This window comes from Epinephelus moara, chromosome 7, assembly GCF_006386435.1.
Source record: "Epinephelus moara isolate mb chromosome 7, YSFRI_EMoa_1.0, whole genome shotgun sequence".
Taxonomy (NCBI): Eukaryota; Metazoa; Chordata; class Actinopteri; order Perciformes; family Serranidae; genus Epinephelus; species Epinephelus moara.
The window spans coordinates 4104037-4214944 of record NC_065512.1 but is presented as its reverse complement, the minus strand read 5'-3'; the positions used below and the strand labels follow the sequence as shown (position 1 = coordinate 4214944).

Sequence of the window (110908 nt, the reverse complement as noted above, 5' to 3'; positions counted from 1 at the left end):
AAATGTGAATCCCATATGCCGCGGGAGGAGGGTGGGGTTAGAGGCAGAGATCGGGGGGAAAAAGCCAGGAGACGGAAGATATATTGAGCAAAAGGAGGGGATCCAGTGAGATGACATACCACCGCTAAAGCTGCTTTCTGACAACTTGTAAAAATGCTTTCACTTTCTGTAGCAATAGAAGGTAAATGGACAGTAATAAAAAGCAAAGTAATGTTGTTCCTATGTGACGGCTGCTGAAAGGTTTTTAAAGGAACACTTCAACTCCCAAATGACCATTTGTGAATAGATTTCTTACCCCGTGTTACAATGAATTTGTGAAGTGCTCTTTGTTATTCCTGCATGCCTCCACGGTGAACGATGAATCTAAAAATGGATGAAATTCTTGATGAATTGAAGCCATAGGGGTCCACGTTTAACAACAGCAAAACTACGTCAAAACATCCAAATACAAACTCAGACAACTCATGCAGTGTAAGTCTCATTTATCAAGTCGTATGCTCTGCCCTTTACGACGGGGAACTGGCCTGCTCTCTTCAAAGCCAGACTCAACTGACAAAAACAGTAATTCTATCTTGCTGAAAACAGGAGCTGCCGGTCTACCACCGAATCGATTGGTTAGTTTGTGTTATTTTGTGACTTTGATTTTTAACACTTAACACAGAGTATATCTCGTCAATGGTGAGGAAGCGTTCTGTCGTAAATGACGGAAAATCTCGGCGATGGCAGGGATAGTGTTAAAAAGGTTCAGATTCACCAAAGTTACAACTACCAAACGAGGCAGCAGTAGACCAGCAAATCCCGTGTTCAGCGAGTTAAATTAACTGTTTTTGTCAACGGAGTCTGGCTTTGAAGAGAGCATCAATTTGTTTCAATTTTAGTTCAGTTCCCCGTCATAAAGGGCTGTCTGTTTGAGAAGTACTGAGCATATGACTGGATAACACTTCGATTATACTGTGCGAGTTGTGTGAGAGTTTGGGAACAGATGTTTTGATATAGATTTGCTGTTGTTAAATGCGGAGACTTTCATTAATCAGGAATTTTCTGAGTTTTTGGATTCTTCGTTCATCTCAGATGCATGCTAGAAAAACGAGGTTTTCTTCATGTATTCAACGTAACATGGAATTTGATAGGTGAATGGTCATTTTGGGGAGTGAGGTATTCCTTTAAAAACCCTTTACTTCCAAATTTCAACCTGGATACAAGCCCATCCTGGTGATGTGTCACCGCCTGGTCAGGACTTTGGACCCTGTGGCTGTTCCCACTCGTGATGAGGACACAGGTCAGGTTACAAACCAGCGTATAAGCCAATGACTAAAAGGAGTGTGATGTGGCAGTTGTCCCTGTCTTGATCATGTCCCACCTTGGCTGTAGGCAGTCTGACATGCTGTCCCCATGAGCACCAGCAACTGAGATGTGACTGGACCTGACGTGACAGGGGCCTCATCAGAACGGGATTAGCAGGGCAGGGTCACATCACAGCCGGCCTATGGGCATGGGGCCCTAACACATAGTATTGTGGCTGCTACAATACAAAAACTCTGGTCCCCGACCCAAAGAGTCAAACATCTCTGTTAGTTTTTACCCAGTGCTGGTTTTACCAAAGTTGGTGCGCACTCCTGTGATCTTGATGGTTTGCTATAAGGTGGTGATAAAACTCAGTCCAAGCTGTCTTGAGTCAGTCTTCTTCTTGTGTTGACGTTCCGATAAAATCAAAAAATGTTTAATATTATCGTAAGTTTTTAGTCTTGGCTCATGCATTAAGTTCAAGGATGTGAGCACTGTCAACAACCAATAGCTGCGCTCTTTTCAGCACCAAACAGGAAGCAGCAAACCAGGTGGACAGTAAACATTGAGGAGACTCCAGGGAAGCGCAAGAACATGAACAAGTCTTAGTTCTCTTGTACTGTGAAAAACGAGGAGAAACTGCTGGAATAAACAAGAGTTGGTGTTATATTCGGCATGTATCTGATCCACCAAGCAGCACTTATTTTAGTGGGAAATCTTCATTTTGAAACAGTTCACCTCTCGTTCGCACCTCCTACTAAAATATCTCAGCTCTCCAACGGAGGTCGGTCGCAAGTTAACGTGACAAAATCCAAAATGTAAAGGTTGTACAAATACAGTTTATGAAATACTTTATGGATTATACAGATGCCAAACTGACAATACTGTCAACACATGACGCCGTTTATCTTGTGTTTCTAGAGTTATGTGTTTTTGCGGAAATGTAAGGAATTGTAAATATGTCACATTTCTTAAACGGAGTTTGGTTTCGTATTTCCCATCTAGAGCAGGATGGGAAATTATATCAAAAGGAATCCAGTTGGAGTCGTGCAAACTGTGAAACCCCACCAGATCCCCAGTCTTTGCAAAATTTGATGTCTGTGACTAAAACCTCACACTGTCTTTAGATGTGAGAATGTCTCAGACTTATAAAAGTGATTTCGAAGTCTTCAGTGTATGGTAGGCATAAAGCTCTCTGTTCTCTCCTCCAGTGCAGGAAAGTCTATTTCAAGCCGGTTCGTATTATCTGCGAGAGGCACAAAGCTGCGGACTGACTGATGGTGCACAGACATATTCAGTCTTCATTTGGATGATTGATTCCCAGTCTTATTTTAAGCTACATGAAAAAAATGGAAGGGGGCTATAATTTTGGGAGATTTATGTGGACCGGTGTGCAACACAAAAACAGGCGTGTTTGCCTCAAAAACGGTTTCCGCTGGGAGCCAAAAGTCTGACCAAAAAAAAAAGTCCCATAGTTGTAATTTATAGCCAGTGTAGAATAACTTTTTCTTTTCTTGACCAGGTAGAGTAATGTCACAACAGCTGCCAAAGACAACTGACGTTTGATGAGTGTACCAGGTCTGGTTCTGGAGTTCAGGGGGAAACACAGTTAGCCAGTACAAGTGCTCAGAATCAGGGGATAATGTCTCGTACAGGAATAAAACACTGGTATCAAAGAGAGAGTGCATTTCTCAGACGGCGCAGTGAGTGCAGACCACAGTGTAGGTAATGATCTTAACACTCATTTACACACAAATAGCCATGTGCATGATATTGCATGTGGGACGGGAACAGCAGCCCTGGGTGGGGGAGGGGTGGTCAGGGGGGTTCATGGAGAAAAGAAAGAGACAAAAGAGAGAAAGTGAAAAATTCTGAGACAGAGATAGAGGGAGATGTGGAATAATGACAGAGCAGCTAAGTGTTTCCCCATGTGCACCTGGGGCAGTGGCTGACCCTGTAAAGCGGGGTCTAAGCCTTAGCCCTCTACCCCTCCACCCCCCTCGCTCTGTGCCAATGCCCATAGGCACTGAGGAATCACTGGAATGAGGGAGAGCGGCCAAAAACAGTCTGCTAAACTCTCTTCATCTCCATAGAAGTGCCGTTACAGAGGGCCGGCAATTTGGCCCAGACGGAGAACACTTAGCAGGCTGCTCCATCTTTTCTACGGCCCTCCTGGGACACTGACGGCTCTGACTGACTCAATTCTTTCTGAGCCAACAGGTAGATAAATACCAATATTTGCCAAGGTGGTATAAAAGAAATTGTATCTACACTGACTGCATCATTTGAAACTATGTTTTTATGCCGTAAGGCCCAGTTCAGGCCAAAGATTCACAACGAAACGAGTTCAAACAGACAGCTACTTCCAATGTGCCGTTCTGCAACGTTGTAAAAACCTGCTGGTTCACACCAAGTCACCACGATGAGACGTTGTATCATCTCTAGTCAACCACTCTCTGTACTTCGTTCTGATTTGCAGCTTTTCAGACTTATTTTGTGGCTGAATATAATTTGCAGCTTCTTAAAATCTGACTGAGGATAGTGATAGTGAGATGCTGGCTACAGTGATGAAACAAAACCAGCATCAGATGGACTGTATTCATAATCAATACGCCACAATAATATATATGACCAGCGCCAATTCATCAGTCAATGAGAATGTGTGTGTGTGTGTGGGCGGGGCATAAGCACATACAGCAAGCAGCAGCAGTAGCGACCCACCGTCCGACACCGGCACACCGTGAGGACGGAAACAGAGGGCTCGGCGGGGACGGAGCACCTGCCGCAGCAAGTCAACACGCCATCAGGTAACCATAGAAAAATTACACCTGCTAAACATTAGCATTTTAGCATTGCCATTTCTGACATATTAATATGCTAAGGGTAGCATTTAGTTTAAAGCAGGGGTGTCAATCACAAGTTTAATCACAATACAATATCATATCAATTCTTTGAACAATGATACAATATTTGTTGATACCATAAAGTCTGCAACGATACAATTTTGATTTTATTCAATTCAGGGAGCTGAAATCGATATAAGACGATCTCAGTAAATATCCTCATTGTCTTTTTCTTGGCTGCTTACCAGTGTCGTGTTACCTGGTGCTAGGCCGCTAGCACTGTTTGCCTGTTGAGAAGGGGATGTGCTTGGAAGAAAATGGTGACACATACGTGCAATGGGAGTTTTAAAAAAGAGGTGCATCTTAAAGATGATGATATGTATCGATGCTCTAACTTCTAATCAATGATACTGAATCATTTATCGTTGAATTCCTAGTTAAAAGCACCGCTGTGCGTCACCGAGCTGCTCATTTATACAGCAAACCTTTCAATTTTGAATAAGGAAATGCGTAGACTACATATACTCAAAAACAATCCCAAAATAGGTTTTTCAATTGTTTAAAAATCAAGTGACGCAACCACATTAAAACATGAGACCTACAGTGATATCAACTGACAGAAGCTTATTCAGAGTGAACTTTGGGGCCAAAACTTGCTGCTCTGGGGGAACAGTTCTGAGAAAAACATCTGAACGCAGGTGCTCTGTGATGCGTGTGTGTCTGTGTGCTTCCAGGTTCAGGATTTGTTGTCATGAGAAAAGAAAGGCACGCAGCCAGTAAACAGAAACTTTCCCCCACTTCTTCTCAGATATCTGTTTAGACTTCATAGATTAGCCATGACTCCATCAGACTTGCATTAAGCCCTCACATGCGTGCGCCACAAACACTCGTGCAGACATGCATGTGCACAAACACACTGAGATCCTCTCAACCCCAGAGACATTTATGATCTTCCTGTATATCAGTTTTTACAATGCAGTGGTTTTGAGCAGAACAGCAGTAAAGTGGAGAGCAGACAAAACGTGAGCATCAGATTCTTTGCAACGAGCCTCCATGTTCAACTTCTGCTGAGTGTAGAGACGCAGACACGGCAGAGAGCAGCCACTCACACCGCATCAACAAAACATGGCCTGCTGAGAAGAGACCTCATCAGGGACGGTGATTCATGAAAGTTTAATCCCAGCGTTTGGTGCAAAGTTTGATTCACATGTTAGTCAACGTGTTGGTTGGGGTTCGACAAATAATTCTTGGATGTTGATACAACAGATGAAGCCAACGGCTGAGCCAAATACAATAAAAGTATGAAACTATTGTTTACATTTTTTAATCCACACCTAAATGTTCCACCACACTAACCCTAACCCTAATCCCACGATATAAATTGCTAAATCCAAGCTGCCAAGCTGCAGAAGATCATTCGAGACCAACAAACAACTAATCCGGTTGTGTTTTAGCGAGTCACTGATGTGTTTCCAGCGGCTTTTTAGGCTCCAAACATGAGTGTTTTGTAGCGACCCCTCAGTGGAGGTAGTGACAGGAAAAGCAGGTGGTTTTTTACCAAGACATGGCTGCACTTTCAACAGGTATTGTTTCCCCAAAACTAGGTATTTTAAGACAAAGCAAAGTTTCAGCATATCCCTACATAATAACATACAAATGAAACCTATCCATGGTTTGCAATGCTAACTTTTTTTGCAAACTGAATTGGGATGCCCCTGTATCTTATTATAAAGACATATTTTCTATCAAAAGACCAAAACTTGTGGTGCTGTCTGTATATCTTATTCCTCTGTGTCACTGAGCTCCATTGTCCAATAACTATTAAAAACACATGAGTCACGCTGTTGCACTGCCTGAGCTCAGCGCTGAAAGCCACAGGTTGGTGTTGGTCTTTTAATGGGATTTCATGACCTTTAATTGGTACTATATATAAAAATCAACATACATATTTGTCGCCCGTACATCATGCATTGCAGCCAGATTCCAAATGATGAGGATGCAACTCATTCAGCTGGCTGTTGCTGTGCCACAGAGCATGACAGGGCAGAAAATGGGATGAGTGGGTGCACAGAGACGAAGACTGACAGGAGGGAGAGGAGCAGTGGACGAGGAGGGAGGGGAGTTCCTCCCTGGCCGTCCTCCCTCTCTCACAGCGAGCCTTGCCAGGCAAAAAAAGGCCAGTCAGGAAGCTCCCTGCCACCGCCAACCGCATCGACGTCACCCTTTGTGTTTTGGCGGTGGGTGAGTGAGGAAGCTAATATTTTAGTATGTGTGAAAGCAGGCAGAGGGGACCTGATAATGCCCGCGGTGATGTAATGCACTGTTTCAGTGCTCAGTGTGAAGGGGGTGAGGCAGGACGGGTGCGTGTGTGTGTGATGTGTGTGTGCGCTGGTTACACAGAGGGGGATTGGGTGGTTGATTACCTAATGTTTGACTCATCCCCTGACGAGAATTTGCAGTGCAGGCTCTGATTACAGTGGCGCCTCAACCTGAACAACCTGTGCCTTTTTATAGTCTAACACCGCCACACACAGACAGACAGACAGACAGACAGACAGACAGACAGACAGACACACACACACACACACACACACACACACACACGATGAGGCTGCTGTTCCTTGTAAATTAGACCTCTGAAGGTCTAATTTACTCACCTCTCTGTATGTTTTCATCCAGTTCATATAAGAGATAAACTGTCATTAACATTAAACCTCTGATTCTGCAATGAGCCTCAAAGAGTCTCAAACAGGTGCTGAAAACAAAAAGGACATAAAATAACGCTTTTTACTTTTCTACCTTAAAGCTGCAATGTGGAGCTTTTGTCTCCCCCCTCAGGCAGTGAGAGTAATTACACGAACACTGTTGACATGTCTATTTTGTAAGCTGAAACCATTTCCCTCAGCGGAGACAAAGCTTTTATTTACTTTAATTTCACAGATAAGAAACAATAAATTGTGAAGACAATGAAGCCTCCACAAAAATAGCATTTTAAGTCTTGTGTGTGATTTATCCTGGCTTCATATGAGCAGAGGAAATCTCCACTAGTCGCTAGGTTAATTTATACAATGTAAAATGCCATAGGCTTGTGCTAATAATGTTAGCTTGTTGCATTTGTTTGGAAAACATGTTTAGTATAAGACAGTTGTTTTGTCGGTGGCTTTAGCTCACTGACGTTGTCCCCGACAGCTCCACATATTTAGCATGTTATTTTTTTTAATTTTTTTTATATACTTTATTAATTCAATTTTTCACTCTGTTGTCAATTACACACAGGTCCGAACACACACATGCACAAACTGGACCTATACATGCACTAAGTGGAGAGATGTCAGAGTGGGCTGCCCATGACAGGCGCTCTGAGCGGTTGGGGGGTTTGATGCCTTGCTCAGGGGCACCTCGGCAGTGCCCAGGAGGTGAACTGGCACCTCTCCAGCTACCAGTCCACGCTCCATATTTTTGGTCCGGACGGGGACTTGAACTGGCGACCCTCCGGTTCCCAACCCAAGTCCCTATGGACTGAGCTACTGCTACTGTTAGATGTCTGAGAAGTGTCTGCAATGCATTGGCGAGCCTCTCAACAGTGTTAGAATAGATGGAAAGAATAAACTAAGGAATTGCGTCGTCAAATGAGGTAATTTTCTGTCTCCCTAGCTGCTGCTCCATCGCTAAGGTCTCTCCCCCAATCCTGCGCCGTTTAGAACTAGCTGGTTGACGTAAACGCAGAAATACAGAGAGGTTACCCTGGTGGCAACTGTCTGAATTAGACCCAAATCTAACTGATGTTCATGTATACGTTATATCCCAAACTCCAGCTTTAACATGTGAGGTTTAAACATATGAGGTCTGTTTGGCCTGGCTTTTGGACTCATTATAGCCCATCTCTGTCTGTGGTCTCCACACATATGAATGGCTTCTGTCTTATTGGTAAATGTAGCCAACGTACGGTCAACGTAAAGCACTAATCATTCACTCCAAGGACAATGTCCCCTCTTATCAACTTAGCACAGTGCTGGAGGACACAGTGGACGATCCTATAATCATAATGTGTCTGAGCACACGCTGCCCAGAGCTGAAACATGGTTCTGCTTCAACGCCTTGTGTCTTTCACCATGTCTCGAAGGGATCCACACCAACTCATGTTAACACACACACAAGTACACCAAAAAACATCTGTGTTCTCAGAACATGTCCCCCTAAAGCATTAATTTTCCAGTTAACTGAACTGTGTTAGCTCACGCTTGAGCAAATCATTAATGCCAAATTATTCATTAATACCAGAAAACAAACTTTCTAATTATCCAGACACATCTTACCCACATCTCCATCATGACACACAAAGACAACAAAGACGCTGCTTAGATGATAGACTGTGTTCTTTAATTGAGGAACAAACAGTGTGTGTTTGTGTTTGTGAGGCAAAACCTTGTGTCTATGTTGAGGCGGTGGCTGTTGGGTCAGCGGTGTTGGAGGGAAAGCTGAACACGTCCTCCAGAAGGGACGAGTAGTTGACGTTTTTCACTGCAGCCTCACCGGCGTCAAACCTCGCGTTCACCTCAAACTGGAGACGACAGAAACACTCGAGTCACTACACAGCTCAGCACACATTTAAATTCTTTTCTGTTCAGTGTTGCCAAATGTTAAGTATTTCAGTCTCCACTTAGGTTTTACTATTTGCTGCTCGCCTGTTAACATTTTAACTTTAGTTATTCCTTCTCTGAGACAGATCTCTCCTTTATTTCTCTTACTCTGTTTTAACTACTTTGTACAACTTGAAAAGCTCCTTAAGTTGTCAGTGTAAAAGATGTGCTATGTAAATAACACTGCTTTGCTTACAGTTTGAAAAGTGAGGGTTGTTCTTAAAGGGATAGTTCAGATGTTTTGAGGTGGGGTTGTTTGAGGTACTTATCCAAGGGATACAGCAGATGTTAACACATCCCCAATTTGGAGAGGCAGGCTGGAGTTTGATAATGTATTTACGCTACATTTAGAATATTTTCACTGCCTTAGCTTACCGTCAGACAGCAACTTCCAACAGGGGGCTGAAGCCGTGGTATACGTCCTCTCAAAGCCAGACTCCATTGAGAAAAACAGTGAATTAACATTGATGAGCACAGATGCTGCTGGTCTACTGCTGCCTCAATCAGTTATGTTGTTTGTGTTATTGGCGTTTAAAATGGTTGCGGGGGAGAGCTCGTTAACTCTGTATTGCCAAGGTCAAACCAATACTTTCCAAATCCACAGCTGAACAGCTTATCCACACCCTCATTTTCTCACGCTTAGATTACTATAACTCCCTATTTACTTGCCTTAACAACGCATCAGTTAACCGTTTACAGTTGGTACAGAATGCTGCAGCATGACTTTTCACAAATACTCAACGTAGGGAACATCTCATTACAGTCCTGGCTGAATTACACTGGCGCCCTGTTCAGTACAGAATTCAATTTAATGTTCTATTAATTACTTTCAGATCCCTTCATGGTCTGGCTCCGCTTTACATTTCAGAACTCATAACACCCTATTCTGCTCCAAGATCCCTCAGATCAGAGAACCAAATGTTGTTGAATGTTCCACGGTCCAGACTTAAAACAAAGGTGATCATGCTTCATGGGGGTCTTTGCTGCTGCTCCCCCTGCCTTAGGCTTTCCATGTAGGCACATGGAAGGGCAGGAAGGTTTGCTTCTCTGCCTCATGCTTTCCTCTTTTGCACGTGGAAGGGCAGACAAGTGTGCTCTCTCAGCCTTAGGGCTCATTTATGCTCCCTTTACATACAAAAATGTATATGTCCGTTTCAAACGATGTTACCGTCACTGCCCACATACTTCCCTGCGCCCTTTACGTTGGCATGGATATTAACCAATATATCCACCAGGGGGCAGCCCAGCGTCAAAAGTTTATGACAACAACAAACTCAAAAACAAACATGGCGACTGTGGAGGAGATATTGATAATGTACCTCTTGCATAAAAGACAAAAACAGAGGCAGCATGGTAGGAGGAGGTAGTCGGTGAGGCCGTTAAATACATCGCGACTGGAGGACGGAGAATTCTTTTCTCTAGTACTGCCGATGAGAGAAATTGAATTGTTATTTCTTCTTTGTGTCTCACTAGAGCTACGTATCGGGTAGTGACAGCAACACTGCCCCCACGGTTCCCGGTGGTACTGCTCCGTTTGGCCCGTATCCATAAGCTTTATGGAAACGTGCAGAAATACGGACAAAATGAACGCAGAGCACGGACAGAAGGCTCCGTCTGTATCCGGATCCGTATTTAACGTTGAGCATAAATGAGCCCTTATGCTTTCCACGTGCATGGAGGAGGCCTTCTGCGTAGGCCTGAGGATAGGCAGAGGGGCCCCAGAACAGAGCCATACCGCCAAATACTGCACCAAATATAATACTGCAATGGAAATAAAGTTTTCTTTGACTAAAGTGTTCCTGACTGAAATATATTACTCTTAAATTGCATTTTCTGTAAATGATGTTCTTTTACTTCTTTGTTTCCTCATACAGTATGACATTGTACTGTGAAGCACTTTGTAACTCTTGCTCGCTATAGAAATAAAGTTATTATTACTATTATTAGTATTAACCCTCTGTTAATGTAGCGTTACTTTAGCTAACTTGCTACCGTTTGTCTCAAGATGTTGTTGGGCTGTGTACACGCCCTAAGTGATCAAGACTCCAGTACACCAGCAGCTCCTGAGTTCAGTGAGTCAAATAACTCCACTGTCAGTGGAGTCTGGCTTTGACGAGAGCACAGACGAGGAACTGTAGCCATTAAAGGCTTGCCTGTTGGAACATCCTGTCTGATGAAAAGGTAAAGTGGTGAAAATACTCTTAATATAGTGTACACTTAAACTATTATTGATTTTTTTAGGTGGCTAAAGTACATTTTGTTGCTGACCCCTCCACAGCAGTACACTGCTTAGCTTCCGTATCTGCACTCCTGTTGCTTCTCCAAACTGGGAGACAGACGTCTGCTGTAGGTTATACACTGAACAACCTCCATTAGACTGATTAAACCTCATACTTAGAAAACAAAATAACTTTGTTTCAACATTAGAGGACAAATGTAATTAAGCTATTTCTTTAAAGCAGGCCTTTTTTTGAATTGGTCCCAAGATGGATATTATGATTAGAAAGAAAGAACATAATGAACGTAATGAGAAGACTGGCAGTACCAAACAGAATATGTATTGCAGCAAAGACCAGAAAGGCCCGGGGAGCAGTTAATTAATCTGAGTCTGACAACATGACATCACTGCTGTGTCCTCGCTGTGAGGCGCAATAACCTTCAAAGATTGAGCAGAGACTGAGCAAATAGTTCAGGCTGAGAACACAGCGACAAACAGAGCAGCTGGAAACCCCTGACAGAGGGAAACGGAGAATTAAGTTAGCACTGCGCGCGCACACACACACACACACACACACACACACACACACACACACACACACACACACACAGATTCAGTCCACTCTCCCTTTGTTGTCATGCCATGTTGTATATCTCTCCTGCTCACCTGTTTCTGCTTAGATTTGGCTATGGCAAAGCATACTAAATCAGCATTACACAGGAAAGATACAAATGCAGGGGAGAAGAACAAAGGAGCTACTTCCTTCCTTTTTGACCACCTCTGTGAGTGTGTGTGTGTGTGTATGTGTGTGTGTGTGTGTCTCTGTCTCTCTTTAACGTCAGTGTCTGTGCACGATATATTGCCCTCTTGTCTATTTGACCATTCCTTCCCACTCACTTCATTCTGCTTTTGGCTCACTGCTCCACTGAGTCATCGCAGGTAGCGGCAAAATTTAGATTGATTTTCAGTTACAACTGTTTAAAAATCTGTGCACACACTGGGAAATCACTTACTGTGCTTTCCAATCCACTCTCATATAAAAAAAGTTTTCTCCCTCCCCACTTGTCTGCTGCTTCCTTCCCCTGTCTCACCTTTAAGGAGTCTTCGGGCATGACGGGGGGAGCAAGCTGCTCCATCCAGTTGATGCCAGCCAGGAAGGCGTGGTAGTCGATCTCGTCTCCTTCTGCAAACCTACAGCAGACATGCATCCAGATTAGAAACAGGCAGTGGTAGAAGAAGTGCCCAGATCATTTTATTAAAGATATATTATGCAGTATTTTCCTAAAAATAACAAAAAAAAACAATGTATAGACTCAAACAGCAGTGATCCCTCTCCATCATCACAGTGTGGCACTGTATTTTTATGCCTGGATTTTATTATTTTCTTCTTATTTTCTGTGTTCGTGATGTTGATAGGTGTGTAACCCCCGCAGCACTCAGGTGAGGTCAGGGCTTTATAACAGGTAGCAACCAGACCGTAATCAGCATGTATCCAAGAGACACAGCGCAAAATAAACACATATCTAATGAGGAGAAATGCCAAACGAGAGTGAATCTGGGGTTACCAGTGTTGGGGGTAACATGTTACAAAAGTAATGTGTTACAGTAATTCTTACAGCCATTTTCTACAGTGTGCCACCACGAAACACATTCCCAAAGGTTTTTGTGTCGTCATGTCAGTACAGATAACATTATAGAAGAGTGCTGGTGATTGGCACATCTGGGTGATGACATACTGTTAGCATGTTCAATGTGTTTTACATTCACATACCTATAACGTCTAAAATGTATTCTGCTCTGCTTTAACGCCCCTGTTTGAAAGCAGCAGGGATAAGGAGTTGGGCTTTGGTCTGTTTCTCGTCCCAGTGATCAGCACATCTGGGTGATGCCGTCAAACGTCCGTTAGCATGTCATACTAACCGAATCACATGCCAATCCATTTGTTGTGCTAAACTCAGCATTTGTCTATTGTGTATCATTTATAGGTCCACAAATATTTATCCATATCTCATAACTGATCAGACTCTGATTCTCTGTCTGCCCGTCCCTCTGTAACGCATTACTCTACACAGAGAGTAAAATTATCAAGTAACTTATTACTTTAAAATGAAGGTAACCAGTAATATGTAATGCATTACATGCTCAACACTGTTAGTAACATTCCACAACTGGAAACAAGAACATGCTGTTTAGAAACCTCAGAATAACAGACGACAGCTCTCCCTCTGTTTAAATGAAGTTGTTTTGCTCGACTTCCAATGCATCATTTTTTAGTGGTAATCAGTCTAAATGCTGCTTCAGACATTTTTCAACCATGCCAGGAAAAAACTTCTGGGCAAAGAGCTGAGATTTACTTTACAGTGAGTGAAAATGCATCATTAAAAACCATTCTGAGGACACAGTGGGACCTTGAACTGTTCTACAGCGAGCTGTGTGGTGATTAGTGGGCTCTTACTTGCTGAGCAGACCTCCGAGCAGGTTCTCGGGCAGAGGGAGCTTGAAGGCCTTACAGATGGTCCTTGTCTCTTTGGTGGACAGACGGCCAGTCCTGGAGACACAACACATCCAGCATAAGAAAACCACATCTGGTCGTTTTATGTTTTATGGAAAACATTGTGATGTCACAGTGAAGTTGGCCTTTGACCTTTTGGATATAAAATGTCATCACTTCATTATTTTATACTATTAGACATTTGTGTAACATTTTGTCAGAAATAGCAAATGAGTTCTTGAGTTTTGGCCATGAGAATGTTTTGCGAGGTCACAGTGACCTTTGACCTTCGACCATGAAATTCTTTTCATTTCATTCTTGAGTCCAAGTTTGTGCCAAATTTATAGAAACTACCTCGAGATGTTCTTAAGATATCACTTTCATGACAATGTGACTATGCTGTCATAGTGACCTTGAAATTCTAATCACTTCATCTTTCATTCAAAGTGGACGTTTGTGCCAAATTCACAGAAATTCCCTCAAGGTGTTTTTGAGATATTGTGTTCATGACAACAAGACTGATGTAATGTCACAGTGACCTTTGACCTGTGACCACCAAAATCTAATCTGTTTATTGCTGAGTTCAAGTAAACATTTGTGCCAAATTTGTAACATTCCCGCTGAATGTCCTTGAGATAACACAGTCACAAAAATGACACAGACAAGGTCACAGTGACCTTGACTTTTGGCCTTCAACCACCAACTTTATTATTAATTTATTACTCCTGTGAATTTTATGAGTTCACAGGAGTCCAAGTGGACATTTTGTGACTCGCAATTGTGTCAAGTTTGAAGAAGAAAAAAAAACACTTTATTTTTATGTACAGTAAATTTCCAGCACAGAGCTTTTATTTTGATGTGCTGTTTCCTGCTGTAGAGTGAGTGACTAATGGACAGCTACTTAACAGAAACAGCAAAATACGATGCAGAATGTATTACACTGTGGGACCTCGAACTAATGACTCAGGAGAAATCTGGACCCCGTAGCTGGACCACTTGGGAACCACTGCCTTCGGGTTGCTTTCACTCCTGCCCTGTTTGGTTTGATTCAATCAAACTCAAGTTTGTTTGCCCCCTCAGTGCAGTGTGTTTGGGCAGGTGTGAACACAGCAATCACACTCAGGTCTTCTTGAAGAGATGGTCTCAGTGAGAAGGTGTTCCCACCTGGATGTGAAGCAACTGCAGTCACATGACACATTGTTTGGGTTAAACATGAGCATGTTCCAGTCCTGGAGGATTATTAATGTGCACCTCCTCCTGTACTGCCTTAATATGCACATTCAGCACATCCAATGCATCAAAACATTGTTTTCTAGTTGGAGCCGCGCCTCGTTTTCAAACTGTATGGTTTGACTAAAATGAACAATGACAGCAATATAGTCCACGATGAGCAGCGCTAAAATCAACCTGCGTAGTTGTCCCTCCATTGTGACATTAGAAAGTGTCACATTTATCTTGCAAGTGTACTCTTCTTCAACGTTTGCTTTACTTCCTGGATTTTTCCCACATGGAAATTCTGACCAATCAAGAGCAGCTTTCTCACACAAGGCATTTGATCTGGTCCTCTTGTAAATGCTGCCGTGAGAACACGAACCAACTCTAGGCAATTATACAACTTTGGAACTACATGAGTCCCTGATTCAGACCAAAGGAGACGACTCTAGGGCTGACAGCAGCCTGAGAGACTATAAACTGAAAACAATCCACATTTTGGGATATTTAATAACCACTGGGCAGCATCATTAGTCACTGCTGACAAGTTAAACACATAATATCAGAGCAATGAGTTGCTGATATTTTAAAAAGCTCACACTCATGTGTCAACAAATTATGTATATAAAAATGTCTCAGACTGAATGTGTATGAAGACAATAATGTGAAACAGGGGATGCTTGTCCTCTAAGACCACACTTGTTGTCCAATGTGATGCCAGACGCTCCAGAGGCCCATTCTTGTCATGCCATCTTCATTACAGGGACGCTGATGAACAATCTGACACTAACTGAGAGTGTCAACACAACACACACACAGACCAGTCAGCTTAACCTCGTGGCTCCGTTGACCCTCAATTCCAGCAACTATGGACGAGCAGTTCTGTGTCTACGTGTATTAAACATGTGATTTTATGCATAAAAGAAAAGAAAGGCGACAGGCAGAGAGAAAGACACAAATACAGGAAGAGACCAAGTGTGTGTGTGTCCTGTGGCCTGCAGAGCTACATGCCATACAGGTCTTCAGGGTCCATCTGGTTCCAATGCTCCACTCTCACACTGCTGGAACTAATCGCTGCTCTGAGATGTGGGGCCACTGACTGCACGATTGATGTCTTGTTGTGACGCTGCCTGTGTGTGTTTCTGTTGCAACACAATTTTGTCTTTAGCTAACATCTGTTTGTGTGTGTGTTTGTGCATCCGCCTACTTGTGTCGGTCGCTGTGCATGAAGGCTCTGGCCATGTGAGGGAGCTCTTCAAAGTGCTTCTTCCTGAGGAAGTCCTGGGCCACGGCCAGCATCAGGCCCACGTCCACCTCAGGCTGCTCGCGCTCTGAGAGATGTCGGCCCAGCACCAGCACCTCGTGCTCAGACAGACCGCAGTCCAGGCCGCTCAGCAGGCCCCTGCGGTGCATACAGGCACACACACATATAAATACAATCACACACAAAGACTGACACGACATAACCACATCTCACAGTCCTCAGTTTAAAGCTGTAGTTGGTAACTTTTATAAATGTTTTTGTCATATTTGCTGAAACTGAATCTACATCCTAACAGTAGTATGGGACAGATAATCTTTAAAATATATCATGTTCCTCCTCCTCGAAGTGTTTCTAATGGAATTTGAAAGAAACCACCGCAGCTGAATGACAACAACCAATGAGAGCTGAGGAGTCTCTAACACAGCTGCTTGTGAACTGTGGTAAAACTGTCAAACTAGTCAGTGCTGATTAAATATGAATCAAGATTCTGTTACTGTTATGGCTGTAAACTTCTGGACGGTCGATCTTGTCTGACCAAATTGGTCCAGCCAGACCTGTATCTGGTGCACTGACAGTGATTAGGTGATAATGGGCACCTGCTAGTGGGCCGCAGTTGTTTTTCCAGTCTCCTTTGACCCCCCCATGTCGGGCTGGTGCATCGTGTGCAGCAAGTAAAGCACATTGTTGCTGTGAGTAAATCCCGGTGCAGATGTACGCCGGTCCACGTCACCGTCTGCTGCTTGGATTTGGTTTTGCCCACCCTGGCAATCTTGAATGTCTAAGGCAAAGTTTATAAATTCCTCTTGCACTCAGCTGATGTATTTCCTAGCCTTGTTAACTTACTAGGAAGATGTGTGATGTACTGTGCTGTTGAATACCAATGAAACTGGTTCTGCTGACGTGAAGCTGATTTTATTCGTGGAATCAGATCGGATTGGATCGACCGATCAATTATCCACCCCCCGACTCAGAACTCCTCAAAGTGCTGCTGAGCAAAAAAGGAAGAGTTGTGCCTGTGTTGCGTTCACAGACTCGCAAAAACCTCAAGCTGAAGAAGAGGTATTTTTATAAACGTTACCAACGACAGCTTTAGACCAAGTATGTATAGACTTCCTCTTTGCATCCTTTTGTCAGTTCTTCCAGACATATTAAGCTCTTTGAACTGGACGGTAATTACTTGATATCATTTGTACTTCAGTGAGTACGTCTATCTAAGCTTCCTGCCACCTACCTGATTTGTTCCTTTTGGTTATACACACATGTAACTGAAAATTACCACCATAATGTTAACACGGTTTACACTTTATGATTAGATCTTACATACTTACATACTTAAATCTAACTCTAACTTAAATCTGGCTGTATTACTGTACCTGAAGGACTCGTAGGGGATGAAGCCGGAGTTGCCGGGGTCACTCAGAGTCAGAAACTTCCTGATCTCACTCTGTTTCTCCTCCGGAACGGACCGCAGTTTACTGAGGATGTTTCCCACGTTGGCTTTGGGGAACTGCGGATAAATACACATTCAGTCTGTCATCACATGAAGCATTTGGTACCACCACAGAACAAAGGCTGTAATCAACCTGCTCCAAAGACCACCACTGCTGGCGACATTAAATCCTTTGATATGAAACCCCACGTAAACTTTAGAAAACCACAAGAAACAAATACTTCCTCCCTACCTCCTCAGCATGTTGCTCCATGTAGTTGAGGGTGTATTCATCAGCATCCAGGAGTTGGAAGTTTTTATTGTTGAGGCAGAGGGTCGCTCCGACGTACAGATCCTGAGCTGTGAAGTACTCAGAGAGCTCGCTCTTAAACAGCTCCTGGTCGGGCTTCTTCACACGGCTGCGCTCCAGAAACTTCCCACCAAGCACACCTGTGTGACAGAGGGGAGGACGGCGTTAAATCATCACTAATTTATTTTCATTTCGCTGAAAATCAACTTTACAACTTGGTCCACAGTTAAAGCACTGGCGTTTATTTTTTAGATCACATGTTTTAACTTTTAAATTGAACTTAAATCTAAATCAAATTTGAATCACTACTGGTTTTGTTGCAGTGGTTGGATATCTCATTTTGGAGCCCTGCTGAACGCTCCTTTAACCCATGACATATTATTCATCTTACACTGTAAAAAAATACTGTCAAATCCTGATTTACACTGGAGGGAAAATCCCCATCCCTTTAAAAGTAGGTCTACGAACTGAACGTCATCTGTTTCATCTGTTCTCAAACAGTTCTGGAAGTGGAAACTGACTCTGACAAACCAAATGTTTACCATGAGAGTCATAGATTTGTATCTCCAGTCCTCGGAGCAGTTTGTTTGCCGTTATGGTCCAAACGTTTTTTACCTGAGTTCCTCTGCGGACGTTCAAACACGCTGATGGAGTCATCGCTGAGGTAGAAGGAGATGATGAACACCCTGTCTCTGTCAACTGGATCGCTGGTCACCATCTTGGCGCGAAAGTTCAGCACATTGCTGTCTAGGCCGCATCTATGGGGACGTACACGCAGCAGAGTTGGGGGTTGCCACTAACGCACACAAACATTTCAGTGAGTAATTCGATTGTGACTGTGACTACAACTCATCCAACCTGTCTTTCTCCATGAACTTGAGGAAATCTTTCTGTGGGGGCTTGGGCAGCAGGCCCTGGCAGGAGCTTAGCGAGTCCTCCTCTGAGCCAAAGCCGTTGTAGGGGGGCACAAGCCTCGGGGGCTTCGGGGCTGGGGGAGCTTTGTACTGCACTGGGGTGAAGTCCTCTAACAGGAAGAAGGAGAAAGAAAAGACAAAACACTTTAAAGAAGAAAGAAACCCAGGTGGAGGGCTGAGTTCATCAGAGGGCAGCAGGTAATCCATCCATGCAGGAGCAGAGCCGCCTGGGTCCGACTGTAACCCTGAGCTGACCTCTGACTGCTCAGAGTCAGACAGAACGCTCCATCACAGCAGCCTGTCACTGGCGACTCCGCCTGCTCTGCTACTGTGACGAATGCTGCAAGCCCCAAATCCTGCCCAGGGTGGCAGACACAACCAGGACCAGCTTGGGTTTCTCCTGCTGGGGAGCAGCGTGCCTCCTGTGGCCCCCAGTGCCTTTAACTGTGGAGGCATCAACAAATATGAACACTGGGGGCCAGAGTATCTGATGACAGATGAACAGTGGTGCTGAACTACATACAATTACTTCTTACATTAACATCCCTCGACCAAGGAGCGACCGTGAAACAGAACTTATATTGGCTACCAGTGGTGCAATGTAACTAAGTATATTTACTCAAGTACTGTACTTAAAGAAGCAGTACGGAAGATTTAGAGGGATTTAGTGTCGTCTAGTGGTGCTGAAACTTTTCCTGGTTAGAATCCCTCAGTGTTCATTGTTCAGCAGGTTTTTACCAGGAGCCGAATTATCTGCAGAGGTCTCTTCCTCTCCAAAACAAACAGATCAGCTAATTTAAACCACTAAAAACATTGAATTAAGCAGTTTGACGTTAAAAAATCAGTGTTTCTCTGACACTGTTCGGCTCGTCAAACACCTGCTAATGTGTGCTCACCTTTTTTCTCTAATAATATAAGATCCAGACGTTCAGGAGGTTTTTACTGGGAGCTGAATTATCCACTCTTTCTCTCCAAAACAAATGGAGCCGGTAATTTAAACCAGTAAAAACACTGAATTAAGCAGTTCCACAATTTAAGAAAATCTGTGTATTTCCAACACTGCTTTTTGAGGAGGAGTTGCTGACTATAGCGGCCATTGTGAAAATTGTGCAAAACCCCTTAAGTTTTTTTCTTAAGTATGACACTTAAGGCTTAATTTCTCCTTAGCTGAGGGACTTACACAGTTGCACAGAATCCCTTAAGAGGTTTCTTTTGTTAAGGAAAAAACCTTTTACTGTGTTGAAAGAGATTTTCCAGTGGTAAATGTTTCCATGGAGAGTACTTGTTGAGCTTTTTAAAGAAAGAACATCATTGCTGTTGTATAAACTATATACAGATGAACATACTTCATCCTCAGAGTAAGGAATCTGTATTGTAGGCAGGTATCAGCTCCTGTTGGTGTTTGCTCTTACTGCCCCTCAGTGTTCAGATTGAAGTACTGCAGGCGGGAGCAAGATTAAATCCATTCAAATATATGAGCAGCTGAAATGTCACACTGTCATTAGAGGAGGCAAAGACAGTGTGAATGTACATATTATGCATTTTGTTATGTGAGATCTGGTTTGATCCATAATTTAGTCTATAAAACATCATAAATATATCCTTTAAACGTAATAAAGCTGCATATTTTGGTTGAAGAAACAGTTTGAAAGCAGCACTGAAATAAAAACAAAATCAATGACAATGGTTACCTATGCCGTATTTGGAGTGGTAGTAGTCTTTGGTGAACTGGTCACAGTCGGTGATGATCACTCTCCTGCCCCACACATTCACCTCCCCTCCTACAGTCAGATCACAGTCCTTATAAAACTCATCTTGGACAGCTCCTGTCTGCAGGAGACAGAAGACAGAGGATAGGATGAGATGAGTGAAAGACATCTGAGACATTAGTAAACATTTTTAATTTAGCAGAACGCACATTAATTGTACATGCAGCTCAAACTGGTTGAGTCAAACCTGCCTCTGATTAGTTTCAGTCAAAGTGGTGCTCAGGTACAAGCTTGCCTAATACAATGCATGGCCAAAACACACATATCTGTCTCTGTAGGCTGAAACCATTTCCCTCAGTGGAAACAAAGCTTTTATTTACTTTAATTTCACAGATAAGAAACAATAAATTGTGAAGACAATAAAGCCTCCACAAAAATAGCATTTAAAGTTCTGTGTGTGATTTATCCTGGCTTCATATGAGCAGAGGAAAACTCTGCTAGTTGCTAGGCTAATTTATACAATGTAAAATGCCATAGGCTTGTGCTAATAACGTTAGCATGTTGTATTTGTTTGGAAAACGTGTTTAGTATAAGACAGTTGTTTTGTCAGTGAACCTTGTGAGCTGTAATGGAGCTGAATTTTGGAACGTTACCTTTGTTAAATGTTGCTGTTGTCCCTGGCTTCATATGAGTAGAGGAAAAGTTCACTAGCTGCTAGGCTAATTTATACAATGTAAAATGCAATGCAAATTTATTCATATAGCACATTTAAAAACAACAACAAGAAGTGATCTGGCCGCCGATCTCAATGACCGTGATGAAACACATTTTTGCAAAAGAACGTAAAGGTAGGATGGGGCCAGCCCATTCAAAGCCTTAAAAGTAAACAATAAAATCTTAAACTGGATTCTAAAATATACAGGAAGCCAGTGGAGGGACTCCAATACGGGGGAAATGTGCTCTCGCCTGCGTGCTCCAGTTAATAGTTGAGCAGCAGCATTCTGGACTAACTGGAGACGAGAGAGGGAGGCCTGGAAAACACCAACATAAAGAGCATGACAATAATCAAGTCGGGTGGAGACAAATGCATGAATAACCCTCTCAAAATTATTAAAAGAAAGGAAAGGCTTAACCTTTGATAAAATCCTTAACTAAAAGAAGCTGGATTTTACAGCTGAATTAATCTGCTGATCCATTTTAAAACCATTATCGATTTTAACCCCGAGATTTGTCACAGTGGATTTGACGTAAGGAGCAAGAGAGCCCAGGTCAAGAGGGGCTTTGGAGGCACCACTGGGTCCAAACATTATGACCTCAGTTTTACTGTCATTAAAATTTAAAAAGTTCAGAGCCATAAGCACATGCCTTAGGCTTGTTCTAATAACGTTAGCATGTTGTATTTGTGGGGAAAATGTGTCCAGATAAAGACAAGTGTTTGTCTGTGAATGCTGCGAGTTATAGTGAAGCTGATTTGTGTACTTGTGTTTGAAACTGTCTCTATTAAGCCATGTTTAATGTGTGTTTAATGTGTGTTTTGAATCAACAAAACTTTACGGCACTTCACAGAAACCCCGCTGCCGACTATTGTGCAGCTGTATATTTTCAACCAGGGGTATAAATTCCCTGTCTTTGCATTTTATTTTGATCACAGTCTGTTCTTATAAAAGTGCATGTGACATCTCAAATGTAGCTTTGACTTGCAACTGAAAACATGTGGCCCATTTCATAGAAATTACAATACTGAGATATGAATTTTTGTCCATATCACCCAATCTGCAACCTCACCACTAGATGCTACTAAATCCTACACAACTCTCCTTCAATTGAATTGGAACAAAACTGTACTTTAATTGGACGAGGGCGTCCCCAAACTTTGGCCGTATAGAACAGCTTGGTTTAGGCCTGACAGTCTCGCTCCCTGCCAAGTCCCTTCTTGGCCCAGATACAGAATTTCATGTTTAATTTGTTTGTAATGTCAGTATGTTTGTAACTCGAGCATGGCTGAGACAGGACATACATTGAGGCTGTCCAGTATGTGGCGTTTCCCCTGACTTGAGGAGGCGAACACATTGAGCACCGTGCGGTCTGTGATCTGTCCAGGCTGCTTCATCTGGGCCAGAGGACGCTACAGAGAAACAACAAACAACCACAGGAAGGAAAAGACAAACTCTGTTACACAAAACACATTACCCAAGGTCCTCACAGAAGTGAGCAGCATTCTGCATGCAAATATGGACACACACATCTGGAGAAAGAGAGACAGAGAGACCCAAAGACAGATGGACAGGGAGGGAGGCAGACTAATAGAATAAAGAGACAGAGTGAGGAAGTCATCTGTCTTTAAGGACGTGGTGATTTCCCATTGGATGGTGGATTCTGGTCAACCTTTAGGGCTGACATTTAATAAAAGGCATGAGAACAAACAAAATTACTGGACTGAAAACACACTCACACACACACACACACACACACACACACACACACACACACACACACACATGATTGAGGCCTGGCTGTCTTTCATGTTGAATTAGGCTTCAGTCGGTAACTGGAGGAGAAAGCCAAAATGCTTGAGGGAGCCTGGATGCCACAGCCGTCCTGTCAGAGTGAATGAGGTCTCAGTGAAGGAGGGGAACTTGGGAGAAGGATGGAGAGAAGTCATCCAACCAGAAGGAGAGCCACTGCAGGCCTTTAGGTTTGGAATAACCATCTACATGTAAAACGTGCCAGCAGGCATCAAAATGTAACACATAAATAAATGCATGAGACAAAAGTATTCAGGAATATCTGTAGCCTGTGTTTTCATTTACTTCCTCTTCCTGACAACAAATACAGGCCTCGTGGCCCAGAGACACTCCTGTTGAACAGATCCTATCGTGGTGCCTCACCTTAGGTAGTTTGCTGCGACGTAGGAATTTGGGCACGGTATCCCTCCCGGCGTTTGGGGGGATAATCTCCAGGATCTCTATGGTGTCATCAGCCAGGTAGTAGTGCAGTACGAGCTCCCGGGGGTCCCCGAACACACTCTCTGTGTCGTCCCAGAAGCAGCTGAAGCGCAGGACTTTACGGTCGTGGTCCAGGAACTGCTTCAGGGTGTCGCGCCTCTCGTACGGCCGAAGTGGCTTCATGCTTTTCTCAATCTGAAGGAGGGACAGAGTGAAATGTAGAATACATATGATCACACATGCATCAGAGAAACTGTTTTGGTAATTACATTTTTCAAGGGTAGGTATCAGTGTTTTTTAACGGGGCATCAACAGTGCAGCAGAGTTGAAACTGAAACAATAAGTTGATTAAATTATAATAATATAAATTAATCTAACAAATACAAAAATATATTATAAAATACTTAGATAATTATTAAAATTAAGAATAATAATTATTAACTATTCAAGATTAATTAATACAGTGAATGGAATATTTTAGTGTTATTGATGTTTTATTGACTAAATTATTAATAATTTATTTTAAAAAAATAAAAAATAGATTGTTTGACAGTGAAAATATTTGTAGTTTTGTCCCTGATCAGAAAAAAAAGGAAACTTGTTCCACATCTGATCTGACCTGTGTCTTGTTTTTCGAGATATTATCTGCTTTTTTATTTTGATGTGAACTAATTTTATATGTAAGACTTGATTCTGCCAGTGTGATTTTTAGGAAAAGGCCTTAAAATAGTAAAAAAAAAAAAACCTGAAACAAACAAATCAAAACAGGTCTGACTCTGGTGCCCACCTGTTCTCGGAGGCTGCAGTAGGGGTCATCAGGCACACTGGCAGGGTTATTCAGACGCAGCCCAAGCTTTGTGAGGAAACTCCTTGTGAAAGCGTCACAGTTGGTCACAGTGAATGTGCGTGAGTACAGCACCATCTGTTGGTTGATGTTGAAATGAAAAATGTTGTAGAACTGGTCATCATCTGGGGGAGGCAGTGGGACACGCTGGCGACGAATAAATATTCCTGCCACAAGGACCAAGAACACAGCAGAGGTAAGGGACCCACAATAAATTACCCATCATAAATGATATTTATAAATCAAATATTTTCATGTGAGCTACATTCACAAGACATTTCTGTGATGTCACAGACACCTTGAGGGATGCCGCTGTTCTTGTACTCAGGCTCGACCACCTGTATGGTGTCGTCTTCCAGGTAGAAGAAGATCTTACACTTCCTGATTCTGTACGTCTCATCTCGTGCATCGAGCACAGCTTCCTGAAAGTATGCATCAAAACACAGAGCCTGGAGGGGGAAAAGTAAAGAGTATTTTCTGAATGAGATGTTGTCAAATTATGGATTTGAACTAAAATAATACATTATCTGTGCTGTATGCAACATATTAAGTTTTAAAGCCACTGCTAAATGGTAGCGTGAATTCATAAAACAAATACTCGATACAACTGTTATGGACAAAAATAAGAGTGTCTGTCACAAAAACTGATCAGCTCACCTGTTTGTCGAAGGCGACCCATGATGGTAAAGCACTGCCCTCTCCTTTAGGGTAGACAGAATACTTTGGTTTAATCTTCTGGCCGACTAACAGCTCTCCTCCGATGCCCGGCTTCTCTGATCCAGCCAGCATCGGGACTCCATTGGAAAAGTCAAAATGTTGGGATTTGTGGAATCTCTCCTTCCCCAGCTGCAGTACAGAAAGAAAAGCATCTCTCCTTAACTGCCAACCTTGATGGTATCAAACATACTGTAATGTGGGATTACTGTGGTATACAACTATTAAAACAACTTATTAGTCTCAAGTTATTGATATCAAATGCACAACAGTTATTAAATAATTAAACATGTAAATGAATAAACTGAACATAAAAATTTAAATGCACACCTTTTTTTCCTTCTTTCTTTATTAAATTTTAACTATTACTGTTGTTGGTTTTGTTAATAATAAAGAGGAGGGTTATGACATATTTTGTACTTTTGCACTTTATTTTTTCTTAACTCGTGTAATTGTGCATGGTTGCTTGCCTCTATGTATGAAGCTTTAATTTACAAAAGAAAAGCATAAAAATATGAAATGGACTTAGTAATGATTTGTACAAAACATTTGTAAGATGTTAAAGGAAATGTTGTAATAAAGTATTAAAAACATAAACACAACACTTTCGTTTTAGCTCCCATTTTTCACAGGTTTAAGTTGCAGATTTAAGACTTTTTTATGTACTTAACAAATTTATTTCTCTCAAATTATCTGGTTGCAAATTTGTTCAAATCTGTGTAAATGAGCACTTCTCCTTTTCCAGTATTATCCCTCCACCTGACAGGTGTGGCAGATTAAACAGCATCATTACAACACAGATGTATCTTCAGGTGGTCACGATAAAAAGTCTCTCTAAACTGTGCAGTTTGATCAAACAACACAACGACACGTTCTGAGAGAGCGTGTCATTAACATGATGACTGCAGGAATGTCCACCAGAGCAGTCGCCAGTGAACTGCATGTTCATTTCAGGCTGTCACACCTGTCGCTTCAGTTCATTTGGCAGTACATCCAACCAGCCCCACAACCACAGATGTGTGGCCACACCAGCTCAGGACCTCCACATCCACAACAGTTGGTTTGTGCAACAAAAGAATTTCTGCACAGACCATCTCAGGGAGGTTCATCTGCGTGCTCCTCATCCTCACCAGGGTCTTGACCTGACAGCAGGTTGTCACTGTAACTGACCTCTGTGTGTGAGCGTGGTTGGATGTACCGCCAGATCAACAGAAACAACATTGGAGACGTGTTATGGTCCTGAAATGAACACTCACTACAGAGAGGCAACAGCTCTGGTGGACACATCTCTGCAGTCAGCATGCTAATGGCACACTCCCTAAAAACTTGTACATCTGTGTCGTTATGTTGTATAACAGACTGCACATTTTGTGGCCTTTAACTGTGACCATCCTGAGGTACACCTCTGTAGTAATGATGCTGTTATATCAGCATCTTGATATGCCACACCTGTCAGGTGGATGATTATATTGGAAACGGAGAAGTGCTCACTAACAGATTTTTAACAAATTTGTGATCGAAACTTGAGATACTGAGTGCATAAAAATTGAGTAAACCTGTAAAAAAAAATGGGAGCCAAAAAGTGTTGTATTTAAATTCTTGTTCAGTGTAGAAATGCAAACTTAAAAAACTTGGAATCTCCACTAAAGCCAAATCACTGCTTACATATTATTTTACGGTTTAACTTTTATTTTTTACTATACTTTATTGAACAATTTATAATTACAACAATAAGGCAAGTCCCTCATATTATCAAAGTAAATGGGAATAAAACTGCGCAGAAAAAAAGACAAAAAGAGAAAAAAGGATGTCAGCCAAAATAAGGGAAAAAATAAAATATTTCACACAAAAAATAAATGAATAAAAATACAAATGATAAATAATCCAAAACAAAGTTATTTGGTCTTTATTTAAAAGTGAACCATGTTATTTTCAGGGTACATTCCTACTGAGCTGAGCAGTTTGTTGTTTTATGGTTTAACTAATATCAGGTGTCTGTACTGTGACGTCACCACAAGGTGAGTATAACCCTTACCTGTGTCTAACGGCTACCTTTGTCATTTTAACTTGTATCTAACATGCTTTCTATCAGCTGTCTACCCACATAAACTAACTGCTACATTCTCAAACAGTTAGCTCGTTAGCTCAGGAGCTAGCTTGCTAACTACTTTAGCAAGCTAACTTTTCTGTAGTAAGGCTAACGTTACACAAACTGACCTGAGCTAAAGAAAGTCAAAACATTTCAGTAAAAGATATTTAATGTAGTTAGCAGTGAGTCTTACCTGTTTGTTGGGAGAATTCCCGGGTAGAAACGGTAACGCCATCGCTGTGTAATACTTAAAACAGGTCTTCTTCATCTAACGCAGCTGCAGTAGATATCGGTTGCCATGGAAACGTATTGTTGGGGCGTCTCTTAGCAACGTTCATAACAGGAAGGAAGTTGTAGCAGGTATGTGCACAAAATAAAAGAAATTTAAGAAGAATATTGATGTAATTGTTTATTATTTATTGTATTTTATTTTTTATTTTTTGTTCGACTCATCCAGAAACCGTGTCTCATCTTTTTTCTGTTTACAAATTAACTGTTAGCATTGTGAATATAGATATTTTGCATTATTCTATGTTAATATTCTGATTCGTTGCCTGTGATGGGAAATTTCAGGGACAGGGATATATCATAAATCTACTGATTATTCTTGCTGAATTTTATATTTAAAAACCAAAAGCCCCTCTTAACTGTGCTTTAGAAAGGTTTGGAAAATTACATAAATACTATTGGATCATGTACCAATATAAAAGGCCATAAAACCTGTCATGGTATTTATTAACTGTATCATATGTAACTGAATGTGATCTAAGCTGTTATAAAGGAAGTGCTCTCTTGGAGTAATCTTTGGACTTTGGACTGGATTAAAAAAGAGACACTTGTTTTCCATCTATGAGCTGTGTGCTAATGGTATGTGGGCCCTGATTATTAAATAGTCTGTACTGTTACATATACTTTTATTTTTTCCTTTTTATTATTTATTCAAAGTAAACCCAATGGCTTATTTTTGCACTATGGTTATTGTTATTGTCAAAATGAGAGATATGTACAATTTGTTATATAAAATTTATGGGAAAAACTTAAATCCTGGCACAAATTTAACATTGTCTCAAAACCACATAGAAAAAAAACGTTTTTGATGTATTTTCACCAAATCTGTGACCAGCAGTGAAATGTAACTAAGTACCCTACCTGAATGCTGTTGAGCAGCTGTTGAGTATTTCTTTATACTTCTACTCAACTACATTTTAGAGACAAATATTCTTTTTACTCCACTACATTTATTTGACAAATTAGTTACTACTTACTTTGCAGATTTATATTAATAGAAAATATAAACCAACAAATAAATTGTTAAATATCATGAATATTATTGTAGTTGAAGCTACTCAAGCGTTAAAGTCACTAAAATCACCACCACCTTTATCAGCTACATTAAAGCAACGTACACGTTCACATTCATCACACAACAAAAATCTACCAACATCTAGACTTAAAGCTAAAAGAGAGAATATACTTTCACTGTTTAAATTCATCTCGTCACCCTGTTGATTTACGTTATTTCAGTTCTGCACACAATTTGACCAATATTTAATTAAAGTAGCTATCAAGATTGAATAAATAGGCCTACACGAAGAAAGAAAATTGTTCACTCATGATCTAATACCTTGCAATAATTTCCTCAATGTTTGATTTTATTTTTCTCTAATCATTCACTGGAGGCATTTTTTCAGCCCACGACACACGTGGCTACCTCTGCTTTTCAAAGTAAGAAAACAAGGTCTTTACAGTAGATACAAGTAAATACTAAATATGCGGGAAATGAGGGGCCCACTTTTGAAAATGTCGTCCCCTTGTCTGTATTTTCTAACGGCTGGCCTGATTTTGTGCACAGGAATCTGTAAGTGAAAGTAAAACCAAGCTCAGATCATAAACACGCAACATGTTACGACACTAAAGACATAAAAGACTCTAGGTCAAGGGTAAAAGACACACTTGTACCTTTGTACATAAACTGTCATAAAACAAATGACAAACAGTTTAACTCATGTTGTAATTTTTACTTAGTCATCAAACTTACATTGAAGACAAACCACAGCTTTAAGTACTTAACACATCAATTTATGGCTGCACAAAACACATTTAAAAAAAGAGACAAGGGGGAGGCTGACAGAGCCCATCCAACATGTGGCACCTCTCAGAGAGGCATAACAATCTTAAATCTATCAGCACTTTAACCCTCAAGATGATTGATTACTGACGCCTGGAACTGAAAAATACAACACTGGCATTGGAGGAATCCCACGGACACCACCTGCCACGTGAAGGTGAATTAAATCTAACGCACTTAGCTGCACCATGCTCGGCTCAACTGTGCACAACAAGGCAGCGACAACAATGCATCATCTTTCTCTGTGGTACAATGACAGTTTGGTAAAAATAAATAAATACAAACATTCTCATGGCCTTTACGCTGTTTTTTAAATTAATTTAGCGTGATATGTATCAGTATTATTTGGCCTGGAGAGCGGAGTTGTTTTTAAGAGGGTCATTCTGGTCTATCCAGGAAGTCCCATATAACATCGACAGTACTCGTCACATGTGCAGTATTAAAGTAGACAAAAGGATGTGCAGCTTATGTAGAAACACACAGCTACAAACTAATCTGAAACAGGCTGCTCGCTGCCAAAACACTTTAAAACCCTCCAGCAATGATTTATAATGTTTCCTACAGTTTTTCCTCGATATCAGAGGAATACAGACTCTTCTCATTTGGCGGGGCCTAAGATGCCAGGCCGAGCAGGAATCCTCCGATGAAACCACTCGTGACGACGATGTTTTTCTTCACAAACTCTGTGGACTGAAGGAGACAGAAAATATGGTTCAGTGTGTAAAGTCACAATTATTTACAGACTGATATTAATTCATACTTAATACTGAATCCAAATGTCAAGTTATTAAGCTTTTTCTGATTCTACAACGAAATGCAATATTATCAAAAACTTGTAACGAAGTGTTGTTGCAGTTAGCTGCTTCCTTGGCTGCATCTGAGGCTGGAAACAAAGCACATATAACTAAAACCCAGTATACGCTGTGCAATTATGGGTTGTCTCGAAAGATGATCATCATGACAGAAAAATGGTGATATCTTTGGTCATGGCTCTAAAACGATCGTCCTATGTCGCACAGCAAGAGATGTTCAAGGATGGCCATTGTCACGGTCACGACTGATCAAAGACAGCCTGGGATAAAAGTCTGACAGTATCAGAAATTTGGGATGACCATCTCACTGTGTGACTGCTGTTACCACCTATAGAAATGCAGCATGAAATGACGTACTTATCAGCACTAAACTCAAACAAACAGACAGATAGCAGCAAAACGCACTAAAAGAAATGTGTGGGATTCCAGCAAAGATGAAAACCTTGTGGAGTCGTGGCAGCAGAAGCCTTGCCTGTGTGATGTGTCCTCCAGCTCTGACCATGATCTTGTAAAGAAGGACAAAGCGTGGAAGGAAATAGCGGCTGCTGAGCAACATCGCAGGTAGCAAACACACACACATCGCAGTATATAGTGCCCACAACACTTTAAGTTATTGTTTAATGTGAGCCTCTATGTTGTGCTTCACAGTTGGAGAAGTAATAACCTGTGCAGCATCCTGGAGCACTCATTATGGGAAGCTATTGTGCGTCGGAGCCTGTGATTCAGTAGGCGCTGTCATCGTACAGTCTGTAGACATGAGACTGTTGTCGTACCCAAATTTATTGGATCCATGTTGCACAGTGTAGCTGCTCTAAACTTATAAGGCTGCTAAAATCTCACAGTCTGTAGGAGGTTTAACTTACTGCAAATGATCCTGTCCTTTACAGAGATATTACAGTCTAATTAGCTGCGCTGATTAAGTTATAAAGTTGTTTTTAGCAATATTTTAATCAACAGTGACGATTTAGATACTGACAGGACACGTGGGGGAAAGAGAGAGAGTATGATAGACAATGAAGGTCTCAAACTCAAAGCAGGAATGTTGCAGTTGTAGCTGGCTGGACAAACCCTAAAGCCTCAGTCAGACATGATAGCCCTTTCCAAAACCGGACCCTACCCACTCCCACTCCGTCTTTGTAGTCACCTTCACAGCTGAATGAAGCACCCAACATCAAGGTGTAGCAAGAGTGTAACTGGTCCCAGCCTGGTTAGGTCTGCAGCTTAAGTTACCATGGTGATCTAACCAGGTTAAAAGAGAGCCATCTTCGCAGAACACAAAACTCTGGCTTTAAACTCAACATAACTCGCTAACCCACTAATCTAGCTTTCTGATACACACCTCAGGACTTCCCAGGTTTCTCATTTTCAAGTGTGACAGATGGATATCTTAAAAAAAAAACATACCTTCTCGAAAAATGTGTTTAGCTCTGGGCCGGCTTTATTGGTGCCCTTCTTTAACTGCTTCTTGGCCTTGTTGACATCCTTCTCTACTCTCTTCCAGTCCACCTGGATGTAGCCGCTATTGTTAGCGATCTGGAGAAAGAGTCAGGCAGATCAAACACACATGAGAGGCAGATTCACAAAAACAAACAAACATTTATTTCTTATTTCTTATTACTCAAATGTGTAAACGCCCAGTGATGAAAGAATACCTGCAACAGAAGAAGACCTCCTCCTACAGATGTCGCAGCCACTTTACCAACCTTCTGGAAGAGATAACCTGCACACCTGAAATTAAATCCAGACAGAGCATGATGGTTAATCTGACAAAAAAAAGTAGGGTTGGGCAATAACAAACTTTTTTAATTTTATATGATAATACTTTTTAATACATATAGACCAATAATAACAAACGTATTGTCGTTATCTTGTTTTCAGCCTTGTCATAACTTTCAGGGTGTGTCTGTTGCTGCTGTGTGGCACTTTCTTGTCACAAATTGTGCATCTTCCTGTATTTCTATCTAAAGACTGAAAAGCAGCACCGAGCAGCTGTTGTGATGTCACACAGGTCTCCACAGTCACGTGACCAGGGCTGGCTAAATGTCAGGGCTGCTTTGGTACAAACATTAAGCACAGGAGTGATGCAGCCACCCATGTTTTTTATTTATACAATTATATTCTTGATATTCTTTTAAAGGAATCGATACCAGATGAGTAGCTTGTGAGTATTAAATTATCAATCCGTTAACCTGTTGTTAACCTGTTTTTGGCACTGCATACATTTTGGATTTGCACCTTACTTGCACAGTTGTACCATATTGTTATCTTAAATTTTCATATGTACACTTTTCCTACTTTGTATTGCAACTGCTGCTCAGCAGTCTCCCTCAGGATAAATAGAGTTTTATCTTGCCTTAAAATGAACGCTGTAAGGTTTGCACGACAATGAACATTTAAATTATGACTAAAACACTGTTTAGTATGATACCCTGATACCCCAACTGCACAATTATACAATCTAAAAAGGTAGAAAGCATGGAATTTATTTTTATAACTAGCTTGTCTGAGCTTGTGAATGATTCAGATGCCACCTCATAGCTACACCTGTGTTCAATACGATACACGAGCAAGTTTAGGTGCAAAATCTGTCAAGACTGACAAGCTGAGCTCATCTGCAGGTCCAGCGAGCAGTCGAGCCTTTTAAACAGAAAAGTGGCAGTAAGAACGAACAAGAGAGAAACGAAAAGGAGGAAAAAGCAGCAAAGCTCCCTAAATTACATTCATTTGACTTTTTTTTATAAACAGCTGGTGTGTGCATGTATGCTTTATAACTGGTAGGTAACATGCACTAGGGCCCGTCACAGCAGCGTGCATTGGGGCCGTGGTAACTACCTTACGCCACTGCAGTACACACTCATGCTGCAGCAGCAGAATGCCTGGTAGAATATACAGTACACTGTCGGGAGCCCTCTCCATTGAGACAGTAATAATATAGTAATAACTTCATTTGTAAAGCACTTTTCGGGCTGAACGGGATACTAATAAAACAGAAGCATATACATATGCCTACACCAACATATCCACTTACACACATATCTGTATGCATGCAGACATGTAATCATGGCTGCACACATACACACACACTCCCACACACACAATAAGTCTATCAACTGTCAGAAAAGGCTGCTCTGTAAAAGTATGTTTTGAGATTAGATTTAAAGATGTGATCAGAGTCAGCTGGTCTGATGCTCAGAGAGAGGCTGTTCCAAAGCTGAGGAGTAGGAACTGAAAAGGCTCCACTATCCTTCGTCTTTAGCCTGGACTCTGGACCAATTAGAAAACCCAGACCAGCAGACCTGAGGGGCCTGTCTGGACGGTACGGTGTGAGAAACTCAGTTATATACTCCGGTGCCAGATCATCGAGAGCCCTTTGTGTTATTTAAAACACTTTAAAATGGATTCTGAAAGAGACTGGGAGCCAACGCAGGGAGGCCAAGATAGGTGTGATGTGTGAGGATCATTAGCTGCTGAATTTTGGAGCTGATGTTTGGCGTGATTGTTTCGGCAGGTGAACGAGGCGTTACAGTGATCAAGGTGGGACGTTATAAGAGCATGTATGATTTCCTCTGTGTTACTGAAGGACAGAAGTGACCTACATTTGGAGATATTCCTCAGCTGGTAAAAACAGGACTGGACTATATTCTCTACATGTTGCTCCAGGGTCAGAATTATTGTCCAGAGTCACACCCAGACCTGAATTTATGTTCAGAGAGAGGGGGGTGAATTTGTTTGTAGGAATAGAAAGGGACAACATGAGATGAAGGTGAATCAGACATTAATCCAAGGCTCCAGGTGCCATGTGTTATACATCTGATTTAGCAACTACTTCTGAGCCAATCAAAATGTTTCTAACAGACAGTTGCAGAGTTACCGAGGAGCACCTGAAGGCAGCACAAAGCATGACGAAGGAGAATATTTACCATCCACTCACTCCTCCTATGGCTAGCTGAGTGGCCACCGAGTATTTCTCTGCTACAGGGCCCGAGTTCTTCCCAAAGAGCCGGTTCCACCATCGCTGCCGTTTGGCATATTCTGTCAGATCCACGACCTTGTCGTAAATCTCCTCTTCCAGCTCTAAATGGACAAATAAAGCACACATTAGCAACATAGTCATGATGCTATGAAGCACGTTTAAAAGCGGCACTGCCACATTAAATGAATCTATTGTTATAAACTTAACATTTTAAACACTATACAGCCACAACTCAGTAATAAACAGCTCGTGTTTAAGTCCCAGGGGTTTGAAGACGACAGCTGCAGCTAGCATTAGCTCCTCTGTTAGCTCCATCCACAACTTAGTAAAGTTCTGAGGCCTGAACAAGAAGTTAGCATCACACAACTAAAGCTAAGCGACAGTTGGAAAGTTCGCTGTAAACGCTGCTCTCTGGACATGTCGGGAGGGAGGACGGAGGTTTACAGATTCAGAAATGTAAGATAAAACTGTCAAGACATGTCTCCTGTTTGTTTCATGCTGAGAATAGCTGTAGTCCCGCTTCACACAGAGATGTAATTAGTTTATAGGCTCGCTGCTTACCCTTGTCGCGGTTCGCCATTTTGGAGTGCTGCTCTGTCCTCAGCTGCCTTCACGTCCGGCGTCATTTGCATAAATTTGACGGTCTCACTAAAAGAGACACCGAGATACAGACCATAATAATCCTCAACATAATCACTATAATTATAATAATAACAATGATGATGTGAACAGAGAGAATAGTCATTATGATTTTATGTCTGTAAATACTGCTGTTTATACTGTTCTAAGCAACTTGTTAAATTAATAACTCCATACTCGACTTGTTTATCCTGGCTGTCCTTGCTTTTATGTTTATTTTATTTTATTTAGAAAGGAACGGTGCACATTAATTAACATGATCACTTAAGTCACATAATGTGCCAGATTAATTTTGCCATACAGGCTCATTTTCATCTGCAGTCACTGACAGGTTGATGGTATATTTGTATTTAAGAAAAAGACATTAGCATAACATATAAAAGCACATAAGCACAGATAAAAATGGACTGATGACATGTCCACAGAAGGGCATATAAGCACAGAGCAGCATAGACAAGCATAGACAAAAGCACATCACAAGGCACATAAGCAAAACAATAAAACAATGTCAGGTAACACTTTGAAGGTATCTACATAAGAGTGACATGACACTGTCATAACTATGACATGACACTGTCATAACTATGACATGACACTGTCATGAACTTATATTATTTTTTGTACATGTCATAAACGTGTATGACTGCTGTCATTAAGTGTCATTCCGTTTTTGTAATGACAATTTGACATTGTTTGTGTTGTCTTGATTATGACAACTTGACATTAATCAAAGTGACATTGCCAGAAGATGTCTTTGTCATGACAACTTGACATTAACAAGAAATACATATTTTTTGTGTTTATGACAAGTTGACATAATGATTATTATAAGACAAACACATCTTCTGGTCATGTCATCCTGGTTAATGTCAACTTGTCATTATAAGGACATCCCAAACAAATTTAATATCAAGTTGTCATGACAAAGACAACTTCTGGTAATGTCACTTTAATTAATGTCAAGTTGTCATAATCAAGACAACCCAAACAATGTCAACTTGTCATTACAAAAACCGAATGACACTTAATGACAGCAGTCATAAACGTTTATGACATGTACATAATGTTTATGACAAGTTCATGAGTGTCATGTCATAGTTATGACAGTGTCATGTCATAGTTATGACAGTGTCATGTCACCCTTATGTAGATACCTTCAAAGTGTTACCTGACATTGTTTTATTGTTTTTGCTTATGTGCCTTGTGATGTGCTTTTGTCTATGCTTATATGCTGATACTTGTTTATTCGTGATTAATGATGTTTGTAGTTTGATGTGACATAAAATTTGACTACTTTTAGCAACAGTAACAAGATGCTGTTAATTAGGAGGTGCTCATTTGAAGACATCAGGACTTTATTATCATTGACAACGTTGACAATGTGTGAAGTTAAGTTTTTTTTTATTTATACTTATCAGGTCCTACTGATCCCAGATAGTAAGGAAAAATTAAAAATGCATACAAAGCAAAAGTTCATGTCTCAGGAGGTTAAAAAAATATCTAAATAAATGTCACACAATCTATCGATATCTGTTGGAGATGCAACAAAGAAAGGAGCAAGAAGAAGAATGTGCATGACCATTTCTTTTTTCCTAATTATTATTATTTCTTTTAATCTTGAATGTTGTTTGTACATTTGTAATGTCATGTTTGTTCAAATGCTGAAAAAGTAATAAAAAGTTTAATCATAAAAATACCGAAATAAAACGTAGATCTAGATCGACCTGCCAAGTTATTCTAAACATATTCTATGTGGGAAAATGTTTCATAACCATGATACATAAATATACAACAGATGAGTAGCCTGTAGCACATTTAGGCTAATAAATAAATCCTACTTGACAGAAATATCTACTTTTATAAAAAACATATTTTTGAAGTGATTGTGGGTTTAGGAAAAGGAATTATGGGATGGATGGTTGGAAGAAATCTGTTATATTAAAAGCAAATTAATAACAGAATACATACCTTATATTTCATAGTCCATGTTGCTTCCTTTCCAACATATATTTTGGTGATGTGCTGTGGATATCTGTGGTAGGTTAATATTGTTTGGAGGTGTATTTTTATATGGTTTTCAGAGGATCAACAGTGGAGTTTGACTGTTGATTATCTTCAAATGCTCCAGTAATTAAAGTTCAGATATAGAGGTTTGTCACAGATATTAGGAAAATTGTACCAATACTGTGTTTTGAACATCTATTTTAAAGGGATAGTTCAGAGTTTTTGAAGTATGACTGTATAGGAGTACTTATCCACAGACAGTAGATGTCAGTCAGCACGTCCCTGATCAGCAACAAAACGTCTTCAAGCCACCTAAAAAAAGTTCCACCTGGAAAAATCAATATTAGTTTAAGTGTGTGTTATATTCAGAGTATTTTCACTGCTTTACCTTAATGTCAGACAGTGATTTAGTGCTGGAAAATTAGGCTGTCTTATTGCTCTCTTCCAATCCAGACTCCATTGAGAAAGATAATGGTTTAACGTTGCTGAACACAGGAGCTGCTGGTCTACCACTGCCTCGATCAGTCATTTTGTTTGTGTTATTATGGGATTTTGATATTTAAAAGAGTTAGTTCAGATTCACCAAAGTCACACAATAACACAAACGAAGTAACTGATCGTAGTAGTGGTCGACCAGCAGCTCCTGTGGTCAGTGAGCTAAAATGACTGTTTTTCTCAATGGAGTCTGGTGGCTTTGACGAGAGCATAGAGGCAGAACTGATGTCATTAATGGCTTTCCCATTGGAACAGGCTGTCTGATGGAGAGGTAAAGCAGTGAAAATACTCACAATATATTGTACACTTCAACAAATATCCTGTATGTCTTTATGGTACACTATCCATAGTCCTAAATACACTCCAATACATCCAGACCTCTTCTGCTCCCACGATCACATCACCCCTGTCCCCCAGAACTTCCACTGGCTTCCTCCCTCACTGACTTGCTCCACCGCCACACTCCTTCCCACAGTCTCCGCTCCTCTGATGCCAACCTCCTGACTCCACCACTCAGGACCAAGCACCAAACCTGGGCTGACAGAGCCTTCTCCATAGCCGCCCCTCCCTCTGGAACACTCTCACCAAACACATTTGAGACTGCACCGACCTCTGCCAGTTCAAATCACTCAGCAACACTCATCTTTTCAAAAAGGCTTTTAATGTGTGAATGATGTTGTGTGTATTTTATGATTGTTTTTAACAAATGTAAAGCGTCTTTGAGTACCATGAAAAGTGCTCTACAGATAAAATGTATTATTATTATTGCTTTTTTTAGGTGGCTAAAATACATTTTGTTGCTGACCCCCATTCACAGCAGTATATTGCTCATCTTCTGTGTCAGACTCCAGCCTGCTTGTCTGAACTGGGGATGCGCTGACTAAGGCTATAAGGACTATGGATAAGGACCGCATACAACCCCACTTTAAAAATCTGAACCACCCCTTAAAGTAAATGTCACAAGTACAATGTTTTCTTCTCAGCTGTATTAAGAAATATAGCCAAGCAGTCTTCACCATTAGATGTGCCCATGAAGAAGAGACCTCCCTGAAATAAGGGTTAACCATAGTAAACCTTAGTAACTTATTTTGTTGAATACAATGCCATTAAATTCTAATTACAACAGATTAATTATGACATAATTGCATTACCTCCCATGTCTACTAATATGTAATGGTTAGTGTGCAGAACTTGTTTGATAATATGATAATGCTTATTCAGCGAGCTACAGTTTTGTCTGCAGTGGGAGGTTAAGCCAAACAAAACCTGGCTTAAACCCATAAACTGTCATGGACACAGAACCTGCAGATGAGATGACAACAAATGCACATTGGGCACTATTATGAACAAGTCTAAATGTTAGTGTGTGGTCTAGCTGATTGCTTTGCATTTATTTATGTCTTATATTTTACTTTGTTTCGTACTTAGGGACTATTCTTAACTTATCAGAGGAGCAGTGTGGCTGGGATGTGACTTTGTTTTTTAATTGTTTTATTTTGACCCTTAAGGCTTTTAAATGACACACAGAATAAAGTCATTTTGATGGAATATCATTATTTTAAGCTCAGATTTAATTATGTTTTGCACATGATGTGTTCAAAAATAATAATTTATGTTTTCACAGCCTCTACAAAATAAATACAAAATACAAAGATTTAATTCTGCGTGCCCCTCCAGCATTCTTACAGTTGGAAAAGTCATGGAATATCACACTAGCATTTTCCAGTCCTGGAAGAGTCATGGAATTAGAATTAGAAAATCACTTAAAGTTTTGAAAAAGTTTGAGTTTCTTTGTGTATGATGAAATTGTGAAAATGATCCTCCTCGGATAACCTATCACGTTATGTAACAAGAAAAAATTTGTTCAAGCGTCTCTCCCTGTCTGTATCAGTATTGTTAAAGTTTGCAATATCTACACTTCTGTCGGTCAATAACATAAAATCAGCCATTCAGTCTGTCTCTTTATTATATTCTGCTTCTTTTTGTTGCCTCCTTATTACACTGCTTTGTGTTTTTATAGTCTGCTTATATACGCTTTGCTTTTGTACAGTTTACTTATTTTATGTGCTTAGATATTGCTTTGTATTTTATTTTTCTACTGATGCTTCTTGTTTGCACTGTCCCTTTGCTACTGTAATGCTGCAGATTTCCCTGCTGTGGGATAAATAAAGGATATCTTATCTTATCTTCAGTATTTTTGTAATTCTTTATATCTTGCTGTAAGACAAATATTATTGGTAATTAATTTAATATATTAGAATATGAGAATTAAGTATTCTACAGCTTTATACTGATGGGGAGCTACATAATTGGTTATTATTAATATATGGAGAAGGGGTGTAAATAAATAAGTTTGTATTTCCGCCCACTCCTTTTTGGCCATGTAAATCAAATCATTATATGTTGTTTTCAGTTTCCATGCTTCCTTTAGTAACCTGGGTTTTTTTTGTCTTACAATTTGTTTATTTGCTACTTACATGTTTGAAATAAATTGCTACTAAACTATTCCAGCTAGCTGACATTATGTTTGAAAAGAGTTTGAATCTGATATGTTTGAAAAACGAGAGACAAGTGGGGCAAGAAAAATAAAATTCTTTATATTATGTCCATGAAAAGTCATGAAAAAGTTTAGAAATTTTATCCATGAAAATGTGTGGGAACCCTGCCCCTCTTAAGAAAATAAAAACAAAAAAGCATATCTCTTCTCGGTGCTTAAAAAAATATTTAAAATACCTCCCCCTTTTTGCACAATAATAATAATAATAATAATAATAATAATAATAATATAATAATTTATTTATGTGATTTGGCCTTTGGTTTGATAAAGTAAAAAAAAAATCTCATAAATATTATATCACATATAAAAATATCTATCTATCTATCTATCTATCTATCTATCTATCTATCTATGATCTATCTATCTATCTATCTATCTATCTATCTATCTATCTATGTGCAACGTTGCAACAAACATCCTTGACAGCCGCCCCCCACAGACAAACTGACAGCTGTCCTGACCAATGGGCTGCTCTGAAATACAGTTACGTAATCATAATATAACGCGAGAAACCAATCGCAGGCCTCGGGGGCGGGCCTTGGAGCGCCCGTTCGATGTGTGCGTGCGCGTGTTCGTCCGCGTGTTCGCAACACATCAACTGGAGACGGCCACGTGACCGCACACGCCGGCCGCTGATTGGCCGGTGCGGACGGAGGGCGTGCCGACGGTGGCGGCGTGCGTTTGCCTATGTGACACAATTACAACAACTTTGAGCCGATGGTTGGGGAAGTTTGCGATATTACCAAGTAACACTCCCTCCTAACACCCAACGTGACATCAACTTCATGCACAAACTGGCACTGGAATACACGCTGTGTTGTGATGTACAATGAGGAGTGTGGAAGGTAACTTGAAGGGATCATTTCCTTGAGGATTTGGCAAGAATTACGCTACGCCCCATTTTAGTCCTGGATAGGCGTGCAACTCTTTCGTTGTTATTGCATTTTGCCCGGAGTTACTCGGTCCCGTCGATCGTCCCGTCTCTTTCCCATGAAATCGTGCGGAGTGTCGCTCACCGCCGCTGCCTCTGCTGCTGCCCGGAGTCTCGGCGTTGCTGGTAATGACGAGGAGAAAATGGCGTCGAGAACAGCGACTGATATCGAAGAGGACTTTCCGAAGCTAACAGCGCAAGAAAAAGAGAGCCTGGTGGGAACTGACAGGTTAGCGCATCTGCTGTGTGAACCGCCTCACCCGCTTCTTTTCTGCTATATGTACCTTTGTTCGCGCAGTTTGAACACAACAAATACCGATTAGCCCCCCCAAGTAATACGGAACCGCCTGTGTGTTGTCTGTCCTCTACTTGCAGTTCACTGTTTGGATTTCATAGGCTTCAAGAAGATGGCGCCAGAACGAAGGCCTTGCTGTTAAAGGTATGCCTCTCTCGGTTATCTCCTCTCATTAGTGCAGAACCCACCTGAAATAAGTGGTACAGACCTCCCAGCGCTGCTCCTGCTACACGGCTAGCGGCGACACACACAAGCCTCCATTTCCCCAACTTTAACCTGAACCACACTGACTGTAACGGCAGCTTTCATTTATGCACCTTTACACTAAGCAACACTTGCACTGCTGAGCTCAGACACATCAACTCCAGGACATTTAAATCAAAATTAAACGGGCCTAGAGAGTCAAACTGCAGGACTGTGTGTGTCCATGTATCCACACCCTGATAAAATCAGTTGTGTCATCGGTTGTTGAAGGAATAGGTAGCATGCTAGGTGAAAGCTTTGTACGTAAACGTGTTTGCTATAACATACATATCACTATGAACACAATGGTCCATAAGGGGAGGCAGGCATGTGTGAAGAAGACACCATAATGTTTTAACTTGGTCACATTTGCTGTGTGGTGGAGCCAAACTAAAGGGCTCCTAAGGTGAGGTGCACAAATGTAACACCTTGCTATCTTACTGTTACATGTAGCTCGCAGGTAAATGATTATAAGCTTTAATGGAAGCTAAATACACACTTCCGTAACGTTAAGTTGACAGAGCCGCTTGTATCCCACTGAACCACCGTCCCATCCTCTATAACGGCAGTTACTTTGGCTGGTGCGTCAGCTCACTCTGTTAGCATGTAGCGGCTAACTGCCCCAGCGGTTTTCTCCCCCCTCTCTTTACTCGCACACACAGCCGCTACGACGCCACTTAGCTGACATTATCGAGATGGAAACAAACACACACTCGTTACCACTTTAGGGTTGCATAAAATAATGGCTGCTTGACTTGGCCCAAGATGGCGGGGATGGGAAGAAAATACCCACAAGCAAACGTTTGCTTGCTAACTAGCATTGGTGGCTAGGCTAATCAGCATTCGCATAAAACCATATCACGACGGAGGCGTTCAGTGTGTGTGACAAAGGTGGTTGATTATAAAGCGGAAGCCCACTTTGCTGAGTGTACAGTGCTGCACATAGCCGTGTCCACGCAGTCCGTGTGAGCACCGTTACGTCGCCTGTGTTTGATGTGTGTCTTCAACATGTGGCTCCTGGTTTCTGCTTGATTACATTGTTTTGTTAGGGTGGACTTTCAGATCAGGATCAGCCATGCGCTCCGGTATTGCCGTCCTTCATACTCTGCTGACCGTACCTGACCAGCACATGCAGGCCTGCACACACCATAAACGTATAGGATCTGATCGTGGGACCTTTCCTCGTGATAACACCAAATACATAAGGCTGTGTCACATTAAATACATGTGTATCTCTGGTGGAATAAATCAACCTAAGTTCCCTTTACATCCTCTCTCTGGACTCTACCATTTTAAAACAGGGGGGACGGGAGTGTATTAGTTCAGCCACTGTTAAAACTGATCCACTTATCATTGAGAACAATAAGAAAACATTATTTTAGTACTATCCCAATGTAGTTTGTAAAACTGTAGGATGCATGTGTAAGTGTATTGTTTGCTGAATCACACTGTCCCTGCAGGGTGCTCTGCTGGGCCTCAGCTAACCCCTGTTGCACAATTTCATAAGTAGAATGGCTTGGCATTGAGCCAGCACTTCCAAAACGTGTGTGGTAATGTGTGTGGTAATGCATGGTTTTAATATGCTGCATAATGGAAGTGTAAGGAAATGCATATTTGTGAGTGTTTTTTTTTCTGTAAATGTGAGAATTGGTGCGTTTTTTTCTTACAAGGAGCTTGAGATAAGGTGGTGGGGTTGAAGTGGTGGTGATTCCTCCAACAAAGACTCAATTTGATTCTATAAATATTATATTAAGGTACTAGTACATTTGTTTCAATAAAATAAACTAATGCAATATTAATTTTATACATGAATGTTTAGATCCCATCTTTTCAAATCAATGTAGTGGCTTTCCGGTGATAAATGATGCAAGCATGATTTATTACAACCCCAACTGAGGTCCATCTTCCTTACAAACATATCATACTGTAGTGTAGACTGAATCACTGTGACCTCACACTAACACACCAACAGTCACTTCCTGGGAAACATCTGGCAGTTGATTTTAGTTGCTTGAATATGTCAAATTGGCAGACTTGTTTGTTTTATTTTGTTACCATGACTGTACCATTCAGAAGTATATGGTTAAACACGGTTGTGCGACCTATGTGACGTTTCTGCTGTGCTTATTTTATGTACTATGCTGCTTTTCTGTCATCTTTAACACCCCAAATCTACTGGCAGGGAAGCTAAGCAACGTTCTGTTGTGGACAGGGCTGCTGCAAAACATATTGTAGCCACCTAGAAAAATCAATATCGATGTAAATTTACACTATATTTGGATATTTTCTGCTTTACCTCACACTAAAACCAATCAAGGCTGGGGTAGATCAGCAACTCCAGTGTTCTGCTATGTAAAATTACTGTTTTTGTCAATGGAGTCTGGTGGCTTTGATATAGCAGCTTCAATTCCCTGTTGGAAAAGACTGTCTGACAGTAAGGTTTTTTTTGGTGGCTAAAAACTAACCAAACTGAAGCAGCATTTGCTCAGTGCTGTTCAATTTTATGTACGTGACGCAAGGGTTTTCTACCCGGAAGTTGTTGTAAATAAACATGGTGATTGAGTCTATACAGAATCTTTTATTACATGCATATTTATATACATATAAATGACTGTAAATTATGTCACATCATTTATGAAGATTTACAAAATGTTTTTTTCTATTGCACGATGAGGGTGACGGTCATTAGGTTAGCAAATAAAATGACCAATATTCATCTATTGGACTGTCCAGTGCGGGATGCAACCTACTAGTTTTTCTGATATATGAGTCGGACAGTTTGGTATCAGAATTCACCCTTTTAATGCGCTTTCTGAATAAATGTTTTAGTAATTTCTCTAGAGTGTTGTCATAATAAGTGAAGAGCCAGTTCTGCTGCGAACAGATATTGCTGTTAATGTTGGTCTGCTCAGTTATGACAAAAATTATAATTGTGATTGTTTTGGTCAGTATTGATATGACAGTAATTTATGATTACTAATTGACTTTGGAAACATCATGCATTTATTGAACTTTAAAAAAAAGTCTAATAAATGATATACAGATACAAAGACGGCACAAGAGAAGAGGCTGGGATGTAGCACTGTTGGCAAAAGAGCCGTTGACTGCATTTACTTTGAGCACCATGCACTGCAATGAATTACAACATAATACATTTCTGACTTTTCCCTTATGGTCTTAATAAGTCGCTAGATTTGTCGCTAGTAGCTTTTAGAAATAAGGCCACTGAGATGGTCTAAAAAGTTGATTAATCCAGTGAAAAGGTCGCCAAGTTAGCAACGCTTAATGCATTAGTTTTCTAAAGGCCCTGACACACCAAGACGGTCAGCCATCGGTCAGTATCTGGCTGTTAGTGAGCTTCTGTCACACGGCGTGTCCTGCACTGTTGACCCTTACTGGTCCTTGATAGCGTTTTCTCTGCCGATTCAGCATGTTGAATAGGCGTTGGAGCTCGTAATCCCTCTGTCCGGCAGTTCAGCTCAGTGCATGAGAAATAAAAAAACAGAAGTGAGCAAAACAAACAAACAGCTAATGTCATGAGCGGTGAGATCAACACAAACTTTTTAGATGATGTAAAATTATTTGTTAGTCATTGAGCTCTTTCGCAGAAATGTTTCATAATTGATTGTTATTGATTGCTAACACATTGTAAATATAATCTATTCTTTCAGTATCAGGTTGTGTTGTTAATGTGCTAACTGGCTGACTAGCATCTTGAATCCGTTCTGTCAGTCTTCGGTTTCCCTTTAATGTGACTACTGCCACCTGCTGGTATGGAGAGCTATTTCATCTCAGCAGATGCAGAATGTACGTGCTAGTTGGCGGTTGGCCGTAGTCTTTGTGGTGTGTTCGAGTGCGACCTTTTGGCCTGGACACAGGCGACGTGAGGCGACGCAGCATTGCTGTGAAACAGAATGCGGCACAACAATTGTTTCATCTCAATTATCTTGTTTTCATAATCAAAATTAAAGATAAAAGATGATCAATCACCCAGCCCTGACTTTAAGTACACTAAAGTTTGTGTTGGTTTCACAGACTGCGTAGAGCTGATCATATGAAACTTATTTTGTTAGTCTACTTTCAGCTTTGTGCTGCAAAGAAACTGCTCAACAGTGTGTTCACTGTGTGATCAGAATGATCAGATGTGATTTGCAAGTTTGTCTAAAGAAGAAGCAAATATAAGACATATTATATATGGCCTGCTCCGGTAGTAATTCTTGCATGAGCATTGCTGATCTTGATCTTGATTGCATCACTAACCACAAGACAAACACAAACAATATATTCTGAATGGTACATACAGATGAAAACGTCTGGGTGACTTCAGAACAAACTGTGCAAGAACATAATGTTAAAAAGGTACAGAAGTAAACTAGAATCAGTGTGTCACAGTAAACTGATTTCATTTCACCCAGTCTTGTGCTTTAGGCTTTCAGTCTTATGACAAACACATCACTGAATCATTTGTAATTGGGGTCCTTTTCATTTAAGTGATGGCAAAGCTCAACAAGATGAGCACACACTGAAGGTGACACTCTGTTCAACATAAAATTACTCAATTTTATTCTTCTGTTTTTTTTCATGGCTTATTGCATTCAACATAATAGTTATGTTGACTCTATCTCACACACAGATGCGTGCACACACACTGGTACTAAATTGGAACCCGTTCCTGACTCGTCAGTTCAGAAATAAGCATTATCAAAAAACCCGGCATATCCGCTGGATGGTAAAGCACCATCATCACTGACATGAGTGAATACAGCATCTGCTGTCACAGCAGTCACTGTGATGTAAGATAACAGGAATGTCTGTAGTAATATCCGACATATTTGGGTGTATTTTATGAACCTTAAAATACAAGGTTATTGTCTACCAGTAGTCCCTGTGACCCTTTCTGCTGCCCCACATTCTTTACAAGGAAACGGTGGTGCAGAGAGCCGGGAATGAGAACAGGCTGGCGGACAGGTGTCAGATCTGTGCAGAGCACCAGAACAAAACACTGACACATCACGGACAGTATGGTAATAACATCTAAAACACAAGCTTCACTCTCAGTGTTTATTTGTGACATAAAAAAAACTTTCAAAACTAGTGAAGACACCCAACAATACTGTTTCAACACAATATGTTGCGTGTGAATGTATGACTTTGATATACAATTTATCACAGTTCAATCAGTCTTTTGCAATACCTTTAGGCTATATTGCACATGTTAATATCACGATGCAAAAGAATTTCCGATATGTTGTTCAGCCCTACACTCGTCATTAAAGCAGTTGGCTGACTATGTCGTATATGCCATAATACTACTAAAGTTAAATATTTCTGGAACGCTGCATGCGACAGACTTATTTTTTAATTTATTTTTGCCCAGAAGCTAACGCTAACTGTTGTGCTGTTTCAGTGAAGGCTCCTGTGTGATCGTTTCCCTTTGTAATCCAGCCTTGAACTGCATTGTCTTTTTGGACAGTTTGTAAAACAATCAATTTTTAATCGATCAATATTTTTTTTCCGTGTTGAAACCGCATACTTAGCGTGTGCCAGTGAAGAATAACACAAACCATCAGGAAACGTTTCTGCTAAGGAGCTCAGAGGCTTAAGAAAAATAACCTTACCTAATATAACAAGTTTGTTTAGTCTCACTTCCTCTTGACTTAAGCTCTTTGTTTACTGTCTTACCCCTGTGTCTCTTTACTGCCAGTCGGTGATTTCATTCACTGATGGGGTCTACCATTGTCGACACAGATTTAACGTGTTGAGTCAGCCAAAAAAATAGCAGACGGGGGCTGACAAGGAGAACACACTACTGATGAGGGCGACAGACACTTGCTGACAGCCAACCGTCGGCTTGATGTGTCATAGCCTTAAAAATCTGAAAGGATGCAGTAAACTTACCACTGATGCGTCCTGGGGACACGCCCTGTTATTTCCCCTCATACATCTACACTGCAAACAACAAAACCATGTTGAAGTCAATTGGCGTTGCGTGATGTCACTAGTTTTTGAAGTATTTCTCATGTCGAAGAAACCACTGAGAGGCAGTCCTGTGTTTTAGATATTAAACTGTCAGTGATGTGTCAGCGTTTTTGTTGTGGTGCTCTGCATACATTGGAGACCTAACTGCGGTCATCCTCGGCTCTCTGGAGCTCAATGCGCCATGGCTGCAGTGTTGGCGGCACGGCACGGAGGGCCCCAAGGACTGCGGGTAGACAGTAACCTTATATTTTTAGGTTCATACAAGGAACCCAAATCCTCCACTATGAAGGCTATGACTACAGACATTCCTATAATATATAAATCTTGTCAAAATTTTGGCTTCCTGCAATTCCACATATATGATCGACTGCATTTTGATTTTGCTGCATATCAAATAAGGTGTCTTCTAAACTGTCAAATAGCCTCCGTTTTGGAAGATCCGTTGTTTGGAATAACGTCACTAACTGTACGTTCAAACCAACAGCGACCAGAGCTTACAAAATGGCGGAAGTCATTCATTTTCAATGAGAGCCCGGCGACATGGGCGACCTGGTTGTTAGCCGCGCGTCTTGGGCTACTAAAGAGACCGGAGCGGGTCTGGAGGGAAGTTAAAACTTGTTTAACTTTATGGTAGTGAGCCCTGACGCGGTTTGGCGACAACCAATCGGAATGCTGACGTGCTTCGATGAAGCGGGTCCCAGAGAACAAGCCATGTAACTTTGGTTCGTACTGCACACTTGTTCCGACGATGGATATCGAGAAGTTTATTGCTTGCGTTCGCGCCCACTCAGTCCTTTTATAATGTGTTACTGTTCGGTTACAGAGACCAAAATATAAAGAATGAGGCTTGGGACCACGTTGTGGACGTGGTCTGGTGAGTTTTAAAGTGTGTAATGTTAGTAATAGAGGAGAGAATTGCAGGCTAATGTTGCGACTTAGCATGCAAGTTGTTTGGTTTGAATGCGACGACATACGTTTTCTGTTTTCATTGACCAAACATAACTTTCTGTAGGCCAACTATAAACTTTTTGACTGGACAACAGCAAGTAGCAACTACGCTGCTTTCAAGTCAGTAGTCTGCTTTGCATCTCCTTTAAATTGACAAGCACGAACTTCCAATGATTCACGTGATGAGCAACTAGAGCGACCAAAGCTGCCACAAATATTTTTGACAGTCGTGCTTCTTGGGTGTCCGCGAGAGACTTTGCCTCTTTGGAAGTTTTTTTTTTTTTTTTTTTTTTTGGTTAAAGATATTTTTATTTTTTTTGGCATTTTTGCCTTTAATGGGCATGGATTCGTACCCGGGCCGCTGTCTCAACAGCCTTGTACATGGGGCGCCTGCTCTACCCACTAAGCCACCGACGCCCCTCCTCTTTGGAAGTTTCTGGTTTGAACGTACAGTGAAGTTACTTTGCATCACCACACTGAATCCCCGTCCTTGTCCAGCGTCAGCTCACACACCCATAACACTATCGCTCTACAGAGCATCACCGTATCCATCCAGCCCCTAAAGACAGACTGAAGTAACCAATAAAATTGCATTTGGTCCGAGTTGCGTGTCCAATTCACAGTGCTTCCTTTTGGTTGCATTCTGTGATGACATATTCATTTTAAGTTAGTTTGTTTTATTTATATTTTGCTTCTATGAGATGCTCTGAATTCAGGCGAAGAAGAAAGAGAAAGCCTGTTGATTGATTTGGTACAGTTTTATTTATGTTTTGTCTGTAGGGGATTCACTGTGAATCAGCAGCTTACACAACTGTTCAATCTTTTTATGTCATGTCTTAATTTATTTTGCACCAAATTACAGAGAGTAGTATGAATAAGAGTATCAGTAAGGTGTTGGTATTAATAAGCAGTACTGAAATCAGCATCAATAAAATGCTAACGATACCCGTCCCCACTCTCTCATCATTCCTCCTCAGTGGCTGCAGTATGGGCCAGCAGGAGTCATTTGTTTAGCCAGTGTTTAAACCCTAACTGACACGGTCCATATTTGGGCATTCAGCTCTTGCTATGCAAAACAGTCCTGGAAGGCTTGGAAACACACTCTTTGGTAGTTTATCAGTCAGCTGTGTCTGATAATCACCTCTGAGCTGTTGGCCAAAGCATTGAGGTAAAGCAGCAGGCTGGAGTCAAAATTTGCTTGGTGTATTGACCGTTTATCGTTGTTGTGTGATATGCACGGTATTGATCAACCGTTTATCTCTGTGTTCTTCACTACAGCTGTAGCACCTCTTTAACTCTTCACTGCTGTTGTTCTTTCATTCAGGCTGTTAGCTGCTACGATGCCCTCATCCTGAAAGCAGAAGGGAAAGTGGACCCTGACATTTTCTGTCAGCTCGGCCACTTCAACCTCCTGCTGGAGGACTATCCAAAAGGTGAGAGTCTCTATGTGTAAAGCCTCCTGCGTCTTGTTTATTTTGTACCTCTCTAACATTAAAATCTAAAGTCCCATTTTACACAGAGATCACGCTATAGAGCCGCTGTGAAGTCCCTTCTTCATGCCACCTTTTTACATACAACCAAATGACAGCTGCATCATTCTGCCTCCGTGTGTAATTTTTAAATAGTGTCCCAGCATTGTGACACGTAGGGCTGCCCCAGACTAAGAATATTCCTAGTCGACTGATAGTCGTCATTTAGGGCCATTAGTCGACTAGTCTCCTGCATGTTTCTGATATGAATGTAATGATATATTTTGGTGGTTCGAGTTGAAGGTGTGAGAAAGAATAGTATCAGTAACATTGTTAACACTGTGCTACATTACAGAGAAATACAAAACCGTACTAATGAACCTTCATTAATATAGGCCTATATTTTATCTACAAGTGCACGTCACACACTGAGCGAGCCGCCTGTTAATGACGCTGTGGGCTAATGGGCATGTAGCTACTTCCATGTTTCAGATGATACGTCATGTTTGTAGTCGACCAATGAAGATGAGTTTACATATCACCTTGGGTTCGTCCTTCACCTTCTCAAAATGATCCCACACTTTGGATTTCCTGCCCGACATGTTATTAACTAGCCTGTGGAATAACCGCAGGTACCAGCCCTGGAAATTAACCTGACTCCTGTCTGACTGCTGAGCGTGGACACTTCCTGTGTCTGTCCTTTCACATTAAAGTCCCACATGGTTCAGTCACATAGGTTTTGATTTATATTGATAAGGCATATCTCCTAATAGAGTTTCACCTTTTTTCTTTTCTTTTCTTTTTTTTTTTGGCGACCAAGCGACCAATGAAATCTTGCCGACTAATGACCTTTCTGGTTGACTATCAGGGGGCAGCTCTAGTGAAATGTAACACAGCAGCATTGACCTTTAGTGTGACATACGTGTCGGCAGTGCTTTATAAACAGCAACAATGGCATAACATGGCAACAACAATTAATTACCGTCCCTGTTATATGGCAGCTGTTCTTTTTGGAGTTAGCCACTCACTGCTAACAGCTACTTTTTAAATCTCCTGCGATGGGTTGCGCGCATAACATGTTGTAAAGTGTCACCCCTGTGCCATCATGATCCTGTCCTGCCGACTGTCCAGTTTATACCAATGTTGTTTCTGTCCTGCCTATTCTGCGATTGTACCTTTTCTACAGAACATCGAGGTGGAATAACGACGTGGAATTCCCGCCTTGAATAGGCAGTGTAAAAGGGGCTTCCCTGATTGTTTTCTTATAATTGTAGTGGATTGTTTTGCCTTTTCTTGTTTTTTTGATTCTGTGTGATTTTAAATTGTTTGTTTTTACGTGGACCTCTTGAAGACTAGCGGCCACTTACTTGACGCTAATTTGGATCCAACAAAAGGATAGAATAATCAATTGATAGCTATTTTTTTCACAAGTACTCGTTCGATGTGAGCTGTTGTTGCTTTGATATTCTACGCTCATTATTTTGGTTCACACTGCTAAAGCCTGTCGACAAAGGGTCACTCTCATCAGATATTTAGTTTTTTGTCTTGAAATCCTTCTCACTGGGAAGTGTTGAAAGTGCAGCTGAGTCGAATATCTTGAATATTTTCACTAACTGTTGATTATCTCCTTCTGTGTTTCCCCCTCTGTCTGTATCACCTCCTTCTATTCGTCTCATTATTCTCAGCATTATCTGCATACCAGAGGTACTTCAGTTTACAGACGGACTACTGGAAGGTGAGTTTGCACAACATGTTGGTAAAATAGCACCTTTTATATTTTGTGCCACTATTCTTTCTGACCTTAACTGTTGGTGTGGTCTGCTCTTTGGTCCACATGGTGCCCAATAGAAACCATTGCAGTGCACACTCAACTGCATTGCCCTAAAACTGGGTCACTTTTTATGCAGTGTTCACCCAGTGTGAATGTGAACATCCTTAGGTATTCGTAAAGGTGTAACTTGGCACTGTTATATCAACATGAAATCCAGTGTGCTGATATACAGAGACAAACAATGAAAACATATCACTGTCCTAATGCTTAGTGAGTAGACTCTACTGTGTTGAAATGTGTCGAGCGATGATGGAAAGATTGCTGTGCACACAAGAAGACTGGGCTGGTTGTCAGCCTGTTGTGTATGTGCTTGATTCTTCGAGGACATGTGGAGGTAATATACTGCTGAGTGCATTTAAGGACACTGAGGGAGTGGGTACAGTCTGTGCCAGAGACACACTGTAAGAACTGAGGGCGGTGGAAGGCCCCACATGCTCAAGTGGCCTGCAGTCAAGTCAGTGGGACTGAGCCGGTACATGTGGCACATTAGTAACAGTGAGCACACAAAGAATTATGCAAATGTTGAGGTTAACCGTTAGTAAAGAAGAGCCTCAGTGTCCTGCTGTGACTGATGCACATTCAAGGGATAGTACAGATTTTTTGAAGTGGGGTTATATGAGGTACTTATGTCAGTCGGCATGCCTCCAGTCTGGAGAAACAGGCTGGAGCCCTGCCTCTGATACAAAAAGAGGCTGAGCTGTGTTATGATACAGTATTAATTATAATGTAGTAGACTGCTGCTGGTTTCAACCACAGCATGAATGAACTCAGATAGAGCTGGCAGAGCTGGTGAACGTAGCGCTCCCACCCTCTGCTGCACAGGCCGTCGCTGTGATTGTGACTATCGCCATGGCTGTGCTTCGAGTGTTTTGTTGAAGCTGCTGAACTCCTCTGTGGTGTGTTGGTTACACTCCTGTCGTATTTGATAGAGGCACAGCAGTTTCACATCCAGTGTGGCTTCACAATGCGTTCTTGGTTAACGTTAATAGGAGCAGTAACGAGAAGTCACAGTACAGCCACCGTAGCCATAGACAACCACAACTGCAGCCGTAGTCCGAGCAGTAACCGCATCCACAGTCACAGCTTCAACCAGCTGCAGCTGAGCTCAGAGCCAGTGGCTAGATTCTGTCTGAGTCTTTTGAAAGAATTAATGAGCAATAAATGCACCAGATAAAGTGTCACATTATCTCTCTATGCTGTAGTATCTGCAGAGTGTTTGTTATAACTGGAGTGGAGCAACACACTTTTCGTTCCTGGGGATCGGAGGAACGCAAAACTCAAAGTCTGCGTAAAGTCTGTGATTTAAAAAATGTATTATTAAGCACCCAGCCAAATTGATTAAAAAAACAAGTATATAAAATTAGGTTGCTCTGAGACGCTGGGGTCGTGTCCGCTGAGGGAGCTAAAATGAAGGCCAAGCCAATGCCAAATGACGGACACCCTTCAGGAGCTAACCCAGTATCACAGACACACACGCACACACACCTGAACCAAAGAAATGCTGCTCCACGGCAACAGACGCGATAGCAGCTAACCCATTAGCACACACAGTCAGTGGTTATACAGCACACACCCTCTGAACCACGGAACAAGAGCTGCTGCACGGTGATAGCCTCGTTTAGCAGCAACAGCAACCAATGCACGCACAAAGCACACACCCACAGCAGTGAGCAGTTTGCTGATGGGACAGGTAGCCAGTTCAGCCAGAAATACTTACAGATACATTAGTGACAGCTGTTTAGCTTGGGTTTATATGATTGTGGCATTTAACAAAGATGTTTATACATGTATTTATTAGACTGAAAGAGCTCAGAGAGCTTGTGGGACGTAGCGAAGTTGCCGGTCACGCACAGAGCATGGACGAAACGACACTGATGCTATGTGCTGCGCTCCAAGTTAAAGTTTGTCGTAACGTAATATTTATATAGTAGGGGAGGGGTTATGATGAGGATGGTCCCAGTGCGTCATCGACCAGGCATGGAGAAAAATTTCTACCATGTATTACGTGTTTAAAAAGAAATAGTAGATTTTGCTTTACCTGGACTTAAAGGTGAGGGAACAGAGAAGAAGTTCAGAAAAACCATCAGGGGTTTTCTGTTGTGTTATATTGCCGAAACTATTTTTTAACTGAACCGGTTGATCAATGAAAAAATGGCCTTATTTAACTCTATTTATTCAGTTTGGATCACGACATCTCTTCTGCTCAATTTAGCTAATCGAGTGACATTTATCATCCAAAGAGCGTAGCTGCAGGGACTTTCATGAAGATGTGATACAGTGGATGCAACATTTTAGTATTATTTGCAGAAACACTTGCCTCCGTTCAGATTGCCCACAGTTCCTGCTCATGGCCTGGAGATAAATTGTCCAATCAGCTGTGATATGATGGCGTCCAGCCTGTCCTCTCCGTGCTCTCTGTGTGGATGAATAGGCCCGTTTGGTCTGATGTCTCACTGTTTGGAATGCCCATTAAACAGAGGTGCTGAGAGCTGGATTGTGATCAGACCTGACAGCTCTGGGCTCCTCGGGATTACAGATCACCACGGTGAAGTGAGGGTGTGAGGTCCTACCCTCTGCTAGATAATGGCGTGGGGCAGACTTCTCTTGGTGGCCGTGTAGAATAGCCGCAGTTTGAAGCCCCAAGCGCTGGGCTGTTATTGGCCAAGACTAGACTGGTGTGACTGACCAAATATAACTGGTCCTTAGTGGGAAGTGGCAAAAAGATGCATCAACATAATTATGTTTATGTAGGAATTTCATTGATTTATGCTCAGTGTGTTGTAGTGCTGCACGATTAATCTAATCGCAATCGCGATACTTTGGATTCAGGTACGGCGACGTTGAACAGAAAGACGTGCTGTATAAGTGTAAAAGTTAAAGTCGCCACGTCCCGCGGCAACACGACCAATCTATATCAACACTTGAGACGGGACGTGGCGACTTTAACTTTTACATTTTTACACAGCACGTCTTTCTGTCCAACGTCGCCGTACCTGAAAGACGTGCTGTGTAAAAGTTTCAAAGTTAATGTCACCATGTCCCGCGGCAACACGACCAATCTATATCAACACTTGAGACAGCATAGGCTGCGCTGCTGTGTGAGCAGCATGTTTGACTGTGCTCAGTCTGTTGATGGTCATTGACACACGGTCTGTCCATTACAATAACTGTCAGGTCAGTGCCCCCCAAATATAATGTAGGGGAAGCACTGAATCAAGCAAGAAGACTAATGATACCATTTATTTATTACATTTTATTGTAATTATATTGTAATCGCAAATCGCGATATTGTCCACCATAATCGCAATCGCACATTTTTGCCAAATCGTGCAGCACTAGTGTGTTGGTGTGACTCATTGGCCAGATCTTATTGCAGCTTTACAGCTCTACTCACTTTTTTCCTCATGTAATGTATAATTTACGTTATATGGTTTAACACTTAATAAAATAAAATTGTTTCACGCTATGGTGTGTCTCATCACTTGACAGAAAAGACCAGCAAATGGAAGATGTAAACTCACTTGATCAGTTGATACTGTGAGACCTAATTTACAAAAGTCTTGTTTTTTTTTCTTCTGAATTTGTTCATAAAAATGGTCAGAAAGAAAAAGGCAACAGTCATTTTTGTATTGACTGAGATGTCGTCTCAGGTACTTGTTGATCTTCAGCAGGACATAATTTAATTCTGCTGCATGCCCATCAATTGGTCTCATATGTCTTTTTAGTTATTTTATCATCAATAAGTGGTACATATGTTGGTCATACTGCTCAGTCTGCTTGATTAGATCATTAACATTTGCTTACACCCTGAGGGAAACCAATGCCTCTATATAATACTCAATATTAGTTCACTGACATAGCGGGAAAACTAAACTGGTACTATACTGGAAAACAGTATCTTATATTAATGTAAATTAGCAAACATAAAAAGAGAAATGAATGGTAAAATACCTCTTAAATGCTCTTAAAGGTTCAGTGTGTAAGATTTAGTGGCGTCTAACATTGAGGATTGCAACCAGCTGAAACTTCTCCCGGTTAGAATTCCTTCAGTGGTCATTGTTCAGGAGGTTTTACCGGGAGCTGAATTATCCACAGAGGTCTCTTCCTCTCCAAAACAAACACACCACCAGGTGATTAAAACAGGTAAAAACACTGAATAAAGCGTTCTTTATAAATCAGTGTTTCCTCCACACTTTTTGGCTCGTCATAGACAAGCTGCTCGCCCAGCAGCTGCTGTGTGAGCCCACCATTTTTCTCTATTAACTCAGCGTGTACTCATCTTCTGAGCCAGGCATTGTAAGAACCTTCAATCACACATTATAAGACCGCAGATAAGACTGAGGCTGATAGTTCTGCATGTCTCTTATTAAATGATTTATATTTGAAGGTCCAGTGTGTAAGATTTAGGGGGATTTAGTGGCGTGTAACAACCAGCTGAAACTTCTTCTGGTTAGAATTCCTTCAGTGTTTATTGTTCAGAAGGTTTTTATCAGGAGCTGAATTATCCACAGAGGTCTCTTCCTCTCTAAAACAAACGGCTCAGGTGATTTAAACCAGTAACAACACAGAATAAAACAGTTACACGCGACAAATCCGTTTTTCTTCAACGCGATTTGGCACGTCGGAGATGGGCTGCCAACCTAGGACCTGCTAATTTGTGCTCACTAACTCAGGAGGTTTTTACTGCAAGCCGATATATCCACAGAGCACTCTTGCTCTCCAACAAAAAGGACCAGAATGAAAACACTTAATAAAGCAGTTTCATGTTTCCGATGCTGCTCATCTCGGAGGTACTTCTAACTATGGTGGCAGACACAAAAACACGAATGGTCCTATCTAGAGTCAGTGTTTGGTTTGTCCGGTCTGGGCTACTGTAGAAACACGGTGGTGCAACACAATCGCCATAAATGAGGACCTGCTCCCTATGTAGATATAAACGGCTCATTCTAAGGTGACAAAAACACGATTGTTATTCTCAGTTGATTAAACACTAATGAAAACATACTTATTATATTGCATTTCTACCTTAAACTCGTATAGAGACGTGCCATTTCAAGTAATGAACACACTGTATGTAAAAGTCCCCTCCCACCATCAAGGCTGAAACTGCTTGCTTTTAGTGTCAGATTTTGAACTGTAATCATTTCAATGTGATAAAGAAGTTTTATGCCTCTGTTTGTAACAATTTTCTGACCCTTTCTTTTTCAGAATGCTGCCTTTTTATACGGCCTTGGCATGGTTTACTTCCATTACAACGCATTTCAGTGGTAAGTGCTTCAGAAATATGTGTTTCATTGCATGCATGATGATTATATTTTCTTGTTTGATTGAAAACATGGTGTATAATCAAAGCTGTAGTCCAACTGTAACCAACACTCAGACATATTGGCATATCCATGTTTGCTGTCTTGCCTTGAGTAGGGTGAGAACACTGATCATTTGACCTGTGTGTTCAGTAAAGAGTTGGCTCCAGACTGTGTTTGTGCGTATTAAACATGTGTGCACATATAGAAGGAAATATTGTGGCTTAACAAACAGTTGAAGTGTCTGAGCTGTAGAGTTGGGTTCGTTTCTGGTTTGTCTTGTCCGATGTACGAGCTTAAACAGGTTTGATTTTTTTTGCAAACCAGCTGAACTGGCAGTTGTCATTATGACACATTCAGGCAAATGAAAATGTTGCAACCTGTGCCGACAGCATCACAGTGCTGAATCCAACTTGTATTGCATCAGTAATAAGCAGTATGACAAGTTTCCTCTTCCTGTTTGGCTCACATGGCAAAACACCATCACATCTTAAATAGAGGCAGTTATATTATGTGCTTCCTGCTGCTTGAGGATTCATATATTTGTGGTGGTCTGACATGCAGTGCAGTGGGAGTATTGATGTGCGAAGACGCTTTGCATGAGAACTGGTTGCAAAACAACAGCAGGGAGGTGCATTATGTGTGACTGTGGTCTTCATGTTTTAATGAGAAAACATCTTATTGCAGGCAGTGCACTCACTGACGTGTCCTCAAATGAACCTAATAGCCAAAGTAGTGGAGACAGAAGAGACAGCTTACCAATATGTCAAACTGTAGCAGCTGGCCTGGCATTATCTGTCTTCTACGGCAACCTGCGTGCCTGTTGAGCATGATTTTTCTGCTTTAGTAAGTTATCACAACAGAGCATTTCTTTGGTCTTAGTCAGAGCTGAGGCTTTGAAGATTTAAAACCATGGCATTCATTTTATTATCCGTCCAAATAGACAACCTGGGTTCTGCTTCTAAGCTGCAAGGAACCTCCCAGTTGATGTGCCCATTAGCACTGGATCCCTATAAGTGGTGTGCATTTTGCTATGTTTTATGGGTTAGTCCACAAAGGAAAGAATGTCTGAAGTGACATCCAGTATTTTTATCGTTAGGTGTCCTGTGATGTTGTCAAAGCCACATCATCCTCCTCAATAGAGGCTCAGGTGGGCTCAGTACCCATGTGGCTCAGTTTCTCGAGGGGATTGTGCTGTCAAACGACTGCTTTTAATCACCCAGATTTAGAGGCCATTTTGGGACTCCCTTCATGTGCAGTGAGCCCCATCTCTCTGTCCCATCGGGAGCAGAGCATTATTGCTCCTGACAGATCCACTAACGGCTTCCTTCTTGCTCCACTAAAAGCTACGATGGGCTTGATAATCTTCACCAGTTTCTCCCAGTTGCATCAGGCTTGTAGAGAGTAAGGTGTCAACATCCAGTCCCCTACCACAACACAGTCGGTGCTAAAAATTGTATGCTTGAAATCCTGTTGAATTGTCATGCCAGGGCTATGACTTTGATTACTACTTAAAGGCACAGTTAGGATTTTTAAAATGGGGTTGTATGGGGCACTTATCAATAGTCAGTGTAGGATGTGCAGTAGAAGTCAGTCAGCACGCCCCCAGTTTGGAGAAGCAGTCCAGTCTAGGCGGTTCAAGTCTGCATGTCGAAGTATCCTTAAGCAAGATACTGAACCCCAGATCGCTCAAGATGGCTGTTCCATTGGTGTGTGAGTGAGTTAAAAAATGTAACAGGTGGCGCCTTGTATGATAGGCTCGGCTACTAGTGAATGAATGTGTGTGTGAATGGGTGAACGTGACTCATAGTGTAAAAAGTGCTTTGAGTGGCAGGATGACTATAAAGGCTATATAAGTGCAGCCCATTTGCCTTACCATTTACCATTTTCACAGTGGAAACAGAAAAAATGTGTAGTGAACTGAACTGTACCGTACTGGACTGCTCGGTGGAATCGGGGCTTAAAACACTGACTATAGATAAGTATCCATACAACCCCAAAAAATCTGAACTATCCCTTTTAACTGACAATTGCACTTACTCTTACTTAGCTTTGGATTGGGTGCAGTCTGTCCATTTACAGGCAACACTGATCCATTTATTTCACTGACCATTTCAGTTCTCAGTGAAATCATTTGCTCACACGGCAGCAGGTGTAACAAGCAAGCAGTTCACACTGCACTGGTTCTTATACCTCCTTCCCCTCTGCTGGTTTGTGATGACCTTTCTCCCCTGCTCTGCCGGCTGCCACCCCTCCACCTCCTCCATGACCTTGAAGGCCTCCGGTGTAGTTGCCCTGCCAAGTTTTGTGCGTCCCCATGTCTGAGGCCTGGCGAATGTGTTAATGGGGGAAGGGAGGGTGAGATGTTGGGTTCGTGAGGAGGGGTTACGTCACCCTGAAGGCCAAGGCCCAGAGGAATGCTGAGCTGTCAAATGGTGACTGTTACTTCACAGGGCTGAAGTGGTGCCTAGCCGGAGAGACGCTGGCCCAACCATGTCCAGCCTGTCCATGTGAATGATAGCCTGGTATTAAATTTGAATATTTGTTTGATCCATTGTTAAAATCCATCCAAAACAAGCTCTGCCCCAGCAAAATATTGACTTGGAAATATCAGCGTGGAACATTAATGCCATTAAACCTCAAGTAGTAAACTAACTAGCGTCCATACAATGGAGCCAGATTGTGATGTGTATTTGGCCTATTTGGACAAATGTGCAGTTGCTGTGCTGTCAGATGCCCTTTTCTAAAGGAGGGAGTCATCCTTTGGCTGGAGTCTGCCTTACGCTGTGTGTCACAACCTATTCTGTAGAGGAGCTGCGCTCTCCAAGCATTCGCTTTGGATTCCGCCAGTGAGGAGGGAGGAGCGGCCGAGCGCTGAGCACGGAGCGAAGGGGAGGGTGAGGGGGAGGGACCAGATAAATGAGGAGGAGGCGCAGGGAGACGGGGAGGAGGGAATGGGGGCAATGAGTTCAGTGTGTGTGTGTGTGTGTGTGTGTGTGTGTGTGTGTGTGTGAGGGGAGGAGGGGGTGTCACCCAGTCAGCAGTGAGCTCAGAGCTCTGCCGCTTCATACAGGAGAAAGGCCTCATGCTGACATGCAATTGCCATTGTTGTGATGGCTACACAGTAAGTGAGTTCAGTGGAGAGTGATGTGTGTTTTAATATGCCCTTTTCTCTGTGGACTAGTTTATTTCAATTTTGTTAAGAGAGGAGGAGAAACTCTATTGCTGACGCGACAGCAGCTCAGTCAGCTCTGGTCTGCTACATGCTACAGCTGTGAATGCAGCCCTGCAGTCACTGACCAGATCAACTCTGCACTGGACTCTGGATCATTAATTTCATCCAATGAATGACAAATTCCATCTTTTGCTTAAATGTCAGTGTGAAGCATTTCATCACCAAATGGGATAAATGTCACTGGGTCACCAGTCTGGCTCGCAACATGCAGCCTGTCATTGGCTGCAGCTCTCAGACCATAACAAACCTTCATTTTGAAAACCCGTCACAGTAGCCTTTTTTACACAGAGATCACGCTACAGATCTGCTACGAAGTCCTTTCTTCATGCCTCTTTTGGATTTTTACACAGAACCAAATAATGGCGGCATCATGCTGCTCCAATGTTTGATTTTAAAACATCATGTGGTCAGCCTGGAAGCAAAAGAGGCATCACAGGCGTGACGTTAACACAACAGCGTCAGCCTCTAGTGTGACGTATAGCATACGTGTTGGCAGCGCTTTATTAACACCACTGGCGTAACATGGCAGTAACAATCCTTTACCCTCCCTATGTGACGGCTGATCTCTCCTCTGCTCGGAGGGTAAGGAGCTCCTAAACCACATTGTTTTACAGATTTACAGACATTTTCTTTTGCTGTTCTTCTTTGATTTGGCTGCAAACTGCTTCCAGCAGCTTTTTAAACTTCGACTAAATCATGGTCCCGTCCCGCTGGCTGTCTCTTTTACACAGACCTTCATTGGGTGCTGTTACTACCCTCACTGCCAGCTTAAAGGCGAGATAGCTCTGTCCCCCCATTTCTTGATTGTACCTATTATAAAGAACGGATAGGTGGAATATCAGTGCGAAATTCCCACCTTGAAACAAGCACTGTAAAAGAGGCTTATATGTATAAAGACTGTCTTTGGCCGCCCATCTCAGACAGTAACACGCTTCCTCTGTGTTACTGTTTTCAGAATCTCTGTCGCAATGTGAAACTACTCTTAAATAGCCATTCCTATCTCCACACTTCTTTTTAGTGCTCTACATCAAGCAAAAAATTCTGAGCTAGTAACCCACATGCTAAAACGTCTTATGTTTCATGTGGCGTTTTCTGGTGTGCGGATTCAGCCATTTTAATGTCAGCGCATGTCTTTCTGCCAAAACCAGTTTCCTACTAACGCTCTTTGCAGAAGCACCCTCACTGCATCTTTGGCTTAGTGCCAACCAAGATATTTTTGATTGGTTCAAAGAAATACAAACAACCCGGAGTGTTCATACTGCCTGTGAGCGCAGCGTGTGACCGCTACCTCGCTGAACTGCTGCGGCGTGCACATGTGTAGTGTTCAATATGTCATGCTTTGATGGGGACAATAAGTGAACAGGACGGTGTCATCTTGCTCCCGCTTTGATCAAGTCCTCCGGGATGCTTTCCGTGTGTAGCAGTTGTACACTTGACGCAAGCCATTTTAGCTGCAGCTCGTTCTGCAGAGGATTCCATGCTTTGACTGGGTGAAGCCGGCTGCAGCTTACTGACGCACGTTTTGTAAATTGGTGTATTTTTGTAATCGATGATGTCAGATATATCGATTAATAGCCCCAGCTCTACCAAATATACGCCACTGCTACCCAACTCAGCTGGTGCACTTTGCAACCAGCTGTCTATCTCTCAGATCTGGGTGGTGCACATTGCAGTAACCTGAAGAGCAGCAACATTAGCTTACAGACCAACAGGCTTAGATGGTCCAAAGTATTCTCAGCGGTTAACCAGTTAACGGTTGAATGTTGACATCCCTTGTTCAGCCAGATCGTTCCCCAATACCGACACAGTGCGAGATCGATTTGGCTACGCGAGACAATAGGGTCATTATAACAGACATTATGTTTCCTCTCTGTTTTGATGTTTGAAAAAGTGTACTGCATCCTTTTTGTCTGTTAAGCAATACAGACAGTGAGTCTGTTTGTAAGTAACTAAGCAGTAACTGTAGATGAGTAGTTAACGTCCATGTCTTCAGTTGCAATGACTGACAGCTGGTCGTTGAGGAACAGGATGTCAAATCTTCCAGTTAAACTTTTAAGCACCTCATAGCGGTGTTATTAAAGGCTTAGCATCTGAAAAGCCCTGAATCAAGACCTCAGGGATTTGAGGCTGTGAAGTCATTGTTCATTCAGACTGGGAAGCTAACATTAGCTCAGGCAGCGAAAGTGCAGAGTCAGTCTATTAGAGATAAAGTTTGTTATAAGTCCAGGCTTGGACTTTTTTTTTTTTGTTTTACAAAGACAAATGTGTGTGGATCAACTTGACACATTTCAACTGAGCAGTGGACAAAGTGTGGTTAACTGGGGCAGACAAAAAATAAAGAAGGTTCCACCTGTTAGATTCTTTGTCAGTGTAATTATGACATCCAGTGTTTGAACCATCTGTTACAGTTATACACGTCCATGTTATATGTGCAGTTACATTTACACGTCACTGCAGACAGACCCAGTGAGGCCCATACAGCAGCACCAGTTCCCTTTACCTGAGGCAGTGGTTGTTGGCACATCAGATAGCTCCACCAACCAGCTTTGCATATTAAAATGTACCTGCAGTGAAAGGAATATTAAAATATCAGCAACACTCTAACGTCAGGTGTAAAGGTGACGGCCCATGATCATGTCATTATCCAAATAAGGTGTCCAGATGCACATCTCATGTTGAGAGCAGCTGTAAATGGGGTGAAAGGCTTCACAGTGCAAATGATTATATTTCCCAATGAACAGTGTGTGGCATTAGTGTTAGATATTAACTGGCACCAGAATGGAGGGGGAATAACAAGACTTCTTGTTCCTCCACTTTCTGTGCTCATAAGAAGACACCACAGGGTCTATTATCATGACCCGCCAGACCACAGTCAGGTGCACCCTGCAGAGTGCGGGAATGTGCCAAACACACTCAGTAATTTGTGGCCAGGTTCCCTTGGCGCACCTGTCACACACTTGGACACTGGGTGGGATCAGAAAGAGCGCAGGATTAGGTGGTTAAATTAAAAGCTGTGACAGTCATGGCTCATTACATCCACTACTTTCACCCTGTTCAATCAGAGAGCTCTCCCCGTCATTACACACTGACAGTCTGGTGATGACCCTGGTTAACCAGTGTTTTGGATGGATTCACCAGGTGACAGTTTGACAGAGACAGACAGTCCTGAGAGAGGGGAAAGCAGAGAGAGAAGTTTTAAGAGATTCACTTTTTTCATGTAACTGTAAAAACTTCTTTTAATGTGTTCCGTCGATGTGTAAAAGAGCCTGTGTAGAATAATTAATCAAAATGCATGTGTGATGCGCACATAAACACGAGGTAACATCACTTCAGTTCGAAGCCCTTTTTACACAGAGATGGCGCTATAGAGCTGCTTTGAAGTCCCTTCTCAATGCCTCCTCTGCCTTTTTACACAGAACCAAACAATGGCGGCAACATGCTGCATCAGTGTGTGATTTTAGATGCATACTAGCATCGAGAAATCCAAAGAGGCATAATGGACGTGACATGTGACTAGGATTGTCATGAGAACCGATACTTCGGTACCAAGTTGATGCCAACACGCAAAAAATACATCGGTACCTGTTTGTTTATTTATTTTTTTTAAAGTACCGGCTACAACTTTGCCCTCAGCGGACCGTGTCGATTCCTGTCGGAACTGACGGGCAGTATACGCGCGTCAGTCTGTGCTGAGGACGAGCGCCGAAGAAGAACACCTGTTCTCCATCGTCTTTGCTAGAATTTTTAAAAAAAATTTAATTAAATTTTTATTTTTATATACTTTATTAATCCCCCTGAGGGGAAATTCAATGGCTTCTACAAGTGCTAGAGCTTAGATAGGGCCCAAAAATCCAGCTTGATCCCACCCGAGCCCGTGCATGTTCTGTCCGAGCCTGTCCTGTCCCTTTAACTGTAATTACGAGCCCGAGCCCGAGCCCGGTTTAAACCCGACATTTTTTTAAGGATACGAATGTGGACATTGAAGGCTGACTCTCGTCTTTCTTTCCATGGCAAGCCTTTGTCATGTGCCTCTTAAATGTCAAATGAGTATCGAGAATCGTGGAAATTCATTGGTATTGGTATCGACTACTGAAATTCTGGTATCTTGACAAGCCTACGTGTGACACAACGGCGTCAGCCTCTAGTGTGACATATAATGTGTCGGCAGCGCTTTCTAAACAATGACAATGGCATTAACGTTGTCAAAATGTCACACCTGTGCCACCTGTGGTCCCATCCTGCTGGCTGCCCCATTTATACAGACATCGTTTTCGCACTGTTACTACCTCAGCTCTCAGCTCAGAGGTGAGACAACTCTGTCCCCCCAGTCCATGAATGTACCTTTTATACACAATGGCGAGGCGGCTTAAAGGCGAGGTATTTTGGCCCTGAACAGAAAGTGTAAAAGGGGCTAGAGACGGCAGACGGAACAGATACCTGCTGCCTTCAGATGGCTGTAAGGAGAGTGATTAGTGTAAAGGAAAGGCGTCGGTATACTACAAGTGTACAAGTGTTTATATGATGAAAGAAACCTCTCCCAGCACCTGCAAGCTATTGCTGCTATAACTACAAATACAGGCCAAACTCTGTTAGAGCATGCTGTCTCCTCATGACATGATGTCATCAGACATTACCCAAACATTAGGGTTGCACAATATATTATTATTTCTTTAATTGTCATTGTGATGTCAGTTGGTGTGATAAATACATTACGGAAGACGGCGATATTGCTAGTTAGTTAAAAGACAGTATCAGAGGGACACTGCATTTTAAGTATACTTTTTTATCGGTATCTTTTCAGTTCAGTGTGCCATTTGCTTTACTTTTTTTTATTCAACAAGCGATTTGTTGGTTTTTAGAAGTTTACTGATAGCAGCAGAAAGGAACTACGTTCACCATGTCAACATCTGGCTGGAATACATCTCAAACCACCTCCAGGGATGGTTCCAAAAATAGGATTTCACCCCGTCCCCAGTGCCCTTTGGTTGCATTTTGTAGTTGGTTAGCCGGTCACATTCATACCTAAATTATCACCACATTATCAGTGTTGAAGTATTGAGTCATACTGTGATGTTTGAGTGTGTCCATATTGCACACCTCTGATGAACGTTTGTGAAACGACGGCTGATTAAAAGCAGCTAATCTGGTTGTACAAGAATGAGGCAAGAGGCTGATATTACTGTAACAAGATGGAGTGTTTCCAGATTCACCATGAGTGTTGGCCTGAATATTAATATACATTTCTGTTTTTAATAAACGTACTCTGTTGTTGTGTCTGTTTCCAGGGCAATCAAGGCGTTCCAGGAGGTGCTTTACATCGACCCCAGCTTCTCAAGAGCTAAAGAGATTCATCTGAGACTGGGACTCATGTTTAAAGTCAACACAGACTACGAGTCAAGCTTAAAGGTAAATCTGCACGGTTGGAAAAAGTCTAATGGTGTGATAGGCCGAGTGAGATAGAGTCATGGTGTTTATTTTGGTTCAGGTCACGGTCGGGTCAAGCAGGGCCTGGCAGTAAGCTTTAGAGGCAGATATCAGTCTGACATCCAGACATGAGTTTCATCACCACATCATGTTTCTTTTCAAGGTCATATCATTCTGTGGTGTAAATTACAAAGGTAGGGGTGCATTTAGTCTTTTTGGTAACAAACTGCCTGTGAATTAAGCTCAAAATAATCATTTAATAATCTTACTATCTATTGAATTATGCAGACATTGAACCTGCCGACATGAAACTTTGAAGTGACTGATACCAACATGAACACACTGGAATCATTTTCCGTCCATGCCGGTGTGTGTTGTACACCTGACGTGTAGTCATAGAGGCCTCCTTCCTGCCTAAACAGACTTGACCTCACTAGTCCTCAGATTTACAAAGGCTGCTGGATCATCTGTCCCGTCTGTCTGAGCTAAACCCTGTCTACTGTCTCCTGACACCTGTGAGCCATAGATGTGCAGCCGGTAACGAAGGGCTCTCTGAATGGAGCCTATGGATCCATTGTTGTCTGAGAGTCCTGGTCCCCTTTAGGGACCGACTGCTATCTGATCCGGGGCTTTGTCCCGCTCCAGACAGTCGGTCACAGGAGGGTTTTTGAATGCATTTCAATGCAGAAGGATACTATTAAGCCTTTAAGAGAATTTTTGCATCTCAACTTAAAGGCTTTATGTTAAATGGAATATTTCCTGTTTCTCTGATTATGTTGCTGATTTGGAGAAACATTTGATATTATAATTCATATTAATGCTTAAGTCAGCACCTCTGATACAGTCTCTTAAGGCTAACTGAAGTACGGCTGCAAAGACTATTTCCATCATCAGTTACATGCACAGTATGTATATCTCTGCTGCCAGAGGTCTCTCAGTAGAAACAGTAACAAAAGACGGAGCAATGCCGTCATTGCAATCAGTTTCTCCTGGTTAAAATTCATTTAGTGTTCATTGTTCAGGAGGTTCTTACCTGGAGTTAAATTATTCACCCAGATCTTTTTCTCTCCAAATTAAACAGACCAGGTGATTTAAACTGGTAAAAACACTGAATAAACCCAACTGCAACAGATACGCAGGACTTCTATTTTTGCCGGACGCTGGAGCACAACGCAGCAAATCAGCACAGAGCAGATCGTGCGGGGCAGGAAGTCATGCACAGAAACAAAATAAACATCCGATTAATTTTCAAAATAAAATACACAGTGTTCACGGTGGATCATATTTCCCTGCACTACACCTTGAAAACTACATAATGAGCAGAGGCAGGCCTGAAGTCAACAGGTCAGAGGTTTTCAGACGTCATTTCACCCTGTTGACACCATGGACGAGGAGATGTTAATCATGGAGGTGCACCCAGATGTCTTCCTACTACTCCTCTGGTTTTGTGGTTCTGTTTATAGAAACTACATCTTGTTATATCGCACGGTTATGCGTGAATTCGCGAGATCTCGTCGGTCCTCGTGACTCCCGCTGTCCGGCGGAGCTGCACCGCTCTGCACAGCAAACGCAGCCGGTGGGTGTTGACGGACGGCGGAGCACACAGCGGATAACCAGTGTAGCCGTTCCACAACAGACACGCATCCAGTTGAATTCCGGCGTGACTCATGTGTAAAGGGGATATGATGCAACTGACAGGCGACGGTAACCAAATGGCACAGACCATGCCATTGATTAAAAGTACAGATCTCTCTGGGTTCAACTATTGTTTAGGAACATGTAAACACACAGCTCAACAAAATATTTAACATTGGCTAGTCCTTTAAAGGTCCAGTGTGTAGGATTTAGGGGATGTATTGGCAAAAGTGGAGTAAAATCTCATCAGTAGGTTTTCTTTAGTGTATAATCACCTGACAATAAGAATCGTCGTGTTTTTGTTACCTTAGAATGAGACATTTATATCTATGTAAGGACCAGGTCCTCGTCTGTGTAAATCGGCATGTTCCACCGCCATGTTTCTACAGTAGCCCAGAGCAGACAAACCAAACACTGGCTCTAGATAGGGCCATTCGCTTTTTTGTGTCGACCATCGTAGTTAAAAGGTCTGATTTGTAACATGAAACCGTTTTATTCAGAGTTTTTACCGGTTTAAATCACCTGGTTCGCTTGTTTCTGAGAGGAAGAGACGTCTGTGGATAATTCAGCTCCTGGTAAAAACCTGAATTCTTTTGTCAAAAAGATCAGAAAATAGTGAAACGTGCCCTGCATCATTACCACGAGCCCAAGGTAAAATCTTCAAATGTGTGTTTTATCCGACCAATCCAAAGCTCTTCAGTGTATTATTGTGTATGACAAAGGAGTGAAATCAGCTAATGTTATAATAGTTCCTGAAAGAATAATTGATGCTCAAAATGGTTGCCAATTAATTTTCTGTTTAAGTGATTGATTAATTGACTAATTGTTGCAGCTCTGAACTGAATATTTTATTCTATTATTGTTGATTTCAGTTGTTCATGATAGTCTGTCTACCCTGCTAAAATTAAAATGAAGGCTGTGTGTGTCGGAGATGACGCATTATGTGTGTGAATCTGTGTGTGTGTGTTGATCCTTGTGGTGGTTCAGCATTGAGCTAAGTGGGCTGCACGTGCTGCACGTCCTCACTCTGTGTTGGATGCACCCCTCCCTCTTGGTCCTGGCTCTTTTCCAGCAACACACACACACACACACACACACACACACTCACACACACACGCACGACTGCCCCAGTTATCTACAGGAAAGGGTGAGTGCACGTTCAGAGGAGCAGAGATTGAATAAAGGTAGGAGAGGGAGAAATGAGAGAGAGGAAATGGAAAGAGGGGAAAACAGGAAATTGTTGGAAAAGACAGTTTGCTGCAGATGATGAGTGCCGGGAGGAAGTGAAGAAAGGATGCATGTTTCATGGTGCTTCCTCTTCATTCATCCCTCTTTCCCTTTGAGCACGCTGGATGGAGGAAGAGATTGAGAGGCAGTGTGTGATGGAGAGACGCTGCAGGTTCTTAGAATACATTTTAACCTAATTAGGAGCCGGCGACTGCGTCTTCTGTTGCACTTCATCCCTCCAGTCGCTGCTAATTTAGCCAATGAGAGACTTGCAAGAGTGTGTTAGTGCGCTGTGTATTTGCAAGGTGATGAGTTGGCTGTGTGTGTGTGTGTGTGTGTGTGTGTGTGTGTGTGTGTGTGTGTGTGTGTGTGTGTGTGTGGAGAGGAGCTTTGAGCTGAGGAAGGAGGTGAGATAGAGGGGAGGAGGGAGACGGGGAGAGGTGGTGTGCGCTGCCGGTTCCAGCTTTGAGGTATTGTGTGTCATCTCTCTGCACTCTCCACTGCAGCCGTCTGCTGAATAGTAATCAGTGACACCAGGATAGAAGAGGGGGAGGAGGGAGAGGGAGAGAGAAAGAAAGATAGCGGAGAGAGGAGTGAGAGAGGGAGGAAGGCGAGACATGGGGAGGGAGGTGGAATGCCAAGCTGACAATCCTGCTGCATTATCTGCCTGGTGGCAGAGCAAGTGTGAAAGAGAAGGAAGGGAAGGAGAGGAGAGACAGAGGGAGAGATCTACAGGAGGATGCAGTGGGGTTTCAGGAGGAGTGTGATGTGCCAGCGATCTAGGTAACGCAATTGTGTGTGTGTGTGTGTGTGTGTGTGTGTGTGTATGTGTGTTCTCTGACATTTAGGCATCTGGCTGTGATGAGTGTGTCTGATGTTTTGTGGCTCATAGCTCTGCTTAAATGGAGTTTATTCTAAGTCCTGTGTCTGCATGCACGTGTAGCCTAGATGGCAGATTTTGCCTTTAAGATTCCAGCATTTTTTAATTTTTTATTTTTTGCTTTCTCTCCAAGACATCCACCACAGTTGACCGGTGGAGTAGGGCAGCAGCAGCAGTACAGTCTGTTCTCTAACTGTGTGCTAGAGCCTTGTGTTGGAGGTATTAATGTTCAGGAGCTGTGAGTTTTAACTGACCCAGATAAGAGACACTGCCGGTGCCTTTTTACAAGCACGGAGCTGTGTGAGACTGTGGTGCAGCTTTTGGTGACTGCAATAGAGCCTGTCACCTTGAAGCCACCCATGGGCGCCACAGTGCTCCCTTTACAGATTAACAGGAGCAGACACCTCTCTTTGAATTCAGCTCAGGTGCCTTTCAGCTGCTGGTATGCTAATCTGCTCTGCACATTTCTGATGCACTACAGTGAAGCATAAGGTCAGAGTAAACGTGGCTTAGCAACATGTCAGCATGTGGAGAAAGTAAGAGTTGTATGGCAGCCCGCGGGGGTCAGGAAAAGAAAACCCAGAGAGTTGTCTCTGATGTGTGTGATGTACTCACAGGCTAATCTGTTCAATGACCCTGGACGGAGATATTGGCTAGTAGCGTGCCACGCCTTGGCAGCCAGGCTAAGCCTCTGCAGACATCTGTCTTACCGGCAACACTGTCTTCAGCTCACATGGTGGGAGAGGACGCCGGAGTCTCATTTTGAGGAGTGTGTCGTCTGGTTTGACGCGAGGAAGGAGGGAAGATTGGAGCAAGATGAGTGAACCAGGGACAAGAATATCTAAGGTTCAGCCCCTCTGGCGATCAGTGTCCTCTCATGTTACGGTCACCAGGGTTCATTCATGGTTTAGTGTGGATCTGGCGTTGCTTTTAGTGAAGCAGATGAGGAGGAGATCAAGAATTTCTCCCTGGTTCCTCTGCAGGCATCAAGTCTTGTACTTTATGTTCTGAGAGCAGCAGTAATTAGGTGATATTTGCATAATGCAGATTGTGTAAAAGTTTATACATTTCCGTCCGTAATAAAATTCCTCTTATTTTCTTCTCTGCAGCATTTTCAGCTGGCTTTGATCGACTCCAATCTCTGCACTTTGTCCAAAGCTGAAAGTAAGTACTGTCGCTGCAATCACCAGAGGCCACATACAAACCAGCCACGCGCTGCTGTTGTAATGCAATATCAGATGTGATGTACCAGCCTGTCAGCGGCAGGGAGCACATATTGAAAGGGCACAGGAATATTTCTACAGAGCAATTTTTCCTCTCTGCTGCCGTTTCCCTGCTGACTCTGCCCAAGACTGGGGTTGCCTAGGAGACAGCACATGGAGAGAGAACTGGAAGTGCTTGCAAGCACATTGCACATACACACTGTGATTTCAGATTACATGTACACTCTGGGGAAACTGTCCCACTCCCCCTCCCATCTGTGCTCCATACTGTTTGCAATCTGTACCCACTGAGGTCTGCAGGGTGACTGTGTAATATCCATGATTTTTTGACAAGTTAAACCCTCACCCTTCTTTTTTTTCTCCACAGTTCAGTTCCACATCGCTCATTTGTATGAGATCCAGGTAAGCATCAATTACTGTTTCTGTTTTTAAAATGTAGGACACTTTAAACACGCCATTCTTTCCATTTTCACTCAAATTCCAGGAATGTATCAAGGTATGAAAAGTAGATACTGCCCGAGCCCAGTCACCAGCTTGTTGACTCTTGCGTGCTTCTGATATCAAAGTGTGTGTGTGCGACGTTAATACTTCAGCCCGCCTGCTGAAGCGGTAGTTCTAGAGAGGATGCCACATCAGCATTCCTGAGAGCAGGCACACTGCTCTTTAGCTCACCGGTCTGAAGTACACAGTGTAAAAAAACAGAATTATGAATGAAAGTCAACCAGAGGAAGTAAGGTGATGAATCATATGGTTGTAAATCCTCCACTAACAAAGGTGGACAGATTCTAACAGGTTTGTAGGAGTCCATTAAGAGTGTGTATCAGTGCACCTGTAACACAGTCGTAATAAATGTTTAACTACAGTTATGAGTCAGGTGGGTGAAGCTGCAGGCAACCATAGCAACAAAGCTGTGGCAAGCTTTGAGTTCATTACTGACAATTTCTCCATGTTTTTACCAACCTACAGTAAAACTTCAGTTAAACGCCTTGTCCCCCACATTTTGACAAATAAACACCTGTCTCAGTTAGAAGTCTGGGCTGGTTCCCAAGCAGTTCATTCTTTTTAAATAGAAGTTCTTTAAATGTATAAAACCAAGTTGTTGGCTACCTCCAAATTATGTGTCCATTCCTCCATTACCCTGTAAGGCATTCATATTCCTTCAGTCTGTAAGGGTCCTCAGATCAAATAATCAAAAGGGTTTTTCATAAAAATGAATCCAAGTTGTGAGGATTGTTTTAACAGGATAAAGTGGTGTTGTGTCGGTATGTCGGGTGCCGTAATCGTTGAATGCCATGACGCTCTCTCTCTTTTGAGCTTCTGTCTGAGTTAGATCAAATGAATGATTCAGAATTGACATATTATCTGAAGCCTAATTTTTAAACAAGTAATATTCATGCTCGTTTAAATAAACAATTTGGTTGTATTTCCTGATCTTTGCTGAGCAACAGTTTTATGTGAAAGGAGTTAAAGGCCTGTCCTCTCTCCTGAGGGCCTGTGTCCACATAACACCAGCAACTTTTTTTTAGTTGTTCAAAATGAAGAGAATGCGACCAGCGAGATAAAAAAGCTTTTCAGAAAGGCACTGGTGATGTCATGCTCTCCTCTAGCTAGGCCGCTGTCACAACAGAGACAGAAAAGCCCATTTTTTGGGAGCAGATCGGTCAGCGGACACTGGATGTTGTGCTCTAACCACCGAACCGTTGTGAGGTTGTTGTGAACTGTGTAGTCAACCCTCTGTTAACGTAGTGTTGCATTAGCTACCTAGCTATCGTTAATGTCAAGATATTGTTGCCAAAACCCACGCCCGGCCCTCCCCAGTGCCCTGCCACCACTTTTCTTCTGGAGAAAATGCTACGTGGACGTAGGCCCTTACACATTGTTTCTTTTATAACAGTCTCACTCGGCTCAGTTTCGGTAACACTAGCCCTTTTTAGACAGGAATTGTGCAAATTTGCAGGAAAGCCCAATCAGTCTTTTTTCAGCATTGGCAGTATAAAAACAAAATCGGGGAGTGCAGCAAAATGAATGTGCCTTTTTCAGGGCAATGGGGGGCGTGAGCAAGTAACAAAATGTGTAGCTCAGCGTGTGACGTAAACCGTGACGTGGGATGGAAGCAGTCAGGCGGCGATGGTCAGGCGGCGAGTCTCCTGTAAATCGGCCCGTTCTTCACCGTCCCCGTCATCTGACGGTCAATGGCCTCTTTGTTTGCGNCTGTTTCCTGTTTATCCACAGCCAGTGGGTCGTACGTGCAGCGTCATCAACAGCTCCTCCCACAAGTCTTCAACAGCCCCTCCCGTGGCGGAAGGCCGCCTCAGTCTGTTTAAACTAAAAGGGTTCCGCCAATATGTCTACCCTACGTGGCGGAAAATTGGGTGCCTCGGATCAACTCGCCAATCTGCCTCTGTGTGTATAAATGCTAGCAGCTAGCCGGCAAAACAGCCCAACATTCGCGGAAAATCTGGCAGTGTAAAAGGGGCTACTAAGTCTGAGGGACCTACGACACTTGAAGTTCATGCTATGTTGTGCTTGTCACTTGTGTTTTGTTCATTTAACTACATAACGAAGCGTCATTTAAGACTTTTTTTTTTTTTTTGTTAATCTCGTCCTCTGCTCAGAGGGTAATGAGGTCCTTGACCTTATTGGCTCCCCAATTTACAAACATTTTAAACTGCTGTTCTTCTTTGAGTTAGCTACTAACTGCTGCTAGCTGTTTTTTAAAAATCTCCCAGTGGTGGGTCACACATGTAGAAAGCTGTCAAAGCGTCCCACCCGTCCCACCCTGCTTGCTCAAACTTTTCACACAGGCATTGATTTGGCTCTGTCACTATCTCTGCTGCGGGCTTAAAGGTGGAACAACTCTGCACCCCGTTCCATGGTCGTATCTGTGCACAGAACGGTGAGGCAGAATAACTGCACGTTTCCGCCTTGAACAGGCAGTGTGAAAGGTGCTACTGATAAGAGTCCTGCAGCTTCTGCAGTTGTGCCGCTGACGTGCAGTTATTTACTGCACAGCTGCTGCAGATGAGGCGTGTAACTGACTATAAAGGAACTTACAAAATAAACCTTATAAAGACCTATGTCAGTCGCAATGCATTGGTCCTTTGAAATTCTTATTAATATGTAAAGTAAAGGCATTTTAATTCTGCAAAAACTCTACAGTGTGCCTTGGATTATTTTTGAAGGAGACTTGTGATTTATAATTTTTATTGAGAACATATTTCAGCTGTGAAATGAGCCCTTGGATGGATTAAAAAATGAAAGAATATGAAACAATATTGAACACAGCAGGTGCTCTTTGCTTCAGGCATGTCTGTTATTTCCTTTTATTGAAACAACTTGATGCTATTTTTTTCTGGACTCATTGGAAAGTGATGTCCAGGAAAGTTTCAGTCTGCAGCAGCAGCACTCAAAACTGTACATAAAACTGAACAGATGATTTTCTGTATTAGTTATATTTTAGCTCTTTATTTCAGCGAATCTTAAATTGAGAGCTGCAACGATTGGTAGACAAAGAGATTAAAAGCTTTTTTTTAGACAACAGAAAAACAATAGCTAACTATTAGGATAAATGAATTATTGTTAAAGCAATTTTTCCTGCAAAAATGGTGGAAAATGCCGTTTTCATCCTCTTAAATGTGGATATTTTCTGCTATTGTCTGTTTTATATCACATTAAACTGCATATCTTTTGGGTTGGAAAGACATCTAAAGACATCATCTTGGACTTTAACAAACTTCAATGGACTTCTGTGCAGTTTTATGACACTATATTGACCAAACTATTAATCAGGTAATCTAGAAAATCTTTGGCAGTTTAATCAATAAGGAAAATGATCGTTATTTGCAGCCCTAGTTGTGTTGAGTGCTTTGGATTGATCACGGGAGCCAAACAGCTATTCAAATATTGTGTCCTATCAGTGTGTGTCGTCTGGCCCAGGCCTGACTCGAGAACAATCATTAGTCGAAGCAGGAAGGAACCACTAAGAGCCTCTCTCATTTATGTGCCCCGAGTGTCAGTGTTTACCCCGAGGTGTCTTTATTGTGTGCAGACAGGAAGAGTCCGGGACCAGACAGGGAGTGTGTGTGTGTGCATTTAAAGCTGCAGAGTCTTGGTGATGGGGGCAGGTTGCTTTTAAGGAGACTGTCCGAACTGATAAGAGAACATTCAGCCGACACACACACACACACACACCTCAACGTATGAGTTCAGACTCAAGGTCAATAAGGTCGCCAAGTTAAAACAAACAGTGGGCTCACTTCAGACCGGCCAGCTCAGGTTTCCCCAAAACACAAAGCGTGCACTGGAGTGGACACACACCTCGACGCAGACACATACTTAAACCTGCCAGACGTGTTGAGTCTGGCCTGTCCTCTTCCACACTGACCCTCCCCCGTGTGTGTGTGTGTGTGTGTGTGTGTGTGTGTGTGTGTGTGTGTGTGTGTGTGTCTCTGGTCATTACAAGTGTGAGGAGGTCTTAAGACTCTTTGTGTCTGTCCAGATAGAACCATAAAACACACTGACCCTCCTGTCTGGCTTAAACAACCCCTCTGTCTCTCTCCGTCCTCTCATGTCCTCCCCCTCTCATTCTGCCTGCAGAAGAAATACAGAGCGGCGAAGGAAGCGTATGAGAGTCTGCTGCAGACGGAAAATCTTCCTGCACAGGTGAAAGCGACTACACTGCAACAGCTTGGTGAGTGTCCCTCGATCATATCCACTCATACTCTCGGCTTCTCATGTGGAGTCTGACAGATACACAGGCTGAAATTTGCATCAGTGTTTTGTGTCTGTTTCTGTGTCATGAATTAGTTTGTGTGGCAGTGAAGTGATCGTGCATCATACTTTGGTGCTGTTTGGGCGTCTTTGTGTTTTTTGTTGGCATCATGTTGTTCAATGAGATTTCTTTCCACATCACACAAACTTCTTTCCTGCTACTTTCTACCTGTTTTCCAAAGTGTTTATTTGAGCGTTTGTGTTGCAACAAAGCTTTGTTTCTCTTGCTCCCTTCCCCCACACAGGGTGCAGACATGCACATGCACTCACATGCAAAATTATGGTTAGTGAGAAGCAGAGGTGATTCAGGAAACTATTCTGCTGATAAATATCATGCGACAGAAAGAAAATCACTCTGAAATTCTCTCCAGTGATTCCAGTGTGACTTCAGAGTTTGAATTTCCATTACACACCCTTCAACATTCACTGCAATGTTAATTTAAATGCATCCCCACTGCAATTGTGAAATAATGTGTCAATGAATGCATGATGAATGTGGCTGTGTGCAACTCAGAGACAGTAGGAATCTGATAGGGCTGAATATGTGGGTCAGAAGGACAAGGCAGGAAAGACGAATTAAATCATAGAATCAGTTTTGTCCATCTTATCTGTCTGTGATGGAATTTAAATTAAATATTGAACTAAATCACTCCGCAGCAGCTCCATTAGTTTTGTGGAAGCGTCGGACTGAACGGTTTTGCTTTGCTTTGTTAGATCTGGGTGCACAAAGTCACCAGAGAGTTACCAGGCTGTGAGGTTAGCTCAGGTTTTTTTCCAGAGGCAGCGTGCAACACAAGAAGGCACTAATTACAGTGATGCACAGTGACAGGTGACACCACATGAAGCGTAGGAATGTTTGGAGCTAATGTAAATGTGCTATGACACATCGTAACGACAACTCAGATTAACCAACCTCTTTAATTCAGTTCTTAGAAATTCTACATTATGATTCGTTTATGATTTTAAATGCACAGATTTCAACAGGTGATATTGGTGAAATATTCTCACTGAAAGGTAACAGTCGAGCTGCACGTGTGCAGATGGATACATACATTTAGGTTTGCGGACAAACCTTAAGACTACAGCCTTTTTTATCGGGCTGCTACAAAGTCCCTTCTTTACTTCGCACCATGATGCCCCTGTGTGTGATTTCAGACCGCATGCCAGCATCATAGAAGCAAAAAAAGGGGGCGGGTATGACGTAACATAACATACACGTTGCCAGTGCTCTCTAAACAGTAACAATGGAATAACATAGTAACAATCATTTCCTGTCTTATATGGCAGTTGATTTTGTCCTCTTCTTCTTTGAGTTAGCCGCTAACTGCTGCTAGCTGCTTTGTAAATCTCCCAGAGAAGGGTCACATACATAACACATCGTCAAAGCGTCACATTGAAGGTGACACTGGAGGGGATTTTCACTCCTGTCCCGTCCCACTCCCAACTGAGTAAAAGCACTATTCCTGTCCTGTCCCCAATCCTGGAAGAATGGCTCTTGTCCCATCTCGTTCCTGTGTTGGGTTTTCAAATAATAAAAGTGTTTATTCGTATTAAAACTGCAAATTTTGCTAATCCAAAACTAACCATATTCAGTCACCTGTGCAGCATAGCATAATGCTGAAATAATTTCAATAAGTTTTAACAGTTATTTCATACATATTTATGTTAAAACATTTTTATAGTATCCTATTTATTGTTTTATTTTATTTTTTCTATTCTATATTTTTCTTCCAGACTGCAGTACTTTGCCTTCAGTTTTATTTCCTCCGAATGTGTTTATTGTATGCACCTAACACTAGGGATGCACCGAATATTCGGTAACCGAATATATTCGGCCGAATATTGAAAAAAACCACACATTCGGTATTCGGTGGAATAAGTGAAAAGTAAGGCTGAATAATAGCGGCATGTTTTGATAACGCAATCAAACAACGTTCGGTGACGGACTAAAAATGTTGGCAGTGTGGCGATATTTTACTCTGTCCGTCACCGCACTCACATTTGCGACTAAAAATAGTTTAGTGCAGGCAAAATAAATCATTCAGCTCGCTGTGTGAGTTCAGATTTCAACCAGCAGCAGAAACGAAACGGCGAATCCCGCCGGTTGTGGGTTGAACGGGGGTCACAGACACGGTCAGGAATACGTATTCCTGTCAAATACGGCGGCGCATGATAACGGCTTACCGGCGACGGAGAAGTCCAGCTCCAGGTGAATAACTTGTTGTCATGACTGCCCAAAAGTACCTGAACAGCCGAGCCGTGGCAGCACACAGTATGTGGCGTATCGGAGGAGAAACGAGCCGTTCACTTTTCTCTCTTGGTCAACAAACCTCACCGCACTTTAGGGACTGTTCTTTACTTATGAAGGGACTTGTCAGGGGAGGAGGGTGGCTGGTTGATTCTTATTTTATTTATTTATTTTATTTTGATCCCCCCTATGTTAATCACTTATTGATGCTGTTTTTGAAGTATGAATAAGTCAGTAAGTAATTTATTCCATTGAAATATCATTGATGTATTATAGAAAAGTGATTTATGTTTTTATAAATGACAAAAGGCACATCTGCCTCATTTTCGCTGTGGTATCCTGATACTATTCAGAACCGTGATACTTTCACTGGTATCGTACTGTGGGTCCCAATTTTGGTACCGTGACAACACTAATCTGGAGGGGGTTCATCTGCAAAAACTAATGAAAAACTAAACAACGGCATTCGGTATTCGGTACTTGGTATTCGGCCAAGAGTTTAATATTATTCGGCTTCGGCCACAAATTTTCATTTCGGTGCATCCCTACCTAACACCAAGGCAAATTCCTTGTTCATGAAAACCCACTTGGTAATAAACCTTATTCTGACTTAACTGCTGCAACCATGCAGCACGTATTTTGAGCTTAGTCTGTTAGCTTGATGCTAACACGTAATGAGAATTGCAATTAATATGCTAATGTAAATTAGCATTGAGATGATATTGTTTCAACAAACCATCCATTTTCCTTCATATGCAACATAAAATGAAATGTGTGCTCATACTTACAGGCAAATATTTTTACTATGATCTGGAAACAAACTTACAGCTGCTGACTTCACACTGCTAGCTTAATATTGTTATCATGATGCCTGTCCTGCTGAAGAGGGAAGCTAGATGTTGGCGAGTGTCAGTGGGTGACTTTGTTGTCTTGGTAATGAAAAGACTTGATATTTCTTGGTATCCTTCGACCTTTGGACAGGACACGTTCTGCTGCTTTGATTTTGATGCATATCAGAGTCCTGCACTGGTCCATTTTTTTTTAAACCCAGTACCAGAACAGACCCGTTACCTGTCATTATGTCTAAGTCAAAGCCGCACCCATTAATAAAAGTCCTGCGACCCTCCTGCACCCATACACAGTCTCCAGTCCCTCACATTAAGCTGGTTCTCCATTCTTGAATTCCAAATCAAGCGGAGGAGACGTCTCTTTGACTGGATGGTGAAAACATTCAATCGCTGCCACGTTAAGAAACATGTTAGCATGCTCCTTCCACCACCATCAAACCTCCAAAGGATCCTCCTTGGGTGTCTTGAACTCCATGTAGGCTGCCACCTCATCCTCGGGCTGCAAAGTTTCACGTCGGTGACCAATGTGACCACGGGGTCAAAGGTTACACTTGTGTCACTGACTTTCAAAATGAAAGGAATTGAGGCTTGATAATGATTTAGATGTCGAAATATTACACATATACTGCACATTTGCGTTTTATTCTTAAAAATAAAGAATATATTTTTGCTCTTAACTCACTGCCCACCCACGTGTAGTTTATTTTTACCTATGTCTGTATCTGTGAATTTATATATACATATTTCTTTTTGCAGGTTACCCATCGGGTACCTGACCCAGTGCAGGATTCTGTCGCATATTTAAACCAACAGCCCAGTGCTCTTGGGTGGCTAAAAGTGTAGCGTTCCATATTGACATAAAACAGAAATGGAATGGTGTAGATCTCGTTCTTGATCTTGTTGTTTATTGTATTGTGTCGAATCATAAGAGACGATTGATTGCCAAGAAAATGTAATTTGATTATGATGTTTTCAGATCTGGTGAATAAAGCAGATCGTTTGTAGCCTTGAGATTAAAATACACCAGCACTTGGTGGTTTATCAGATCATAATGTGATGCACTGGTTGTTCTCAAAGTGTAGTCAGCTTTTGTATTGAAACTGTGCTTTAAGAGAGAAAAGGAAACCGTTGCTTTCGTGACATTTTATGAATTAAAGCTTTAAGATCACCGTCAGGGTCACAGCTGTGAAAGTGCAGCAGCAGCTGGAATGTTACATTAACACTATTTCACACATTTCTCAGTGCAAACGCAGAGACATTTCCATTCCCTGCCCCTCCACTGTGTAGACACCACCCCCACTAGTCACCCAGTTGTAAAAACCATTCCCAGTCTAGCCTGCTGAGGTTGTCATGGTGACCTGTGGAGCTTGCCACAGGTGTACAGGAGAGGAACTGGGGAGTCTGTGATTGCTTGCGTCTGTCTTCCCGAGAGATTTTTTATTTGCTGTGAATTGCACATCACTGCACAGTGTGAGTGTCTGGAGTGTGTGTGTGTGTGTGTGTGTGTGTGTGTGTGTGTGTGTGTGTGTGTGTGTGTGTGTGTGTGTGTGTGTGTGTGTGTGTGTGTGCGCCCCTATCCCCCTCTTTGTCTGCCTCTGTCCTCGCTTCCTTTTTGGTTGGAGAGCTTTGGAAGGACGAGCCATTTGTGTTGTTTATGAGTGTGATCCATTTGCACATCAGACAGCGGTCTTATCTTTTTCATTGCACGTTGTGTCTCTGGCCTCAGGTGCTTGACTTTACCTGTTTTATGTGATCTGATTCCACACGTTTTAGTTTCTACTCTGCACATGGTAACTAAGGAACAAGAGCAAAGTCAACTCTTGTTTGAGCTGATTCTTTAAGACTCCCCTCTGATCTTTCTCTGTTCCTCCAGGCTGGATGCATCACACGGTGGAGCAGCTGGGGGACAAAGGCACCAAGGACAGCTATGCCATCCAGTGTCTGCAGAAGTCTTTAGAAGCAGACCCGAACTCTGGCCAGTCCTGGTACTTTCTCGGCAGGTAAGGCAAACAAGGGTGTGAGTGTTTGTGTATTTTGCAGGGCTTGCCTCAAACCTGTCGGAGCCCGAGTCCAGATTAGACTGTTTGCTTTACCTAGAAGCCATCTGCCAGTGTGCAGCGATAATAATCTTGGCTACACGAGCTTTTTGTTGGTTGAATATAGTCGATCAGTGCCCCATCGGCCCGACGAGGACACGTGCTTCACACCAAATTCTCCTGTTCCTGTGTTGTTGACGTGGGTTTCTCTGGGGGCAAAAAAAAACAGGCTGAATGCACGCAGGCGTTGGAGCGGATAAGTAAACGACCCCCCTCGAGGTCTGTGCTGTGCCTTTAGGTGTTGACTAGGCTCAGCTACATCCTGGATATTAAAAAGTTGTCTGTTGTTTGTCATCCTCTTTTTACACTAAGCAGTCTGCACATAAGACCCTCAACATGCTGACATACAAGATTTAACCTTTCACCTGCATAGACGCCCCACCTTTCTTATCATTTCTTACCATTACTTCCTTCACTGAAGGATGTAGTTCATAAGTCTTGAACCTCTATCTGTAAATCAGCTGAATCCCTGCACAGCTGCGGAAGAGAGAAATGTTCACCCATGCCACAGTGCGTGAGCTGGCTTGGCTACTGTGTGGATATTTAAACACATATACATATATGCAGACACGTGATGTATGTTGCATGTAAATCAGTCCGTGCAGTGATTGAAATTTCCACAGCAGCACCTGTGCGATACAGCTTTGTGCTACATGGGTGTGAGACAGCTGCTTGTTTGTTTGAGGTCAGGGTTTGCGTGCTTGTTTATGCGTGAAGTAAATCAGTAACGTATCCGAATTCTACCCGGCAGCTGTAGTCTTTCATGTGACGTGAGATGACTCCTGGATGGAGGCAACTGATGTGTGTATAAAACTGCAGCACAGTGATGATACAGACATTTCAGACAAGAGACTTTAATAACTCTTTGCTATGTGCACAGGCCTAAGTAATGATTGTCAGTGAATATATTTAAAATGATGTTTTCAGTGCTGTGTCCAACAAATGACTTTTTAAACTCCCCCAAATGGATTTACTTGATACTTTTATACTCCAGCTACAATTTCAGCCTGTACTACAAACCTTTTAACCTCTGCAGCGTCAGTGCAGTGTGCAAAACAATAAAAAAGAAGTTGACATGCAGCCCTGTTTGTGAACTTCAACACAACATTTCATTGCCGTCATGCAAGTGCTGTTTGAGATGCATGCTATTGTGCAGTGGCACTGCAACTTTTGCTTTTGTTTTCTTATTTGTCAAAGCTCTCTGAGCCAAATTGCCAGTATTCAGGTTGCATTATCCGGCAATGTGAGACAGCGGTTTTTTGTGTGTGATTGGAGAGGTGGAAATTCTCTTAAACTTTTACTCATGTAGCTGTCACAGCCCAGTGTACTGAGGATGCGTGTTTTATCTAAGTAGCTTGACATAAGGTACTTCCATGTTTTGTTCAGTAAGATAATCTTCACAATTGAACATGCTTTTATGATTTTTGAGTCATAAACTCAATTGCCACGAATGAAAAGCTAGCATGAGGCTTCAAAGGAACTACAGCTACAACTTTGCCACTACAACAAAGCTGTAAAGTAAATGGACGACTGAAATTCTGAGCAAATTAAGGAAACGATATCATTGCAACAAGCTTATTTGCTGCACTTAAACAGCACTGCATTTCCTGTGAGCAGATGTCTTACTATGCTACGATGTTTACGCTGCCCTCTTCACCAGGTGAGACTTTTATCTGGTTATATACATGCTTCTCTCATATCTCATGCCTTTTTCCTCTGTCCATCTTCTCTCCTCCAGGTGCTACTCCAGTATTGGGAAGGTGCAGGATGCCTTCATCTCTTACCGCCAGTCCATTGATAAGTCGGAGGCCAGTGCTGACACCTGGTGCTCCATAGGGTAAGAACAGAACTTCTGTATGCTAACGTCTGTGAGTTTGAGGGAGGGAGAATTAGCCGTTTTATAAAAGTTCATCTGTTCAAGGGTGGTTATAGCTCAGGGCGCCAGTGGCTCTGAAAACACCTCGGGGAGATAAAGCAGCTGCAGTGCGACAGAGGACGTAGGGAGCAGGTGGAGAACAGAGCAGCAGGAGATTGAGCCAGGATCTATAGATAGATGTATGGAGGGTGGGAGGGTGGGGTGTGTCCTCTGAGAGTTGGGATGGCTCAGAAAGATAAAGACCTAAATCCTAAAAGATGGCACGAGAATCATCTCACTCCCGTTGCCTCTGCCTCCAGGGTGCTCTACCAGCAGCAGAACCAGCCTATGGATGCACTGCAGGCCTACATCTGCGCCGTTCAACTGGACCACAGCCACGCGGCCGCCTGGATGGACCTGGGCACCCTCTACGAATCCTGCGGGCAGCCGCACGACGCTATCAAGTGCTACATCAATGCTACACGCAGCAAGGCCTGCCTCAACACTGCTGCACTCACACAACGCATCAAGCTGCTGCAGGTACGGCTGCCGTTTCGACTGGTACCACCATCACCCAGCCCTGTCTGTTAGATGTTGTGCAGTATTCTGGTGTGTGTGTATCAAAGTGCTGTGTTTATTGCCAAGCATTGCCAAAGCAGTTGGCTTTTTAAAATGCAGATTGTGCTTTTGTCATTTTGATTTCTGACCACTGAGATATGAATAATGATTCATATTGGTGTGTTTAAACACATTTTTCTCACGTGTAATTGTAAAGCATACCTTCATGGCATTGAACATTTCTGTTATATTCTGTATATGGTTTCCTAAAACACCACCTACAGTAAGCAGTAGTATTTGTAGCGCCTTTTTTTTTTTTTGTTAAACCCAAGTTCAGCACTAAAGTTTGTGTCTTACACAATTTCTCCTAGGCTCAGTTGTGTAACCTACAGCCAGGTAGTCTGCAGAATAAGAGTAAAATGCTTCCTAGTATTGAGGAGGCGTGGAGCCTACCCATTCCTGCTGAGCTCACGTCCAGGCAGGGGGCCTTGAACACTGCACAGGCACAGCAGGTGAGATCCAGTTTATACAAAAGACTACAGCCTCTTTGGAAATTACTCAAACAATAAATTTATGAGGACTATTAAAGCTGAGGCCTCGCTCCAAGTCTTTCAGACGTTTTATCCACATCAGACAATTTCTTAAATCCTGATTTGCGTCCGTGGCCAATGTGGACATCTGTGCTGAAAGATAAATGAGGATACAGTCTGAAGGAACTGGAGCGAGGCCCATATTATAATAATCTAATTACCAGAGTGTAGTTGACCTTCATAGGGCCTCTCCGTGTCACATGACAAGTGTTGAAATTATCGAGCAAAGCTACAAGGAGCTCGTTATGTCCCGCAGCTCTTATCCTTAATGCCAAGATGTACAAATCTTGTGCAGTCATAACTAAGATACTTGGCAAATGTAAGGCTGAAAATGCATGCTTAATGGATACAGTGTATAAGAAGGGTAACTTTGATATTTTTCAGCCTATTCCCCTAAGAGTTTATGACTAAGTGACTAATGGTGACAAGGATTTTTACAAAATTGGTTCAGTATTGGGAGACCACAACAATCGGCAGCTGCTTAACAGGCTGTGAAGGAACCACTTGGGACATTTGTGCACCGTCAATTTAAGTCAACTACAAGAGCGTGTTGTGTCTGACAACATTATGGAAAGGATCCCTACAGAGATAAACATTTTTCGCCCCGTTTCCACCGAACACTTTCGGTACAGTACCTTTGGAACCAACAGTAACCCTTTACACATGGTACCTAGATCCTAGGTCCGTCTAGCACTTCCACCACAGACGGTCCTCTTAAATGTGGGCGGGGTTGTTGTCACTCACCGCTCCGTCCAGCACTCGCTGTATTCGGGGTTGTTGTCACTCACCGCTCCGTCCAGCACTCGCTGTATTTCCTCATCAGCGGTGACACAGAGTTAAGTCCTTCTTAAGGCCCATTTATGCTCAACGTTAAATACGGATCCGGATACGGACGAATGGGCCTTAAGGCAAGCTCAGCGGTTTAGTGCTGCCATAGCCCACAGGAATGATGCACTGCCATGCTTTTTTCTTTTTTTGTGAGTGGGATTAGAATATATGCAGTACCAAAAATGGGGACAGTATGGAACGGTTTTATTGGTACTATAAAAAGCGCACTGAACTGAACTGAACTGAACTGCTTGGTGGAAACGGGGCTTTTGTTGAAGAGATAGCTCCTTTTTGTTTAACCAGAAACCTTGAACTGCCAAACCCACCTAATATAGGCCTATATTTTATCTCCAAGTGCACGTCACACACTGAGCGAGCCGCCTGTTAATGACGCTGTGGGCTAATGGGCATGTAGCTACTTCCATGTTTCAGATGATACGTCATGTTTGTAGTCGACCAATGAAGATGAGTTTACATATCACCTTGGGTTCGTCCTTCACCTTCTCAAAATGATCCCACACTTTGGATTTCCTGCCCGACATGTTATTAACTAGCCTGTGGAATAACCGCAGGTACCAGCCCTGGAAATTAACCTGACTCCTGTCTGACTGCTGAGCGTGGACACTTCCTGTGTCTGTCCTTTCAAAGTAAAGTCCTACACGGTCCAGTCATATAGGTTTGGATTTATTTTGACAAGGTGCAGCTCCTGATTCACTTTTTTTTTTCTTTCTGCGACTAAGCGACCAATGAATCTTGCTGACTAATGACCTTTCTGGTTGACTAACGTTTGGTCGATTATTAGGGGGGCAGCCATAATTTCTGTCATCTTTGAATGAAGTGTGTTTAACGATGATAACATTACTGTTTATTGGTGATAGCAATTTTGACGTTTCTGGTTTGAAAATAAAAAGGTTTATCACTGTAGGGATCCGTTCCATGAGGTTGTCAGACACTCCACAGTCTCAGTGGCAAAAACAAGCACTTTTAGTGGGTGTAGATTGATGGTGCATAATTGTTTCATGGCTGCAGCGGTGTCGCTCAATACTGGACCAGTTTAAAAAATTGTTGTTCCCGTTTTTTGCCTAGACACAAAACCATGAGAAAAAAGGTTGAAATATACCAAAGTTACCCTTCAGTAGTATGTATGTATGCATTTTTGTGTCATGCATTTGACACTCTAATTTTGCCTTCAAATATTGGTTGAAACTGGCATATATAGTTTTTATTTCTTTGAAAATGAGGCAAATGTTAGTATTGCTCATTAGATGTGAAGGCTGGCCCCGACCATCAACATCTCAGTTTTATTTAGTCCTCTTATTTTTCACGTCTGATCTGTTTTCTTATAGTTTTGTCTATTCTAATCCTTAACATTGACATCATCCTCTTTTGGCTACGAATGACATCATTTCCATCATTAGCACTTGCTTGATCTGCACTGTCACAAAACACAGAGAGAGAAATTTTAATAAGACATTTAAGGTTATTTTTACTTGTTTCAGTATTGAAGTTTGCAGTGTGATTGATTAAATGTAGATAAATGTTATCTGTGAGCCTTACTGATGTTACAAACTTTTGAGAATGTGTAAACAACCAATGAGAGACCAGAACATGTGGTCTGCATGCCCAAACAACCCTTCACTAATGCAACTACTGTTGCATTATCCCACCTCTGAACCACAGCATGAATACTCTGATTGTGACCTTAATCAACCTGTGTCAGCTGGATTAAGGTGAAACCATATTTTAATCGGAGTATTTCGTCATACATGCGGTATTTTAATGCGCAGATTGTTGTGCATGTAATCGTAGTATCAAGTGTATCCTCCAGTGTCACTTTGGATTTATGGCTGTTTGTTGAAACACAACCTTAGGGCTCAGTTTGAACTGTAGGTTGCTTATTGTTGGTCCAGCGTATCCTCACAAGCTGTGTCTCTGCTGGCTTTCCAGGCCTGTAAGGGGGAGGGAGGCCAGTCCGCCAGCAATCACACAGACCCACAGGCCAGTCCTGCCAAGAGGAAACGCACTGCCAGCCCTGCGAAGGTACAGCTAAGAGATATTAAAGGGGACCTGTTGTGCTTTTCTTATGTTCTGCCGTATATATATTGTTGCAGTATATTCATATGAAATAAGAAAGAGTTTCAGATAACTCATGATGAATTGATGATATTTTGGTGATCAAAGGTCAAGGTTACTGTGACCTTGCATCTGTCTGATCCCTGCAATGCTAATTTCTTCAAGTTTGGCACAAACGTCCACTTGAGCCTCTTCCTCACTGCACAAAAACCCTTTTGTATGTAATGGGAAATGTTACAGTCAGCATCCACACCTGGGTCAAACGACTCTGCAGTAGTCACGGTGTTACATCTCTCAGTGGCAGCTTACCGGCTCCGAACTGTAGTTGGGAACACGCTGGCTAATTAACAAATAAAGTGTTTTCTGTCCTGCGGGACATTTTGGAAGGTGAGCCACAGTCCTCATTGTTTTATCTCACTTACAGGGAGTTGCAGACTCTTGGGTGAACAGTCCCAATCAACAGCAGATCCCCAGCTGGTACCTAACACCACAGAAGCTTCAGGTAGGAAGTCTAACAAGTGCATATTTTTCTGTAATATTAATGGTATTTTGAAAAATTCAGTATATACCATAAATTAGATCCATGTATGTATTTACAGTAATGCCCCTTAAGCTGTAAAATAGGCAGCAGATCAGGCTAACACATTTACAGGGCACAGCACATCACTTAAGCTAACACACAAGGTGCATTAATTAATCATTACATATGGAAATCTAGCTCAGCTTTCATTAGTTCTGCATCTAGGAATGTTATATGCTTGATGCAAACTTGAAGCAGTTACAAGTCTGTAACATTTGAAGCTGGCTTTATACTCATGCTTATGTGTCATGGCACTGACACATGTAAACTCTGCAGCCAAACTGTAATGTGAACCCCCTTAAAAATGTATCTAAATAATGAGAATATAACAGGGCTCCAGACTGCGCCTAATTGGTCGCATTTTGCGACCTTTTTTGGAGGCCGTGCAACGTAGTTTTTTAACTAGGAGCACCAGCGCGACTTACAAATCCACCCCTCTCCCCCTTTTTCTTTCTTCTTTTTTTTTAAAATATTTTTTATATTTTTTGCCTGTCATGTGTGTCTGTATGTGCACTGCGAGGCGGGGGGGCGCCAGTAACCATAGCAACATGCAGCAGTTTTAGTATGTGTGCACTGTGTGCGGGGTTAGACAGAGAGGGGTCACAGAGCCGGTGTCGAGTAGAAAGTGCTGTGTCGTTTGGGGTCACAGAGCCGGTGTCGAGTAGAAAGTGCTGTGTCGTTTGACCATAAAGTGACGCTATGAAATGAACTATAGATTCGTTTTTCAGAAGAAAAAATAATCCAGAAACTCCTGTCGGTCCTGTGCCAGTTTCCCAAACTTCCGACAACGATAGTTCAGAGGACGAGTCAGCAGGTGATGTCGCAGCACCGAAAAAGCCAAAGCCTTATCATTTCCGACAAGAATGGCTCACTGAATTTACGTGGTTGAGATATTGTAAAGAAAAGAAAGTGATGTCCTGCATGTATTGCTCTCAGTGCGGTCCGAAATTTGCGGGGAAAACTAAATTCGCTGACTCCACCACACACTTCAACCATGAAACGCTGGTTAAGCACAACAACAGCATCAGGCATAAATTATGCATGGACAGATGCAATGATGGAGCAAAAGCGCCGCTGCACACATCATTTAAGAGGCAGGGTTGTCTGTGTTTATTGCTAAATTATCAGCAATGCAGTTAATATAGACAAAATTATGAATATGTTGTGTCGATACAGATAGTGCTCCTAAATTTTGTGCAGGTGCTCCTAAAATTTTCAGTAAGGAGCACTGGTGCTCCTAGTGGAAAAAGTTAGTCTGGAGCCCTGTATAAAACGTGAGCAGAGAAAGTCTCTGGAGCTGATACTGGATTACTTCAAGGTCTTTCTCTCTGATGTCAGGAAGCCAGTTTGATAGTAAAGATACATGAAGCAGGGCTCACTGTACGATCAGGGGTTCAAGGATTTGAAGCAGTTTATGCTGTTACAAAGTTGAGCCATGAACGAAGGAGAAAGAGATGCTTGCTGGACTGGAACTGATGATGTTGCAGTTAATGGTCGGCATCTTCTTAACCCCTTCATGTCAAGATCATTTATAAATACAGGGTTTAACGTTTTTTTAAGCTGCATCACAAATCATAATTGTTGTTACATCATATCAGGAGCTTTAACCACTGACATTTTTAGATGGAAACAACCAGCTCCTTGTGCAAAAACCTTTTTCAAAATAAAGTTTAGGTAAGGTTAAACTTTATGTCCCTGAGGGGCAATTTGGGATACAGACCGTAGTCATAAGTACATTCAGATTCACGTGAAACACATCACACTGTCTTGTTTTTTGACCATAGTTTTTTCCATGAAGTCATTTTAATAAATTCTCAGAATCAGAATTTGCTTGGCTTTTTTTTTTCTCATGTTACACTCTCAACTCACTCCGCAGCGACCTCTCCCATCCTTTCGTCCTCGCCTAGACATCGTTTTCTTGCGCTACTGTCAGATAGCTCTATGACATTCAGAGTTGTTGCTATATTTTTTTTTGAAGATTTTATAGTAATACCTATAAAGATTGAGGTGTAACTGATAAATAATGTCAATGAGTGTCATCAGTAGGGCTTCACTCAAAAGAGATACACTGATCACATAATTTATTAATTAATAATTTATTTCCTTTAAATTAAGTCATTGAAAATGGACAAAATGGTGCTTGTAAAAGCACTTGAAAGTCCTTGAGTTTAATTTTGTAATGTCTATGAACCCTGTAAATGTGCAGCACCTGGATCACTTGCGGACCAACAGAGCAAACCTCAAGCCCCCCCAGGTGCAGATGCTGGAGCAGCTGGAGAACCAATTCTCTCTCATGCAGCAACATCAGCTGCAGGTAATTATACAGTTAAACATGACTGCAGTGATATAGAGCTTTGCATCTGTGATGTAAAGCTGTACGTTTGTGTTTGTCCGAGTGTTAATGTCCGAGTGTTAATGTAGCTGCACAGCATCACTGAGTCATCTCTGCTTCTCTCCTGTGCGTCAGATGAGGCAGCAGGCAGCAGCGAGTGGCCAGCCGCGGCCCAGCCTTCCCAACGGTCCTTTGGCTGAGTCCTCTCACCACCACGCAGGCCTCTCCCGCGCCTCTCCCCTTAATCACACAGCCATCCGGCCCCCGTGTGTCACCCAGCCCACAGCCAATGGATCCTGTTCTTCGAGTCCTTCAGCGGGGCTGCTGGGACACCTGGACAAAAATCACACCCTGGGACTGGGAGGTGGCGGCGCGAGCAACGGAAACGTGCCTTACCCGCAGCAGAACTCTCTACCTCACAACTGCACAGCCGCCAGTCACCCCAGCACCAGCAGCACTACCAGTAGTCCCAGTCATGCAGACGAGACATGGAGGAGCCAACAACGCAACACTACCACTCAGGTATCACACTGGTGTTTCCAGAGTTTTATCTGTTGCTCAAACGGCCTCATCTGTGCCGTGTATTTATTTATTTATTGTTTGGTAAAGAGCCGATCCATCTGCGTTCTTCTACTGGGTTTTTTAAAATAGAAATGCCAAGGTTAGAGCAGCAAGCGCTGATAATAATATTGCATGCGTTTTATTTTCAGTTAAAGTCACTGTGTTTTGAATTCGAAATGTAAAGTAGATCTGTTTTTATTATTGGAAGTATTTTAATGGTTTGTTTTTTGGTCTTCCTCTCTGTCCAGGGGCTTCAAAAAGGTCCAGGTTCACATTCGGCAGGTCCCAATGGAGAACCCCCTTTCTCTTCCTCCTCCTCCCCTCAGACCTCGTTCTCTTCCTCTGGCATTCTGAATCAGGTTGGACATTCCTCTGGGCCCTGCACTGCCTCCTCCTCAGCCTCCTCTTTATCCCCCACCTCCCCCCAGACCACACCCAACCACTTGTCCTCGCCCCCCCACGCCGCTACTACCTCAGGGGTCCACACCAAAGACACCACGCCTTCAGGGGGCAACAACGGCAGCAACGGCGCTGCCGCCACTTTGCCATCAGGTCCGGAGGCCGCCGTCAGGCATTCCGCAGGGACGCCCTTAAGTCCCAGCAGCAACCCCGCGCAGGGACTGACTAATCACGTCCAGCCGCGGGTGACGGACGGCTCCGCTAGCCCGTCTCAGCCTGCCTCTCCTGCCCCCGGCGTGCTCAGTTCAGACAATCCTCAGCTCTCAGCCTTGCTAAAGGGAAAAGCCAATACTACCAGTAATGACGATAACAATAACTACAGTAACCACGGAGGCCCTTCCTCAGAGAAAATCAACAACGTCCACCCGGGTCTCCACGGCGCCGCCAAGCCAACGTCGGAGCAGTCGGCGGCATCCTCGCCACTTTTAGCCACAGCTTCGCCCTCTCCACGCTCAGCAGACCCTCACACCACCAACAGCCTCTCCTGCCTTAACAGCCCGTCCAACACCAACAGCCAGGCGCCCACAGTCAACGGGAAGGGGCCGGAGGACTCCCAGAGCCCCAAGAAGGTGGAGCCATCTGCAGGAGCTCAGAGACACACTGTCCCTGCTGGTCTGGCACCCTGGTCCTCGGTCTCCATCTACCCCAGCTCCAGTGAGGTGCTCAAAGCGTGCAGGTAAGACACCTGTTATCTGTAGTTAACCTTTATGTGTAGGTGGCTCTGAGAGATTAAGAATCAGTGATGTTTTTGATCCTGTATTTATATTTTTTTGCCTCTGCCCGGGTGATGGCCGTGACCGGAGGCGTTATGTTTTTGGTTTGTCCATCACCCCATTCTCATGAACGCAGTATCTCAAGAACACCTTGAGCGTATTTCCTCAAATTTGGCACAAATGTCCACTTGGACTCAAGAATAAACTGATAAGATTTTTTTGTGGTCAAAGGTCAAGGTCACTGTGACCTTGTCTGTCTCATTCTTGTGAATGCAATATGTCAGGAACATCTTGAGGACATTTGGCACAAACGTCCACTTGAACTCAATGATGAACTGATTAGAATTTGTTGGTCAACGGTCACTGTGACCTCACCTGTTGCATTCTTGCAAGTGTAGGTAACTTTTTTTTTTTTTAAAGATATTTTTGGGGGCTTTTTAGCCTTTAATGGATAGGACAGACAAGTGTGAAAGAGGGAGAGAGAGGGAGGGAGTGATGCAGCAAAGGGCCACAGGCTGGAGTCGAACCTGGGCCGCTGCGGCAACAGCCTTGTACATGGGGCGCCTGCTCTATCCACTAAGCCACCGACGCCCCAAGTGTAGGTAACCTTGAGAGAATTTCGCGAAATTTGGCACAAACATTTACTTGGATTCAACAATGAACTGATTTGATTTTGTTGGTCAAAGTTCAAGGTCACAGTGACCTTGCATCCATGTCATTGTTGTGAACAAGGTATCTCATAGCGCTCAAGAGAATTTCCTCAAATTGAGCACAAATGCTCACTCGTACCCAAGGATGAACTGATTAGAATTTGGTGGTCAAAGGTCAAGATTAGTGTGACCTTTCATCTACCTCAAATTTCCCTCAAATTGGGCACAAACATTCGCTTGGACTCGAGAATAAACTGATTAGAACTTGGTGGTTTAAGGTCAAGGTCACTATGACCTCAAAAACACCAATTTGGCTATAACTCAAGAATTGATACACCAAGTATGACAAAATTTCACATACATGTCTCATAGAATAAAATGATGTGATGCCATCATATATCCAAAAGGTCAAAGGTCATCTTCCCTGTGACATCATAATGTTTTCTGGCCATTATTCCAGGTCTCAGTAGCAGAAGGGAGACACTTGGTCAGATACTGAATTGGTGACTCTAGTCTTCAAACTGTGCTGGTTGGACAGATCCTCTGTGTGAGAAGCATCCATGTTTTAGACACTGCAACATATTTGAAGTATCATCCACTGTCATGGTTTCATGTGAGTCTGCACAGACATGGATGTAAACTATAACTGCAGCTTGACTGATTGATGAATGCATACAACCATGAGGTGATAATTTTAGGTTCGGTCATTTATGACTTCCTGGAAATAATTTATTCTGGTAATCAGACTGTCTGTAGCATTTTTGACAATTTATAAAACCAACAGAATGATCACTGGTCATTGAATGTCTTAGTTTGTATTAACATTTTAAATGTTTTTTGTTTGTTTTTTTAATCACTGGCTGCTGTTGTTCAGATTACAGCCAATAATTTGAGACCATTAACCAATCAGAAGCTGTGTTATTGAGTGTTATCGAACCAGGTATGTGTGGGCATCCCGCTGCTCACACCGACCCATTGTTAACTGAAAAAGACAACACGGCGAGACACTGAATGTCTGTGGCAGTTCCGCAGCAGCAGATGCATTCAGATGTGAAATCATGTGCAGACGTGAGTAATGTGTTGATTCTCCGCTGCGTTTGGGAAATGTCATGACATTTTGACCCCACGCTGAGTGCTGGTTGGACTCATCATCGTGTTTGGATAAAATCTGCCACTTTGTGTCTTTGAGGCAGAAGTGCAGAAATACTTTGAGCTGATGTCACACACAGATCGGAGTACAGCTCTCGGTGTGTGTGTGGGTGCGGCTGCTTGGAGTTTGAGTCCAGTAGGGAGTGGACATGATGCTGTTGTCATGAGCTCCACTTTCTCTGTAGTCCTCGTGCAGGGCCCTCTCGCCTGCCACGCTCACATCAAATCTCCCACTGGACATAAAGAACTACAGTGTTGACAGACTGCTGCAGTAATATAAAGGAAGAAGAAATATAAAAATGATGATGATGTGATTTCGCTGGGGCCTGTACCAAACTAGCATGTACCTCTGTCTGGAATATAACTCTCAGGCTGGGGCATCCTTGTAGCACCACAATGCTTCATTTATGATGACATGATGCGACACATTCACTAGTGAGGACCGTGCCACAAGTATGTTGTTTACATGTTTAGTCGGAATTCAGGAGGTGTTAGTTGTTGTTGAGGGCTGGTGAATGGATGTAAGTGGGGGGAAGAGGGATGTCTTCTGATTGGTTGATCTGGGAGAATGTGCTGAAGGTCAGGCAGAGGGAAACTCAGTGTGGAAGTTTAGTCTGAGGAGTTTTTCCACCCGAGCTGATCACAGGCCTCCCAGACGGTACCTAGAATGAGACATGGGAGAGTTATGCACCAGATTGAAGGAGAAGGGAAGAGAGGATGAAGGGAGGGTATGTCAAGAAATTTGAGACAAACAGAGCAGGATGGGTCGACCAGGTGTAAGTAGGCTTGGCAGGTAGTTAGAGGTGTGGTTGAGGCGAGGCCCTGCTCCCTACCTAAGCTAAGAAATTAACTTCATTTGTTGCTGCCTTGCAATGCAACTAGTCTCTGTGGGTTCAGGAGATTTTGTTGGTGAGGAAACTTATGTTAAAATATAGCCGACAGCAGAGTGTAAATAAACGGTGCTCCCATTGCAAAGAATTAACAAATGCTTTTCTTTCCAATGAGTCGAGGCGGAGCTGTCACGGTAGTTGCACGTTTCGCCATCTTTCATGTGTTGTTCTTTCTCTTCTTCCTTTGGCATTTAACAGCAGACATAACACTTGCATCCTGAGTTTTTATGATACTGGAGAAAAACGAGTCATGTTTTCAAAATTTTGACATCGATTGGCACCAAAGTATCTGTTCCCATGACATCCGTTATCTTGGTGCAGTGGCAGACCTCATAATCCAGGAGGATCATGCAGTTTTGTACATGTTACACACGTGTCAAAGACACCAGCGAGCCCTGGTCGAAGGGGTCACAGCCATGAATACGAAAATGTTGTCTTCTACCCTCCTGGCGTACTCAGAGTTCAGCATTTACCAAAGAACATTAGACTTAAGTAGACTGAGCGTCATGTAGCAGCACGGGTTACTTTACAAAAGCTTGAATCAGCTCTGAACAAGCTGTACATTTCACAGATGGTGCTTGGTAAACAGGTTTTGTCTGGAGAGGCTAACCTCTGCATGTCCTGATTTTTCTAATTAAAACGTATTCCCAAATGTCCAAAAGTTGCCCAGTAATGTAATTGATTGTTGTAAATGTTTTGTTGTTAGGTGTGTTAAAGTTCAGTGAAATGACGCAACAGACTTCAGTGTTCTGTGGAAGTGGTGAGGTTACACGGGGCAAACAGCCTGTTCTGCAGACCACACTGTGTTGCACACTTGTTTATCGTCAGCGACGTCTTGCTTTAACCTGAACTGATGAACTGACTGATCTCTCTCCAGGAACCTGGGGAAGAACGGCCTGTCGACGAGCAGCATCCTCCTGGACAAGTGTCCCCCGCCTCGACCCCCTCGCGCGCCCTCTCCTCCACTGCCAAAGGACAAACTCAACCCCCCAACGCCCAGTATTTATGTGAGTGCAGCCGCTCCATAGAAGGAGAAGTATTCATGATGTTGTTGTGTGCAATGTTGGAGTAACGGTATCTTGGCTACAGCACCAAATACAAACACTCCTTAGTTAGCTCTTCTTTAATGTGTTGATTCTCCCAATAAGTCTGGAGCGCGTCCACGTCCCCTGACGACTCTGTGTCTCCTCTCTGACATACAGCTAGAAAACAAGAGGGACGCCTTCTTCCCGCCCCTCCATCAGTTCTGCACCAACCCTGCCAACCCGGTCACCGTCATCAGAGGACTGGCTGGAGCGCTCAAACTAGGTACCTGACACAAAATAAAAACACGCACTCCACTTGTGTGTTTCAAGCATCTGCGTGTCTTTGACTTGTCTGTCTTACATGTGATAGTGACAGCAGCTGTGAGCATGTGCAGCTGGATGTTTTCTGTCTCGTCCAGTCTCACGTGGCTCTGTGGGTGTGTCTCTGTAATCATGGCAGGCAGAGTGTGTGTGGATGGATTTGACATGTATGACAACAGCACCACCTGCAAGTGGAAAATGTTACTGCACATGTTTGTCGTGGAGAAAACTGGTCAGCTTTGCCAAGAATTTACAAACATCTGCTCTTCTATTACAATGACATGCTGCCCTGTTATGTAAGACTCTGGCAGATTGTTCCTGTTTGTGTGTCCAGGAGTTCTGTAGTCTAAGATACAATAAGACAAAATTAATAAAGAAACACAGCTTCCTCATGCTGCACCACTGATGTGAGACAGACATCCTTAGTATGTCACCTTGTTCTCCCTCAGCCAGACAGTGTCAGTATCAGAATTATATATCTGGATATGAAAGGAAGAAATTAAAAATAAATCCTATAGAATCTTGAATTTAAAAAATCTTGAAAAATAATACTTAACTTCCCTCTCCGCTCTTCTTCCTCGGCTCCTGTCTTTCCTCCCTCCGTCCACGCTCAGATCTGGGCCTCTTCTCCACTAAGACCTTGGTGGAGGCCAACCCCGACCATCTGGTGGAGGTGCGCACCCAGTTGGCTCAGCCCACCGATGAGAACTGGGACCCCACTGGCAGCAGGAAGATGTGGCGCTGCGAGAGCAGCCGCTCCCACACCACCGTCATCAAATACGCCCAGTACCAGGCCTCGTCTTTCCAGGAGTCTCTGCGGGTCAGTGGGAGTGGGACACACACACACAAACACACACACACACACTGCAGACACAGGAAAACTGATCGGTGCAACAGATGAACCAGAGTTGAACCAGTGTGTCACCAAACCTGTACATGACATGTTATATCCATGATGTGATGACACATACTGGTTATCAGAGATAGATTGTATCACCAGTGACCTGAAACCAGTTTACTTTGATCAGTTTATCTAATGCTAAGGTTTTTCTCCAGAGGTTTCCAGCACCAGTATGTTCAAAGTTTTTTCTTTCTGACAGGAGGAGAATGAGAAGAAGAAGGAGATGGAAGCAGAAGCAGGTTCCTCAGACAGGTGAGTTTCCTTCCTTGTTTCTCACATTTTTAATTTTCCAAAGGTTTTTGTTTACTCACCAACTGTATCAAACTTCTCGTGCTCTTCTAGTGCGATGCGGCGAAGGAAAGGCCCTTTCAAACACATAAAGTTTGGCACCAACATCGACCTCTCTGATGAAAAGAAGTGAGTGAGCTGTTTTAACTCCACACAGAACATCTGGTTGCATAAACCATCATTCATCACCTCCTTTACATGAGGTTGTCTTTAGAGGGGAAAAGGGAGTAAAGCCCGTTTCACACTGCCTGTTTAAGGTGAGAGTGTTGTGCCGCATTGTCGCCTCACTGCTCTGTATGAAAGGTATGATGATGGAATGGTTGTTAAGGACCAGCGTGAAGGATTTAGGGGGATTTATTTGCAGAAATTGAATGTGTTATAACATAAGTATGTTTTCTTAAATGTAGAATCATCTGAAAATCGGAGTTGTTGTGTTTTTGTTACCTTAGAAAGAGCTGTTAATGTCTGCATAGGGAGCAGGGACGAGGACCCACCATGTTTCTGCAGTAGTAACAAACAAACCAAACACTGGCTCTAAATAGGACCATTCACATTTTCATGTCCGCCACTGAAATTAACAGCCCCTTCATGATGAGCAGCATCGGAAAAACCCTTATCGTTTTTACATGAAACTGTCCCGTAGGTGTGAATGTGAGTGTGAATGGTTGTCTGTCTCTATGTGTCAGCCCTGTGATAGTCTGGTGACCTGTCCAGGGTGAACCCTGCCTCTCACCCAGTGTCAGCTGGGATAGACTCCAGCCCCCCACAACCCCCAACATGATAAGTGCTGACAGAAAATGAATAAATGAATGCTTTTTACTGGTTTCAATCAGTGGTTCCCAACTGGTCCAGCATCAGGTCCAGATTTCTCCTTAGTCATTAGTTCAGGGTCCACATAGTTTAATACATTCAGCATCGTACTTGCATTTGGCCATGTCGTGGAAAAGTGCCAGAAAGTTACTGTACATAAAGATAAAGTGTTTTTGCAAACTCGAGACATTTGTGAGTCACGTGCGGTCCATTCAGAATAGACCAGTGACCCACCAGTTGGGAGCCACTGGTCTTAATCACCTGGTCTGTTTGTTTCGGAGAGGAAGAAATGTCTGTGGATAATTTAACTTCTGGTAAAAACCTCCTGAACGTCTTGATCTTAAGTTATCAGAGAGAAAATAGTGAGCGTACATCAGCAGGATACGGATAGATATGTCTAAATGCCCCTAACTCTTACACACTGTTCATATGAGATGGCAGCAAAGGTAGAAACAGCACTAAATCAACATCTGTGTAAGAAGTGTGAGCCGGCAGGACGGGCCAAGTGTGACGCTTTGACTACTCGTTATGTGTGCGACTTGCCACCAGGAGATTTAAAAAGCAGCTAGCAGCTAATTTGAAGAAGAACAGCAACAGAAAACATCCACAGTTTGGGGGACAAATAGGTCCTGAAGCTGCTTACCGTCCAGGCAGAGGACGGGATCAAACACCATATAACGGGGATGTTAAATGAGGTTCAGAAAGCGCTGCCCACTGAGTGTATATGTCACATTCGATGGCGACACTATCACACCACTTTTGTTTCTGCAATGCCGACATACTGTATAAAATCACACACATGTGGGAGGCATCATGCCAGTGTCCTTTGGTTCTGTATAAAAAAAGAAAAGGCGGTGTAGTGAAGGGATTTGTTGAAGCAGTGTTGTTGGATCTCTGTGTAAAAAGGGCCTAACTCTCAACCTGTAACCTTTGTCCTCTCCAGGTGGAAGCAGCAGCTTCAGGAGTTGTCTAAACTGCCAGCGTTTGCTCGGGTCGTGTCAGCCGGTAACCTGCTCAGCCACGTCGGACACACCATCCTGGGCATGAACACCGTCCAGCTCTACATGAAGGTGCCGGGGAGCAGGACGCCAGGTACACACAGGCAGAACAAACACCACTGCTGTCTGTGTCGTTCTCACTCTGTTAGTAACCAGCTCCTGTTCTGTCACAGGTCACCAAGAGAACAACAACTTCTGCTCAGTCAACATCAACATCGGTCCGGGGGACTGTGAGTGGTTCGCTGTGCCTGAGACGTACTGGGGCGTCATCACCGACTTCTGTGAAAAGTACGTCACCAGAAATGACTCCCTGAGAGTTTAGCTGATCTCCAGAGTCGACACTGATGTCATGTTTCACCTCCTCTCACAGGAACAACATCAACTTCCTGATGGGCTCCTGGTGGCCCAACCTGGAGGACCTGTACGAGAGCAACGTGCCTGTTTACCGGTTCATCCAGCGTCCTGGAGACTTGGTGTGGCTCAACACGGGCACCATCCACTGGGTTCAGGCCATCGGCTGGTGCAACAACATCGCGTGGAATGTCGGACCCCTCACAGGTGAGCAAAGGGAATTAATTAGACATGAGCGTGTTCATGGCCCGCTGAGATACAGCAGAGCCTGTCCAGACTCTGAGCGCAGTGGCCAGGTGCAGGCAGGTACAGCTGTAATGTGAAAGTGTTGTGACAAAGAGCTCGCAGGCTTTGTAACCCTCAGCTGGATAAACACAGATGTACAGATTAAATGAAGAGCGCCTCTCGGTTTTTGTCCTCAGCACATCAGTACAAGCTGGCAGTGGAGCGTTACGAGTGGAACAAGCTGCAGAGTGTCAAATCCATTGTTCCCATGATCCACCTCTCCTGGAACATGGCCAGGAACATCAAAGTGTCGGACCACAGGCTCTTTGAGATGATCAAGTGAGAGCTCCCTCTTAAAACATAATTCCTGATACGACCGTGTTTTTCTGTGTGACCCTGGTCTCACCCAGCGTGTGTGTTTGTGTGTTTCAGGTATTGTTTGTTACGGACTCTGAAGCAGTGTCAGATGCAGCGTGAACTGCTGCTTGCTGCCGGGAAAGAACTGGTGTGGCACGGGAGGACCCACAGCGAGCCGGCTCATTATTGCAGCATCTGTGAGGTGAGCACACGTGTCCTAAGCCACGCCTACATCATATCAGCTGTGTCTGCGCTGTGTGAATGAACCCTTCCTCTTTACCCTCGTCCAGGTGGAGGTGTTCGACCTGCTGTTTGTCACCACAGAGAGCAACAGCAGGAAGACGTACGTGGTGCACTGCCAGGACTGTGCCCGGAGGGCGAGTGCTAACCTGGACAACTTTGTGGTGCTAGAGCAGTACAAGATCGAGGACCTCATGCAGGTTTATGACCAGTTCACCCTCGTAAGTATCACAAAACCACCTCATCTCAGACCAGAGAGGATCAGTTTAAAGAGATAGTGTGGGGTTGTTTGAGGTACTCATCCGTAGTCAGTGTGTTAAGTACAGTACACGTCAGTCAGCATGCCCTCACTTTGGAGAAGCAGGCAGGAGTACAGCCACGGAAGATGAGCAATGTACTTCTGTGAACAGGGGGCAGCAGTAACACGAATTTTAGCTACGTCAAAATAAATCAATTTCAGTTTAAGTGTGCACTATATTTAGACTATTTGCACTGTTTTACCTCGCAGTGAGACAGCCATTTTTGACGGGGCACTGAAGCCGTTACATCACTCTTGTCAAAGCCAGACTGACAAAAACAGTAATTTTACCTCGCAGAACACACGATGGTCTGTCGGTGCCTTGATCAGTTTGTTTGTGTAATCTAACCGTCTTTACTGCCAAAGTCACACAAAATACAAAAAATAACTGAACGAGGCAGTGGTAGACCAGCAGGTCCTGTGTGCAGCGATGTTAAATTACTGTTTTTCTCTGTGGAGTCTGGTGGAGCAGTACAGGGCTGTACAAATGCCACATCTTTAACCGCCTGGAAAACACAAGGTCGGGCGCTGGGTGCTACTTTTGTGCCCTTTATTGAGCCAGCCTTCTAGAGCGTGGCGGCAGGTTGCGTCTGAGGTTACTAAGCAACTTTAACAAACATCGTATAGCCTGTTAACCTGAAATCCTGAGTGCAGAGCTGATCTTCTTCCAGGAGCTGTCTAGAAGTGAGTAGGCCTATCGTCTGTGGGACAGATGTAAAGCTCTGGCAGCCCTGCACTAACATGATCAACTTTTCCGTGTTTATCAGACTGAATATTTACAGATGAAGGAAAAGATATCTGTCGGCTGTGATTGGTTGTTCCTCGTCACATGACATGCGATGTGCACTGATGCGTTCCAAAAGTCAGCTACATTGAAAACAACAAACAAAGCAACATGTGTTCGGCCTCTAAAACGGCTTCAGTTTCCTGTCAGTAAGGGCCGTCTGACAGCAACACAAAGCTGTGAAAATATTCTAAGTATAGCGTACACTTTAAATGACCCGTATCTGTGGTGCTGTTTATCAGTCTGGATTGTTTTGGTGTATTTTTTGGCGCTTTGAGCACCACAAGCTGAGTGACAACTCTACGGCCAATATCTCCAACACTCTGCAACTCACACCAAAACTATTGAGACTGATGAGCAGTACAACAGGTAAGAGGAAGTTAAATTTGGGGTAAACTGTGGCTTTAAATGGATTTTTTCTTTTGGGTGGCTAAAATATGTTTTGCTGCTGCATTTGTACACAGCGGTACATTGCTTAGCTTCCCTGGTGGTACTCCAGCCTGCTTCTCCAAACTGGGAGTGTGCCGACCATCATTTACTGTAGCTAACACACTGACTATGGATAAATACCTCCGACAGCCCCACTTTGAAATATCTGAACGATCCCTTTAAACACAAAGGAGACCTCTAATGATACCACTTTCATGCCAGAGTCAGATCTCAGTGTGTTCCTCCTCTTCCTCTGTCTCCAGGCGAGTCCCCTGCCTTCCTCCTCTTGATGGTAACACTGTTGTTCTGAGGACCGTTAGAACCACAATGGACTTAAATCGGAAACTCTCCGGAAACCTCTTCTTTTTCTGATATTCAGGAAGTAAGCCGGCAGTCCTCAAACGGCGCTCTGTAGCTCTCCCATAAGGCAGCTGCGTGAAAGCTGTGTGTCTATGCAACCTGCCCAGAGTGGTGTGCCTCCCCCCAGTGGACTGGAGGGGGGTGGCAGCTCCTCCTGTCATCATGACCAGACTGTTCTACTGCTGGCCCAGCTGGACTTCACCAGAAAACACACACACAAAATCCCACATAAAAAATGATGAATTAAGGTTTTGTACATATTATGTTTTAACTGGCAACATCGTCACACAAAGACTACTGACTGGATGGTTTTCTTTTTCCATTTTTGTATTTTGTTTGTGGGTTGACACACACACGAGCTTTGTTCCCTCCCCTCCATGAGATGAGTCATTAGCATAGCTGGTCTTTTGTATGTTAGATAGACACGTCCTCCTCGGTCAGGAAAAACCAGATAAAAAACTGTTTTGTAATGTGAAAAGTTGAGTGACACATTCTTTGCAACATTTCCCCCATTTTTAAAAAATCATTTAATTTTGCTGGAACTATGATGAGTCTGATTTCGTCGGGGAGAGGAAATCATTTGTAGACAAACAGCCAAGTCACAGAGAAAAAGGGTTGCACATAGACAAAAGAGTGAACTTTAATTTGTGTTTTTCTTTTTTATTTTGATGTAAATTTACACTATTTATAAATGCATATTTATTGCTTGAAAATATTTGTTGATGGAATGCTGTAATTTTTTTTTTCCAGAGTACCTGCCATTAAATTTGAAGGAGCCTTGTGATTTTAAGCACGGCCCCTCGTACGTTTTCTATATAAATAAAACTGCTTAGTAAGCATTGTACAGAGACCTTACCTTGAAATGGGTTTATTGTTTGAAGGATGTTTTATGAGTCAATAAACAAGAACTGTCTTTATTTACATCTGCAGCTCTGTTGTACTTACTATTTTGTTACAAAAGCGAGGTCAGTGCCGATGGTGTGAGCTGGAGAACTTCAACAACCTGGAGCTCCTTAAATTTGGAGAATATTATGCACAAAAGTGAACGAGCTGTTCAGGGTTTTAATCAGCGCATTTATCCGTCCCATTCATTAGTCTCGCTTTGTGAGACAAAACACTGTTTATCTGTTGGAAACCTCAAGTAAGGAAATTATACCTTAGATACAACCCTCTTTATAGACCAGTAGTAGGTGGAAACATCAGTTACACAGAGTTTAAACAATCTTTCATGTGTGGTTAACTTTAGGCAAATAAACTACTTGGTTACGGTTTGGAAAATATAATGTTTTAGCTTAAAGTACCAAGATTTGGGAGCACAATCTCTGCTAAAAATGCAGCGACAAAAAAAACAAAACAGGGTCACTACAAGGTCGCTACAAAACACCAGCGTATGGAGCCTAACGAGCCGCTGGAAAAACAGTCATGGGTCACTACCAAACTTCCACGCTTGGAGCCTAAAAAGCTGCAGTGATTGGCTGCTGTAAAACACCTATGTTTAGGAGCCTAAAAAGGTGCTAGAAACACAGTGACTGGTTACTACAAAACTTTCACGTCTGAAGCATAAAAAGCTGGAAACACAGTGACAGGTTGCTACAAAACTTCCATTTTTGGAGCCTAAAAAGCTGGAAACACAGTGACAGGTTGCTACAAAACTTCCATGTTTGGAGCCTAAAAAGCCACTTGAAACACAGTGACAGGTTGCTACAAAACTTCCATGTTTGGAGCCTAAAAAGACACTAGAAACACAGTGACAGGTTGCTACAAAACTTCCATTTCTGAAGCCTAAAAAGCTGCTGGAAAGCAGTGACAGGTTGCTACAAAACTTTAATGTTTGGAGCCTAAAAAGACGCTAGAAACACAGTGACTGGTTACTGCAAAACTTCCACGTCTGAAGCCTAAAAAGCTGCTGGAAACAGAGTGACAGGTTGCTACAAAACTTCCATTTTTGGAGCCTAAAAAGCTGGAAACACAGTGATAGGTTGCTACAAAACTTCCATGTTTGGAGCCTAAAAAGGCGCTAGAAACACAGTGACTGGTTACTACAAAACTCCCACGTCTGAAGCCTAAAAAGCTGCTGGAAACAGAGTGACAGGTTGCTACAAAACTTTCATGTTTGGAGCCTAACAAGGCGCTAGAAACACAGTGACTGGTTACTACAAAACTTCCACGTCTGAAGCCTAAAAAGCTGCTGGAAACAGAGTGACAGGTTGCTACAAAACTTCCATTTTTGGAGCCTAAAACGCTGGAAACACAGTGACAGGTTGCTACAAAACTTCCACCTTTGGAGCCTAAAAAGACACTAGAAACACAGTGACAGGTTGCTACAAAACTTCCATTTCTGAAGCCTAAAAAGCTGCTGGAAAGCAGTGACAGGTTGCTACAAAACTTTAATGTTTGGAGCCTAAAAAGATGCTAGAAACACAGTGACAGGTTACTACAAAACTTCTATGTTTGGAGCCTAAAAAGACGCTAGAAACACAGTGACAGGTTGCTTCAAAACCTCCATGTCTGAAGCCTAGAAAGCTGCTGGAAACACAGTGACAGGTTGCTACAAAACTTCCACGTTTGGAGCCTAAACTGCTGGAAACACAGTGACTGGTTAGTACAAAACTTCCACCTTTGGAGCCTAAAAAGCCACTTGAAACACAGTGACTGGTTACTGCAAAACTTCCACGTTTGGAGCCTAAAAAGCTGCTTGAAACACAGTGAATGGTTACTGCAAAACTTCCACCTTTGGAGCCTAAAAAGCTGCTGAAAACAGTGATAGGTTGGAACAAATTGGTAATGTATGATAATATATAGACAGTAACATTAGTGAAAATAATTTTCTGTCCACATGTCGGGATGTATATCGTGGCCTAACAGTCGTCTGCTGTCTATATCGCTGCCTCCATTTAAAGGTACATTATGACAACCTCTCCACCATCACGTCAAACGTTTGACTCCGCCATCTACTGGCAGTATCTATGTCAACATAAAGGGCGCATGGAAGTATGAGTGCAGGGATGTTTACAAAGTTTGAAACAGACGTATGTATTTTCGTACATAAAGGGAGAATAAATGAGCCCAAGGCCTGTGCGCAGTTTCACAGAAATGCACGGCCGTGTTAACCAGAGTCCCACCAGCACCCCTGACGTGCGCCAAGGTGTTAGGGCCTGCTCATCACTGCTTAGTGCTTTAATTTTATTTATGTTTTTTAATCAATATACTAGGGGATGTGTCTCCACAATATTTATTATAATTACAACCCAGGAGGGAACAACCTTAATTCATTGTCAGACTCTGAGGAGAACTGAAAGCGATTTGTCTTTGTGACACTGGCGCCAACAAAAATACTACTTGGAAACCCCGGGTGGTGGGAAGTTGATAAGTTTCCACTTTAAGGTGTCAAAATATTGAATGGATTGTCATTGAATATTTACAGTTCATGTTTCCAGGAGAATGGATCAGATAACTTCACACAACTGGACCAAATACAAACTTCTGACTTAGCCGACTTACAACTGCGTCGTCTTTAATATCATTACAACATGAACAACTGTCCTGCCTGCGTGAAGAACACAGAGAGACACTGGCACCACTCACGGCTGCCATTTGTCCGTCTCAGTTGGTCTTCTCGTCCTCAGGCTGCCAGGAAGACTCAAACTTTGCCAAACGGATCACCAGGAGGGCCATTAAAACTGCTTCTCACATAGAGTGCTTCACGTGGCTGTGGAAATATCTTGGCAACATATCGGTCAGAGTATAGCTCTTAAATGTACAAGTAGAATCCAGGAACACATTGAAATCCCAAACTATGTGAGTCTGTTTCTGAATGAGGCCAAACATGTAGAGAAATCAAAGTAGTGCTGCTGGATCTGAACCAAACGCAAATGTTAGAACAGTTCTGGGCTTCTGAGCAAGTGAGAACAATACAGATGGCAGATCGCAGATGAAAGATCCAAGCGGTTTTACATGCCTAAGCCACTTGAGATTTAAAAGATTGTGCACGCTGTTGGTGTATTAAGGAGTTAATAATAGCAGCGAGGCAGTGATGTGTTGAAATTAGGAGACAGAACAGTTTCACTTTCAGAGCAACAATTTAATTTCTTGTCTTTTTCATAGGAGTTTTTTCCACACAGCTGAAGTCCAGTCTGGTGCTCGCTGGTTTTGTCCACGGCGTTCTGGGGAGCCCGTTATCCCTGCAAATTGTGTCCTGAATTTGCACCATATACAGTCCACTGCAAACAGGCCACAGTCAGATCCCCGCACTGTAACAAAGACATAAGGCCTCATTAGATGCCCACATGGTGCATCCAGTTGACTGTGTTCGGTGGGGAACTATTTTTATCTGAATGAAGTCTACAAGCAAAGAAGGGAGGAAAAAAATCTTTGGGAGAAAATAATGAATCAGAACAAAGTGTCTGAGAAATCAAAAGCTTTTCTCATGTGTCTGTCTGTAATCAATTCAAGGCTTTCTGTATACAGTCTCTCTTTTTTTAAGGTTGAGTGTGCAGCTCAGTTTTTGGATCTGCTGCACATGATTTACTTTACAGCCTCCTAAAAAAGACCTGATGATGACACGGTTTACGGGAGACGAAAAGAGGAACTTGACGATGGTCGGTTTGTAAAAGAGGAACAGAAAACATTTTCTTCCTCTGTGAAGGAGTCGAGAAAAAAAAAATGCAACAGATCTAATTAATAATGAAGAACTAAATGATTTTTTTCTGATTTTATCTGATCAGATTGTTTGAGTGTTGTGTGGACAGTGTGTTACAGTCCTCTGCCACGCTTCAGTCAGTCCGACTCTTCACCGTGGTTAGATGTAAAAACTGGAGGGAACACATGAATTCAGTCACCACTCATGTCACAGAAAGCTTTTTGTACTCATACTAACGGCAGTCTGTCAACCACTTTGGTCCAGACTCAAATATCTCAACAGATATTGGATGGACTGCCATTAAATTTTGGAAAAACATTTTCACTCCAAGAGTCCTGAAAAGTGACTTGATCTACTGGGACGTTCAGCACAACCATCTCTAGGGTTTACAGAGGATGGTCCCAAAAAGAGAAAATATCCAGTGAGCCAAAATGCCTTGTTGATGCCAGAGGTCAGAGGAGAATGGCCAGACTGGTTCAAGATGATCGAAAGGCAACAGGAAGTCAAATAAGCACTGGTTCCAACCAAGATGTGCAGAAGAGCATCTCTGAAGCAACAACACCTTGTCCAACCTTGAAGCAGATGGGCTACAGCAGCAGAAGACCACACCAGGTGCCACTCCTGTCAGCTAACAACAGGAAACTGAGGCTACAATTCACACGGGTTTTCTCACCAAAACTGGACAATAGAAGATTGGAAAAACCACATTCAGATGGAAGCATGGATCCATCCTGCCTTGTATCAACGCTTCAGGCTGCTGCTGGTGGTGTAATGGTGTGGGGGAGATTTTCTTAGTACCAACTGAGCATGGTTTAAACACCACAGCCTACCTGAGTATTGTTGCTGAGCGTGTCCATCCCTTTATGACCACAGTGTACCCATCTTCTGATGGCTACTTCCAGCAGGATAACGCACCATGTCACAAAGCTCACATCATCTCAAACATGACAATGAGTTCACTGTACTCCAATGGCCTCCACAGTCACCAGATCTCAGTCCAATAGAGCACCTTTGGGATGTGCTGGAACCGGAGATTCTTATCAGTTTAATTTCATGACCTTTTCAACCTAAAATCTGTGACTTACACCAATTGATAACGTCCATTTAATGGCCTAATAACCAGCAAATCAGCCGGTATTTAGCTCAACGCATCACTGTTAACCCGAGTACAACCTCACAGAGATGTACAAACAGCTGCTTGATGCTTTTTATTGCCATAATGCGTAGATTCCGTTAGATTAGTTAATACACTTATTTTTATTTTGGCTTTATTTATGGCATTTATCTTTCCGAAGTATCAAATTCATCTTAATCAGAGGGATTACTGAGAGGCCAGGAATGATTCAGTTTCAGTCTGTATTTTCAGTAAACCTCTTCATGTCTTTTATTTCAAAGAGCAGACTGTTTTTCGTTTTAAACGATCCTACCACGACCCTGAAGTTCCTCACATTCCACCTCCCTTTATGCTCCTAATGCAGCGCTGTAATGATGATGACTAACTGTGCTGATTAGTCTCTAATTACTGCTAACAGGCTGCTGCTGAACGCTGTCCTGATATAACCCACTCTATGGAACAGTAAAACTCATCAAATCAGAAACGTAACCAGAAAGTACTCATTAAGTGGACATAACGGGAAAAAAGAATAAAATTACAGTTAACTAATTATGATTAAGATAAATATTAACGCTTTTCTGTTTTTAAAACATCTAGTTACGGTGCCATAGTCGGATAGTTTCTTTCTTACTTCAGATTTCAGCTTTTCTGTAACTGTGTCTCCTTCGAGGTTCAGTGTGTCAGATTTAGGGGGATGTGGTGGCATCTAGTGGTGAGGACTGAGAATGCAACCAGCTGAAACTTCTGGTTTTTACTGGGAGCTGAATGATCCGCAGAGGTCTCTTCCTCTCCAAAGCAAACAGACCAGCTGATTAAAACTGGTAAAAACACTGAATAAAGAAGTTTCACATTAACAAAAAATCTGTGTTTTTCTGACACTTTTTTCATGGAGGTGCTCCCCCACCACGGCGTTTGAACCAGGAGCCCTCCTGCTGTGGGGCGACAGTGCTAACCACTGCATCACCGTGCCCTGAAAGAGTTCACTCCCTGTAAAACAGATTCACCAACACAAGAAACCTCTCCTCACCAGATAAAAGGAAAAGCCCCAGGATTCAGGAAATTACCCTCCAATATAGAGTCCTGAATAATTCCCACATAGGGCATTTATAACAGAGTGGGAAATGGATGGGGAGGAGCCTATTGTTATTTTACTATGTTTTTTATATTTATTTATTTTTATATAGTTATTGGGGACCTTGGGGTCAATCCAGTAGAGGGCAGTAGTGCAACTTTTTGGATTCAAACCGCCATTAAAACCAAAGAAGGAGAAGAAGAAAAACTTTATGCACCTGTAGTTGTGAACAGAACAAAGATGCAACACTGTAAATGATGATGTCATCACTGGTATTGATGAGCATTATTACACCTGGACACAGGTAGAAGAGGTCACATCCACCTTAATTAATTAGTTTGTAGGCTCCACCCACCGGCGAGCGCGCCAAGTGACGCAAATCAAACACACCGGGACAAGCTGCAGGTTCGCTGTGGCTAACATGCTAACCATGATGCTAACATGCTAACTATGATGCTAACCATGATGCTAACATGCTGTCGGTGTTTCCTGTCTCCACTGAGGAACTGTTACCTTCAGTCAGGTGTGTGAGAATATCCCGGATGTGACTGCAGAGCCAACGTGTAATGGACTGGTTATACTGGGACCATGAAGGCTGAGTGGACTGCTTATACTGGGACCATGGAGGCCGAGTGGACTGGTTATACTGGGACCATGGAGGCCGAGTGGACTGGTTGTACTGGGACCATGGACGCTGAGTGGACTGGTTGTACTGGGACCATGGAGGCTGAGTGGACTGGTTATACTGGGACCATGGAGGCTGAGTGGACTGGGACCATGGAGGCTGAGTGGACTGGTTATACTGGGACCATGGAGGCTGAGTGGACTGCGCAGAGGAAACTGTACCTGCAGACTTTGGAGGACTTCACGGTGCACGAGACTGCCGGGGTCAGACAGGTGAGTGCAACAACACACTCATTGTGCTGCTTCTCCAGAGGTAGATGTCCATGTTGCTAGGCAACACAGCGTTGTGTGTGTGTGTGTGTGTGTGTGTGTGTGTTTGTGCTTACAAGTTGTGCACAGACCGTGCAGGTGTGTGTCTGTTGCTGCAGGCAGCTGCTGAGGAGTTGATGTTGTTTACACATCCCTGTGTTGTTGCCATGGTGACGCTTCATCCTGCTTCAGGTTATTAATTTATGTGGCTTAATAAGACTTGTGCACGCGCCGTGATGTCATCAGAGTTTGTGTTTAGTGTCAGTTTGGTTTGTGTGTCTGAGTTTTGTCTGAGGAAGATGTGATTGGTGTTTTGGACATTAGGTACACTAGGACACCAAAGTCACAGCGGAGCAAACACTTTTAACATGGGTGTTGTCACTCAGTCAGCAGGATACCTGCATGTCAAGTGTTTGTTCATGTGTTTAATCTTTCCTCTCTGAGGGCGTTAAATCTGCCCACAGTTCATTCTGTCAGGTGTATGCAGCATTTCTGACGGGTGTTATGACGGTGTTGGTCAGTCAGTCTGCTCTGTGTCACATTTAGCTGCATTAAAAACGATTGACGTCAGATGAACAGACTGAAAACTTTATCTTAGGAGGTAAAACTGATGATTACAATATATTTTATTGCAGTAATATCGTATCGTGGGTCCTCTGCTGATTCTCACCCCTCTCTAAAACTTAACACAATTTTTTAATGGTGATCCAACCACAAGAACTCAACATACATGCAGGTCATTTTACTGAAAAGTACATCCGTATACAGGAGAGTAAAACAAAAGATGAATCTCATTCTCAGTTTCCCCTCTTTTACACAACAAACAAAGTCTCTCCTCCTCTGAAGTGGCATTAAACCTGCCTCTCTGAGGCTAATGGTGATGTTCATGAGTGCAGCTGTGCACATAGGGATCTTTGTCTCTTGTATAAATTACACTTCACATATGGTTCACCACTGTAACTATTCTTTATGAGACAGTTCAGTATTAAAACTGCTGCACCACTGTTTCAGAATCTTCTCCCAACATGTGAAACGACGACGCATAAACGACTCAGAACAATACCACAGTGATTACCGTGTGCACAGCTCGTCTTGTTTTCACCAACCAACCGACACACGCTGCATTTGTAGAGAGTGCTCAACCTTTAAATGGAGCCTACAAGTATCCACTCAATAAAATGATGTTTTTGTCTCTGTGCTGCTGAGACAACAAACAAACTGATGCCAACCTGGTGCCCGATCCAGCTCCTCTCTCAGCGCCGCACAACAACAGCCACTTGTACCATTTCACATGTGGAATATGGACGCCACAATATTTTCTCTTCTCTGCTGAGCAACAGGCTGCGGTTTGTTTTCCTCACATCACTGAACGAATCAGCTGCACACACACTGAACTCTCATCGAGCGAGCTTGGTTGTGTATGATGTTTATGTGCTGTTCTGAATGGATGGATTATTTATTGATTGATTAATATTTCCCTATGATTCAAAATTGTGTAATCATGGTGTGTCATTTGATTTAAATCCGTCCTTTGCTGCGTGACTGAGTTTTGTGACTCAGAGAAGTCGTCCCATCCATACAGCCTTCACTGGTTTCCTGTAGTGGATGTAGCAGATGTACAATTTGCATTGTCTTTAGATATTTACTCCCTATATGCATTTGCATTTATTTAGATATTCACCATCTGTTAGCATTTCGCCTTTGACCTTCTGTGCATTTTATATTTTCCAGCATTCACTACTCCCTATTTAACACAGGTTTTAGTTAAAAAAAAAAAAAATAGATTTAAGACTTTAACAATACACAAACTTGGACATAAGACATGCTGCACAAAAGGAGAAAAAGAAAAGAAAAAAAGACAAAGACAACAGAAACAAAAACAAAAATAAATAAATAATAATGATAATGATGATAAGAGGCTATAAGATAAATGAGGTAAAACAGCACCATTATACACCAGTTGGTACTGTGTCCACAGGAAGGTCGAGGCAGAGAGACGGCATCCATGGGGTAAAGACCATGAGTGGTCAGGGAAGGTCCAGCGGAGACCTGGTGTCCTGGCAGATCGAAGCACAGTGTGCAGTCCAATGCAAGGAAGGAGTCCAATGTGGTTCGTCAGCTTGACTCCTCATCCTTTTGATGTGTTTAATAAAGGGTCCCCAGTTTTTTTAGAAAACTTAATGCGGGAGTTAGACAGAGTGTACCGGATGTCTTCAGGATGTAGACAAGAAACCATTTTATAAAGCAAGAAGAAGAGGCAGCACAAAAAACCAATCTGTATTTGCATTGGCCTCTGTACATATATTCATCTTCAGTTGCATGTATATTATCCCTAGTAGAGTTGTACCAATACCAGTTTCGGAAATGCCTCCAATACTGCCTAAAATGCGGTATCGGGTATCGGCGAGTACAGCCTATGACCAATC

The 110908-nt window shown here is 42.7% G+C and overlaps 3 protein-coding genes across 3 annotated transcripts; 1 reads left to right on the top strand and 2 right to left on the bottom strand.

The window, feature by feature from the left end:
- Window positions 1-8496: 8496 nt before the first annotated feature.
- efhc2 (EF-hand domain (C-terminal) containing 2) lies at window positions 8497-27206 on the bottom strand. The gene is made up of 15 exons (XM_050048432.1): window positions 27100-27206; window positions 24761-24949; window positions 24402-24552; window positions 24047-24270; window positions 23203-23454; window positions 22332-22439; window positions 20297-20435; window positions 18550-18715; window positions 18307-18449; window positions 17635-17831; window positions 17326-17459; window positions 15896-16090; window positions 13441-13533; window positions 12077-12176; window positions 8497-8688 (listed from the first exon to the last, which is right to left on the bottom strand). The coding sequence occupies exons 1-15, from the start codon at window positions 27172-27174 to the stop codon at window positions 8560-8562; spliced, it is 2295 nt and encodes a 764-aa protein (XP_049904389.1). The 5' UTR covers window positions 27175-27206; the 3' UTR covers window positions 8497-8559.
- A 1703-nt stretch (window positions 27207-28909) lies between these two features.
- Window positions 28910-34467, bottom strand: fundc1 (FUN14 domain containing 1). The gene is made up of 5 exons (XM_050048448.1): window positions 34381-34467; window positions 33767-33920; window positions 31499-31574; window positions 31251-31379; window positions 28910-29724 (listed from the first exon to the last, which is right to left on the bottom strand). The coding sequence occupies exons 1-5, from the start codon at window positions 34397-34399 to the stop codon at window positions 29647-29649; spliced, it is 456 nt and encodes a 151-aa protein (XP_049904405.1). The 5' UTR covers window positions 34400-34467; the 3' UTR covers window positions 28910-29646.
- Window positions 34468-40183: 5716 nt separating this feature from the next.
- kdm6a (lysine (K)-specific demethylase 6A) lies at window positions 40184-101647 on the top strand. Its single transcript, XM_050048413.1, has 30 exons — window positions 40184-40674; window positions 40821-40884; window positions 49235-49343; window positions 51065-51114; window positions 56419-56477; window positions 65034-65154; window positions 70024-70078; window positions 70505-70539; window positions 74734-74827; window positions 79877-80003; window positions 81838-81936; window positions 82275-82494; window positions 82884-83024; window positions 85878-85970; window positions 86428-86505; window positions 88790-88897; window positions 89051-89437; window positions 89725-90611; window positions 94215-94344; window positions 94540-94645; window positions 95298-95503; window positions 95784-95836; window positions 95927-96001; window positions 97626-97774; window positions 97854-97968; window positions 98051-98238; window positions 98454-98595; window positions 98689-98815; window positions 98904-99074; window positions 100628-101647. The coding sequence occupies exons 1-30, from the start codon at window positions 40505-40507 to the stop codon at window positions 100652-100654; spliced, it is 4386 nt and encodes a 1461-aa protein (XP_049904370.1). The 5' UTR covers window positions 40184-40504; the 3' UTR covers window positions 100655-101647.
- Window positions 101648-110908: the final 9261 nt, after the last annotated feature.

Excerpts from the sequence above, each read along its gene's own strand:
- efhc2 (XM_050048432.1), bottom strand. The coding sequence starts at position 27,174 with ATGAAGAAGACCTGTTTTAAGTATTACACAGCGATGGCGTTACCGTTT. Across the intron at positions 20,436-22,331 it reads ACATACTGGACAGCCTCAAT|ACAGGAGCTGTCCAAGATGA; the intron begins GTATGTCCTGTC and ends TGTCTCCTGCAG. Across the intron at positions 17,832-18,306 it reads ACGTCCGCAGAGGAACTCAG|GTGTGCTTGGTGGGAAGTTT; the intron begins GTAAAAAACGTT and ends TCTGTCACACAG.
- fundc1 (XM_050048448.1), bottom strand. Across the intron at positions 31,380-31,498 it reads GAGGTCTTCTTCTGTTGCAG|ATCGCTAACAATAGCGGCTA; the intron begins GTATTCTTTCAT and ends CTCTTTCTCCAG. Across the intron at positions 29,725-31,250 it reads TAAACACATTTTTCGAGAAG|TCCACAGAGTTTGTGAAGAA; the intron begins GTATGTTTTTTT and ends TGTCTCCTTCAG.
- kdm6a (XM_050048413.1), top strand. The coding sequence starts at position 40,505 with ATGAAATCGTGCGGAGTGTCGCTCACCGCCGCTGCCTCTGCTGCTGCC. Across the intron at positions 86,506-88,789 it reads TAACACCACAGAAGCTTCAG|CACCTGGATCACTTGCGGAC; the intron begins GTAGGAAGTCTA and ends GTAAATGTGCAG. Across the intron at positions 98,596-98,688 it reads AGGCTCTTTGAGATGATCAA|GTATTGTTTGTTACGGACTC; the intron begins GTGAGAGCTCCC and ends TGTGTGTTTCAG.